This window comes from Prionailurus viverrinus, chromosome B3 (assembly GCF_022837055.1).
Source record: "Prionailurus viverrinus isolate Anna chromosome B3, UM_Priviv_1.0, whole genome shotgun sequence".
NCBI classification, from domain to species: Eukaryota; Metazoa; Chordata; class Mammalia; order Carnivora; family Felidae; genus Prionailurus; species Prionailurus viverrinus.
The window spans coordinates 51531812-51675990 of record NC_062566.1 but is presented as its reverse complement, the minus strand read 5'-3'; the positions used below and the strand labels follow the sequence as shown (position 1 = coordinate 51675990).

Here is a 144179-nt window from a genome sequence, read left to right as displayed (position 1 = left end):
CACCATTAACCTAATTTATATTAAAATCTGCTAAATACAATCTGCTTTCATTAGTTGTTAATTTCGGTTGGCACAGGACACCAAGGAGATGCTTCTCTCTGCTCTCCCTATTTCTCACTCCTGTCTAAACCGAAGATTTCCCCCAAATGTCTTTAAAAACTGGCTGCTTTAAATGTTCTGTGAGCAGATGGATCAGGTTGGCTATGTGGTTGCTCTCAGCTGCGAATGATCAGTCCTCTGAGCCTGAAAAAGGAGGACTTGGCCTCAGGAAGAGAAGTAGCCCTGGACTGCAGTCTCCTTCTGCTGCTTTTCTGTCCAGTCACCTGCATGTCTGTGCCATCCTCCCTCACATTCATGCACAGTGACACCTGGAGCCTAGCCCACTTTCTCATTTAAGAGGATGCAACTCTGCTTCCAGAAGGTACCAGTCAGTGTGGGGTTTTAAACTACATCCCCTCTCAGGCTCATTCAAAGGCTGAGGGCAAATCTCTTTAAAGGGACAACTGCTGGCAAGCAGATGTTTTCCACCAATGAAAGGCACGTGTACAAGATGAGTCTGGAGCATCTTGTAGTGCCAGAAAATAAGGACATGCTTAAAACAAGTAAAACTGTTTAAAAGCCAACATATTGATAGGGGAATCTGAAAGGGGCACAGAGGCCAACTGAAAGAGCTCCCAGTGGCCAAAGCTGAAACAATCTGAATAACAGAATAAAGTGGTATTGAATCATAACCCAAAATATAAAATAAATATCCGTGAACCCATACTTGTTATAAATAAATGATTGACTACATTAACGAACGGTGAGTAAGAGTCAAATCTCTCATGCAGAAAAAGTCCAAGTAATATATGGAGGTACACCATGAGGAGGACAGGGAACATAACCCCACTCCTTAGGTATGGGCCGCACATAGTGACTTCCTTCCAAAGAAGACCGAATGGAAAGGGGGATGTGGAGGGCGAGTACCTTTACAGCAAAGAAACCTGACAAGTACTACCTCAGCCAGGTGATCAATGCCAACATCAACTGTTATAAATCATGTTGATAGTTTGTACCCTTGATATGATGTGATGAAAATGGCACTCTATTTGTGTGGTCTTCCTCCCAAGAACCCATAGCTCCAATATTATCATGAAAGAAGCATCATATAAATCCAAATAGTGGGGCATTCTTCAAAATACCCGATGAGCACTCCTCAAAACTGTCAAGGTCATCAAAAACAGTCTGAGAAACTGCCACAGACAGGAGGAGCCTAAAGAGACATGACAACTAAATGTGATGTGGTGTCCTGGACAGGATCTTGAAACAGAAAAGGGACATTAGGTAAAAACTAAGGACATCTAAATAAATTATGGACCTTAGGGAATAACAATGTGTCAAAATTGATTTATTAATATAACAAATATGTTAACGTAAGCTGTTAATAATAGAGAAACCTGGGTACAGGGATGTATGGAAGTCTCTGTAACCATCTTTTACATTTTTCTGCATAGACAAAACTGTTCTAAAAAATAAAGTCTGTTTTTTAAAACTCATGTGTAATTTTTTTTTCTTTTAAGAAATATTGGACACCAAGGATAATTCACAGTGTAAGGAACAAACAGGCTGGGACTGAGGCGAGATTCCCATGTACAAATCATGTCACCATCTGTGGGGAAATCCCTGCAGATGGGATGAACCAAGGTGTCTCAGGAAGAGGATATATAAGGAATTAGGCAGTCGTTAAGATACAAACATGTCTGTTATCTTCAAATACTTGCTCTGCTTTTAGAGCAACCCCTGAGATCCTGCCCAACCTCACCTTAAGGTGAACTTATAAAATTATCTGAGCCTGGAGGGATCTCAGAGAAATGCCTCGTATTCTAGTGAAATCGGTGATTCTCTCACGAATAGATCAGTACCCCCTGAAAAAGCTTTCAGTGTGCCTAAGGGATCACTATAAAGGAAGTTGTTTATTAATTTAGAAAATTCTTATATATTGATAATGTCTTTTCAAATACTCTGCCTCATCAGCCTGAGCTGATGTATTGCAGATATTTCTTTCTCTCTTTTATCAACTAGAGGTCATCAGGGTTGGCTACCTACGATTCCTTGCTGCTGAGTAATGGAGCAAAGATGATGTTATGTAATATGCTTCCCAAGTCAAGAGTTAACTAGTCATAAAAAACATCCTAATTATGTGCACCCAAAAGAATATGATGTTAATGTTAAATATGGCCATAGGCCAGTCTGGGAGAAAAGCTGAAAATTACATACTTTTTTTTTTTTTAAAGATCGCTTCTTTAACAGAAAGTGGTAATAATAATGTTACACACCTACACAGTCCTTTATGTACAAGAAATCTCAAAGTACTTCACCAATTATTCTTCATATCCACAGGGCTCACATTTCTTGGAAAAGGAAGTCACTAGTGATAAAAAACCTGGTCCCCAATGGTCTGCCTTTTCAAAGCCAAGTTAAATGGAGCAGAGTGGGAGGGGGGAGGAGCTTCACCAGGTCCCCACAGGTTCTTCTGGCCCCAAGGGCACAGCTGCAGCGTCCATCCCTTCTTTATCCCCTTCCCACATGTTTACGCAGCTTGGGGATCAGGGTGAAATAATGAGGGGCCATGGTGAGCAGCAAGGACAGCAGGAAACAAGAACCACTTATAGAAATATCATGGCTTTAAGCAGATTTTAAAAACACATGGAAACTTTTCAAATTTGGAGGCTAAAAAGGAGTGAAAATTGGGTTTGTTGGCAGAGGATCTCTCTGTGAATCCTGGGTCTGTTATTTGCTGTTTGTGTAGCCTTCAGAATGTCTCTGTCTTCTCCTTGTCTCTATTTCTGTCTTTGTGTTTATCTTTTTATCTCCACCTTTTCCAAAATTTCTAATTCCTAATTTCTGCCTCATGCTTATGAGTTAACTGGGGTAGTGCCTGGGGCATGGTGAAGGTTAACAGAATCCTTATCTTGGCAGGGCTTAGATCCAGGCTGGCTGGATTTAAGAGTCCTTGGCTGGGACTTTGGGGGGATATGCAGCCCATTTTGTGAGGAAGAGGGAATTCCCCTGGCTTGTCCCACCCATACTCACATTCCTTAGCCAGGAATCCAGGTTGACAGGACTATTACGCCCTCCTCCTCTTTTTTTTTTTTTTTTTTTAAATGTTTTTATTTATTTTTGAGAGGGACAGAGAGACAGAGTATGAGAGGGGTAGGGGCAGAGAGAGAGGGAGACACAGAATCCGAAGCAGGCTCCAGACGCTGAACTGTCAGCAAAGAGCCTGATGTGGGGCTCGAATTCATGAACCACAAGATCATGACCTGAGCTGAAGTGGGATGCTTAACTGACTGAGCCACCCAGGCACCCCTCCCTCTTCCTCTTGAGTATCTGCCTCTTGACCTTCAACTTCCTTGAACTGTTTTTATTTCCCCCAGTCTCATGACTGTACCTATTACTCCCACCACCATGAGATACTGTGCTCCCCACCACTGCCTACTGGTATTACTCACTCTATAGAAAACTCACCAGAACCAGTGACTCTTGGTTAATCCTCAGAACTCCCACTGTCTGATGGTGCTCTGTGTGTACCTCTGAGGTAGAACAGTGCATGCCGTGCTGTAATTCTTGGCTTCTTTGTTTGCTACCCCACTCTGCTCTTGAGGACTGTATCACCAGGGCTCAACACAGTGCCTGGCACATGTAGCTCTATAAATGTTTGCTGAATTAATCATGATCTGTTTCCCCAGCCTTCTTAATGGAGACAGCCTACCTAACTTTGTGATGATGATAGGATCAGATTTTTTTTTTCTATCTTAGAGACAAATTGGTGGACATGATTATTCTGTCCACAGATATGTCATATGCCTATTACAGTGGGTTTTAAATTTTTTTAACGTTTATTTTTGAGACAGAGAGAGAGACAGAGCATGAACAGGGGAGGGTCAGAGAGAGAGAGGGAGACACAGAATCTGAAACAGGCTCCAGGCTCTGAGCTGTCAGCAAAGAGCCCGACGCGGGGCTCGAACTCACGGACCGCAAGATCATGACCTGAGCTGAAGTCGGACGCTTAACTGACTGAGCCACCCAGGCACCCCTAAAGTGGGTTTTAAAGCAGTCATTGCCAGGAGAGGCTTTATCTGGGAATACCAACAGAAATAGAGCAAGTCAGAGCTGAAAAAAAATGTAGAGATGACTAACGCAATGCCCTCTTTTTACAGATGTGTAAACGAAGTGCAGAGTTTAAATATCATGACGAAGGTCATTAGAGAGCACAGTGGATTTTTGACTCAGAGCTCAGTGCCTTTTCTACTCTTCTCCACCCTGTGATAGAAACAAAGGAGATACACACACACCAAACCCACAGCTGCTGAGTACTCACTGTCAGTACGGTAGGGTGCACAGCTTTTTGAGCACCCAAAAGCCACAGGCCTTACCCTCAAAGGCTTCTCTAACTGGAGAGGCAAGGCATGCACAAATCTAGATAAAGCAGGGCAGCAATCCGAGAGGAGGAACAATGTGTCAGAAGGCCAGGAGTGGTTCAGCCAGGAGTCTGTGAGAGAAAGAGAGAACAAATGGGGACGGTGTTGTAGAGCAGAAAAATAATGGGCCACGCCCTCTGGGGGCATGGAGAAGGCCCTTCCAGGAGAGCAAGTGCAAGACAGTAGTAAGGCAGGAGGGATTGAGGTGATGTATGATTTTAGCCTGTGCTTTTACTCTAAACTGCTTCAGATAGTGCTTGGAAAATGGCTGAGAAGCTAGATATATTGAGAGGTAGAGATGGAGATGGAAATAGGGAGAAAGAGAGACAGACAGACAGAAATAGGGACAAGCATGGGCATTGTTGCAAGATGCACTACCAGGAAGGATTCCCCAAGCGCACAAGACAAAGGAGACTGGAATCATGTGAGTCTCTACTGAGTCATAGGATGTCTTTTTCTGTGGTCATCACACTTGTATTGACAAGAAGATAGTGCGTGATGAGTACACGGCACATAGTCTGTGCAGAGGCTTAAATCTATTTCTTTGCACATGTGACCTCTGCTTCTCTAATGAAAAACATATTTTGGGCTAATCACCATGAATGAACTTGGCTCTCTCTGCCACTTAAATTATCTAGGAAGATCTGAAAAAAGGAGGAACATGTGTCTGGTCTATAGAAGACAGCCTCTCAGTGCCTCCAGCAAAGCCTCTGAGGCAGGTTTGAAGGAGGACGGTGGCATGGCTTCAAATGTAGAATCCAGCTGTAGCGTGTGACATGGTAGAGCAGGTCTTCTCAAACTTCTGTGTACTTTCCAGTCACCTGGAGACCTCATTAAGATGCAGATTCTGATTCAACTGATCTATCGTGAGGCCTGGGATTCTGCATTCAGAACAAACTTCCAGCGGATGATGACACTGGTCTTAAACGAGGTCAGAAAGCATGTCTTCAAAGCCAGTCAGTTAGCTCCCTCTGCTATAGACTACCCTCACCCCTGAGTAACCCCGGGGGGCTTTTAAAAGCCCAGCGTTTCTGTTTTATCTGCTGTGAAGTCATAAAAACATTCAATGATCAAAATATTTGTACCATGCTTTATCCTCCTACTTAATATTTATTCCTGCAAAGATCATAAACGTAAGCAACTGATCAGTTTCTGGCATCTTGTGAATCCTTAGTCAATGCATGGTTGATAAATGCGTGAAAATGACACACAGATGTAAAATGCATACATAATATCCTGTCGGCCTTAAAAATCATTGTGTTATGGATCATGTCATATCATTTATGTAAGTGTTTAATTGTGATAAAAGTGGGTTGTGTCAACTGTACATTTTGATAGAATTAATTCTAGCTTTCTACTCACTTACAGTAAGGAGGGCCCTTCCACATCAAATAGTTTATACTGGTAGGTCGTGGAAAAAATTCAGGTGGCTCATTGAGTTTGTCCTGTTCCTGTCACCTGTAGGTGTTTTCCTTTTGGAGGCGTGAGTCAGTTTTGAAGGACCAAACGAAGCTCACTAACATTAAAAGAGGGACTAAAATTAGCATATTGGAGACTTTTCAGGGACACAACGTGCTGATCTGTGTGTCTCTAAAAGGGCAAACACATCTGTTTCCAAGACAACAAAAGAACATCCACTCTGGTGATGTTGAGATCAGCCTGTCTACAGTGAAGTGCGCATGTGGGTGCTGGGACTCTGTCAGAGACCTGGTTGGGTTCCAAATCTGTTCCATTGCTTGCAGCTTTGGAAATCCAAAGAAGAAGGAAAAAGGAAGCTTGGCTGAATTATGTGCTTCTTTAGCTCCTTATTGGAAACATCTTTAAGAAAACAGTCAAGTTGTGGATAATGACCATCTTCCTTTCTTCTTCTTCCCCTTCACATCTTTTGTGTTATTGCTGTTGTCATTGCTGCAAAACAGTTTCTAACTTAAGGGACCACTCCCCCTTCTCTGAAGCCACCAGAGCAAGCATATGCTGCTGTGTGTAATTCACAAAACATCTAGAAAACAGTGGCATCTTCTAGAGTTTCTCTTTGCCTTACTCACTCCCTGGCCTTCTGTCCCATCGTTTCTTTACATAGACTAACTGACCTGAAGATTGACTCCAAGGTAGTGGCAGAGTGGGTGAGAAATACGTGCCATGAAGTCTCAAGAAGGATGTTGGAGGTTATAATGCCCACTTTGACATGAGAACTGACTGAAAACATTTGGAAATATCTCCATGTGTAAATAAGAAAAAGACACCTCTGAGAAAGGAAACATTAGTAGAATCATTTGGGGGAAAGAGAAAATCGGATGGTAGTTTCAAGATTTGTAGAGTGGAAAGAAGAAAATCAAATTGCTGTAGCTAAGCTAGAAATGTTCTGTGAACGGTATAATTCTGAATCGCAGTTATTTCTCTCGAAGCCCAAAGGGCTGAGGATATACTGATCCATATTCATACTTAGAAACATGCATTCACTTTCTCGGATATGATGACAAAAGCATCCAGGGAGTTCAACTTCAGGATAAGAATGAAAGGAAATGACTGCTTCTGTAAGTATGACTGGATTTACTTATTCACTAGGCAAACGTGTCCCCTTTGGCAAAATCTGTCACTAGCTGAAAATTGTATCACTATCCACCATCTTCTCTGAGAGAAAGCTGTGGTAAACAAATTTCATGGACGAACAGGATTTTCAGAGACTAAAAAAGGTCGGCATTTATGTTTCATCCAGACTGCAGCTGTGACCAAAAATAATCAAGCAGAACCGTGGTTAATTGTGCAACAGCCTACACCCTCCATATTCCACTAAATCCCCAGGTGATATTTTTTTTTTTCTCATCACTGCTGATTCAATGACAGGTACAATTTTAGCTTAGTATAGGTTTCCAAAGATAAGACAAAGCAACATAGTTTGGCTATGAAGTCTAAACATTGTAATTACAATTTTCCTATGAGAGCAATATTTTGCATATAAAGTGTACTTTACAATGTAGTGGGTTTTAACTACCAAGATATACACTTCCTAAGTAGGCCCTATTAAAACAATTTAATAGTACGTCAACATGTACCGATGTGTACATAAAAACAGAATTGTGTGGTTTGTTTTCATGCAGTGATCTAGTTCTGCTGGGGCCTGTCAAGGGCTATTGAAACTCACTTTGAACTAGCAGGATTACCTGATTGTAGTTGTGTTCGTTGAGGATCTTTATTTTTCAGGCTGACAGATGAAATGCCTGATAAGTTATGGAGGATACACTTAAGAGATATTGAGTATTTTTTGCATGTGCAAATGTAATGCAAAAATATTTAATATTCAAATTAAAATGGGCATATTGATGTTCAGGGACAAAACACATGAATAAAATAGAAAGAGGAGAAAATTGAAACCTATTACTTCTTTTTTTTAATTTTAATTTATTTTTGAGAGAGAGAGCAAACAGGAGAGGGGCAAAGAGAGAGGGAGACACAGAATCTGAAGCAGGCTCCAGGCTCTGAGCTGTCAGCATAGACCCCGACGTGGGTCACAAGATCATGACCTGAGCCAAAGTCGGACAGTTAACCGACTGAGCCACCCGGGCGCCCCGCAACACATTAATTCTTAAATCAGCCTGGTCAATTGCAGACACATTTTTAATAGTTAAAATTCTACTGAATGGACGTTTCCTAGATCAGAATTCACACCAAGCACACACAATTGTGGACAAAGGAAATCAGCACTGACAGCCTTCATGGAGGCAAATTATGCAGTGGATCCAAATAGCTTCAATTATTCTCCAGATTGTAAGATGGCCATGGCTTCTTATATAGCACAGCTCAGAAGCAGCAGAACACTCCCTGAAGTGTAACAGAACTACAAAAGTAGATTTAACATTTCATCCCAAAGCAGGGACAGAGGGTTGGTGGCTGAAATATTCCTTTCTGCACATGCACATGTTCATATTCTGGACAATTTTAAGAATATAAAACCTAACAGAAGAGGAATGTAAAACTGTTTGATGATCAAACATATATATTTATATTTGTGTGTGCATATATATATATATTTATACATAAAAAATTTATTTCTGTATAAATATAAATTATGAATTTATAATTACATTTATAAATAATAAATGTATATATATATATGTTTTATGTGCCTTTGGCGATATTGATGATGCAGTATATAGAGAACACATCCATATGGTATTTGAAAGTGAATACATATCTATTTCTGTATGTAAATGTGCCCGTATGCATACAAGCGTGTGTCTCTGTATACTTTCAGTGGGCCTGTTTTTTTTTTAATGTTTATTTATTTTTGAGAGAGAGAGAGCGAGTGAGCAGGGGCAGGGGAGGGACAGAGAGAGACAGACAGACAGACAGGACAGACAGACAGACAGAACTCGGAGCAGACTCCAGGCTTTCTGCTGTCAGCACAGAGCCCAACACGGGGCTTGAACTCACTAACTGTGAGGTCATTACCTAAGCCGAAGTCAGACGCTTAACCGATTGAGCCACCCAGACACCCCAATATATAAATATAAATATATTTATAATATTGAAGTCCTGACCATGAGGAACCCATTTAATAATGTGAATAAGTGGTCATTCCTGTAGCTCTGTGTGGCTGTCTCAATGGCATAAGGAAGAGAAGGGTTATAGAAAAGCTTAGGTATAAAGAATTGGATACAAAGCTTTATGTGTCACTTAAACAGAAGCATTGAGCCAGATAGACAGATGGAGGGACACATCTCAGAGATGGATCTGTGGGGCAAAATGTACTAAAAATAAATGCTTGACACAGATGACACTGAGTCATTCAAAGCTGAACTGCACGAGCCATTGGAACATTATCAGCTGACAGGAGAGCAGAGCAGCTGTCCAACACCAAAGTGGCCTGCACAGGAAGGGGTTTCCCTCGGAGACCTACACAAAAACAGAAAAAAAAAAAAAAAAAAAAAAAAGAGGGCACCAGCCACACGTCATCAAAAGAAAGGGCTACAACTCTTTCTTGTGCTAATGCCCGCAGGACCAACAGATGGCAGTTCACTTTCATAGAAGCCAAATGCCTACAACTTTTCAAAAGTGTTGGTACAAAATAGTTCCTGTAGGCAGTTTCCATAATGAATCAGTGAGGGCTAGTAGTGTGTTCTTACAACTTCTTTCCCCACCAGCCCAGTGTCTTGGCTGAAAAAAATTTACATGAAAAAGTATAGGCTACACTGAAAGGATTTCTTGTGAACATAGCTGTTTACTATCTCCAGGTAATAAAATCGAGGTTGGAAATCCTATTATTGGCCCCTGGTGTTCTTTCTCAACCACCATCACCAACATAGGCATTTACTGAGCACCTGTGATGGCATCAGTAATGTGCTAAGCACTTACAGGCACGGTCACATTTTATTTTCCCAGAAATCTTGCAAAGAAGATTCTAGCACTGAATTAATTGACTTGTGCAAGGTTACATTGCTAGTAAGTGCAGGATTCAGGAGTAGGCCACAGTTTCCTGATTGAAATGGTATTCATTAAAGGTTCGTTATTTTTCAGCTTCATTATTTAGGTTTGCCTTACTCTAGACATCTTGCCCATGAGTGCCATGCTACATGACCTCATCCAACATGTCCATATATCAATCCATAGATGAAGCTATCAGAATCGCCTTGGGAGGGGCTTTGATGCAAAAAGCATGCCCCCCCACCCCAATCCAAGAAATGGCTCTGGCTATATGGGAACTCATAGCTGAGTGATATTTGCTGAATTCAATTCTGGAAATATATTGCCTCACACATAAGAGATGTTCAATATAAAGGTCAATATATATATATATATATATATATATATATATATATGCACATATATATTATTATTACACATACACATATAGCTGACTCCCAACTCAGTAATTAATTGCTGATTTCCCTCTCAATTGATTCAGGTACCATGCATTTACATAGTGGTTTGTACCATAGGAGATCTTCATTTCCAAACTCACATTTATTAACTCCTTTTGTCTTTACAGTATCATTGGAAAATAGCAAGACAGTCATTTTTGTCTTCACTGTACATATTAGGAAAATAAGGAATTAATTAACTCACCAACCCACAAGGCTGGCAACAGACCAACCTGAAGCATAAATTCAGGGTGATATTTCTCTTACTCTGCTACATCTCAAGTCTGCTCAGATCATACTTCCCCCTGGAAGATATGAAAATGACGTTCAGATTTGCTGACATATTATAAGAAGGAACTTTAAGAGTATTTGTAAGTTAATATTAATTGTACTGTGTTTGCATCTGTTCTTTGTTTATTACTTGCTAGTGAATGTGTTTGTAATTGTCCATGTGCTCTTTTCTTGTTTACAATCTTATTAAGAAATTTTAGACAGAGCTTTACGTGAATAACATGAGGAGAGAAAGGTTCATTTTCCTCTTCCTTTACTGTAATCTATGAACCATCAAAAAATTAATAAGCTTCAAGTGATGGGACACAAATACAAACATGAAATAAACAAAGATCCTGTCCTCAAAGAGCTTCTACCAGTGGAAATTATTCTGTCTTATTCCTAATCCACTCATGACTGATCTGATTGAGGCCTTTTAATCAAGGTTAAACTGCCTTTGCATTATGAATCATGACACCTAGGAGTGTCCTAGATTAAGGCAATTACTCAGGATCTTTCCAGGTCTTGCCCCTATTTTCAATGCTAGCTTATCCTTGGTGGATCTACTTCTAGGTCAGACCTCCTGATTCTACTATATGATATTCTAGCCATGTTCTTTACTAGATATGGCACCCTTTCTGATGTTCCTCTTACCAGTTTTCCACTTTCTGCATCCTAAACATTTTCTGATTTACTATTGAAAGTAGCATTTCCAATTGTTTCAGTGTAGGATTTCTTGCCTTGCTATCCAGTCCCAAGGAAACCCACCCCTCCACCCTGTGAAGGGCAAGGGTTTCAGAGTGCTAGTTTACTTCTGTGGGACAGTACGTATTTCATAGAAGACACTCATTAACATTTGTTAAATGAATCAATGACTATAATCCAAGATACGTTACACCACACTCTTTGTGCAACAAAAACAGCTGATCTTCACCCTTCGTACCTCTGGGAAATAAAACTGTGAGATAATGACAGATGAATGAGTAGTGTTCAAACATTAGTTCCTTTTAGATATGGAAAAATCATAACATGTCAGCATGTTACCAATCCATCTGTTTACCAGTATTGTTACTCTGTATGCTCCTCCCTTCCATGATGAACATGTTTTGCCAAGTTTATTACCTAAAGAAGTTATATTTCACATACATTATAGAGTATTATCTAATAAATCTATTTGTATTTTCCCAGTGATGGTCTAATTGATATGGGGAATACAATGAAAATAAACAAAGTAATGTCTTATGTTTAGGCAATTGTAAATGTGGAGATAAAAGACTAAGATTCAAAAAAAATTAGAGAACATATTAGTTAGGAATAAGCTGAATTATGTGTGTGTTAGATGGTGTATTCCAAAAATTCAGAAAAGTGAAATGTTCAAGAAAAGCTTAATGGCAATCAGGAGTTAGGTTGAGTCTAGATTGTTCTCTTGCCCCGTATGCCATGTCTGCATATCAGTTACCAAGACATGGGGATCCTCGCTTTGCAACCTTTTCTATCCATCTCTGCTTCTTTTTCCCGGAGCTACCACCTCAGTTCATAGACTTGAGCTCCTAATGGCACAGTAGGGACTGTGATAAATTGGAAGAATTCCCTGGTGTACGGCCTCACACAGAGGAGTGTTTGAGTTCCGGTTTTGCCAAGAAAGGCGTGAAATTTTCGGAGGCCCAGTTTCCCCTACTTATTACACTGAGTAAAATGTGGAAGCATTTCATAAAAGGCAAAGTTCTGTACATATGTGTAGGGTCATCATTCTTATCCCCGCAAACGGCGCTGTGTATCCTATCTTGTCCTGTCTCTAAACAATACCACGTGCCAACAAGGCAATCATTTTCCTAAAGCATCCTCTCTATTATATGCTTCTTAGTCTGAAGGACTTCATCACTCTACATAGTTAGGCCCCATCCTCACTATTCAGCTTTATCAACCACTGCCATGCCATTTGAACCTTCCTTCAGCACAACCGTAAGACTTACTTCCTTGCGCTTTACGACCACTGCATCTTTCTCCTGCCCGAACACACCTTGGCCAATGAGAAGTCTGTGTTCAGCATTCTTCAGCAAGAATGGCCTGCTTGGGGTGCCTGGGTGGCTCAGTTGATTGAGTATCTGACTCTTGATTTCAGTTCAGGTCCTGGCCCCAGGGTCGTGGGATTGAGCCCCATGTCGGGCTGTGGATTGAATGTGGAGTCTGCTTAAGATTCTTGGGGCGCCTGGGTGGCGCAGTCGGTTAAGCGTCCGACTTCAGCCAGGTCACGATCTCGCGGTCCGGGAGTTCGAGCCCCGCGTCGGGCTCTGGGCTGATGGCTCAGAGCCTGGAGCCTGTTTCCGATTCTGTGTCTCCCTCTCTCTCTGCCCCTCCCCCGTTCATGCTCTGTCTCTCTCTGTCCCAAAAATAAATAAAAACGTTGAAAAAAAAAAATTTAAAAAAAAAAAAGATTCTCTCTCTCTCCCCCACTGACTCTCTCTCTCTCTCTCTCTCTCTCTCTCTCTCTCTCTCAAATAAATAAACAAACAAATAATAAAAGAATGGCCTGCTTAAATATTAGAACACTTCTCTAATTTCCCACATTGGTGGTGATCTCATCCTACTTCTAATATTCATAACCTTATTTTCTGAATCATATATTTTTTTGGCTACACATATATTGCTCTGTCTTCACTGGGAAATTATAACTCCTTGTAGTTCAGTAAGTAATTCTTAAATTTGGGATTCCCCACTCTCTTGAAACAGTGTTTTGCATATAGAAGGTTCACTCAGTACATATTGAGTGAATGAATGGTTCCAAGATATAGAAAGAGGAGAAAGAAAACGAGAAAACAAAATCCATTCTTTTCACAAGATATGCCACCTGGCCTTTGTGTGGTTTTCTGAGTTTGCAGGGTATTAGTACATTAAGGGTTAAGAAGAGTTTTACTAACAAGTGCAGCTGTTTGTGGAGGAGTTCAAGGACATTATAAGATTAGCAGGAATCAGACTTTGAAGTCTGTGCAAGTCTCTGCAATTCCCCAGTCCCCTCCCCAGCCCCCACCTACCTTATCCTCTTCTTTAAAACTCCCAACCCTCTCCACTTTCCAGGGCTAGTACTCAAGATGCAACTATGGAATTATGTAGGTAGATAGTGCTTAGTACTTTTGAGTCATATATACACAGAGGTTCTTGCTGGGCCTTCTTGGATCCACCTCAAATATAGACTGTGCTCCTGTGGCACTCACTATTACCTAAAGTAATGATAATAATAATACTCGAAGACTTCGCATTTAGCTTGTGTCCCATACATCTCAAAAAAAAAAAAAAAGCAAAGGCCAAATAAAGATTCAAGGACTTGCTTTGTGTACGGTTGCCTCATTGGTGTCTCACTTATTTAAGGAATTGATCATTTTGGTCTCTGCTTTCCCTCAGAGTGAGATATACGTCCATAATGCTGTTCCCCATCAGTAAGTACAAGTATTTTTGAGGAGCCCTCAGTCCAACTACGATAAAGCTGGCTTCAAGTCAAATCACCACTCAGTGGCAGCAACCAAAATTATTTAAATAGTGAAACATACAAGAGCTTAGTACTCCTTGTACACAGAGTTTGTGGTGCTGAGCCCTCAGGAACACTGAGAAACCTGCTCTTCAAGCATACTTATTCCTCCCGGTTCTCCTTGGGGAGGAAAGGGTATGGTAAAAATAATTCTGTCTTCTTAGCAGATAAACATACGCATACACCTGGCAAGGTATAATTGAGGGAAGATCAGTTTACAAGGAAAATGCAAGATAATGAGAAATTTTCTTAAATCAAGACTAAATCGCTCTTTACCCAGAAAAACTTCAAATAGAACTGTAACCTGAAGCTATCCGCATGTAAGCATGCTTAATGTGCGATGGAATCTGCACATAAAAAGAAACTTGACTCCGCAGGAAATAATAGAGACTCTTCAAATATAGGATGAAAATACAAATCACAAAAAGCAGGGAAAATTGACTGTTGGTGCTCATTCACTAGAACCCATGCACTCTTCCCAGCCCTGGTGAAAATGCTAACTCCTTCATAGCAAGGCCTGTAGAGAATAGAGCTGATGCCACTAGAGTCTCCTTCGTGTGTTGAATGTCCCTTTGACTGACTTGCTCTTTTCTGTGCAGAACCTGCCTCTGTAAAGCTTTGCCTAAACACTCCAGTAACAAGTATTGTCAGAGCAATATTTACTATCTTGTGATCCAGTGTGATGGTGTTAAAATAATTATTTAATATGGATTACTAATATTTTATATTCCTTGCCCATGCAACAATATTATAAGTTTCTTGGTGGTTTCTTTTATATGTGTGTATATGTATATATGTGTATGTATGCATGTGTGTGTGTGTGTGTGTGTGTGTATATATATGGCACAGTAAACAAACACACAGAAGGCATGCAAGCACATAGAAGAGATGCTCTCCATGAATAAATGAATGAAGAATTAATCAAGGATTAAAGGTCCCTGCCTCATTTATTCTCAGATAAGTGCAATGCGTTATTAATATATTCAATACATATTTAATGAGACTTAACATTTTTCCAGGCACTGTGCTGGCCTCTGGAAATTCGGTGGCAAGCAAGATAGGTATAGTCCTTGCCCTGGGACATTTACAGTGATATGGAATCTTCTCTTCTGTGTTGATGTGGTTGTAAATCTTCTACCAAAGACCCGTGCTTAGGTCTTAATTTAAAATGAGGAAAAAAGAAGGGATGATGATAATCTTTCAATTCCAAATTAGAAGGTTCTTCTTTCAGTTTAATTCAGTGGTGGTAGATTATCATTTACACCACTATTCAGCTAGTTTTGTAATTCTATGATGGATCTTTACTTTTTTTTTCCATACCTTTCAGGGCCCCTCATTGAGGAAAATGGAGTAAACAGGCTCGGATGGTTTCTAAGTCCCCTGCAGTTCAGTGGATTCAACCTGGCTTCACATTCAAATAACCTGGAATGTTTTTAAATACATTATAGATGCCTGGGTCTCACCCACAGAGATTCTGAATAATTGGCCCAGGTTGGGATTTGGGAATTCATATCTCCTTATTTAATATCCCAAGTGATTCTGATGTGAAGCCCAGGTTAAGAACTATAGTCATAATTCCTGCCTTTCCATAATTATATTCTTAAACTCTTCCAAACTGAAAGTCAGGAACTTAAGAGGGAATAATATGTGCATATGTATTGTTGGTGTAAATACCAAGGTACAAGAATCCCAAGAAAATGACATCAATCACTATTTTCTTATTTTTAAGTGAGCATACACCCTGTTTTAAATATTGCAAATATATTCAGGTTTCCTCAAAGAAAATGAGTTAGAAGGTAACATTGTTCATATTTGAAAAACAGTCATGGGAGGAATGAAAGTCTTAGACTTAAACAAAGTGCCACATATTATTAACATGTTCTTGAAGGTTCTTTATTATGAAGCCTCTCTATATCTCAGCTTTCTCATCTGTAAGTTGGGGATACTAAGATTTATCTTTGAGAGTTTTTTTAAATATTAAATGAAAATCCAAATACAAATGATTCTCATTATTCATGGATTCAGTGATTGTGAATTAGCCTACTTGCCAAAATTTATTTGTAACTCCAAAATCCAAAGCTCATGGCACTTTCCTGGCCATTTACGGACGTGCACAAAGTGGTGAAAACTTAGAGTTGCCCGACACACATTCCCAGCTGAAGTTGAACAAAGCTATATTCTGCCTTCTTGTTTCAGCGCTCATACTGTAAACAGTTGTCCCTCCGTGGTCTATTTAGTGGCATGGTTTTGGGTTTCTTTGTTTGGTTGGTTGATTGGTTGGTTGGTTGGTTGGTTTTGCTTTTTATTGGCAATTTCACTGCTTCATATTTGGCTTCCAAGTGTAGTGTTGAAGTGCTGGTCTGATGTTTCTATGTACAAGGTTGTGATGAGTCTTTTGGAAAAAAATGCATGTGTTAGATAAGTTTTACTCAGGCCTGAGGTATAGTCTTGTTGGCCATGAGTTCAGTGTCAATAAATCAGTGAACAATGAACAATATATATTGAATAAGGTGACTTTAGATAAAAACACCCATATGACAAGGCTATATATTTATTAGTTGACATAAATGTTGTGACAGAGGCTCGCAGGAACCTAACCCTGCATTTTCCATAGAGGCAATGTTTCCATCGCCTCTAATTCAGTGGTTGTGGTGACTTTATAGAACACACATACCATGAATAATTAGAATGGGCTGTACAAAGTGTCTAGCATGATGGCCTAGAAGGTAACCCTTGTTATAAAATGTTAGCCTCCATGCCTTTCTTTTTTTAATGTTTATTTATTTATGTTGAAAGAGAGAACTGTCAGGACAGAGCCCCCCACAAGTCTCAGTCTCAGGAACCGCAAGATCATGACCTGAGCCAAAATCAAGGGTCAGACGCTTAACCAACTGAGCCACCCAGGTGCCCTGTCCATGCCCTTTTTAATGTATTCTTAGGATTTTTCATCTTAGAATAATTGTTAATTAAGTCCAGATATCAATGAACATATTGATTCTATTTATAATAAAGCTTGCATTTTTTTTCTTATCTGTAAAGACAGTTCCATGTAAGCTTTTACTGCCCAGAATTGAGCTTTCTAGAATAGCCAGACTTCCAGAAAGCCTTCAAACTCATAAATACCTGGAAAAATGCATGAAACTGTTTAGCAGCAAAGAAGCAGCCCAGCACCAAATGCAGCTGATACCAGTTGCAACATGGATGGGAAGAGCCCCTTGATGAAATACTAAGCCTGCCTTTTGCAAAAAGCTACACAACATGCAAAGGAGATGTATGGTGATCATAATGGTGGCATCAATTAGAAGCAGAAACAGGCATAGAAACTAGTAGACACTCTGATAGTGGAAAATAACAAGTGACAAAAGAGAAAAAAAGAAAATAGCTGCAATGATTAGGGCACAAAGAATGCCCTGTGTAATGCCTATAATCCTAGAGGCTGTCAGACTGCCATGTTGAAAACATGTCATCCAACAAAGAGTTTTCTCTAGGTCACCCATTGTATCGAATGTTAGAGTTACCCTAAATATGCTACTCTGAAGAATAGAATGTGTGCAATCTCTGCAGTGGATCAAGAGTGGGGGAAATTGTAGTCTGATTTGTCGTCCTGTAGTGAAAAGCAAAAGACAGAAGCAAAAATGTTAATACTAACATTAATAGACAAAAATGGGTGAGCACAGACAAACGACAATGACTCAGCTGAATAGTAAACTTTTAAGCTCTAATATCAGAATCAAGAACAGGAAGCTGTTAAATATGTGTAGGTTCTAAGTGCCTTAAAACCATATATGTGACATACCTGGGATTTCTATATAAAGAAGCAGTATTATTCTTCATGCTTTTAAGTTGCTCTTCTGTCTTTAGCAGTTTTAGGGTCTTCTTCAACTTGTTCCTACTCATTGAAGTTTTCCGTAGGTTTTTATAAGTGTTACTGTCGCCATGAATAATATTTTCCCCCCTTTGAACTAGAGGGTGACAAGAGTATAAGGAATGTATTGGTTTTTGCATTTTTTAAATTTTATTAAATTTACTTTAAAATTTAATACAGAAAAAGGAAGAATATATCTTGAAAAAAATGCATATTCTCCTCCTTTGCAAATTTGTACCTCTTTTGATCCAACAAAACTTAAGCTAGACTTGATAAAAACATTTATTCCATGCAATGACAGAAGGAATTCATTTTTTCATTCTGACTTTAATGTAGTGTCTTATTATAAGAATGATGGTGGTAATTGGTTTAAGATATTTTTATGATGATAGTAAAGTATCATTCTTTATCTAATATGTTATTAACTTATTTAAGAAATCAGATATTAGATCTTATCCAAATCTTTCAACATCTCTCAGTGAGTTCATACATTTATTTTATCCTTTGAACAACAGATGTAATTAATCATATTAACAAATGTAATAAGCCATCCTTACTTTCTTGGAGTGGGAGGGTGGGGAACCTACATGACTATAATGTATTATAGTATTTTTCTTAAGTCTTAGATGTCATCAATTATTACAGTAAAGAAACTTTCAACAGGAAAAAGGAACATTACATTACTATGTTAGATTTACATATAGATTATAAGGTACTTTTAAACTTCAAAGACATTAAAATGTAAAAACTATATATAGCTTAGGAATAAAGAAATAAGATAAGCAACTCCTGAACTTAAATTTCAAGAATTTATTTTTTTAGTTTTTTTTAATGTTTTTATTTATTTTTGAGAGGCAGAGAGAGACAGCATGGGTGGGGAAGGGGCAGTGAGAGAGTGAGACACAGAATCTGAAGCAGGCTTCAGGTTCTGAGCTGTCAGCACAGAGCCCGAAGTGGGGCTCAAACTCATGAACCGCGAGATCATGACCTGAGCTGAAGACAGATGCTTAACTGACTGAGCCACCCAGGCACCCTAAGAATTTATTTTTAATTTTAGCAATGACATTCATAAATGACACTGGACAAAGCTATCTTTGTCCAATTTTGGACAATCATTACCCCCCACACTTGTACAGCTTTGATTCATCATCTTCTAGCATTTATTATGATATCTTACATAGTTATAGTTTGTCATGTTAGTCACAGAAGTCTACATACTTTTAGCAATTTGTGTTAGAAGAAAAATTAATTTTATTGGGCATATTCTGTTTAAGAAGGCATAGGGACTATTTTTCAACTTCCCCAGATTTATACACACAACAGTTTAAAATATATAATGGAAGAAAAGATTTTAAATAACAATGAAAAAAAATATTTGGGAATAAGCTGAACAAGAAATCAGCATGATTTTTATAAAGAAAACTATTGAGGAACAAAAAGGGCATACCTTATCCTTGAACAGAAGGTCTCAATATTGTTAAGATGCCAGTTTTCAAATTAATGAATTTGACAGAATCCAAAATAAAATATCAATGAAATATTTTAAATTAGAAAAACAGATACTAAGGTCTTTGTGGAAAAATGAACACATGAGTATACCCAGAAAAGTTCAGAAAAATAAATAATAAGTGAAGTATAACTCAATTGCCTTATAAACATATTTCTACATTAAGCAATTTGGTGTTAGCATATTTTATACAAATAGAACAGTAAGATAGGACAGACAGTCCAGTTCCAAATATATATAGAAAATTTAGTATATAATAAATGTAATGCTAAAATCGATGGAGAAACAGGAATTGCTCAATAAAATGGTATTGGGAAAGTGTCCAGCCATCTGCAAAAGAGTAAAGCTACATCTGTTACCAAATACTAATGGATCCACCAATCAAACGTTAAAAAGAAAATGAAAGTATGAGAAGAATAAGTTGGATTTTAATTTTTGTAATTTTTTAAATGTTTATTTATTTTGAGAAAGAGAGAGAAAAAGAGAGCATGAGCGGTGGAGGAACACAAGAGAGAGAGAATCCCAACAGGCTGTGCAGTCAGTGCAGAGCTTGACACGGGCTCCATCTCATGAACCATGAAATCATGACCTGAGCCAAAATCAAGAGTCAGACACCCAACCAGCTGAGCCACACAGGTGTCCCTGTTTTTTTTGTCTGTTTGTTTTGTTTAAAAATTTGGAGTGCAAAAGGTTTTTGTAAACAAGTGATGGCTTATGAATTTGATTACAGAATTAAGTTTTCGCACATCAAAAACATTTCTGATGTCAAATTTATATTTGTGCCCTATGACAAAAGGATGATTTCCTCTATGTATACAAAGTTCTTGAAATTCAATAAAGGAAAGAGTGAACACCACGATTACATAGGCCACAGAAAAAGAAATACAAATGACTTATAAATATAAGAAAGATGCTTAACTTCACTTACAATTAAAAATACATAAATTAAAAAAAATTTTAACCTAAAAAGTAGAAAAGTTTGATTATACATGTTGGCAGGGGTGGATGGAAACAGATACTGCCATCTTATTTATTTATTTATTGTTGGTCAGGAATGCCCTGTGTCAGACAGTTGTTTATTTTTTTAAATATGAAATTTGTTGTCAGATTGGTTTCCATACAACACCCAGTGCTCATCCCAACAGGTGCCCTCCTCAATACCCATCACCCACCCTTCTCTCCCTCCCACCCCCGATCAATCCTCAGATTGTTCTCAGTTTTCAAGAGTCTTTTATGGTTTGGCTCCCTCCCTGTCTAACTTTTTTTTTCTTTCCCCTCCCCCATGGTATGGAGGTTCCTCAAAAAATTAAAAATAGACCTACCCTATGACCAGCAATAGCACTGCTAGGAATTTACCCAAGGGATACAGGAGTGCTGATGCATAGGGGAACTTGTACCCCAATGTTTATAGCAGCACTCTCAACAATAGCCAAATTATGGAAAGAGCCTAAATGTCCATCAACTGATGAATGGATAAAGAAATTGTGGTTTATATACACAATGGAGTACTACGTGGCAATGAGAAAGAATGAAATATGGCCCTTTGTAGCAACGTGGATGGAACTGGAGAGTGTGATGCTAAGTGAAATAAGTCACACAGAGAAAGACAGATACCATGCGTTTTCACTCTTATGTGGATACTGTCATTTTAATTTGATGTGTTTCTTTAAAGGGTAACTTGATGATATATATTAAAGCTTGAAATGCACATGTTCTGGGACCCAGAATTTGCTTTTGTATGAATTTATGTAGAATATGTAATTATATATATATATACTCAAATATAATAATATTAGTAATAATAGCTATTACTTATTGAACATTCATCTTACACCAAATTAGTCTAAGTGCTTTACATGTAGTATCCATTTATTTAATCCACACAACCACCTATAAGTATGTATCAGTTAGAAGTGCTATTAGCTGCAAGTAGCCAAATACCCACTGAAATGTGGGCTAACCAATTTAGAAATTAATTACACAAGAAGTTTGGAGATAAAGGATCTCAGGTGCAAATCTGTGGTATAGCAGTCTGGGTTCTGGCTGATGCCTGGACAGTTCTCTGGGCCTTCTCACAGTGACAAGATGGCTGCAGAAGCTCTGATCATCATAGTCTTACGGAACATCACATGATAGCATCAGAAGCAAGAAGCAGGCCAATGTCTTCTTGGTCTGTCTCTTTGATGAGGAACATATATCTTTTTAGAAGGCACTTCACTGGACAGGTAATATTAATAGTAGTATTTATCAAGTACTTAATAATTACCAGACACTGCTCTAAGTTCTTTATGTCCATTCACTCATTTAATCTTCACAATATCCTTTACACAGGAGGGCCTTTAGTATCCTGAGGATCAACGTGTTCAAGTAACTTTCCCAAGTTTACACAACTAATGAATGCTGGACCCAGGGTTCTTATTCAAGCAACTGACTTCAGAGTCATACTCTTATCTTTATTTTAATTATATTACATTTTATTTTGTTTTGTTTTGTTTTTTGCGTGGCTTTGGATTTCAATTTCTATTTATTTCTTTTCTGCAATAAAATTAACATAGAGTTATATTAGTTTCTGGTATACAATGTAATGATTCAACAATTCAATACATTACTTGGGGCTCATCACAACAAGTGTACTCTTAATCCTCTTTATCTACTTCATCCAACACTCACGACCCCGCTGGTAACCACCGTTTTTTTTCTCTGTATTTAAGTCTGGGGATGGAGGGGTGTCTCTTTTTGTTTGTTTATTGTTTTTTGTTTTGGTTTTTTGTTTCTTAAATTCCACATATGAGTGGAATTATATGGCATTTGTCTTTTTATGACTGACTTAATTCACTCAGCATTATACCCTTCTAGGTCTATCCATGTTGTTGCAAATGACAAGATCTCATTCTTTTTTATGGCTGGGTAATATTTCAGTGTGTATAGGTGTGTGTGTGTGTGTGTGTGTGTGTGTGTGTGTGTGTGTGTGTGTGTATACCACATCTTCCTTATCTATTTACCTATTGATGTACACTTGGGTTACTTCTGTACTGTGACTATTAGAAATAATGCTATAATAAACATATGGGTGCATATATCTTTTCAGATTAATGTTTTCATTTCCTTTGGGTAAATACCCAATAGTGGAATTAATGGATCATATGATAATTATATTTTTAATTTTTTGAGGTAATTCTATACTGTTTTCCACAGTGGCTGAACCAATTTGCATTTCCAACAGTATACAAGGGTTAGTTTTTCTCTATATCCTTGGCATCACTTGTTATTTCTTGTCTCTTTTATTTTAACTATTCTGACAGGTGTCAGGTGATACCTCATTGTGGTTTTGATTTGAATTTCCCTGATGAATAGTGATGCTGAGCATCTTTTCATGTGTCTGTTGGCCATTGGTATGTCTCCTTTGGAAAAATGTCTTTTCAGGTACTCTGCCCATTTTTAATTGGATTATTTGTGGGGTTTTTGGTGTGGAGTTGTATATGTTCTTTATATACTTTGGATATTAACCCATTATATTAATCCCTTATGTTAATGGATATATCATTTGCAAATATCTTCTCACATTCAGTAGGTTGCCTTGTCATTTTGTTAATGATATCCTTTGCTGTGCAAAAACTTTTTATTCTAGCGTAGTCCAAAGTTTAATTTTGCTTTTGTATCCCTGGCCTGAGGAGACATATTTAGACAAATGTTTCTATCACCAATATTAAAGAAATTATTGCCTATGTTTTCTTCTAGGAGTTTCATGGTTTCAAGTCTCACATGTAGATTTTTAATCCATTTAGAGTTTATTTTAATGCATGATGTAAGAAAGTGGTCCAGTTTTCTCAGCACCATTTGTTGAAGAGAGAGTTTTTTCCTCTATTGAATATTCTTGCCTCCTTTGTCATAGATTAATTGATGATATATACATGGATTTATTTCCAGGCTCTCTATTCTGTTCTATTAATCTATGTGTCTGTTTTTGTGCCAGTACTATACCATGTTGATTGCTACAGCTTTGTAGTATATCTTGAAATCTAGGATTGTGATACCTTCAGCTTTGTTCATCTTTCTCATGATTACCTTGGCTACTTGTGGTCTTTGATGGTTCTATACAAATTTTAGTATTATTTGTTCTAGTTCTGTGAAAAATGTGGCAGGTATTTTCACAGAGATTGAATTAAATCTGTAGATTGCTCCGGGAAGTATGGATATTTTAACACTATTGGTTCTTCCAATCCATGAACATAGAATATTTTTTCCATTTGTGTCGTCTTCAGTTTCTTTCATCAATGTTTGATAGACTTTAAACTGCAAGTCTTTCACCTCCTTGGTTAAACTTATTCTTAGGCATTTTATTGTTTTTGATGAAAATTATTGTTTTCTTCATTTCTCTTTCTGCTTCATTAGTGTGAAGAAATGCAATAGATTTGTGTTTAATTTTGTATCCTGTGACTTTACTCAATTCATTTATCAGTTCTAGTTGTTTTTGGTGGAGTCTTTAGGGTTTTCTATATAATATCGTGTCATCTACAATAGTGAAAGTTTTACTTCTTCATTGCTGATTTGGATGCCTTGTATTTCTTTTTCTTGTCTGATTGTTGTGGCTATGACTTCCAGTACTAGTGGTGAAAGTGGACATCCTTGTCTTATTCCCGATCTTACAGGAAAAGCTCTCAGTTTTTCACCATTGAGTATGATGTTAGCTGTGGGTTTTTCATTTATGGCCTTTATTATGTTAAGGTATCTTCCATTACACCTACTTCACTGAGAGTTTTAATAGGTTTAGAGGGAATATACCCCAACATAATAAACTCCAGTGTTACACTTACAAATAATTAATTATATCACCAGATATTGTGCCTAGGTTTAAACTGATCCCTAACAAAGGGGAATGTAATTGCCAATCTTGCTAAAACAAATTTTTTTTTTTTATCCTCTAGGACTAGGGGAGGGACTCAACTTACCTGAGCATGTTGTGTAGCCACAAAGACGGAGTCAGGATTCTAAAACTTAAAAAAGAAGGAGGAGAAGTACCTGGGTGGCTCAGTCAGTTAAGTGTCAGACTTTGGTTCAGGTCATGATTTCATGGTTCCTGAGCTCGAGCCCCACATCGGGCTCTGCACTGACAGAGCAGAGCTTGCCTGGGATTCTCTCCCTGTCTCTCTTTATCTCTCTCTCTCTCTCTGCCCCTCCCCAACTTGCACTCTTTTTCTCTCTCTCTCTTTATCAAAATAAATAAATAAACAAATAAAAAAGGAAGAAATAGTTGCTGGATAGGCAATCAAAAGTATTTGCCATAGATAAGTACTACTGTTGTCCCCAATTAACAAATAAATAAATGGAGATATAGATTAAATAATTTTGCCTGAGGTCATGCTTCTTGTAAGGGGCATAAAAAACTTCATGAAAAGTTGATATAAACCTGTGGAAATAATCTAAATATGTATTAACAGGAGGCCAAATTAAATAAATTATGGAGATTGACACAATGTGATAATTTGTATTTTTATAAGTATATATAGAGACCTATGGTATGTTCTAAGATTGAAAGATAAGAGTAGAAAGGTAGAGAAAAGCGTATGTCATATGTACGCAAAAATAAGACACATGGAGACACACAGGTGCTTGCACAAATAGGTTCTATTTATCTACTTTTGTATGGATAAACAAGTAACTAATAACAGGAGTTTCTCGAAGGACATGGTCTCAATTACCAGGGTATGGAGAAAACTTACTGTTTGGTGGACAGTTTTTGGTCATATTTAAAAATTTGCCATCTACAGGTATTGCTTTTTCAATTAAAATATGTAGTTTATTGGGGCGCCTGGGTGGCTCAGTCAGTTGAGCGTCCAGCTTCGGTTCAAGGCATGATCTCACGGTTCATGGGTTCGAGCCCTGTGTCGGGCTCTGTGCTGACAGCTTGCTCAGAGCCTGGAGCTTGTTTCTGATTCTGTGTCTCCTTCTCTCTCTGCCCCTGCCCCATTTGTGCTCTGTCTCTCAAAAATAAATAAATGTAAAAATATGTGGTTTATTTAAGAACTAGTTTTGATGTCACAAGTGATATTTTTCTGCATGGTGAATGACTCACAAACTTCCTGAAGATCTTGAAGAGTTGGCTTTTCACTATGTTTCTTTACACTTGTTTGGACAGACAGTTCAGAAGAACCCATGTTTTCATACACAAATTTAAGTCATTTGACAAGCAAGCAGAGTCCGCTGCTTTCATCTGTTAATAAAGTTAGGTTTTGGATAAAGAAACACAGTCACATTTGCCAAATGTCTTTGTAGAGCAAAAGAGAGTCAGTCAGTTTTGAACTCTTAGTCACAGATAGCAGTTCTTTCTCATATTCACTTAATTTTCTTAGGAAGCCAAGTAAAAGAAAAGGAAGTTTTCTTTCTTAATCAGCTTTAGGCACCACCTTTATCATTGCACATTTCTTCAGGGAACATTTACTTGCTGATCCTGTTGCCCACCCCCTCCTCCAGGAATTTCCAGTAGGCACTTCCCTGGGAAACCGTGTCATATGAGATGTATACAAAGATTGAACTTGACTCTGTTTGTTGCCGAGAGTGCCTAATTTAAATGTTGTTTTCTTCCAAACTTATACATCTTTTAATTTCTCCTGTAATAAAAACGAACTAAAACCTGGTGATGATGAAAATATTGATGATGTAATCTCTGCCTGCCAGGCTGAATTAACATTTTAAAAATCCATTTTGGTTTTGACACCTTGGAACTGCCCTGCTAAATCGACAGTCCTTAAGATTTTCTGGGTGAGGGGTGAAGCTATGGAAACTGCATGAAGAGCTGGCTTCTCACATTCTCTCCTGAAGGGAGAAACTCAGGGAGAAAAACAGTATTAGTGAAAAGCTCATTCTAGGAAGTGAACAGAGGAACTGAAGCACTGGCTGTGGGAAAATGGAGACTTTGAAGGTAATAATGTTTGTGCGTCCAAGAAGAATAATGACCAGCTTGTGTCCCGAGAAGGTGATGCTGGAGTCCTTTTATTCAAAGCAAAACCGCGTTGCCTAGTTACAGAGAGATTTTGCTCTAAATGTCAAAAGTGCCAGCAGGAGTAGAATTAGAACCCATGTCCCTAAAATAAAGCAAAAAAAAAAAAAAAAATTAAATGATGCTAATACAGAACTTTGTTATTGAGACACACTTCTTGTCCCAGATCATCAGCCCAGATGTCTTCCACAGATCACTTAGTTAGAAGTGCTCAGTTGCATCTTCATTTCTTTTCTGGGATTCCTAACACCTGCAGAGAATTGACCGGAGGCCCATTCCAAGCCCTAGCAAATGCAAGGTATGTATCCCATGTGCCTCCCCTTGGAAGCACAAATAGAGCTAGTAAGGTTGGATGTTCAAGTTTATCAGTGTGTGTCTGCTGTGTTTGGGAACGTGACAGGTTGCAATGTTTCCAAAGCTGTGCGTCCAGAAGAGAGGCAATGTTGGAGAAGTATGGCCACCATCACCCTGCACGAACACACTCTCTGGCAGAGTCCTGTGTGTGTTTGTGTTGTGTCCTCCCAGTCTTAGTACCATCCCCAAAAGCAGCAGGACAGCAGTGGTAAATCCATTTCTGTGTTTCTGCCACCATCTTTTTTTAAAATTTTTTTTACATTTTATTTATTTTTGAGAGAGAGAGAGAGAGAGAGAGAGAGAGCGCAGAGAGAGAGAGAGAGCGCGCAGAGAGAGGGAGACACAGAATCTGAAGCAGGCTCCAGGCTCCCAGCTGTCAGGACAGAGCCTGATGCAGGGCGCGAACCCACGAACCATGAGATCATGACCTGAGCCGAAGTCAGTTGCTTAACCGACTGAGCCACTCAGGCACCCCCCCCTGCCTGGTGCATCTTCTAATGCACCACTGAAACCTAAAATTAGCCGAGTCTTTATGAAATGACATTCATCTCAGTTTTATCTGCTAATGACAGTGTTGTAAAATCAGGAAGGCCAGAAAATTCTGTTATTAGCTCATCACTCTTTATGCATCCTTTATAGAATTTATCTTCCTCTGTCTCTCTTTGATCCCTAAATATGTCCAAAAACATTTCAGCAATAACTTGCCTCATTAGGCATTCTATATGTATACATATTTACATCATTTCTTAGAGTTAATTTTTTGTAAACTTCTATTTTAAACACAAAATACGTGAACTCAACTCAGTATGTATATTTTGAGTACTGCTGTATACCAACTTTGAGTTGAGTAGAGTACGAAAGACTTTTTTTTTAAGTAGATGGCATTTAACCTAGATTGAGGGGTGTGTTTTAGGAGAGAGGAAAGATCTTAAAGTAAGTAGCTATTGTCCACACACACACACACACACACACACACACACACACACACACATTGACTCATATGGGATGATAAAAGCTATAGATAAGGCAAATCACGTGATTTGAGAATAGCATATAGTTCTGTTAGTATGAAGCAACCTTATGCTACATGTTGGTGGAAAGTAGGCTCAAAAGCTAAGTTGAGACCATACTACGGAAGCCATTGAAAATCAGAGTAAAATAACTCATATTTTAAAGCAATTTTGATGACAAAATGAAACAATACACATAAGGCGTTTAATAGTGTCTGGTATAATGTTGGTGCCCAGTAAACATCAGTTCCTTTAATTTTGCGGGCAATGGGAGCCCTTAAAGATGACGCAGACATTAACAATTTCCAGAAAGAATGCTCCAAAAACATTGCTTACAGTGAAAAAGGCCAGTCATGTATAGCAATGGAAGATTACCTTGTTCCAACCAGAAAGATACTTGAAATCTTTCACTCCTTTTGGCCAGTAAGCTGTTTATTCTGACTCAAGTCAATATCACTAGAACTGAATCATGTTATTTCCTGATCCTGAATTAATCTTGGATTGATCTTTGAGGTAACAGATTCAGATACTTTGTTTTGTTTCCACAGTAGCAATGGAGTTGGGAACTTTGAAAAAAAGACATTTATATCTAAACTGGTGTTAGACCTTCTGGTGTCCAGAAATAAAAACCTGTGAAGCTTAGTGTCATAGGAAGGAAATACTTAGAATACAGTGATGAGAGTTCTTCACTAAAATTCTGGAATTCTAGTCATTTGTCTCTTAACTTCTGGATCTCCTTATATTTTACTGTGTTGGACTTTTTCATCATGACCGAGTAGATATATTTCTTATGAATAAAAAATCCAGAAGTCAGTCTTAGACCAAATCTGAAGACAAGTAACAGCAGATACATTAATAGAGACTCAAAAGAACAGTTTTCAATCCACGGTGTTGTCTCTACTATAGATATTATTTATTTACAGTTATTTCTTCTCAACTAACATATATTTACACCTACATATACACACACATAAAATGGTGACATTTGTTTTACATTTATAAGGTACCACACTTATGCTTTATAACAGGCACAACTACAGATGAATTTGCTCTGATTGGCTTATTTTTGAAGATTCCTCACCTTATAACAACTAAGTTCTGTTTCTAGAATATTTAGTGAGCTCCTACTACATGTGCCAGGCAAAGTCCAGGTAGTAGTGATTCCACTTAAGAAGACTTCTTAACTTAAAAAAAAAACAATAAAGTGATTATGTAGTCAAATTGTCCTGTGATGGGAACTGAAGCATTTATCATGTATTACAGCTATAAAATATTCAAGAATACGCAGCATACAACTGTAGGCACAGGTATAATTTGTACCACATAACAGCCCCACTGCAGTAGGATATGACCCTGGGAGGGATCATTTAGCACCTCTGTGAAGGCACTCCCTTAGAAGGAATGAGATCTCTTCTTTGGTCTTGCTTTCGGCTTCCCTCTTTCTTTGTGCCTACTGCGTACCTGAGCTGCTCTCTTCACTTGAACCCTGCGAATCTGTGGTGGGTAGCCACTTTCTACTATCAACAGTGAACGTCTAATTGGAAGGTTTTCATGCATTCTCTTTGTATTTGTTCAAAAGTCATCTTTAGAGTTGAGTTCTATCAACCAATTCTTTATACTGTTCACAGCATTTGCATTATTTGGAAAGATGAATGCAAATGCTGGGCAGGCTCAATGGATTACCTCAGCAACCGTGGCCTCTATAGAACTCCTCTAATTGCACTTGTCTCCCCAGCTTTAATGGGGGTGTGGAGGAAATAGGGCAGAATTCCCAAGTGTCACCTAGAAGATCCTCTCTCATCTCTCTCTCAAAAGTCCTTTATGGTTCATAATGTAATGCCTTTCTCTGTCAAATATCCCCTCTGGCCATAGCGAATATGTGCTGACTCTGTGGGATTGTTATTTAACTGTTTAATGTAAAACACGATTATGAGTGATTCTTGGTATTCTCAGCCCTGGAATAAGAAGGGAGGCCAAAGGAAAACCATTCTTCAGTCTTCCGTTTGAAGTTACAGGTGATCTCCTCTACCCTTAAGTGTTTTAAGCTATTGCTTTCTGTCTTTCTCGTTCCTTCCTGCTTTTTCTCCCCTTACCTATCTTTATTCACGTTGTTGTCTTTTATTGTCTGCGTGTCCCTTCCAGCCTTTCTCCCATCCTCTAACCCTTTCAGGAAGACAGAACCTCAGGTGGACAAAGAGCAAGATCATGGTTAGAGGGAGGGTGTGGGGAGACTTCGCCTAAGGTAAATACATTTGGGGCCCTTCGAAATAATTGTTTACCCTTAGAGCCTAGCCAAGAAGAACGAGTCAGTGTTAGATCAGTTTTGGCACTCACATCTTTACAGATGAAGAAGCAACCTTAGGGAATTAAGTTTGGCAACACTACAGCCAAGAGTATCCAGAATAAACCCAGAGTTCCTGGGTTCTTCCTATTGTTAGACCATATGTCCCAACTCCTAGTCTGTAAAATGTCGCTGTCCTAAAACTAGCGCTTGCCAATAATACATAGATAGTCCCAGCTGCATGGGAATTTGGATTTCCGAAACATCCATAGTAAAATTTTCAGCCAGTAGTTAGGGAAATGTTGTGTGACGTGTTTTTCTGAACTTACAAAAATGCTTGTTTACAAATTCCTACTCAAATATCCTGCTCTAACGGTGTTTGTGTCTTCACAATGTCATAACAGTGCTCTGCGGGAAAACAAGAAATCGAACTATCTTCCTGCTACAGGAAGTTGGGCCCAGACACGTCTCTATACGTAATGGCAAGGCCAGTGCCCTGAGAAAAATCCCGGTTTTACCCCATTGAGTAATTGTGCTAGGAATTATATTTAGCACCAACCTGGCTGGGGAAAAATTGTGACATTTAAAGATAACCCCATGCTTAATCACCGACTCCTTTATTTTCATTTACGAGAAGAATTGGGGAGGCTACGGCCAAGAGAATGCTTTTAAGCAAGACGACTCCTATGGGATTGTGGCATCTTTGGGAACCAGAACTGTGCAAGACAGAGACAAGGACCATAAGTATATACACTCTTAGTGTGCAGAGTACAGTGCTGAATTTTTCTGCTCTCCTAGAATTATTTTTCTTAGAGTTCTCAAAATACAGATAAATTACTTCCACTCTGACCCACTTAGGAGAATTTCCTGCTCCTTTGGCTCTTGCTCCCAAATCTCTACATTTCGGGAATGTATTCATCACATGAACAGCAAATGAAGCTTCTCAATGTGAATGCGCTTTACATATTTGAAAGAAAAGTGCTTTCTAAACTATTATCATCACGATCATGGCCCTTTCATGGCTTTTACATGGCCCTAAATAAGCTTCCATGTAGGATGTTCAGCTACCCTGAGGCTGCTATGCTGGAAAGAGACCAAGTGACATGGAGAGGCCATTCATAGGCACTCCAATCAACAGTCCTAACTGGGCTCAGCCTTAGAGTCCTCATGGCCTGACCATCCAACATAGGAGTGAGGAAGCTTCTAGACGATCCCGGCACGCAGCTGTCCAAGCCTTTCCAGCTGAAGCACCAAAAATCATGGAGCACAGCCCAGCCATCCCCACCGTGCCCTGTCCAAACTCCTGACCCCCAGAATCTGTGAGCATGATCAAGTGGTCATTTTACACTACTACATTTTGGAGTGGTTTGTTACACAGTCAGAATAACTGGAACAATCACCACCATCATTAATGCACTTGTCATTCTGAAGTTTTGATTTGCCGAAACACTAAATGGCTGTACAAACTCGGAAAGTATTTTAAAAACACTATTGAAGCGCAACATAGCCTAATTCTGTGTGAAGCTATAAGCATTCTCTAGCACATCAGGCCTCACGCTTCATAGAGAGCCACATGAAGATGCCTAATTCCTCAGACTGGGTGGTCCCCAGGAGAGACCAGACAGCTCTAAAAACCGTGACACTGAGGGAGGAGTCCGAGGTCCTGTGGGCCCATTTGGGCAGGCTCCGTGATGAGGAAAGTTTTTCCTTCTCCATTTATTCCTGTATGCTTATTCTGTGTCTCTATACTCACATGTTAAAAGTTTTAATTCTTTGCTTTAAAATCATCTTTTTTAAAAAATTATTTTTAATGTTTCTTTATTTTTGAGAGAGACAGAGACAGAATACGAGTGGGTTAGGGGCAGAGAGAGAGGGAGACACAGAAGCAGAAGCAGGCTCCAGGCTCTGAGCTGTCAGCACAGAGCCCGACACGGGGCTTGAACTCAGGAGCTGTGAGATGACCTGAGCCGTAGTCAGACGCTCAACCGACTGAGGCACTCAGGCGCCCCTAAGGTCATCTTAAAGAAATGCAATTAATTACAACTTCCATGAAATTTGCTTTGAAAAAGTTAATGCCTTGCAAGTGCAATGGTGGAGTATTTCTTTATCTCCAAGATGACTCAGAAGTATCACTGGTACTGAATTCCACTGACTTTATTTCCCCTTTGATGTACCTTGCAGTTTGGAATATACTCTGTTAACACAATAATCTAGAACAAAGCCCAGTATTAATGGCTCTGAAATAACTTGAGTCAGTTTGTTCCGTGCCATACTATAAATGTCTAGTTGATCTAACACTGGAAAGTGTTAATACCAAAATGAAGTCTGACCTATTTCAGTTCTTGGCCAACTAATTTCCACTCCACTGTTTATAACATATATACTATTCCAACCTCTTATGTATAAAGAGCTGGGTAATATAGGGCTCTGTTCTGCTTCTGAGCTGCTTGCTCTGGTTTCATACATCTCAGAAATTACAAAATCAATGAGATTAATGCCATCCTGCCTTCCATCCACCTCTCTCTGCATGCTCCACTTCAAGAAACAAAAAGCTTATTTGAACCTATAGAGTGAGACCCTCTGCAGATTGGGAAGGAACAGTCTCTTCCAAATGCCTCAGTATCACTGTTCTTTGACTTAATGAATAGTTCCTTTTCCTGACCACGACTGGCCTCTCTCTGCTGCTGCTCTCCCCACTTCTCCCGCTTGGAGGAAGGTTCTAACCTTTCCAAGAATGAGTGCTGCTGCTTGCCGTCCCCACCAGGGCTGAGTTTACCCTCCTTGCTATCATAGCTCCTTCTGACTGGGTACCCTCCCATCTTTCAAATTACACTTCAGTTCTCATTGTAAGATGCCTCCTTTTATTCTCCGCCGCCTTGAAAAAAAAAATCTTTTAAATCCAAACTTACAGAAAAGTTGGGAAATCTTATAAGGGACACCTGTACCGATTCACCAGCCACTATCATTTTGCTACTTTTGGCTTTATCCACATCTTCTTTTTTTTAATCCACATATTTCTGTCTCTCTTTTCTCTTGCTGAATAGTTTGGAAGTAAATTGGGCAAGGCCATCAGGCCATTTCATCTGTGACTATTTTGGCATGGAACTCCTCAGAACAAGGGTATTTTTAAAGCTCCACCTTCTGAAGTCCTCCCTAGAACCCACTCCCTCCACACAAATGGAATCTTCAGTCCTTCCTTTCTGCATCCCCCTCTCGTTTTTCACATATATACCTTGATCTTAGCATCCGTAACTAGTCCTTGCATGGAGTTTCATATAAAGCTGTATCTTCTTGATCAGCTGTAAGCTCCTAAGGGCAGGGCTCCTTTTCTGATTTTTCTCTGCATTGTGAGTTCCTGGCCCAGTGCCTGATGTACGGTGCATGTTTGTTAACTGCTACCCAAATGAATGAATGGCTAAATGAGGATCGTCCTCTTTTGGTTTCCCATCCCGGAACTCCAAAGCCCCTCATCCCCTTGGCCACCTGCCATGCCTTCCCTGACAATCCAAAGACTTCCTCTCCCCTTCTCCATGGCTACTATTCAGAACTCTCATCCCTCTCTCACCCCATTCGTATCCCTTTTACTATCAAAAGATGATCCGGCCTATCTGTTCACACATATCTGTCGACTGCTCCATCCCCTTCCTTTCTCCTCCACACCTTTATCTGTCCTTTCCTTCTCAGTTATTTCAGAAAAAGAAACGTCCTTCTTCGTGTACTGAGCAACACTTGCATCTGTGCCTCAACACATCCCAATCTATGTGGTGTAGAACAAACTGCCGTGAAGTCTGACCTGGACTTGAATCCTCACTCTAACATTTTGCAGCCATTACCAGCCTCTCTTCTTCCAGAATATAGGGTTTGTATTGTTATCGTAGGTAATTGTAATTTTATGAGACAACTACCTGGCATATGCTAGCCAGTAAGTTGGCATTGGTCCCCCATGCTTGTATGGTTTTCCAAGCACATTGAATTCTTTCACTCATTCTGCACCTTTGGGCATGTTGCCCTACCTGAGATATCCCTAGCACTCTTCTGGTTGGAGAAATTCCAGCCATGGTTCAAGATCTTGTTCAAATGCCTCACTCACTGTGCAGCATTCCTGGAGTATAACCCCCTCCTCTTAAACACCCAAGAACAAACAAAAGAAATAGCCGATCCCTTCTCTATGCTCCCTTAACCTTCATTACCACTGTTAGAAAATATTCATTATTTTGCATTGTGAACACTTGCCATGTTCGCTACTCTGTGAGCTGTAGTGTCTTCATTTGTTTCATACACACATCTGCTAACCCCACCACCAGGAATGTGGTGCATTTTCTGAGAAAGAGTTACATACAGAGTATGTGGGGGTAAAAAGGGTATAGTTTCCTTGTGTCTGTCCTTGCTTGGTTATTGGCATGACTGACCAAAAAAACCAAGGTGAAGACTCCTGGGGCTAACTCACAGCAAAAGCCAATGAGAAATGGGGAAGCACTGCTTTAATGATGTCTTTCCACCACTGTAGACTCCCTTGAAATGGCGCTAAGTAGATTTTCTGTTTCCACGATGTGCACAAGAAAAATCATCTAAGGGATTAATACAGTTAAAGAATTGAAGTTTGAAGAACAAAAGAAAGTTCCAGTGCCACCCTCCTGTATGTAAACGCACACTTCAACACTTACAAGCCTACTTGCCTTCCTCTTTTCTCACTCATTTTTGAAGGGCTGTACTAAATTCCCAAGTCCACTGACTGTCTTGTGGGTATCAGCTTTAACCTCCTGCTGTGTTAGTTACTAAGCATTAGCCAATCCTATTTTTTTGTAGCGAGAAATTCTACACAGTAGTGTTTTGGAAGGATTTTCGTTTCCATTTAATTACTTTCAATAAGTACATTTTGTAAACCGAGTTTGCATTCTTGAGAAAACAATGGTATTGTCTAGATGATAGCTTTGGATTTAGATTTTATTTTGATAATAGAATATAGAAGAAATATCTTTGTGTTTTTATTCCATTTTCAAAGAAATTGGTGGTGGGTTTTTCCCTTCTAATTTAAACATTTCCCTGCAGTGTTGATAACTCAAAGCAAATCTCATTATACACAGTGCATAAGAACCAGAAAATGATGCTGAATTGAGTTGAAAAATGAAACTGAGTAGTTTAGGCTAGATTGTTGTTCGAAGAAATAGTTGTTCTAAGAATTTGTGAAATACCCACCATTTTCCTTGTCACTATCCTAGGCAATGGAGGGTATACAAGAGAATTTTCAGAAGTGGCTAATGCTCTCCAGGGTATATACAAAATGTGGACACAGGTCAGATTATAAAATAATGCAGTACAATATTTGTTCCTTTGGCAAATGTATAAAAGGTATAGATGAAACCTACAGGAATTGGCATAATGAGAAATACTTGAGGGACAGAAAGAGAAACTTAATCACAAAAGCAGGTGGTAGGGTTTGACTTGGAGGGGGGACTTCAGACAAAAGAAAAGCGATCATGCTTATAGCTTTTTGGGAGCATGAGGAATAAATCAGCCTTGCTGGAGCACTGGGTAATGAAAGGAAATAACATATTTGGGGCCCAGAGATGGAAAGCTTAGGTTGACAAAATAAGGAATCTGGACAGTGGGGATCCAAGTGGTAAGTGAGCAGGAAAAACATGTCTTTTACTACCACGAAGGATAGATTGGAATGGGAGAAATTACAGGCAGGAATAGCAGTTCAGAAGCTATTACAATATTTTAAGTTTGAAAACCTGGTGGTGGTAGCAATAAAATGGAACTGAAGAGATGTGAGAATAGAAGCTTAGAGGCTTGGTAACTGGGTCGATAAAAGAGTAAGTGAGAGAGAAAGATTTTGAGTGGCAGAGAGGAATATGATACCAATGCTTACAGTAAACTAGAAAGTCGCGATGTTCTGCTTCGAGGACAAGCATGTGTGGCTGTTTGTAAGAATAACAACTCCTACTATTTATCGAGCATTTACTGCATATGAGGTAGTCTGCTAATAATAATAGCAAATACTACCTATATGAATTCATAGACCTTTAAAATCCCTATGTGATATTATTGTCACTTATAATTCTTATAATATCCCTGTGTGATACAGTCATCTCTCTTTTACACAGGAAGGGACTGAAGTATAGAAAGGTTAAGTGACTTGCCGGAGGTTACACACAAAACCAGGATTCAAAACCAGGTAGCCTGGCTCCAGAGTTTGAGCTCAACTGCTGTGCTATGCTGCAAAGCATTTTAGAGACTTTCATCACTCCAGGCAGAGTCCAACAATAGTGAGAAATAACTTTCCTGATCATTCCCACTTTACATATTAACGATTGACTCTTGGGGTTCCCCGGTGGCTTAGTAGGCTAAGTAAGCATCCAATTCTTCGTTTCGGCTCAGGTCATGATCTCACTGTTCGGGAGTTCGAGCCCCAAATCTGGCTCTGCGCTGACAGCACAGAGCCTACTTGGGATTCTGTCTCCCTATTTCTCTGCCTCTTCTCTGCTCGCTCAATCTCTCTCTCTCTCTCTCTCTCTCTCTCTCTCTCTCTCTCTTACTCACTCAAAAATAAATAAGCATTTAAAAAAATTGACTCTTAAAAAGTGAAGTATTGTGGGAAATGCCCGCAGCCCTCTGGGCGATAGACCACAAAAGGTATGAAAAAGAAAAGAAAACAAAACCAAAACAAAGTTCAGTGTAGAAGTCAACTATATGCAAACTGGAACCCTGAAAGTAGTGCAAATAGTGAAGAACACAGGGTTAAATCCTGAATTTTAAGAGAAATTTATGCCACTAATATCTTAATTAACTTGAAATCATTATTTTAGTGATGTAATTTATCCTATCACCAAGTTGTATTAAAATGTTTATTGGCAGTCCTGAGCACATGTATTAATGATATCAATAAAAACGTTGGGACTAAGTTTTATTTTCCTAATTGCATCAGCTTCTCTTTCTGGTTAAATAATGATAATTATATAACATCAATATGAAAATTTCACTCAACCTGAATTGCTTCTTTTTATTTTTCCACTCTAGGCAATGTCTTAATAATTATCAGAATAATTCAGTGCAACATAATAAATATGACCTAATAATATTTAATCACATTAATAATGTAAATGGCAAAAATTAAATGACATTCAGAAATGTTCCTACAATTTTAACAAATAGGCTGGGTTATCAGAAAGACAAGGAACTTTCTCAAATTGGATTTTCATTGCAAGCCAGACTCCTTTAGCTTCTGATGCCAGAGGCAGAAAGATCCGTCATCTCCCTGGTTGCTGTCGAAAACACGGGAGGACCACTTCTGTGTGTTTCATCGGGTCCTGAACAACATATGCCCATAGCCTGGCAATCTTCCCTCAGACCCAGAAAATCCCCCAATGGCTAGCTATCCACTTGAGCCACGTCTCTACAATTACTCTTTGCAAAGGGAAAAAAGAACTAAATTATTTTCAAGAGTAAAATCTGTACCCAATCATAAGAAGCCTGAGGCTAAAAATCTGTTGTATACTTTTCTTCCTTCTGAAATAATATTAAGCTCAGGCATATATAATTATACAGGAACCACCAGGCTGTGAAGGATGAGAAAATATAACACAATTATCTCTTCACAAACCTCAACTGAAATCTGACAGAAATCAACACGAGCTGAGAACCCTCCTCCCCTCCCCTTTTCCCTCTCCAACTTAACCCCTGCTTTCAAATGGCTGTCTACCAGAATCCGTGTCTGGGAATGCTGCCTACACGCCTGTCACACAAGGACTGGGCTGGTCCACAAAGCATTTAGTGGGATATGTCACGTTCAATTCAGGGATAAGGTTTGCAGGGAATGCTTGTTGTTCTGATGCGGTGGCAACACTGTAAGCTTCATAATCTGCTGAAAACCAGCCTAGTCTATGGGACAAAGCCAGTTCTGCTCAGGAACTTGCAGTGGGGTAGGAAAAGGAAGGAAGGAGCTGCCATGCGGTGGTGGTTGTGGGGAGGGGCTGTGGATTAGCACCAGGATAACTGGGAGAAGAAAGATAATGAAAAGAAACCAAGGAGTTAATTTCCCAACCAGCCTGATGCCTGCAGGCAGAAATGCCCTTCTGCCTACATAGGAAAACTTGCATACAAGCAGTTTAAAGGTTTCTGTGGGAGAGGTAATGCTATCGTTGGTTCCTTAGGATTTGTCTTAAGGCTTTTCCCCCCAGGAACAGTGCTTCTCAGGCTGGCTTTTCTGTGTCTTGGTACCTCCCCTTTTTATCTCATTGCTTCCCATCTGGTTCTTTGCATCCTGTCCTTCCGGCAGTTTCACCGAAGGCTGTCCCAGGACACTCCCTATAGATCCCCCATATTACTTTGGTGGTCTATGGACCACCCCATTCTGCACAAAACAAGAGCTGGCTCCCAGGACCCATTCGTGGGGAAAGTGCTCCAGGGGCCCATTGGTATGAACCCATAGAAAGTAAAATAGGGAAAATATGCTGTTGATAGCAAAAGCATTTCCAAGTACTTCAAAAATCAGTTTTAGGGTAGTTTTAAGATCTTTGAAGGACCCTTGGGCCTGACTTTTTCTCCTGGTAGAAGGGAGAGCGGCAAAGAAGAGTTGGAAGGAAAGAAGTGGATTATGGAAAGAGCATCCGATCCTTCACCCACCATCACCATTGCCATCGAAGTCACTGGGGCCATGTTAAACCTGTAAATCATCTTGAATAAAGCACAGCTTTGAGAAAGCTTGGTTCAGATTGAAAACCTCATCCATTAACTGTTCTTTGATTAAGAGGATAACTTGAAATTCCCACCTACTGTGTCACTTTTGCCCCCTTCACTGACATTCTGACTGCCTCTTCTTTCTTGTACCCAGTTTGTAGCCATCGTGGTTGGAAGGGTCAGGATTCTGTTTATCACCACTCAGGATCACTTATTAGATTTTGCCCTTTAAACCAAAACACTTAATTACATCTCCAGAAGCAGCGTGGACCAGCCAAAAGCAAGCTTAGAGGCGAGGAATGGCAGCTGGACTTTTGTAGTCTCAGAAGGCATTGTGTACATGAGGATTAAGGTGGAGCTAATTATAGGAGCAAACTATGGAAGCCACACCATTTTGCAGCTGCCCCTTTATTAAGGATTCAGGAGCATCTGCATCCCTTTCCCAGCAGAAGTGGGAATTCCTGTTCCTTGAGGGGTTACTGAATAATTAGCACCTGCCAAATCCTAGATCTCTTGGAAGATCTCCTCCCTCAGTGATCTAAGTGATAACTAATGGTGGGCCCCCACATGAGCAACTAAAGCAGGCTGAGTTACATAATGGCGTATCCGCAATGCAAAACACAGAGCAAGATCAAGGAGTGACCACAGTATCATAATGCCCCGTAACAGTGTTTCTTACATTATTTGCTTCTTGGTCTGATCCACACTATTATTTGTCCTACTTAGCATATACAGTTTTGATCGACTTAATTCTCAAATTTTCTGATTTTTCTCTTAATCCTTGTTATGGGCTGAATTGTGTCCCCTCCAAAAATTCATGTGTTGAAGCCCTAACCCCCCCGCACCTCAGAACGTGACTAATAAAAAGTCATTTGAAGAGGTAACTAAGTTAAAATGAGACCATTAGGGTGTGTCCTACTCCAATCTGACTGGTATCTTAAAATGTGGACACACAGAGAGACACTAGGGGTGTGTGCAGACAGAAGGAAAGGTATGTGAGGATGAGGTGGCAAGGTGGCTATCTGCAAGCCAGGGAGAGAAGCCTCGGAAAACAACAAACATGCTGACGCCTTGATCTTGAACTTTCAGCCTCTAGAACTGTGGGAAAATAAATTTCCATTGTTTAAGTGACTCAGTCTATGGTATTTTGCTAGAGTAGCCTTAGTAAATATACTCCCCTCCCTAAGAGACATTAATATCAGTACTATGTTTTGCTGTATGTAAGAGAAAATCCAAAATAATAACAACTTGTAGACGATGGGCATTTTTCTCATATGGCAATTCTGTGATCATCAGGGCTTAGTCTCCTTCTAGCTTTCTCTTTCACCATTCCTGCACTGGCTTCTGTGGTGCTCCTGGGCTAATTTGGCCATGGGGTCATTTTTAACTTTTCCCTGATCTGCCTTGTACTGGAGGGAAGCTGGCCCCTGCAGCTAGGATTTCCCTGGATCCTAAGATTATTAACCCTAGTTGCATCTAGCCAATGGGAAGTATTGGCCAGAGTTCAGGAGACAAGAGGAAGGATGAAGCTTTTCTGCCTTGGGCTGCTCCTTTGGAGCGGCTGTGCCTCTCTGGGGTTCTAGTTCCAGCAGGATAGGTCCTCAGTGTTACAGTTTGTATTGGGGGACTCTGCCACTCTAGGCTCCAACAACACTGTCTCGTTCCTTTGTCTTCCAACGTGGCACTGGTAGTGGCTACCTACTATTGCTAATTTCTAAATCTTTTCAACATTCTGTTTGGCTTCTCAGCTCTTCCAATACCTATGCAACCAATTCCCTGTTTTTAATTCAATGAGTGTTAAATACAAAGCGTGGCTTTGTTATTCTGGTTAGACCCTGCCAGACGCAACTTCTATCCTCAGTGTCACGTCATTGTCCAAGCTAGATGCTGGCACTCCACCCACCATGTCTAGTTCTGGGACAGAAGAAGGAAACCGAAGAAGAATGAAAAGATCTTACCTCCCGGCTACATCAACTCTTTTAAGCAATGTTTCAGAAAATCACATATAACAATTCTGCCTATACTTCACTGGACAAAAGTTTGTCACGTGACTACTCCTAACAGTGAAAGTAGCTGAGAAATGCAGTGTACTAAGTGGGGTCACTGAAACAACAAATAAATTAGGATTCTGTTACCAAAGAAGATGGGGAAAGTAGATATTAAGTGGCAAATAGCTGTTTCTGCCAACATGTCTTTAAAAAATACTTCCATATCTCCATGATTGACTCCTTTCATATTAAACTTGATGAGGTATGATACCTTTAGAGACAGCTAGTCTAATATTGGCCATCTGAGAAACCAAGGCTAGTTTTCCATACAAGCAAAATGTGGGAAGTTACAATTTGTGAAGCTTCAAGAATTCTGACATGAGTTGTTCCTCTAGTCAAACTCAAATTGCCCCTCACTTTCAATTCTGTGCAACATTTGAGACCAGGGTACTAATAACATTAACCTGTTAATCCCAGATAGTTTAAGAAATAGTATAGAACCAAAAGGAAGCAGTGTGGAATTTAAGAGCCAATGAAATGTAGGAGTACTCTTAGATACATTGCTGTATAGCATAACACCCCAAAACTTAGATCTTAAAACAAATATTCATTATCTAATAGTTCTATGGGTAGTCTGGACTCAAATGAGGAATTCTATTTTGGGGTGTCTCATGGGGTCACAGAATGTGGCTGGGGTTTTTGTCTTTTGATGGTTCTACTGAGCTGAACGTCTAAGAAAATTCACACTTTGGCTAGCAGTAGCTTCTGGTTTGGGGCTGGGAGCTTGGCTGGGGCTGTTGACTATATTGCCTATGTATGGCCTCTCCATGTGGCTTGGGCTTCTCACAACATGGGGGCTAAGTTCTAAGGGAGAGCATCCCAAGAGGCCCAGGCATAAGCTACTGAGGTCCCTCGTGACTTAGTCTTGCTATTTTCTGATGTCGCTTTTGCCACATTGTATTGGTTAAGAAGATTCAAGGGGAAAGGAATTAACCTCCCTATCTTAATGGAAGAGTAGCCAAAAATCACACTACATATGGGAAAGGGAAATAATGTTACAACTATCTTTAGAAAATGCCATTTGTCATAGTTACTAAGAACCAGGGAATTGGAGTCCATTCCTGTGTGACCTTGGTTTAGATGCCTTCTCTCTCTGAGACCCAGAATCTTCAATTCTTAAATGAGCTAATTGAACAAGATGCTTTTTACAGTTCATTCCTACTAAAAATATTCAGCGTTTTGTTCATTATGAACAACGACATCTGTATCTATCTAGCTATAGGTCCTGAAAACCAAGAAATCATATAAAAGGAAAAGTTTAAATTGCCAGCAATTCTCATGATGTAGCTTTTAGACAGAGAATGTAAGAAATTAGATGATTAAAGACTTTTCACAAAAGCACACCATGTTTGAAAGCTGTAGAACAGCAAAGAAGCATTATAATTCCACTAAATTAAAAGCCTCAATAGAAAAAGGGAGTGTGAAAACGGGGAGTATCCTTTCTCAACGAGAGCCACCCTGTGAACATTAATTTTCTCCTGCAAATCTCAAAGTATTTGACACATTCACTAGCCTAAGGTTTTACTATTTTCTTTTTATTGAAGAGACACCACTGGCACAGGAACATAATTTTATCATAGAAAATTAGAGCTGAAGGGGACCTCAAGGTCATCTTATCCAATGCAATGATACAGGGCAGAAGAGTACAAATTATATACACCCACTGAGATTGCAATCTAAGAGATTAAATGATTTCCCAGCATCAAACAATAAGTCAGTGGCTGAGCTGTGGCAAAAAGGTAAAGCAACTTTCCAGCCACAGACTAACAGAGTCCCTTTCTTAGCTCCCAACAGTCAAAAATGCTTTAGGATTGTCTACTATTTTCATATCCATTCTTCTTCCTTCCTTCATTCCTCCCTTCCTTCCTTCTTCTCATCCTTCTTGTCTTTCTTACACCTTTCTTCTGGGCATGTTATATATCAGAAAGTGCTATCTAAATTATTTCTTCGGATGTTTACATCAATCCTGTGATATCCCTAACTGCTACTGCCCCATTCCCATAACTGAGGGAAAAGGAGCCCTTGTAAATTAAGAGACTTGTCAAAGAAGACCTAGCTGGTAAGTAGCAAAGTGTTGCTGTTGGACTGGTGCAGTGCTGATTCTCATTCTAGCACACTTTCTCTGTCCTTTAGTCACAACTATAGTTACAATGGCTGTTTATTGAGTCTTTTCTATGTGGTTTGATCTGTATTAGACTTACTTTTAATATCTTATTTAATCCTCACAATAATATTATTGTGGGATAGTTGCTATTATTAGGCCCATTTACATATGAGTAAACTGAGGCAGTGAAATTCAGGTCCCAAGGTCATGAGACTACTGAGTATTAGAAACAGGAATAAAGGATGTGATGTCTATTACCAGATTTCAACTATTCGTAAGGTAGATTCTAAAATCCTAGTGAACTCTGCTCATCTGAGAAGGTGAATCTGTACTTGTACTTCTAGACTCTTGAAAAATAAGAATTTGATATTAAAAGTTGGTCCAATGTAATACACTGTGTATATATGCACACAGAATTAACTTCTGTTTGCTGCTGCAAATGTAAGTGCTTTGCCTGCCTTTTGCTATAGATATGTTTTTTAATATAAATTCAATTTTTGTGAAGTGTAAAACATTGAATTCAAAATCAGAAGACCCTAGGCTCTACCACATAGAGCTGTGTGACTCTGAGGGAGTTCATGGCCCTCCTCCGACAAGTGGACAGTCGTCTTATACATAAAATAAAGAGATAGGTTAAGTAGTCAGGAAGATGATTCTGAGATTCAGAATCATCCATATATTCTGGCTGAGAAAGACAGAGAATACTTTGGCCTTAGTTCTGGCATTCTTCCAAATGAGTCTCTCACATTTTCATGGAGAAAACAAGAAAGATCCTGTTTTCCCAGGAGCTCTGCTGTGGCTCTTCAGCCACCTTCCATCTCTTCTGATGCACACCCTTGCCAGAGAGGCAACACTGCATCATTCTCTTCTGAGAAGAGAATGCAGCTTCCCTATTTTCTCTTCAAATGGTTCACTGGGCACATTTTTTTTTATTGTGAAAGTTAAAATCAATTTCTCCATGACAAATTTTGTAAATACTGAGACACCTGAAGGAAAAATAATTATAATAATCACTAATAGGGGCGGCTGGGTGGCTCAGTCAGTTAAGCATCCAACTTCCACTCAGGTCATGATCTGTGGTTCATAGGTTCAAGCCCTGGAACTTGCTTCAGATTCTGTCTCCCTCTCTCTCTGCCTTTCCCCCACTCAAGCTCTGACTCTGTCTCTCTGTCTCTCTGTCTCTCTCAAAGATAAATAAATATTAAAATAATGATAATAGGGTCACCTGGGTGGCTCAGTTGGCTGAGCATCCAACTTTGTCTCAGGTCATGATCTCGTGGTTTGTGAGTTAGCGTCCTGCATTGGGCTCTGTGCTCACAGCTCAGAGCCTACCGCCTACTTTAGATTCTGTGTCTCCTTCTCTCTGCCTTTCCCCTGCTCTCTCTCTGTCTCTCTCTCTCCCAAAACTAAAGATAATTTTTAATAAATAAAAATAAAATATAATAATATCTATAATATCTATAACATTCTATATATGTTAAATCATTTCCCCACTGCTTGGCTCATTTGGTCTTCATGCCAATCCTGGTTTTTATAGACAAGCAAACTGGGGATCCAGAAGGGTTAATTTCATGTGGTTTTCTAGATTGTTTCATGTCTCCAAGCTATTAAATGGCAGAATTGGTCCTTAAAACATCACTGAATCCAGTTAAGTCCATGCCAAGGATCAAAGGTCTAAAAATCACCAGATAATCCTCATCATGGAATTGCCCCCACTAACCTGCATAAGACCCTAAAGATGAAGTACCAGAGTGTAAGCCCCTTCTATGTTGTCCAGGTAAGATTATAGAGACTATCTTCCTCTCTCCATGACAAGACTGCAAACTTTTGCCTCTGTTGCCCTTTTCATCACCTGCCCATGGTAGCAACTAGCCTATGTTCAGAATCTTCATATTATTCTTCATATTATGTCTTATGATTCAGAAGTTATCCCTGAAATGTATCCCCATATCCCAAAACCTGTTCTCCTAAGTGTATCTCATATCCTTCAACTGAATTGACCCTTCTTACCCACTAGAGTTCTTATATTTGGTTGTCACATCATTTATGAATTCTGCTCTGAACCAAAGAACATGATAGAAACCTAATCAATAATTCATTTTTATATGAAATTGTGAGTACTAATTGGTTAATACATCTCCCCTTCCAGATAACATGCATGCATTGAAAGCCCTTCTGTCCTTACCCTTAAAACAATGAGGCCAGTCATATAAATGTAGCTATTTGGGCACATCAAAAAGTCAGATATTTATTGGCAAGGTTTCACCTTCTCAGTAACTCAATGTAGACAGTTACTAGATGGTATAGTAGAAAGAGAAGATATAGGCAAACCATACATCTGATAAATGGTTAATATCTAAATATGTAAGGAACTCCTATGACCCAATAGCAAAACACACACACACACACACACACACACACACACACACACACACACACAAATAACCTGATTTAAAAATGGACAAAGACCTTGAATAGACATTTCTCCAAAGAAGACATACAGATGGCAAACTGATATATGAAAACATCGTCAACATCACTAATTATCAGGAAAATGCAAATCAAAATCACAATTACATATTACTTCACATCTGTCAGGATGACCATTATTTAAAAAAGACACAAAATAACAAGTGTTGCCGAGGATGTGGAGAAACTGGAACCCTGTCCACTGTTGGTAGGAATGTCAAATGGTGGATATCTATGGAAAACAGTATGGAAGTTCCTGAAAAAATTAGAAATAGAATAATCATATGATCCAGCAATCCCTCTTCTGGGTATTTATCCAGAAGAACTGACATCAGTTTCTCAGAGAGGTATTTGCATTCCCACACAAATTATTGCAGCATTATTCATAATAGCCAGGAGGTGAAAACAACCTAAATCCCATTGACAGATGAATCAGAAAAGATAATGTGGTATATACATATAATGGAATATTAATCTGCCTTAAAAAGGAAGGAAAATCTGACACAGGCTTCAATATGATAAACCTTGAGGACATTAAGCTCAAGGAAACAAGCCAGTCACAGAAGGTCAAAGAATGCATTGTTCAACTTATATGAAGTATCTAAAGCAACCAAACTCATAGAAACAAAGTAGAATAGTGGTTGTCAGGGGTTGGTGGGAGAGGGAAATGGGTAGTTGCTGATCAATGGGTACAGAGTTTCAGTCATGCAAGATGAAAGGGTTCTAAAGACCTGCTATACAACATTGTGCTTAACAGTACTAAAAGATTTTTCATGAGAGTAGATCTCATGTTATGTGTTATTTATCACAGTAAAAAAAGAAAAAAAAATGAAGGGGTGGATGAGTGAATGCCTACTTCAGACCAATCTGTGTCACTCATTCACTGTATATTGGACATGATATTTAACCTCCCCAATCCTTAGATAGTAACATCTTCTATACAGTATTGATGTAAGGTTACAATGAAATGATTATTAATTGAAAAGCATTATGAAATGAAAGGTGAGTTTATTATTGCTATCATAAACTGCGTAAGTATTTCTTCACCTAGAGGAGAGATCATCATGGGGATTTAGTTGATGTTGACAAAATTTCCCAAGTGTGATCAGTGAAAAAAATATTTATCATAAAAATTACTCTCTAAGAAAAAGCTTTTAGATCTAATGGCCTAGTTGTTTAAGATAATATTCAATTTTTATAGAAGTCAAGTTTCAGCTCCGTAACATTAATCTTACTAAGTGTGACTGAGTAAGGTGTGATTTAGGAAATATACATAAACTCCTAAAGAGTAGAGTTAGCTGTTAGGTTTCTTCTCAACTAGTTAATATTTCAGCATACAAAGGTGTCATAGTCTGACCCAATCCGTGCCACTTTTGTATCAGTTGTGTCTGCAATACACATGTCATTCTAAATCATATCTTCAAATCACAAACCAAAATATGTCAAGAATTGATGACTTCAGTGACATTCTTTGGTCCCCCATTTCCAGGGTTTGGTTTACTTGCTCTCCTCACTCTAAATACCAAGTCTGGGATGGTTCTTTACCAGAATGGCTTAACCATATCATTCTGTACAAGTAAAAGACCCATTAAACTATCTCAAGCCAATCTATATTGTACTCTAAGAATAACACAACTCTGCCAAATAATAATATCCTAGTTCAGCTGAAAATTAAATCATTTTTTGATCTGAGTCATTTGGCCTGAGCAGTACATAAAACTCTTCTCACAAATGTCCACTGAGAGAAATGAAGATAGAAACCGGGACACCACACAAAAACCATTTGAGGGAAGGGGGCCTATTTCCCCAGCAAAAGAACATGCTCACCACTAATGCTGAGCATATAAATGCTGTTGATTGATTTCCTAAACAGAGTGAATTCACTCGTGTTTAATTCCCGTGGCTGCATCAAAACTCCGAACAGCAGACCATGAAGAGAAATGATTAGTCTGTGTGCGTATTTTTATGTCAAGATCTCCACCTAAAAGCAGTGATGTCCACGTTCTGAAAATAGAAAAGCTAGTAGTTTATGAAAATCTCAAAATCCTTAAATTTGTGTTGTACTATAAACTTTGAAAACTGGAAAGCATAGTACTTTTTGTGTTAACTACCTCCTGCTTATCTGAATGTGACATAAGTTTTAGTTTATCTTAGGCTGCATTATTTTCAGAAAAAAAAAACATCTTTGAACATTTTATTGGGTTTGTACTGATATTTGCCCCGTTTTTAATCAGCAGAAGTCACATATATGAGCACACTCAAAATAATTACTTAAGTATTACTACTGTTAGAATTACTTTTCCTACGTATTAGTGTGGTTGTACTAAAACATGAATGATTCATTCGTCTCTGGGAGTCCAGTCATTAAAGGCCATGACTGAATGAAATATTGACTACACAAAGAAAATTAATTGTGTCTTCATTCAGTTCAGTTCTGGTAATGTGTAACTAATGTTAACATTTTTTAGCAACATGCACTGAGCAACACTCCTAAAGTTTAATACCCAGTGATCGCAAAATCCAAGAGGACTGAAGATAGATGACAAAAGAGGCAGGATTCTTTAAAGGAATGGATATGTTTTGTGTTGATTGACATGGAGTCATCTTCAGAAAAGCAGGCTCATGGTCTTCACCCCTCAGCAGTTTTAGCCAAAAGAAAAGTATTAGAGGCTTCATTCCCCTCTCCCTAAAAGATGTTGATGCTTTCCAAAGCTCATATCAAATATTGCCTGCACCAAATGGGTGGTCATGCTTACATTATATTCATGTGGGCTGTGCAGTTTTAAGACACATTCCCCAGGCTAGTAATAAAAAAAATCAACAATAACAACTACTGGCATTTACTGAGTGTCGACTATATGTTGGGTAGTACCTTAAAAATTATGGATGTGTGTGCGTGTGTGTGTGTGTAATCATTTTTTTCTTTTTTAACTTTACTTATTTATTTTGAGAGAGAGAGGGGGGAGAGAGAGAGAAGGAGAGAGAGAGAGAGAGAGAGAGCATAAATAGGGGAAGGTCAGAGGAAGAGGGGGAGAGAGAGAATCCCAAGCAGACTCTGCACTGTCAGCATGGAACCTGACACGAGGCTTGGACTCACAAACCGTGAGATCATGACCCAAGCTGAAATCAAGAGTTGGTTGCCTATATGACTGAGCCACCCAGGTAGCCCCATTTTTTTTCTTTTTAAAGCAAGTTGACATAGGGAGTATACCCATTTTACAGCTAGTATTAAAGCACAGAGACATGACACAGAACATAAGCTCCATGAACACAGGAGCAGTTGACTGTTTAGTACACTGCTTTGTTGCCCAGAGTCTGTAATAATGCCTGGCACATACCATGGTCTCCATAATTATTTGTTGAATATACGAATGAATGTAGCTCATCAGTGATTACTATGCCAGCAATTATGCAATAATAATTGGAAGTTAAATATTTAACAAATTATAAGACCTTTTAATATGAGAATTCCATTTTTTTTAAAAATTGGAAGATTTATTACAACTATAACCAGTTTTAGTTATTCAATCTAATCATTATGGTAGGGAAAGAAAGTTATTCCATCCCCTCATTTATTCATTCATTCATTCACTTACAGATCAACTTTTAAAATATTTATTAGTTGGATTCTATATGCCAGGCTCAATGCCAAATATGAGAGGCATGAGGAAACTTATTTTTAAAAAGCTATCAATAAACAAAGTGAAATAATTAGTGTGTCACAAAAAAAGGAAGAGGAGGAAGGAAGGGTGGACTAAAATTCAAGATTAAATAATATGTTGAAAATCTCACACTTTATTCCAGTCTTTCTTAAATGTTTTTACAGAAGAATTTCTAACATAGATGAGAACAAACCTGTCTTCCAAGAGGTCTGGTTGAATATCATGAGGGTCCTTTTTAAGCATTAACTATCTTTGGAGAGTCATGTTTTATCATAAAATTCATGAAAATTTTTTCCAATACCATCCAATAAGTTTTTGCACAATCCCTAGAAAAGAGCCTGAGGCAAATGCTTTCATGCTAACACTTCATTGGTTAGTGAAATTCCAGGGAGGCAGGTGGAAAGGAGAGAAAGGATGAGGCAGAGAAGGCGAAAGAGCGAACATGGAGGGACATCACCAAGTTAGCCTTCACTTGTATCAGTAATTGTGTGGTCTGGCCAGAAGTGTTTTTTTTTTTTTTAATTTTTTTTTTCAACGTTTATTTATTTTTGGGACAGAGAGAGACAGAGCATGAACGTGGGAGGGGCAGAGAGAGAGGGAGACACAGAATCGGAAACAGGCTCTAGGCTCTGAGCCACCAGCCCAGAGCCTGACGCGGGGCTCGAACTCACGGACCGCGAGATCGTGACCTGGCTGAAGTCAGACGCTTAACCGACTGCGCCACCCAGGCGCCCCTGGCTAGAAGTGTTTTTAAAGGCCATATGGGGACAGTCCATTGGAGGGGGTGGAGGAAGGAAGGAATGGGAGGAATTTATCTGCTGATTCCCTACCATATTTATTAAAATTTGACCCACATGGAGTTAACCCCCCTAATGCTGAATTAGACCACACAGCCCTTTCAATAAGCCATGGAGCAAGTCACATCTCCCATAAGGGAGGTAGTGCTTTGTCTGAGTCCAGAAGTGGTGGGAAGATCTTGAGACCCCTAGCAGGAATCTCAAACCAAAATAGCTCTGGGAAAACATGTGACCAAGGATCCTAGAGACAGGTGACGCCCAGAGGATCTGGGGCTGACCACATGAACAGTGTAGTAAAACCCATGAGTAAAACTGACCCCAGGAAGATGTGCCACATTCTTGGTTTCGCTTTGTACCTCCTTGAGACTTCACTCAACACCTCCAGGAGAACTTGTAATGGGGGGAAAATTCAGCCTAACTAAAAGAAGCATAACTGAGAAATGGGCCAGGGGAAGAGTGTATGATTACTGACATAAAGTCCACTGGAGAGGCTCTTGGGTAGTTCAGTTGATTAAGCGTCTGGCTCTTGATTTCAGCTCAGTTCATGATCCCGTGATTCGTGGGTTGGAGCCCCATGTTGGGCTCCATGCTGACAGCATGGAGCCTGCTTGGGATTCTTTCTCTCTCTCCCTCTCTGCCCCTCCCCCACTTGTGTTTTCTCTTTCTCTCTCTCAAAAATAAACAAATATACATTTAAAAAATAAAGCCCACTGGAGAGCAAGTGGGTCTGGATTTGCAAAGAGGAATAAAAATGAAAATATTGGATATTATTTATTTATTTAAATAAAAATGTGGATATTCAATCTCAGCCACTATCTGGATGGAAGAAGAGGGTGATACATTCCTCAACATGGCAAAATATATATCAAATCATTCATAAGCTACCTTGTTCCCAGGAGAATAAGTCATATTCTAAAATCATTTGCAATGATTCACAAGTAAAATTAAAAGTAAATCATAAACCAGGGTAAAACGAAAAATCTTTCAGCATTTAGATATTTTAGAAGGGTCATTTAACAAAGTTCCAACCTTCTGAAATTTTCTTAAAGTGCATCAATGAAAGTTTCATCCCTAGACATGAAGAGTTAGGCATCTAACCATAGTTAGACCAAATGCACTGTGTAGAGGACATGATATGGTTCAGTGGTGCAGGGTTCTGCAAGAAAAGCTACCTCAAAGAGGATTGGCTGGGAATTAGCCAAGTAAAGCAGAGCTATAGAGTGTTCCAGAAGGGAACAGTATGTGGCTTGGCTTATTCAAAGAATTGAAAAATATAGCAAAAGCCAGATCATGAAAGTCCTCTTAAGTCATGTTAAGTGACTAGATTTTATTAGAAAAGAAGGGGAATCCATTGAACAGCTTTAAGCAGGAAAGCAACATGATCACATATGAATCTTTGAAGTATCGACCTGGAATCATGTGGAAAATAGGCGTGTGTAGGGGATATCCAGGCAAGACAGCCTAATAGCCAGTAACAGGAAGAATGGAGACAAGTCAGAAGAGATATATGATGTTGAAGCAACTAGATGTGCTGAATTATTGGATATGAGGCGTAAGGGGAATGTTTTTGGCTTAAGAATCTGCTTATATGATTGTGCCATTCTGTGAAATGAAATTATTGGGGAACTGTAGTTTAGGGAGAGAAAATAATGACTCAAACTTGAGTCCTATGGAATTTGACATTCCTGTGGGTTATATAAGCACAGATGACAAAGGTACAATTGGACATAAGAATTTGGAACTCAAGAATGAGATCTAAGCTCACTGAATGTGGTACATGTTTGATAGTCAACATATATGTTATAAGGAAAGCCATGGGAGTAAATGAGGCCAGAAAATTAGCGATAGAATATATAGGGAGTACATTTTTAATATATACCACATTCAAAGAGTCAACAATGTGATATGGCTTTACAAAAAGGTAAAGTAATGATAGCATACATTAATATCGTATTTGGCACTAAAGTAAGATAATGGAGAGTCCTGTTCTCCTTGGAGCATCATATTCCCTGTTGGGCACTGTACTAGAGGCAGATTCAGAATTGAAGGTCTAGGTAATGAAGTGACTGAAAACCAAGATGAAAACTGAGAATTACTGAAGTGAGCACGCGTGCTCAGTCTAAATAAAAGATGATTCCTCTTCAAATATTAAAAAGGCAATTGCATAGGAGCTGTATTAAAATTATTATGTATTCATTTATTTCACAATTATTTATTAAAGGCATGGAAGTAGTACATTCCTTGTTACAGAAGGTATGTAAGCACAGTCAGGTGAAGACCTAGTAAGGATCTTGTGGAGACAATGACAAGCTCAGATGAATGGGTGGGTTAATACGACTTTAATGTACTTTCGAACATGGCATTCTACGATTCACACTGGAGATGAGAGAGGGGCTTACATGAAGCAGCAAAATTTTAGTGAACAACCTGGAAGAAGACTTGTTTTCTAGTTTTGAGTCAACCATTTAATAATGCAACCTGGCAACCTCACCAGACTGTGCTTCAGTTTCCTCAGTGAAAGATGAGGAGGGGCGCCTGGGTGGCTCAGTCGGTTGAGTGTCGGACTCCTGGTTTCTGCTCAGGTGATGATCTCAAGGTTTTGTGAGTTTGAACCCCATATTGGGTTCTCTGCTGGTAGTGCCGAGCCTGCTTTGGATTCTCTCTCTTTCCCTCTCTCTCACTGGCCCTCCTCTGCTTGCACTGTCTCTGTCTCTCTCAAAATAAATACATAAACTTAAAAAATAAAAAAAAGATGAGGAATTCAAAGTGTTTGCTAAAGTCTTTAAAATCTGTGAAGAGCCATACTCTTTAGCTAATACTCCTGACTAGACTGTCTACCCACATGTAACCAATACATTTCAATAATGCAGATGTATCACATACATGGTTCAGTTGGATGAAAGAACTTAAAGAAAAAAAAACACTTCTGGGGAGGCAAAGGAAATGAGGCTTGGCTCATTGTGCAAGTTGGCAAAAACAGTGTAAACCAATTCTGAGTCATAGATAAGCCATTTGAATCATGACAAGTTTAATGGATTTACTATTGCTCAAAGACCCACCCAGGAAAAGGAGGATGGGGAGGCAGTGGCAGATATTAGCTTAGACTTTACACAGCAAAATGTATCAGTGATATCTATTCACACTCACCATACTCAACAATTATACTTATATTCAGATGCTTTTAAATTTATGCTTCTGATTTTAGTCACTCCTTTGAATTTCATTTTCATACGGATAGTTGGAACATCTCTAGGTGCTGATGACCTGTTTAAAAAAGGATGAAGTTATAAAAGTTGCTATGGGAAGGCAGTGTCAGCGTGTAACTGAATTCCGTGGTACAAGTTGGTTTGGTTCCTTCATGAACGAGTGCATATAAAATCCTACCAGTCAGATGGCAGCTTCCAGAGAATTTTGTTCATGCTTAGCCAATTGGTTATATCTTGGAAGGAGGGATCCTGACTTCTAGTTCAATGAGGTGATAGGAAAAAAAAAATAGAAAATAAGCAGACCCTGGTTTGCTTTCTGTATTATCTTGCCCAATAGGGAACAAAAGCAATCCCTTCCACTGAACAATGAGGAAAATTAAGAAGGGCTTCTCTTCCCTTCAGAGCTTTCATAAAGAGCCCCTGTCAACCTAAAAGTTCTAGCAGAGGGAGTGATTTGGCCTTTAACAAGCCTAATTTTCTCTGGCCACTACCTGCAGCTGCATTTCCTTATTTGGGAAATGAGCTGGACTATATGTTTTACAGCAAGGTCCCAACTGCCTTCATGCACCTTCTCCTTAACTTGCCTCTCCTCAAATCATCAGTTTCCACAATAGTCTGATGAAATGAGCTTGCTGGGGTCCACAGCTTTTCTGTATGCATGAATTCACTCATCATCATCTCTTTCCTATTCACAGCTCTGCATGGGGTTCCAGGGCCTCAGGAGATTTGCTATGGGGAGGAGAAAGCAAGGATTTAGAGCGAAGTATTTCCCTGAAACATACTGCCTGGGAAGCCTGGTTCTGCTGTTACAAAGCTCTTTCATGGCCATACGCCTCCTTTCCTCTATTAAGTGGAGTGTTACTGTCATATAGATAGAGGCACCAGCTCCCTCCATCAATTACACCCAGTGCCGCCCATCTGTAGGCATGGCATTGTGTCCATTGTGAAGCTATAGGCCAGCTACAGTAGGAAGCAACTTGCATCTACTGCAAAGCACAGAGGCTTCAAAACTTAAGTGCTTTGAGAAGTCATTGTTCCCATAGTGGCTTATCGTGAACCTTTCTTGGTATGTTTCAGGAGTGGTATGTATGGTAAAGATAGGGAAGGGGTAGCACTTGAATTAGTCTATCATGATAGATGGAGAAAAGAGGAACCACCAATCTTAAGAGATATAGTTGTTACATTGACAGTCAGTGTCCATTTCTTGATTTTAGACTTTATCCACATTCTCCACAAGGAATTCCTCACTTTCCCAAGAATGGGGGGGTGGGGGGGGCAGAATCAAAGACTATCTGTTTTCATTCATATGTGCAGAGATATACTGTTGACTCCACAGGTTTTTTTCTGGATTCCTCCTCTAGGAGACACAATAATAACAAAGCATTGCACCTTCAGAATCCACTAAGCAACCTTTGGCACTACCCAGTGGTTCCCAGTGGCAATAGAGAACCCAACTTCTAAGAAAACAGTGTCCTAAACTCCCTTTGGTAGGTTGTGTTTTAGTTTACTTTTTTGAAATTGGAACATCTTTATTATTTTTTGAGAAACTAGGCTGTTTCTTTAGCACTTCATTTTGCCATCATTTTAAACTTAAAGTTATAAAAGTATAAGGTAGCAACTCAATTGTCCATCCATAGATTAATAGATGAAGAAGATTCTCGCATAGACACAATAGAGTATTATCAAGAGATAAAAATGAAATCTTGCCATTTGTAACGACATGGATGGATCTAGAGGGTATAATGCTAGAGGGTATAAGTGAAAAAGGTCAGTCAGAGAAAGACAAATACGTGATTTCACTCATACGTGCAATTTAAGAAACACAACAGATGAACTAACAAAAGGGGAGAAAAATAAAGACAAACAAACCAGACTCCTAAATACAAAGAACGAAGTGGTGTTGCCAGAGGAGAAATTGGGGAGAAGGGAAATGGGTGAAATGATAAAGGAGACTAAGAGTACACTTAACTTGATGAGCCCTGAGAAGTGTATGGAATTGTTGAATCATATTGTACACCTGAAACTAATATAACACTGTGTTAATTATACTTCAATAAACAAAAGTTACAATAGGGGCGCCTGGGTGGCTCAGTTGGTTAAGCGTCCGACTTCAGCTCAGGTCACAATCTCACGGTCCGTGAGTTTGAGCCCCGCGTCAGGTTCTGGCCTGATGGCTCAGAGCCTGGAGCCTGCTTCTGATTCTGTGTCTCCCTCTCTCTCTGCCCCTGCCCCATTCGTGCTCTGTCTCTCTCTGTCTCAAAAATAAATAAAACGTTAAAAAAAATTTTTATAAAAAAAATAAAAAAGTTACAATATACACACAGTTCTATCATACCTTCCACCTAACTTTCCCCTCACCATCACTACCACAGAACAATAATCCCAACCAGGAAAATGACAGGGATACAATAGCGTTAACTAATCTGTAGACTTTATTTGAATTTCGGTGATCATTCCAGTAACATCCTCCTTCTGATTCAGGAGTCAACCCAGAATCCACTCTGCATTTAATTGTCATGTCTCCTTGGTCTCCCCTAGTCTGGGACTGTTCCTCAGTATCATATGAAGCATTTGATGAGTTCTGGCTAGTCATTTGTTAGGAATATGACTCGGTTTGGAGTTGTCTAGGTTGACTCATGATTAAAATGAGGTTATGCATTTTTCCAAAAATACCAAAGAAGTAATATTAAGCCCATCTCAGAGAATCACATCAGAAGGTACTTGATGTCAGTATATCTTATTACTAATGACGTTAATTTTTATTACTTGCTTGAAGTGGTGACTCCCAGGTTTCTCTATTGTAAAAGTTACTATTTTTCCCTTTGAAACTATTACTTTAAAAGCTAGAGTTGCAGGGGCACCCGGGTGGCTCAGTCGGTTAAGCATCCAACTTTGGCTCAGGTCATGATCTCACGGCTTGTGGGTTCAAGCCCTGTGTCGGGCTCTCTGCTGACAGCTCAGAACCTGGAGCCTGCTTCCAATTCTGTGTCTCCCTCTCTCTCTGCCCCTCCCCTGTTCATGCTCTGCCTCTCTCTGTCTCAGAAATAAATATACATTAAAAAAAATTAAAACCAGAAAAACAAAAAGAAAACTTCACTCAAGAGGTGATATTTATAATGCAACCCAAAAGGTGGCAAGGGTTGCTTTGTCCAAAGAGCCAAAAGAAAAGCATTTCTAGGAGAAGTAACAACAAAGGCAAAGACTGTTAAGATGGGAAGGAGCTTATGATGTTTGAGAAAATGAGAGATGGCCAGAATGCCTGGACACAGTGAAGAGAAGAGTTTAAGAGCTACCTGTACTTAATAGCCAAAACTCTTCAGAAAGTGTATTCACATGTTTGGGTTTTGTGGGGGTTTTTTTGTTTGTTGGTTGGTTGGTTTTCCCCTCTTAGTTACTGACCATCTAGCATTCTGCTCAGATATGGGCATTTTTCTAAGTCATTGGTGGTATTAGAAATGTATTTCTTCCCCTACCCCAGCCATTACCTTAATTGTGCTCATTGTTGAGAGTGTTCTTTATTCCACAAGGCTTTTTTTCCTCCACTGTGAACATATCAGAATATTGAAGGTGCACCCACTTACCATCTTTGCTTTCCCACATCTTCCATGCCAATTACTGTTTTGCCGCCCTGGTAATGATCTTGCTAAGGTCCACTTGCTGATTACACAATTTTCTCTGCTTAAAAAAAATCCCTAAGCATGCTGCAGACTTAGCATCCCTTCAGCACAGAGAGTTAAGCTGTGAAAACAAGGTTGTCTAGCACCTTAAATATTGTCACGTTACATTAAAAACACATTATACCCGATTCTCCAGTGCTCAGAATAAAGCAGAGTCATGTAAACCTGTCAGGAAATTCTTGGCTGGCTGAACTGGAAAGAGTGTTCAAGTTTTCTTGGGATTGGTTGTAGATATGACCCATGGTGTCAGCTTGGTGGGCCATCTATTGCATACCAATGAGCGTCTATTTTCTAGTTGTTTAGCAATGACCCTGAGACCTCCTTCTGGTATCTCAATGCTCTGCTTCAAAAGCATAGCATGAAGTTTGGAATCTGCAATTACAAGCTGAGAAGAAAATATTTACAAAAGATTGATTTTCTTTTTTTTTTTTCATGTTTATATTTATTTTTTGGGAGAGAGAGAGAGAAAGAGAGAGAGAGCATGAGCAAAGGAGGGGCAGAAAGAGAGGGAGATACAGAATCTGAAGCAGGCTCCAGGCTCTGAGCTGTCAGCACAGAGCCTGACATGGGGCTCAAACTCGAACTCATGAACCAGGAGATCATGATGAGCCAAAGTTGGGCGCTTAACCAACTGAGCCAATCCAGGCACCCTAAGATTGATTTTCTACAATTATAGAGGGCTTTGGTTTAAATGGGAAATCTGCAAAAAGGATCAGAGAGTATTCCTCTCCCACCCCCAGATACTTGGAATTTTAGAAACAACAGTATTAGAGTTAGAGACTGAATTGCACTTCCCCCAAAATTCATGTGTTGAAGTCCTGACTCCCACTACCTCACAATGTAACCCATATGGACATAGGATCTTTGCTGGGCTAATCAAATTAAAATTAGGTCATTAGGGTGAGTCCTAATCCAGTTGGACTGGCATCCTTATAAAAATTTGGACATGTGCACAGAGGGAAAACAATTTGAATAGACACAGGGAAAAGACCACCACCTACAAGGCAAGAAGAGAGACATAGAATAGAACCTTCCCTCACAACCCTCAGAAGGAACTAACCCTGCAGACACCTTGACTTTGGATTTCTGGTCTGCAGAACTGTGGAACAATAAATTACCATTATATAAGCCACCCAGTCTGTGGCACTTTGTACAGCAGCCCAGGCAAACTCAGGCAACTGTTTATTGCCTGAGATGGAAGAAAAAACCACATGGCTAAATCATTGAAAGTGAGAGCGGTCTTCTATTTCAATACATTCCCTCCCCCACTATCACACCAACTCTGTTCCTCTCAGGGAGGGATTCTAAGCCCGGCCTCACGTTATTGGAACTACTTCGAGAATTTTGAAACAAAACAAAACAAAACAAAACAATGCCTGGGCTCCCCAGATCAATCAAATGAGAATTTGGGGGAACAGAGACTAGGGCTTGGTATTTTTTTAAAAACTAACCCCAAGTGATTCTAGGTTTGGAAACCTTGCATTAGTTTAGTTCATTGCTCCTCAAAGTGTGGCCCCAGACCAGTTGCATCAGAGTCATGTGGAAAATTATGGAAAATGCAGATTCTCAGGCCCCACAGCACACCCACTGAATCAGAAACTCTTGGGGTTCAAGGATCAGTGTTTCAACAATCTCTCCAGATGATGCTGGTGCATGCTCACATTTGAAAAACACTGATCTAGTACATCGATGGTTCACATGTTGGGAGCTCATGAGAATCTGAAAAGTTGTGGATGCTTTCCACACACACGCAAAAATGTACATATGCCCCAAATTTTGTATTAAATATCAGAGAGTTTGCAGTATACCTGCCATATATATGGATATCATAGGGCCAAAAGATCCCAGTTTAAGAACTTGAGACCCCTCCTCTCCACCTCCCACCCACCAAACTATAAATTTAGAAGAGAGCATTTTGCCCTTCTTGATTGCAAAATCAGCACCCTTCCCAGGACAAGGTTTCTTCTGTCCTGCCACATGCCCCCTCCAGCTGAGTTGGGGGCTGCTTGGGAGAAACCTAAGCCTCCTGCTTGTGGCCATCAATCTCCATGGCCTGTGTCTGAGCCGTGCATTCACTCACCTGATACAAATGGCAATATTTTTCCTAGGCTCACATGAATACAAACAACCCAGCTGTGAAAAGATCAACGCATGTGTCTGTTGTAGCCAGTCAACTGCAAGTTATTTTTTGCAGCAGGGCACAGGAAGAATACAGCAGCTTTTCTTAAATCAGAATCATTTTTACATGAACGTGACGAAGATGAAAAGTCATGGCAGAGAAGGTTGGTAATTAAAATACCTCTGTGTCCAATTAGAGCGCATGTTACAATGATTGAGATAGTAGTGATGTATGGCGGTAGCAGGGAGAGGATCCAGAGCCCCAAACATGATAGGCTTGAGCAAGACATTGCCTTAGGCAAAAATTAAGGTAATATTGATGGAGGTTATTTATTCATTGAACGGTAACATTGTGCCTGACATATGCCCCTAGGGCTTAAAACCTAAGTTACACAGACAAGCAGATTGTCTAGTCACTAGGTGGTCAATGCTTGTTGGGTGGGCACACTGAATGAAATGCCTCATTTGTTTCCAAATGTAAATCAAACTTCTGTGGACCCAAACTGATTTGTAATACCAATGCCAAATCTAAATTCCATTTTTTCGAGTGAAGAAAAGAAGAAAAAGGTAGTGTGTTTCTGTTCTTGTTTGCCTGTAAGAATCTTGGTAGCATAGTCCTGTAAATTCTGTTCCCTTCAATGAGGCTGTATTTCAGGCCCTAATAGGTTACGGGGATAGATAATGTAGGGACAAAGTTAGGGTATATTCATTCCCCTACAAGGTACCAAGAATGGTCTCTGCTAAAATCAGCTGAAAGAGATTTGCTAATTTGAATTATGGAAGCCCTGATAACTTCTCATTAGGAAAGAGAGGTGTTGTGTGTACATGTGCGCGCGCACACACACACACACACACACACACACACATTTATAGGTTTCGTTAAATGAAGATGTTGGTTTTTATCATCATCTGATGACTTCCCTTCAACTGTCAAGTTTTCCAAATGAAATCTAAACATAAGTTTTATTATTTTTCTAACAAAATATAAAATGTATTTTAATCCCCAAAGCTAGTAGAGTAAAGGAAGGAAAAATGAAGAGTCATATGACTAAAGGTCCATATTGCTGTAGGATTTGACTCGTTGGATGTGACAGCAAGTTGATTCATATTGGCTTGTGTATATTCTGGAGCATGTAACGAGTTATTGATCTATGATAAACTAAGCTGACATTTTTGTAACCAGTAAGCGATCAGTATATCCAGTAAGTATGGGTTTCAGTAATGCATTGATGCAATCAGGTCCTTGGTAGTCTTAGTACACATTTGAAAACATTTGTTGCCAGAAAAAAACACATACATATTTATAAATGTGCATGTATATCTCTACTGTTTAATTCTCACCTCTACCCACTAGGAAATATATTTTACCTCACCATAAGAGAAGTCTTCTCTTCATTCACCTCTGGTGTGCTTCCATGATGTGAGTTGATGATGCATTAAGAGGGTGAGCTGAACTCCACTTTGTCCAGGTTTTTATTAGAGACCTACAAACTTATTTTCAACCCAAAGTCTCTTTAGATGACTCAGCCTTCAATTTACCAGGTCACATTACAAATTTACAACATCCGAGTGTTGGTCGGATGTTCTGCATTCTCCATCCTTCCCCAGAGCTGCAAGTTGTGTAACACTGAAATCTGAAAGTCTCCCGAGGAACAAGGTCTCTTGCTAAGTTCAAAGGGGAAGAGAGACTTCCAGGGGTTTCTATCAGCCTGAACAAAGTATTTTAGACATTGCGTTCAGGATTACGACTCTTAGCAGCTATTTTTAGAAGCAGGGGTGAGAGGGGGAAGCAAGAGGGGTTCTCTGTGGTGAGAAGATTTGGCAAAAGCTTCTAGTGACTTCTTTTGCTGCCAAAGGTGAAGAGAAAGGGTGGAGGCAGTAGAAAGGATCTGACATATGTTCTGTGGCTTCTTGGAGGCCAAGTACTGTGAAAGGCGCTTCAGCAACAACCCTGCTGTGTGGGAATTAATATTCCCATTTTGCACATAAGAAGCTGAGACTCTAAGAGTTCAGTTACTTTCTCTAGTCACACAGGTAGTGATAGACCTGGCATTTGAACCACTGTTTGCCCATTTCATAGATATACCTACATTACTGGTGATAAAAATGTTTACCTCATAGATTTAGTATACAGATTAATATTTGTAAAGTATCTAATTAAGTTCTTGACACAGTAGGGGCTCAATACATAGAAACTCCTATTACCCTTATTATCATTGTAATCATCATCGTGTAAGTCCCACCCAGGCCCCATTACTATGTGATGGTGTGCTCGTCACTTCCTAAGCATCCAATCAACTGCTGTGAAATTATCAAATTATCAAACAGAGAAAAGCATGTCTTTATTGTTCCTCTCACTCTCACACCAGGCCTGGGTTTTAAAGAATGTACCAGGATGTGTCAGCTGCACCCCCCCCACACACACACACATACACCTTGTCCAGGAAAGGCAAGAGCAATGCATATCTGTGAACTTGCTAGAAACAAGGGAACAGGGTGTGGGGTTGTGAATCTCTCCTCACTGCCAGAGCAGAGAAGCAGAGGAAGGCATGTCTGCTCACAGCATAGTCTGATCTGCATTCTGAGGATTAGCAGTCATCCTACTCTCCTGAAAAGAGCCAGTCCTACCTCACTTCTGTCTCTGAACTCCCCTAAAAACCTCTCAGGATAACCAGTGTGCCCACAATGATCATTTGTGGCCATCTTGTCCTCCTGCCTCTTCTCTCCCACTAGCAAATGTTATGGCAGTTATTTTCCTAATTTATTATTGACTGAGAGGCATTGGATTCCAAAGTTGATTCTATTTTTACTTCTAACTTTGAATTATTTTCAAATAATACTCCAATAAACTACATGTGTTATGGTTCAGACTCCAAAACCCCTTTAGTTCATTGCTTTTCAACTGTCCATTAGTCTCTTTCCAAATCTCTCTTCCTATAGTTAGAAACTCTGCTGATCGGACATTAATCCTAATTAATCCAATTCTATGTCTGTTGCTATTTAAACCTTCCTCATTTTTCTACCTGAACCTACCTAGTCCTTCTGTTATATAAGCCCTCTAGCATCCTGAATATACATCCTTATCGTCTTATTTCTGACACATCTCTTTTCGGGGGCAGTGACATTTGGTAGAAAATGCTATGATTGAGTGTCAAGAGACTTGGGTTCCATTTCAACATGATGCTTACCTAACTCACTAAGACCAAAGGATCACTAACTTCCCTGAGCCACAGTTTTCCCACCAGTAAAATAGAAGACTTGACCATAGATCATCTTTAGAATCTGTTCAATTTTGAGTTTATTCTATCAGAAATCCCTTGATCTTTAACATATGCTTGTAGGAACTATGCATACTTTTTTTATTTGCCCTCGAAATAGATATTTCCCATTATTAAAATATGGGTTTGGTGAGATCCCTCTGGGATTACATATATTTTGCATAATCCATGAAATTTAATATTTGAACAGGGCTCATGGCGAAGTGGAGGATTGGTCAATAAACATTTAAATGCAAGCTATTTTAGATGTTCTGCCTCTATCTTTATGTAACCAATGTAAGAGATGAGAAAATGAGAAAAAGAGGGCTGGTGTAAGCTGAGATATTATTGAACAAACCAAATGATCAAACTCTCCAATGGCAAGAACAAGATTTTATAAATGCTTTTTACTTCTGTGGCAAAACCTCTAGCAATAAAAATAAAACTCTCTTAAGACTTCCTCAGGATATGGCTACTAAAATCTTCCTACCAAGGAAAACTTCTCAAGAGGGAAATGAAAAATTTTTGATGTAGATGGGACCTAAAAATGTGAATCCACTAAACGAGAAACATTTATAAAATAGATTATTCCCTACCTGTCTGGAAATCACCTGTTCCTTTTTTCCCTTCCTCCATTTTTCCTCCAGTGTAGCTGACTCACATATATGAAATGGACATACGTGGTACATAGGTATCTAGTGCATGTTGTACCCATGGCAGGCATAACTAATCAATCAGAGTTCTTCCCCACCCGTCCTCTGGAGGCCACAGCATCTTCCTTCGTCAGCACAGCATCCCATGCAGTCACTATCTAGCAGAGTTGGCACAATATACTACACTTGCTTGCCTCCTATGAGCCAGACACTAACTAGGTCCCTAATGGTATGGTCTTCCAGGCTCTGTTTTCGCCTACCCACTGCCAAAGTAGTAGCTATAATATTCTCCACTGTATGATAATCTTAACATCTAAAATGGCTGTGAGAGCAAGAGCAGGCAAAAGGGAAGTGACTATGATTATAAAAGAGGGAGAACATGAAAAGAGAGTAATACTTAAATTGCTTTTTTATCCTAATTATCTATATAATTTTTTGAACATCTACTCCGTGCCCAGCCCCATGAAGATGTGAAGGGTAAGCCTATGCCAGCTTTCAAAGACCTTTATTTCACTTTCCTTTTATTCAACACTGTGCATTTAGCACCTGTGTTTCATCTCTGAAACTAACCTCCATATAATCATAGGATTTAAGTAAAATAACATAAGACCTAATATTTATTGCAAGCCTACTGTGTGCTGAGCATTATGCTAAGTGCTTTGCCAATGCTATCTCACTTGGGTGTTTAACAGCCCTATGAGGATTGATATTATTCCTATCTTACACATGAGGAAATTAAAATGTATTAAATTAAAGTGACTTTTCCAACAGCTATTAAGGAATGGATTTGGGATACAAACCTGGTTTTATTTGTCTCTATGCAGTGCTCTTTCCACTACACCAAATTACCTCTAAAAAATACCTTAGACATTTGGCACTCTTTTTATTAACAGATCAACAAACTGAATCTTGGAAACATAAGCTACCAGCAACAGAGAATAGTGGCTGCCCCTCCAAGTCATGCCTAAACAAGCAGCCTAAATTACCTTCTTGCATTTAGTATCAATTTGGTAGGAAAAGAAGGAAAATATTTGGCGGGAGAAAAGAAAACAGAGGAAAAGCAAGAAAACCCAATTCAAGATATTTTTGCTTTCCAATCACCTTCTTGTAGGAGAATGTTTGTCAGTGGTTCCAAAAATGATTATTTTTAAAAAAATTTTTTAATGTTTATTTATTTTTGAGAGAGAGAGCGTGAGAGGAGGAGGAGCAGAGAGAGAGGGAGACACAGAATCTGAAGCAGGCTCAGGCTCTGAGCTGTCAGCACAGTGCCGGACACAGGGCTCAAACCCATGAACCCTGTCATGAGATCATGACCTGAGCCAAAGTCAGACGCTCAACTGACTGAGCCACCCAGGCGTCCCCAGAAATGATTATGATACAATTTGTGTGTGTGTTTAAAAAAAAGGATATATGGAAAGGTTTTGAATACATCCTATGAATTTATTATTAATAAAAGCATTATTTCAAATTTCCATGTACAACTTCTTCAAAAAAGACAGTCTATTTAAACATTTCTCCAAAAGAATTTCTAAAGTCCAAAGCAGATGTACATATTGTTAGTCAAGTGTTTAATGTTTGCTCAAGCTAACCCATTAGCTTTAGCTAACTGTAGTTTATGGCATGGTGGAATTGTATTTTTATAAGCTTTATAGGCTATACATTCATTTCGTAGTTCTTTGGGACCTTTTGTATAATCAATAAAAATATTTTCACATTTTTTGTATAGGACATGAAATATAATTTTCTTTTTTAAAGCAAATGTAAAGGGGCACATTTGCATATTTGAATTTTTGACATTGGCTAAAGCTGTTATTTATGTCATAATATCAATTACATGACACATTTTGATCAGCTCTGTGAACTTTTACACATACCACTGTTCCTATGGAAAAAGAGAACAGAATCCATAATGAAGCAGCTCACTTTGTGACCATTTCTAGAAACTTCATGTGGGGGAAAATGAAGCCTGTGAAAGATGGCTTCTACTCTTTGAACTTACATTTTTGAAAGGGAAAGTAGGGAATTAACACAATTACCCAGATAATTCTGGGAGGAAAAAAACTCTACTGAAATATCCAAATCTATAATGGAGACAGAAATAACATTTGGGTTCAATACTAACAAATGCACCAATTTTCTCTCTCTTTTTTGTAGAGGAAAGAAGATGGGGTTGGTTTATGTGCGTATATGCATCATATGTGGCAATATATTGAAAGTTTTACAAAGTTTGACTTTGTCAAAAACAATTAAGTTTTTTCTACTAATAAAATTAATTCCCTCTCCATAAAAAGAAAAAAAATTCTGATAATACGTGGACATGTGTATAAGAAAAAAAATTACCTGTCTTAAAACCATAGGGATTTTTAATACTTTTATTTACACACACACACACACATACACACTCCTCATTTTGGTTTTGCTTTTAAAATATGAAAGCAGGGGCGCCTGGGTGGCGCAGTTGGTTAAGCGTCCGACTTCAGCCAGGTCACGATCTCGCGGTCTGTGGGTTCGAGCCCCGCGTTGGGCTCTGGGCTGATGGCTCAGAGCCTGGAGCCTGTTTCCGATTCTGTGTCTCCCTCTCTCTCTGCCCCTCCCCCGTTCATGCTCTGTCTCTCTCTGTCCCAAAAATAAATTTAAAAAAACGTTGAAAAAAAAAATTTTAAATATGAAAGCATATGAAATAAACTGTTCTCTAGTCTATCTCTTCATATGCAGTGGATATATTTCTATACACAAAATATTAATATGCCCCATCAGTTTCAATAGCTATCTAGCATTCCACTGACCGAATACACCATAATTTCAATATTTCCCCTAATGGTAAATATTAAGGTTATTTGAAATGTATTGCCTTTATAAATAGTCATAAGTATGTAAGTGGCCTAATTCTTTTTTTAAAAGTTAATTCATGGAGATGGACCTTCTGGGTGAAAGAAAAGTACATCTTATGTTCAGACACATGGTGCCATTGCTCCCACCTATAAATACAAGATAGTGTACGTCCCCATACTTCCTCAACGTTGGGTTTTACCCATCTTTCTAATTAATGATAAACTTATTGAATAGAAATGATAACTCATTGTTTTAATTTGCATTTTGATTACTTTTTGAAGCCATTATCTTTTCAGAGGTCAGTTGGTTGAAATTATCTGCTCAATATCATTTGTCCATGTTATTATTGACATTTTTGCATTTTTTTTTCTCTTTGAAGTGCACTTAAGATGTTAAGAATAATATTTTTACGTGCATAATAATGAACTTGGACTCGTACCTCCACCATATAAAATTAACTCAAAATAGATAATAGATCTATATGTAAAAGCTAAAACTGTTATACTCTTAGAAGACATAGGAGTAAAGCTTCATGACCTTGGATTAGGCAATGGTTTCTTAGATATGACACCAAATGCACAAACAACAAAATACGAAATAGATAAATTAGGCTTCATCAAAATGTTTAACTTTTGTGCTTCAAGGGACACAATCAAGAAAGTGAAAAGACAACCCATGGAATGAGAGAAGACATTTGCAGATCATATATCTGGTGAGGGACTTTGCCTATAATATACAAAGACTTCTTATGATTCATTAGTAAGAAGACAATCCAGTTTTTAAATGGGTGAAGTATTTAAATAGACATTCTCCAAAATATATATAAATGGACAATGAGCTCATGGAAAAATGTTCAACACCATTAGTTATTAGAAAAATGCAAAACAATACCACAGTCAGATGTTACTTTACACACACTAAGATGGCTGTAATCAAAAGGACAGACAGTAATAAGTGTTGATGAGGATATAAAGAAATTAGGACCCTAATACACTGCTAGTAGTAATATAAAATCATTCAGCCAATATATAAAACAGTTTGGTAGTCCTTCAATAAATTGAAGACAGGTTTATCATAGCCAGTCCACTCCTAGGTATATGCCCAAAAGAAAGGAAAACATATATCCATGCAAAATCTTGTATATAAATTTCCGGATCAGTATTATTTATAAGGGCCCAGAAGAAAAACAATCCAAATGTCCAACTGATGAGTGATAAACAAATGTGGTATATCCATACAAAACAATATTGTTCAGCCCTAAAAAGAATAAAATATCAATGCATGATACAACATGGATGAATCTTGAAAGCTTTATCTAAGTGAAAGGAGCCGGACACAAAAGGCCACATATTATATGATTCCACATGTATGAAATGTCCAGAATAGGGAAATCTATAGAGACAAAAAGTAGATTAGTGGTCCGGCAAAGGAAGGGATGAGGAGTGACTGCTGACGGGTACAGGGTTTCTTTTGGGGATGATGAGAATATGCTGGAATTAGATTGTGGTGATAGATGCACAGCTCTGTCAATATATTAAAAGCCAGGGTAGCTCAGTCAGTTAAGCGTCCTGCTCTGGATTTCAGCTCAGATCATGATCTCATGGTTTGTGGGTTCCAGCCCTGCATCGGGCTGTGCACTGACAGCATGGAGCCTGCTTGGATTCTCTCTCTCTCCCTCTCTGCCCCTCCCTGCTTGTGCATGGGTGCTCACTCTCTTTCTCTCTCAAAATAGGTAAATAAACATTTTTTTAAAATATACTCTAAAACTTATCATTGAATTGTATGCTGTAAAAGAGTGAATTTTTACTATGTGAATTATGTTAGTACAGCAGTTATTTAGAAAAGAATATTAATCCTTTTGTTCTTATATTGCAAAGAGTTTCTAGTTGGTGTTTTAAGTTTTAGTGTGTTTTTTACTGTATATAAATTTTCATGTTTTATAGGAAAAATATCAATCTTTTACTCTATGATTTTTGGCTTTTTGTCATATTTATAAACTCTCTACCTTAGGTTTGTGGAAATAATCACTGACACTTTTTTATAATCTCTTTTTAAAATTTAGATATTTGATCCATTAGAAATGTATTTGTCGGGGTGCCTGGGTGGCTCAGTCGGTTAAGCATCCGACTTCGGCTCAGGTCATGATCTCGCGGTTCATGAGTTCGAGCCCCGCGTCGGGCTCTGTGCTGACAGCTCAGAGCCTGGAGCCTGTTTCAGATTCTGTGTCTCCCTCTCTCTCTCTGACCCTCCCCCGTTCATGCTCTGTCTCTCTCTGTCTCAAAAATAAATAAACGTTAAAAAAAATTAAAAAAAAAAAAAAGAAATGTATTTGTCAGCAGACAATGAAGTATGAAATAGGATTCCAGCTTTTTTTTTCCCCCACAACAGATAGCCAGTTGTTTCTGCATGTTTATTTAATAATTGATCCTTTCCCTGTTGCTTGAAATGCTACCATATTTATATTTTAATTTGCATATTAATGAATTTAATTTTATAGAAAAGTTCATGTCTATCCCTATACCCTACTCTGTTCTGTTAACTTGGGTGCTGCTTCCTGAATCACCATGGCATTGTTTTAGTTGTCGTAACTCTACCACCCATGTTAGTGCTCGATTAGGAAAGAGTTACCATCTTTGTCTACAACCACCTAGATTAGTCACACATTACAATTCTAAATGGGTTTTAAAGCGGTATTCAATTCCCCCACAAAATAAAGAATTGGGAATCTAATTACAGGTATACTGTATTTCAGGTTTGATTTAGAGATCATAGATACATTTATTGAGATTTACCATGTAAGAATAAAATCTGGTACCTCATTTACTCATCTTTTATGTTCCTCTGAAGAGCATTATTGTTTTCTTAATATACAACCAGCGCATTTCTTTCCAAGTTTATCCTCAGGTAATCCATGTTTCATTTGTCTTTGTGAATGTGATATTTTCCCATTATATGTTGCAACATTTGTGTGGTATTTGGTATATAGGAAGACTAGTGATTTTTGTATTATTTTATAAATTACTAACCTTATAAGCTCTCTTACTCTTTCTGAAAATTTTACAATGTTTGCCTCCTTCTTTCTGGTATTTATGACTGTATTTTACTTTCTTGACTTACTGCTTTGGCTAGCACATTCAAAATTATGGTATTTTGAGTATAAAATAACTTGATAGCTAATATCCATGGTTTTTTATTGTTAAGAGGAATTCTCATATTTTACCACTAGGAACTTGTTGGATTTTGATATGAGTGGCTTACATTTTGATCATGTTGAAGAATTATCCTATTCTCGTTTTTTTTTTTTTTCCAGAGCTGTAGTTAAAGTGTATTTAAAGTTTTTAAAAGATGCACTCTAGTAGTAGAAATGCATTCACTTTTCGGGCAATAATCTCTGTGTTGTTATTTAAACTCTCCATTCGATAAATATGTATTTAGCCAGAGACTGTTCTAAGTGCTAGAGGCACAAATATGGCTTTCTAGCACTCACTTCTGAAAGCAGCTACTTTTACCCTTTTTATTACTCTGAAAAAAACTTATGGGACACAGTGTAACAGTGGATCACTAAAGTAATAATACTGAATGAGAGAGAAGAGAAGGACTTTACATGGACAGATCATAATGGTGAAGGAAGGGAAGAGTTTGTGACACATCTGGCTTTACAAAGCATCTCAAGTGATTATTATATGGCCACCAGGTCAGCCCTTGAACTTTGGTAATATCTAACCTTAATATAAAGTTTTACAGTTTTAATCTATGAAACCTACATAATGTTTTCACATGTTGATTACTTCAGTCCTAACAATAACCTCATGTTAAATATTTCAACACTACAGAAGAGGAAACTAGAACTTGGAATTGTTAGGATACCAAAGCTAAGCAAAATCCCAAACCTGTGCACTCACCCTCATAAAACAAGTAAATAATGAAATATATGACTTATTTTCATAATGTTTGACAGAGGGTTCTAGAATTCATTCTTCCCTGCTTTTTTAACCCAAAAGCTCACCATTTCCCACTTCAACCAGAGAATCACCTGCTAATCACATGAGGCCATCCCAACCAGTGCTTTCCTCAATCCCTCTGATTTGCAGGAGTACCTAAGACCAGCCCTCTGTGAAAGCCCTGTGTTCTTGTCCCACATTGATTTGTGCCAATAAGAGGCAAAGAAGGGTCCAGATGACTCGAATTGGGTCCAAATTCCAGGCTGCAGTATGAAAAATGTTGGCTTTTCAACAAGCCCTCAACACTAAGGCCATTTCCAGGGAGTCACAAACCTTTTCTGGTAGCCATACTCCTGTGCCTCAAACCAAGAACAAGTTACTTCTCCAGAGCGAGGACTGACTCAGTCCCAGGGTCCTTTTCCTAATCTACTTCATTTGCACAGTACACATAGGACACTGTTTGAGCAACAGGGTGTTGTATTTTTCTACTTCTCTGCAACTTAAGGAATATCAGGGGAAGGAAAGTGGAGAGGGGGCTCAGGAGGCCAGATCAGCAGTTCAGTCTCTGCTGAAAACTGCTCCAGATCTCACTGCTCAAGTGGAATCTTGACAGCTCCTTGGCATGTTAAATATTCATCAAAAGCCAAACACTACTTTTTCAACATTTGACTGAGTAATACAAGTGTACATTTGTCCCATCTCTACTCTCAGGTCGCTCAGATATACCTAGAGATAAATTAAGGTCCTAATGAAGTCAGCTTAAAAGATGAGGAAAGAATCCTTTGTAGTTTATGCCTGCCTCTCATTTCCTCTTAATTTAACCATAAACTAAACGGATTCATAAAATGTTTATAGAGGGTAATAAAGTGGTGTTTTTTAATACAAAGGTTGCTTATGTAATTAAACATACATTCTGTGACATTCCGTGCAATTTGAAATGGGTTGCACAAAATTATATCTGTCTTATTTCTCCTTCCATTAATGGCAAATAATAAAACAAAAAGGGGAAAAACGTAAGTTCCTGCCAAGGTAAGCACCTACAGTTCAGAGACTGAGCCTGCAGATGTTGCTAAAGACTTTATCTTTCTCTTGGAAATGTGCCATTAATTTTAATTAGATTTCTCATTTGCCTTCCTTTTCTTTCATTTTGTCGCTCTGCTTTTTTTCTGCTCCCACCTCCTTTTTCCCTCCTGTCTCTCTCCCTTAAGCGTTGGGGGAGAACACTCTATGTTTTTAACCTACATAACATAAATGAAGAAACTTACCTGATGCCGTAACTGTTACATTATAAATTGTCTTGAAAGAAGTTACTCTGAAGCTCTCACTCTACCTTTCAATACTATCATGATGTTCATGGCCCCACACTCACTTTTCACACACTTTCTTTTTCAAAACAACTAGAAAAACTAATCTTGAAGATTTTAAGGTCATATTGTATTATTTCCAATTTTTTCGTAAAGAGAAATTGGCTGTGATCTAATCTTTACTGTTTTAGCATTTTATCATCTGGCTGTCAAGATGTGATTTCTTGCTCTGAAATGATCCACTCTCTATTATATTTCACATTAACATTTAAAATCAAGTAAAATGGCAATATTCACATTGTTCAGAATAATTGAGAGAAGAAACCATTGAACTGTTATTTCTCTGAGTTCATTTAGACTTCAGTAGCAAATATTGATAATCAGACCCTAAGGATACCTAATTTTACTTGGAGTTATCATGGCTTAAATCCATTAATTTTTGGACATTTTTCTCATCTACACCACATTAAGAAACATCAGGGTTTCCCTAGAATTCTAAAAGAATGATTTTGAATAGTTTCACAAAAAAAAAAAGTTTTAAAAGTATACATCAGCATTTTTCTAGAACAGTGGCAGGTGGAAAAGATATCACTGAACAGTTGGCCCAAAAGGTATTAGATAAAATATGATGAATTGCCAGGTCTACTTTTCCTGTTTGTGTCACGTGGGTGAGAAATGGGAATAACTCTGTAATTCTCCAGTGTGTATTTTCCATATTGTAAGAAACAGTCCATGGGAAAGATTAAAGTTTCTTGCCTGAGCATCTCTGACCATGTGAGACTTAGGAGGGCATAAAGGCTAATATAGCATAAATTTCCTTTTACTTTATTCTATGTATTTTGCTCATTTAGGTTTTGCTGTTTCTCTGGAAAAGAGGAAGTTTCCCCCGTCCACGAACTATAATTCTAAGAATAATTTCCGATTTGCTGTTGCCCCTCAGGGATACCATGCCAGCATTTTAAGCTCTACTTCTCCAAAGCCAAACTCAATTATCCTCTCCGTAAACCTGCTCCGCTACCTGTGTCTCCATCTCTGACAATAACTCAACTTTTGTTAAATGTGGCCAGACCCAGAAAACTTAGAAAAATCTCTCACATCCCACACCGATAGTCAAATATCAGCTCATTCTGCTGTGTCTCTGGCATCTACTGATTCCAGCACCACCGAAGTCATCTTCTGTCCTGACTCCTGTTCTAGCATCATTACTCTGAAATCTCCTGCTTCTCCAAGCTCTTCCACCCCTTGGCTTGAGCACTGTCTCTCAAAAGTGCAGCCTGGGTTATGATCATTTTTTCTTCAAAAATCTATGACTTGTAAACACCCAAAGAAAGGCCTTCAAATCCCAGCAAGTACCAATTCAGAAAGTCCATGCTATGATCCTATCTTGTCCTTCCAGCCACATCTCTGACTACTTGTCTCCAGAAATGTCAATCGTGCCCACCTCCACCATGCCCTCCCACCCTCTCCTGCCTCTGCTCTCCCCTTGGCCCACAATAACTTGGTTATAGTTCTCTGCCTTTGACACTTGTCTTTCAGTGTGCTTGGCTCAGCTCATATGACCCCACATCATGAAGTCTTTTACAACCCAAGCTGTTACTTATTCCCCCTTTTTCTGTTCATTCAGAACACTTTCTTTCTACCTCTGGATTTGGCATTGGCAACATTCTGCTATGTATGATGTTAGTTGGCTTCGTGCATCTGTCTCTCCAGTTAGGTTGAATGCTCTCTCCATTCTATCCATCAGATGTTTCCAGGATTCCTATCCCAGCTGCTGTTCTATACACTAATGATACAAAGACCTAGTCCTGTGTCTCAAGAAGCTAAGTCTAGTAAGTGATAAAACATGTTAAGGGTGTCTGGGTGACTCAGTTGGTGAAGTGTCTGATTCTTGATTTTGGCTCAGGTCATTAGCTCATGGTTCATGAGTTCAAGCCCCACGTCCAACTCTGCACTGACCATGCAGAGCCTGATTGGGATTCTCTCTCCTGTTCCTCAGTCCCTCCCTCTCTCTCTCTCAAAATAAATAAACTTAAGAAAAACATGTCAATAACTCAATATGAGAAGCATGATAAGGAATTCCAAAGAGAGGAGAATAGAGAGATAGGTTGATAAGCACCCAGACTTAGATTCAGAAGACTCCAGTTCAAGGGCCGGCTCTGTTATGTAACTAAGTCATGATGGGCAATTCTTTTACTTTCAGTTTTCTCATTTGCAAAATTAGAGTTTCTACCACCTACTATTGCATGGGAATCAAAATAAAATTAAATAATGGGTTTCCATTTATTCTACCAGGTCCACCCTGTGTCCTTTTTCTCTCCTCTGTGCCTCTAGAAATTGACCTCTAAGCAAGGGTCTCCTCCACACTGCCTCTATGTCTCTAGGTTCTGCTAATCGCTCCCTCCTCTGGCTCCCTAGGCCCTAGGGGTAGTCAGGCCCCTGGGTACCTCTCCTTGTGGTTTCCCTGCACTCTACCCTACCCACACCTTTACAAATAATCCCTTTATTAAAGGCTCCTCAAATTACAGGAGTCAAATGTGCCATCTGTTCCCTGCCAGGGCTCTGACTGATAAAGCTGCTTTTCAAACTCTAAGTTGCTGTCTAAATGCAAGGTATATCTCATTTATCTCTGCACAGTGCTTTACACAAAGCAGATTGCTGCTATTAATAACAAATGGTAAAATGAACATATGTAAAGATGAATGAGTGAATGATCCTGCCCTCTTCCACATTACATTCTTATCTGGAAGATCTCTTCTTGTACCCTTGATTGGATTTTGTAATGCCCTGCTTTGATTTAGATGGTTCTCTGTTCCTTTGGAACTCACTGTCTCTTAGTGGAAACATTTCTACAGGTAGTCTCTCTCAGCTCTTATATGTTTCCAGTGGTTTAACTTGAAAGGATTAACTTTGTTTGAAATTTCCAGGAAATACACTCCCTTTATAGGCTGTACACTTACCTGATATCAAAATGGATTACTAATTTGTTCTTTTTTTTTTTTTTTTTTTTTGGTTATCAACATCAAAGGTGATAAATCAGAAGCAAGCAAACTGATTGTTCCTTATTACCTGGGAACCAAGAGCATATTTAAGGGAATCCATAGCCTGGGGTAGTTTTTTTCAAAAGCACAATAAATAAACATGGGGCAAACGATCACCTCCACTACTCCTTTCCTAGGCAAAAGCCTAGCCAGTGAATAGGCAATCGGGTAGCTTCGCCAAATGATCTAAAAGAGGTAAATCACAGAATTCAGTATTCTCTTTTTTGAGGAGCTGAAATCATGAGTGATTAGACTTTAATATTAATTTATTCCCAGCAACCATCCTTGTCTTCTGAATCCTTACATATCTCAATAAAATAAGAGATAAACATTTTCCTGTTATTTTAAATATAAGGTTAATGACTTAAAAATGAGGAACTGACCATAGAAAGTATCTTTAGAAAACATACTTTTGAGTAAACATATTTAATAGTATGCTTTGGTACTGAGTAGGTGTTATTTATTAGCCAGTAATTGCATAACTAGAATTCTTAATTAAAATTTGTGATGAGAAATAAATCTGTTTATTCTGTAATTATGACCCAGAAATTCAGAACACATTGGGGTAGTTTATGAGCACAGTTCCAAAGATTTTAATATAGCAAAAGAACTCACTAACACTTTAAACAAGAATTCTTAGAATTCAAACACAGTGTGTGTGTGTGTGTGTGTGTGTGTGTGTGTGTGTGTATCCAGATGCAATAAGCTTTAAAAGCCAACCACTGACTACAACTGTAACATGGAAAGATTCTATTTAATGGGTGTGTGATACTGTTAAAAGCCTCTAAACAGTCCTTCTGGACCTCTTCTGGGTTTTACAGAAAGGCTTCAAGCCAGTTTCTTCTCTTAGCTTTGTAATTGAAATACAAGTTAAGATAGTGGCAAACTCTGAGGCTCCTTTTTAAAGGTTCCTAAGAATAAGATTGAAGTGATTTTTTTTTTTCAGCACACATCAAACTTTTAGAGGACAGCCGTTGAGGAGCTCATCCTTGGCTACATGAAAGTAAATTGGATAATGTTTACATATAACTTGGTTGCTAGGACCATCCCAGTAAGAAAAGTCTGTTGTAAAATTGATGATCCTTAACTGTTTTTACTTGCTGACTGTCAGCTGATGATGGGTTCTGGTTTCGAAGGCCAGAGAGATCTGGGGAGACCACTTTGTGGAACCAACAAAAGGTTAGACAAACAGCAGGTTTCTTCTGAGCATTCTCCTAAGACATAAATGAAACCCCAGTAGCTGGGGCTGGTGGAGAGAGCATTACCTCCTGTCACCTCGTTTGTGTCACTGCTGACTCAGTGACACGGTATCCCAGACCCTGATTTGAACACTTGCTGGCCAAATGTATCTCCCCCTGTGCTGCTATGTCTTGCCACCTCATCACAGTTTAGTAAGGCATTTGGGATTTTAGACAGCTTCTATAATTACAGCAGAATGCTAACAGTGTTTGCTATTGATTTTTATTCCAAATGTCAACTTTTCCTGTGCTCCATACACATATTACCCTTCACTCCCTTGCACATTACCAGTGTCATTTTTTAAATCTCTCATAGAGTCAATATTAATCAAATGTCCATAATGGAAAACATCCTGAGAAGGCAAAAGGAAAGGAAAAAAGGTATCCTTGCGTGCCTTGTTTGGAAGGATGGAAATTACCCAGAATCCTATTCTTTTTTTTTTTTTTTTTTTTAGGCCAACAGGTGGCACTGGTGATTTCTAGCAATGAATTGGCCCTATAGCTCTAATGTATGGAAGTTCTCGAATGTAGTAGCATTTAGAGGTTAGGATTTTTTTTTTTTTTGGCAAAAGGTGCCATCATATGGCCCTAACCTTTAATTGAAACACTTGTAGCCTACCCAGTGTTTTTTTTTTTCATGTTTATTCATTTATTTTGAGAGAGAGAGAAAGAGAGCAAGTGCAAGCTGGAGGGGCAGAGAGAGAGAGAGGGAAAGAGAGAATCCCAAGCAGGCTCCAAACTGTCAGCACCTAGCTGGATGTGGGGCTCGAACTTATGAACTGTGAGATCATGACTTGAGTGAGCTAAGATCAAGAGTTAAGCACTTAACTGACTGAGCAACCCAGGTGCCCCCCTCAGTGGAGTTTATTTTAATATAACTTTGCATGCTGTTAAATAGGGTTTTTTTTTATTATTTATAAGCGATCCAGAGGAGTTATGTGGGCAATAGAATGCATACAATGTAAAGAAGTTTAAAGTATGCTATAAACCCTGTTGCACAGTTCCTGAGGCTAGTTTGTATGTGACAAACGACAACTATCAAAGAACTGGAAACTGAAGCACACATTTTTAACTTAGCACTGAGAGTGTAGTTGTAGGTTTTAAATATTTGTATTTCCTGTCTTATCCAAGACACATTGCTTTGCAAACCTGTTCTCTTTTCATTTTTTTATAGCATGGTGTCCTAGAAAGCAAATTAGACTTGAGAGCCAAGCAGACCTACCGTAGATTCTAGACTCCATCATCTATGAGGTTGCACACCCTGACAAGATGGTTAGCTCAAACAAGCCTGGGTTTCTTCATCCCTAAATGATGTCTATCTCCAAGAGATGTGGCAAAAATTAAGTGATAGTATTGTAGCTAGTCAGTATCTAGGATGTAATATGTACCCAGTTAGCTTCTTTTCCCTTTGTTGATTTGAATTTTAACACTGGCTGAGGCAAAAAAAAAAAAAAAAAAAAACATAAGAAGAAGAAGGAGAGGGGGACGGGGAGGAGAAGGAGATGATTAGGCACGGAGGTCTATTGTTAAAAAATAAATTAAAAAGTATATATTTAAAAAAACATTAAATGTTCTAATTCTCTACCACTTTGCATTATTTGTATTACCTTTCATTTTTGTGAAGAGGTTCTAGCATTTAATAGATATGATTTAGCCTCAATTCCTCAAGGTCAGGGGCTTGGTTACTGTAAATTTGTGGAGAGAAGGCTCTGAGGAATTTACACAGAGCCTCAGCTTCCGTCTCTCTGCAGGCATCACCTAGCATCCCGGCATCTAAGTGCGCTTTCCCAAAGTATATATAAGTACAATTAAGCAACTCGTACTGAGTTATCACACTTTTGTTTGACCCTGCCTCTAAAAAGTTTATTTGCTTCTGCTTTTTCAAAAGATCTTTGATAAAATGGTGATAATACTCCTGATCGCTTGCCTATTAAAAAAAGAAAACACTAGTATTATTAGGAACATCTAAACTGCTCATCTTTCTGATGAGAAAAAAAGACCAATTTTTTTTTACATTTATTTATTTTTGAAAGACAGAGTGAGACAGAGTGTGAGTGGAGGAGGGGCAGAGAGAGAAGGAGACACTGAATCTGAAGCAGGCTCCAGGCTCTGAGCAAGCATTCAGCACAGAGCCTGATGTGGGGCTCGAACCCACGAACCATGAGATCATGACCTCAATTGAAGTTGGATGCTTACCGACTGAGCCATCCAGAGACCCCAAAGACTGATTCTTTTTATTTGACTTGATCACTCAGTGTCCTTCCACATAGTGGCACTTGTGGGGTCATCAGCCAAATTAAAGAAGTAACTGATTTATTATTTCCATAAATGCACGGTGCATTCCTTTTACTCTGAGTATACAGCAAAAACTGCTCATGCTAAGGAATAGTAATCAAAATGACTAAAAAGGCACATTTTTATCATCCAAACATAAGCATAGCTGTGGTGGTATCTTATCAGAGTACATAATAATAGAAATGAATTATGTCAGTAAAATCTTGAGGTTTAAGATTTACCATGATAAATATTTTTCATTAAAGTGAAATATCTTGGCAGAGTCACTTTCATATGCAGACTGTTGACACAAGGAGGCCAGCTGTGCCCATGCAGATGCCGAGATTTGGGTCTATATTATTAATGATTTATCATGTCATGGAGAGCTTAGATTAGTTTTGAAAGCAATCCCTTGCCACAAAAGCACTTTCTATAACGTGCAAATGCAAGGAATACTATATGTGCATTCCAAACTAAAGTAATCATAGAAGCTATAGCTACCTTTGAAATGTCAATACCTCTCTTTTTATTCTGGAACATGAAATTCTAGATCATAAACTGTATTACTCATTAAAATTTATACAAAAATGTTATTGCATATCAACTGGATAGTGAGCAGTGTGTGTATCTGAATTAACACATCTATAGACATAGATGATGGAAGGAAGGAGATAGAATGGAACAAAAAGGTATTGCAAACCTATTGTATACCATGTGTTTTTGCCCTAAATCTCACATTTAATGTGAGGTTGGATTAAGTTTCCCAATCCATTCTGCAGGATTCCAAGATTGCACTGCCTTCAGGGCATGTGTAATAACATTGGCTAATATTTATTCAGTGCTTGCTGTGTTCCAGGTAAGATGCTAAACACTTTACATGCATTATCACATTCAGTCTTCATAAGACCCATCTGAAATATTGTTATCACCCCTGGTTCACAGATAAGAAGACAGAAGCAGAGTGCAGTGAAATAAATTATCCCAAGAGAGAAGGAGCCTGGACTTGAATCCAGGTTGTCTGATGTTTTAAAGCCTTCACTATTAACTATTGCTGTTAACGGTGACCTCACCATTTACCACTATTACAACTAAGCAAGAAGTAGGATTCTGATCCTACTTAGTTACTACCTGTGTGGCCTTAGGCAAGTCACTTGAAGTGTGTAAGCCTCAATTTCTTCTTCTATAAAATGAAGATAATAATACTATTCACCTCACAGAATTGTTGTGAGTTAATACTTGTAAAATGCTAAGAACAGACTTTGGCACATGTTAAGCACTGATGCTTTGTACAGTGATATTTAATGAGTTGTACTCTTTGATAATTGATATACTTTCATTGACTATTACACACAGAGTCTCTATAATTTTCAGATAGCTTTTATTCTGAAAACTAGATTGGAAATGAAACACAGAAATTAAATTCTCGGGGTGCTTAGGTGGCTCAGTTGGTTAAGCGTCCGACTCTTGACTTCGGCTTAGGTCATGATCTCATGGTTCATGAGCTGAAGCCCCCAATGGGGCTCCGAGCTGACAGTATGGAGCCTACTAAGGATTCTCTCTCTCTCGCTCTCCCTCTGCCGCTCCCCTGTTCGCTCTCTCTCTTTCTCTCTCTCTCTCTGTCTCAAAATAAATACACTTCAAAAAATGTTTAAGAAATTAAATTCTGAAGTTTACTCCTAAAGAAAACCAACAAACAAAAGATTATGAATTAAGTTACTACTTATCACTGATGGGAGATGTATGCGTATAACAATAAAGCATAGTTGCTAACCTATATTGCTAACATAATTGCTAATCTATAGCACTAGTCCTTTAAGTATTCTTTCTGGGTGTGGAAAGAGCCAGATATCTTCTTTTCTTTCTTTCTTTCTTTCTTTCTTTCTTTCTTTCTTTCTTTCTTTCTCTCTCTCTCTCCCTCCCTCCTTCCCTCCCTCCCTCCTTCCTTCCTTCCTTCCTTCCTTCCTTCCTTCCTTCCTTTCCTTATTCCCTCATTATTCACTCATTAAACCAACATCCTTACAAGGGTACTGTGCTTGCCCTGGGGATACAGGTGAGTAAGTCCTTACTCTGGAGGAGCACACAGTCTAGAAATGACTATACCCTTTGGTTTAGCACACAAAAGAGTGTGAGAAGGTTGTAGGTTCCATCATCTGATCCGTTTCACAAGTATTTAGGGTGCCCACTAAATGCCAGGCACTGTGCTAGGCACTGGGGCTGTTCAGGTAAAAAGACAAGATTCCTGCATTTAAGAAGCAGCCAGTAGGGAAGACATCCTGAACAAATATTTTCCTTACAATTTGGCAAATTACATAAATGAACTTGCTGGGACAGCACAGAAAAGAGTTGCTGAAACCCATCCCGGGGCTGGTAGAATGAAGGAAATTTTGATACTTAAACAAAATTTTTGGTAAAAGTCAAGTAAAACAGAAATTAAAGTACCTGAAATGATGGGGAAAGAGCACCCCCAGAAAGCAGAGATACCACAGGTGAAGACATGGTGACCTGAAACAACATGACACAGTGGGGGACTGCAAGGGGCCACACAATGCTAAAGCCTAAAGCACAAAGTGGGACAGCATGCGGGGCTAGAGAAGTAAAGGGGCCACAAGGTTAAAAGTGTACAAAAGCAATGGAAAGGACCAAATGCCAACAAACTACATAGAGTGAGCACTTTCCTTAGATTTCTTTCCACTAAAAGCCAAATTAAAAGAGTGTCATTTTCCTGGCCGTCAAGATTCCAGGAACCAAGGAAATGATGAATCCTTAAGAATAATGTTTGGATCCTGACCGAAAGATAAAGGGTACTAATCTTCCGATGTCAGCGGATTGTCCACTTCCCTGCTTCTCTCCCCCAGTGAACCAAACATCGAGATTGGCTCAGAGGTCTAGACTGATAGCCAGACTGGGAACGTGTCTAATCCTTGGCTCCAAATGACCTATTAGCACACAGCCTTCTGCAACCTAAAAGTTTTGTTTTGGTTTTTTTTTTTTTTTTTATTCCTGGCTTTAAGAACTTAGTCCAGGGTAAATTGCACTCTCAGGGAGTGGTGCTCCCCTAAAGTTGGCCATCGTGGAATTTCTGCAAAGAATTCAGGCATCTAAAGAATTGAACTTTTTTTTTTTCTTTGCTACCATGGCAGACACAGAACAACTCCTAAGGGTTCTGCCTCCAGGTGGGTGGCAGTTTGACTCTCATCAAGCCCCTGGTCACCCCCTAGCATCTTCATTCAGTGCACAGAGCCCTCTGCCTGCAGCGGGGGGGCTTCCTTTCTTGATGGAGAAAATACGAAATGACTGGATGCCAGTAAAACAGGCGCAGCTTTCTGGGTCAGAAGTTGGCTGGGGAAGGGCCCTGACTGCCAAGTAACTTGCAATGATGTCAGAGCCGAGCACAACCAGAAAACACCAGCCAGCCAGCCAACAAAAGCCTTAAGAACAACAGAAAAATCACAGAGCTGCCTTGCCAAAGCTGTTCTTTCCGCCCCCTACCCCTTTCTTCGAATAGGAAGAACAGCAGGAAGAGAGTTTATATTTTAAAAGACTCTCCCTCCTCCTCCCTCCTTCTTCCTTTTGGTAACAAAGTGTTAACTAGTGAGGAAACAGTGCTCAGGATGAGTCCCCCAGCAGTTCCTTGGGGTGTCTTTTTTGAGTTCCTTTTCAAGGCTGTCAGTGGAAGTTTCGGAAACAACTCAGAACAAGGGTACTTTTTCTAAATGTGAGCATGTAACTTTGTGCAGGGGAGAAAGCAGGAACCATTGAAGAGAGGAAAATCCTTTCTCTTGCCCCCTTCACTCTTTGACAGTAACTAACCATACTCAAATGAAAAGGAAAAGTTTGGTGGAAAAGCTCTTCTTTCTTTTTCTTTAAATAGGGGTATCTTGGTTCATTCCAGCCATTTAGAGCCCTCAGTGATTCATAACTCAACTGGAAATTAATAAAACACAGCCCCCGTTCTTGGAAATGAAGTTTGGATTAAAATCTTCTTGTTTTGGAATATATGGCCTTTTTTTTTCATTTGTGACAGTCAATTTTAAATGATGTCACTTCAAGGACATTTTCATTTCTCCCACAACATATTACACGAAACACTTGCCTGTAAAACCGGCTCATTAGCCTGCAAAATTATACTGTACTGAATGGCTTTCATTCAAAGTAGAAATGGGATTTTTAGTAGGCAATTTCTGTATTTTATAAAGATAAAGCAATGTTTGATTGCTTCTTCCCAGCTGTTTTGCTTAGTGGTTATAAAGAGAAATTGGAGGGGGTTGGGGGGGGGGCGAGAAAGGTAATATGGGGGCGGGGTGTGTAAGGGTGTGTTTAAAAAATAAATCTTAGATTAGGAAACCGAGGCAGAACTTCACAGAACAACTGGGCCTGCTGCTCCTCGAGGCTGCAAGGATTTGTCCTCTGGATTGTCTGGAGGAAAGCGCTGAAAAAAAGTGAGGGAAGGAGAAAAAGAGGGAAAGAGGGAGGGACGCGACAGGGCTGCTTGTCAGGCGGCGGCAGCCACGGCGAGCTGGATGACTGAGGCTCCGGGAGTTGCTGAAGGAGCAGCCCTTCAGAGGCGGGGAGAGGGAGGGTGCGCGGCAGAGCGCCGGGGAGGAGGGACGCGGAGGCCACCGCGGGGTCAGCGGGGCCGCGGCGCCGGGCTGGGGGGCTCCAGGCGGCGCTGGCCGCGGCGCTCGGGCGAGGGTGAGCGCGCCGGGCCGCCCGCGCCTCCTGCCGTCCGAGCCCGGGGGTGGGCCCCGCGCCGCGAGCCGCCTAGTGCGGGGAGGGAACCAGCTCCAGCTCGCCTGATGGATTGACTTGGAGATGGATCGAATTACACCATTTGCCTTGCCTCGATTTGTTTTGCTCCCGCTCCGTCCCGCTGCTGCTGCTGCTGCTGTCGCTGCTGCAAGGACTGGTGGTGGCGAGTTGCAGGATCATATCGAGGAAGCCAAGACCCAAAGAGAGAGAGGGATATATATTTTTTCTTTTATTTTCTTTTTTCCCTGCGCGTGACAAGCTGCTTTTTTTCCTCTTTTTTTCTTTTTTCCTTTTTTTTTTTAATTGTTACCAGCCGACCCCCCATGAGGTAAGACCATCTTGTAATCTGCTAATGCTCTGGGCTCCTGGTGGGGATCGGACCCAGATCCTCAGAGCCCGAATCGCAGCCCGTGTGTGTGTGTGTGTGTGTGTGTGTGTGTGTGTGTGCGCGCGCGCGCGCGTGTGTTGTCACTGGAGAGTTGATTTCTATTGCCAGCAGCTCTGTCCGCCTGCGGACGCGCAGCGGGCTGGAGAGGTTTGGCGGACCCGTCAAAACTGGCAATGGGGGAGACCTAGGGGGAGGGGCACGTGGACTTGGAGACCCCCCTCCACTGTGCACCCCCCACCCGGGAACAAAAAAAGGGCGGAAGGAGGGGGGCAAGTAAAAGTTTCTTGCCAGGCAGCGCCGGCTCGGCGCTCCCCCGCACGCTATCAGTGGGAACCCGGGCTGCTCGGGTGCTCGGGCACGGCGTCTCCAGCCGGGGCGGGAGCCGCGCCGAGGCCGAAGAGCCGGCTGCGGACTCGGCCGCCCCCTTCCGCCCGCCGGCCCCGAAGCCGACGCCGGGACCATCGGGGTCGCGCAGCGCCCGCAAGGCTAGGAGGGGACCCGCAAGCATTCGCCTGCGCCCGTAGAGGGGGCGCAGCGCTGGCACCGAGACCCTAGCGGCTCACCGCGGAAGCCCGCTACCTGTCAGTGCGCCCCGGGCTCGGACGGCCCCCGGCAGCGCCTGGGGGCGGGGGCGGGGGCTCGGGTCCTCGGCCCCTCCATCCCCCCCAGCCCCCCGGGCTGCAGTCCGGAGGGCAGCCACTTCCCACCCGCCCTCTCCCCCTGCTGGCCGAGCGCGCCGCGGGCGGGCGCTGGGGCTAGGAGCTGCCCACAGCCCACCCCCCACCGCCCACCCGGCGCCCCGGTTTCTTCTGCCGGCCACTCTCCCCCGCAACTTTCCGTGCTTTGTTCTACGGCTGGAAATGATTTACGGAAGTGTCTTGGATAGGGTCTCCGCCAGGCGGCAAAAGCCCAGCGCTGAGATGTGTGACGTTCTCATCTACCCATCAATTATGGATGGAAACAAATAAGGAAGAGTCAATTTTGCATGAGCCCCTTCTCCGGCAGCGAGAGGCGTCCTGCAGCCGGGAGGGAGCCGCCGCTCGCGTCGGCAGGGGGATGGTGAGGAGGAAGGTAGGGAAACTTTTATTTCCCGTCTTGACAGCGATGATGTTTGTTCCTAGTCTGCAGAAACTGATACAGCAGCCGCCTTGGGTAATTTCGAAGGGCTTAAAGCTTGCTCTGTCGTGTGTAAGTGTTGGATTGAAATAAAAGGTCATAAAAGACTTGATGTGGATGAGAACTGGGTTTTAAGAATTTCTTCTACTAAATCGACTCTCAGGACCACCTCTGTCAGGTGATTGTTTAAATACCGAACTTGTAAAGAGCTGAATGTCATGGAACTAGAGGAAAATGAAGTAGCAGTATTAATTAAGGCATTAAAGGAGCTGAGGGTAGTACTCTGTTTCTGAGGTGACCAGTCAGCAACCCCAGTTGCCCTCACCAGTCTCAGGCGGGTGACTTTCACAGAAGGGACAGTAGATTGTTATTATAGATATATAGACTTTGTAAACAGTAATTGGACCTCATGCCCACCAGTATGGACGGCTGCTTTCTCTTTAAAATAACGGTAGTGTTTCCAGTTACTTGGGAAAAGAAAGGTCTGGGGTAATTTTCCTAAGAACTTCTGGGTACTAAGAATCTTAAGTCTGCAGTAAAAAAGTCTAGGTGCTTTTTTAAGGACTGTCCTTCCCTCTGCTTGTCCTTTGGAGTAGTAAAGTGGATTATTGTGTTTATTTCAAGGCTAAAGTCCTAGGGAAAGGTTTAACACTTCTTTTCTAAACTGTTTTCGTCTCTGTTCCTCGGAATAGGAGAAATACTTGTTTGGAGAAATTTTTCCAGGTTTCTTCCTTATAGAACTGAGAAAAACCTCAGACAGTTCAAGGTGAGGATTCCACTGTCCTTTTGGTAGTTTAAACAATAGGTTTTGATGCTGGTCTGTTCAAGTTGTTAAAAAATCCTATTGCTCTCTTAGGTGTCTAACTCGGGAAATTAAGTTGTATGTAGTTCTGTTGAACATAGTGAGTGACAGGCATATTCTGTCAGGCTGACAAATATTACACAAACATTTACCCGGCTTAGATAAATAGAAGTTGCCAAGTAAACTCTGAGATTTGGCCCCAGATTATCATGCATTTAAAACATCTTAAGGTAAATAAACTATTTACCTTAAGCCATAGCTGGGTTTTGTTTTTTATAGTTAGTGTCTGTGCTTTGATTTAGGTCCCTGGCTTGTGCTGTCAGAAAGACAGTTAAGTAAATAACCCTAGGATCTCCAAAATGTGTTGTTTAGCAAACCATTTTCTTCCATTAGCACGTTTAGTTAGATTAACAGCCAGTTACTGTTTCTTACTGGATTCTGCAGAATATTGCTACCGGTCATCGCTTCTACCAGAGATGCTACATAGATTACCTTTTTTGAGGAACATTTCTGTGATGCAGGACAGTATGCCAGGAATATTGTGACTTCTCCATCACCAAACATCTGGTTAACTCCAGTTTGATTTCGATTTGTGGGCATTCTGCCCTCTTCCTTTTTTTTGCTTTCTGTCTTCTCTCTTTCTTTCATTTTTTTTTCTTTGTTTTTGTTTGTTTTTTGGGTTTTTTGGTGGGTTTTTTTGGTGCCCACTAATAGCACCATCCGGTCATGTCTCCCCTGGTTTGATGGATTTGAAAGATGCCTGTGATGTAAACCTATTAGTCCTTAGAGTGAGGGCAACTTAGAAATCCGGTGGACTTCAGTTCACTGGCCGCTTGCAGCGCAGGAAGGATCTGTCCAGTAACTGTGCTCTGGGTAACTGGGCCCCTGCATCCTTGTGTGGTGGTTTCTAGTGCTTGAAAGGCACACAGGCAAGTAAGCAGGAACCAGAGCTTTGGTTCACAAAGATGCCCATCATTGTTAAGGACTTCTTGAAACTGGAGAAGTTCTTCACTTCTTGCTGCTCCATCATAATGAACGCTGGTAATTAGCTTAGTCATTGTTCTTGCATGTGAGTTTCACTAAGATACAAAGAGTGAAAAATGCATCTGAAATGGGGTCATTTTTTACCCTTCTGATGCATTTTACACAGACTTAGGAGCCTGGCTGAGTGCCTAACCATTATTGGTGTCACCGTAGGAGGTGAACTCCCTCCCTCGCATATTGCAGGATAAAATATTACCTTTTATTTCAATTAATAGACTTTAAGGCTGCATATTCTAGGTTCATTTCTAGAGGAAGCAAGAGGTACTCGGGGTATGCCAGCCAGTCGGTGTTTATTGAGTACCTGTCATTTGCAAGGAGCTGTGCTAGCCAATGTTTCAACACCAGGTGAGGCAGACATGTTTCTGTATGTTCAACTTAAGTAAGAATGCAAAGAAATAGAGAATGGCAAAATGGATCCCTTGGCAAGAAATGTAAATATGCATCATTTTTTGAACCATGTTGTTTAATCCTAAAGATTCACACTAAGAATTCAACATCCTATTAGTGTAGTTCACGAGTTGAAACTGTCATTAGAGCAGGAGAACTCATGTGAATGGAGACTGAGCATTGAAATCTACCAAAGCCAGTGTCTTAGGTTGCTGCTTATTTCATGAACGGCTGCCTACTTCTCGTTCGGGGGGAAAAAGTGCTCTTTAATTTGTTCCCATGACACATAGAGAGAATAAAATTCATAGGACTGTGTTAAGCATATCAGAACCCTCTTCAGTTGAGGTGGCTGTTCTTGGGCGGACTTTTTTGTCCTCAGACCTGACAACAGCTAATACGTGCAGCTGATACAAGTGGGGCCGCTTCTACTTCCCCTCGTCCAACAGGAAAACTAGGAAATGTCCTTGCTTTGAAAAGCGACCATTTATGTAACCAAGGGTGATCAAATCAGTGGTCCACATAGATACCACATGAGGTGGACTTATTTCTCAAACTTTTCGTTTCTATTAAGCTTTTGTTAGCTCACCCAGATTAGCATTTTAACAACCCTGAAGTGAACTTCTGCCATTCTCTCTACTTGGACACAGTGTGTAGATCATCCATCATCCTGTCCTTGGCTACAACAGGCTGCTGGCTCCATCACCATTTGGAGCTACACAGAATCCATCCGACTGTGAACAGCACAGCTGGCTACAGCAATTTTTTCTTCCACACCACTGGCAGCATTGTCTGGCTGTGGTAACTAAAGTTAACACCCAGAACGGGAAGTTTCCATTGTTTGGCAACCTGTGCTGGGCCCCTCGTCCAGTTCTGGGCACACACCTGCAGTAAGACTCTGCTGACTTGCAATGGTGCGCTCCACGTGAGCAAGGACGTGCCACAGCCTGGTACAGCCCAAAGCAAAGCCTCTTTGGGCTCGATACAATTACAACACCAGAATTACAGAATTAGAAGGCTTTCAGACACCATTCTTCATTCACCATCAGAATGGAGTCTTTTGGAAAAAGGGAAGAACAGAATGAAAGTAGCCTTTGGCCCGTGACTCCAAATGACAGAACACAGAAAAGGACTTTGTCAAAGTTCTTTGGAGAACTGAACATGTCATTGCTTCCTCCCTTTTCCCAAAGAGCATGTGATGTAACTAAATCTGGGGCCCATGTCTAATAGAACCCAGTGCTTTCTATCACCTTTTTTTTTTTTTTTGGCTTTCTTCTTTTTTTCTAAGAAGATAACCTGTTACAGCAGTAATTGTTTGATAAAACAAGAGTGACATGAGGTGGATACGTTTGTTAAGTTATGTTGCAAAACTTTAAAAACCAACTTTTATAATTGGAAGTACTGCTTTTAGAGTTTGATGTGAGAGGGGGAGACTGCCTGGTATTTTGGTCAGGATAGTCTTCTCGCTTCTCTCCCTGATATTTGCTACTGAAATCAGCCACAGATCAGCTGGGATGATATGACGGTGATGAAGGTGATAGAGAAAGGGGAAGGGGGAAAACAGCAACAACCATAATACCTACCACTTACTGTTACTGTTAGTCTTGATCTTAATTACATCATGTAACCTTCAATCAACTGCACTATGTGGGCTCTGTTATTATTATCACTGCTTTATCTAAAAAGAAAACTCAGGGACCTGAGAAGTCAGGTCATTTTCCTGAGGCTGTACAGCAGGGAGGTAGGAGGTAGAGTCGGGATATGAACTTAGGTCTGCCTCACATGTCAGCCCACACCCTTTAGTCACGACACTGAATTGTTTCTGGGAACACGGACCACGCTACTATTTTGTGACTCCCTGATATTTCTGACTTTTGTTTTCAACAAAAGAGTCCTACTTTGAGGGAGAATTTTACACTGAATGAAATTATATGTACAGTGTGGCTATCCTCTTAAATTTTAACCTTGCTCTAAACTAAATCATATTGTTGCACTCTTCTTTCACTTTTATTCCTGGTGGCCAAATAATTATGACACTCTCCTTTTCAAGTGTCCTAGAACAGCATCTTCTTCTCCCGCCATTTTTCTCCATGGTAGGCTTTCCTGTCCAAGATTACAGTGGCATAGGACAAATGGCAATATTCATCACTCTCCACCAAAAAAGTGAGTCTGCATCAGGGTGCAATTGACATTCATTTCCCTGATCTTGGCAGGTGAAGATCCATTATGTATCCCTGTCCCATTTCCCAGGAGTATTTATGGGCCCCATCAGCAAAGACAGTGAGAGGTGCAGCTGTTCACGCATTAGTGGCACCAGGATGGAAAGTGTATTATTGAAGCTTGACTATGTGTTATATTGTAATACGTATTTTTCTTACTTATGGCTGCAGGAGAGTCCTTTTACCTATACGAGTAATCAGACACATTGTTGAGAAATTGTCACTGGTGCCTCAGCATTTCTCTGGTTGCCCTTTTTTTGTTTTTTTTTTTTTCTTATTCAGGATTCCTATGGGAGGGAGAACAACAAATACACATTACCACTACACAGAATGCTGAAATTTAAGGTGTTCAACATATATTTACGGGAAAGAAATACGGGTTTTAAGAAGTTCAGTATGTTGGTACATGTATAATAAGGCCTCGGAAAGATCTGCAATTACTTAGCCTATTACTGGAGTCTGTATTTAAAAATAAAGTCAGGAATTTCTACTCAGACGAAGAACTGGCACATATGAACCAGAGCAGATGAAGCTCTTTGAGAAAATAACACTTCCATTCCCAGGAGCCGGCTGTCAGCAGACCAGAGACTGACTCCCCCCTGCGTCTGCGTTGGCCTAGGCACCACTTGTCATTATAGGGGTCTCTGGAAGCTTTTTTGGTCTGCAGAGTTGTCTACACCTATCAGTAAGTCCCCAAACCTCCTCCCCTGGGTAATTGGTAGATCAAGTAAATAGATGTTTAAAAGCTACAGAAGGAGGAGAGGGAGGAGGGGAAGGAGGGGCAGAAGAAGGAATAAAGAATGTTGCAGTTGTTTCTGTTTTTGTCATTGCTGGGGTAACCATTTGTTCATTCAGTCATCTTTTACCAAGTGTCTGCTCTGACAAAGTAGGTGCCAGGGTGGGGAAATGGTTCAAAGAGGAACTGACACAGAGTTCCAGAGCTCAAGGGTCTTATCGAGTGGTATAGAAAAGACGAGGTGAACACATAGCCAAAATAAAATGGCGAGCATTGTAAGTGCCAGAAAACATGCACACAGACCTATGGAAATTGAGAGGAGTGAGAAGTTATTTCTGGCTAGGGTAGTCAGGGAAAGCTTTATGGAGCCACTGATATTTGAGCTGGTCCTTGAACTAGGTGGGATTTGGACAGGTGGACTGTGAGGGGCAGTGGGGGAGGTGGTGAGAGGGAGGGCATTCCAAGCATAGAGAACAGCTTAGGCAAAGGCCCTGGGGTGAGGGTGGGGGCAGGGATCTAGATCAGTTGTCCACATTTGAGTTATAACCTAGCACAGACTTGTCTTTCAGGTGTGAAGAGGCAGTTTGCCAGGCAATCCACAAATATTTATTGAGTATCTCTGGTCTACTCCTCTTAGCCATTCAGCAGATGGCCCCGCGGCTTAAGCCATCAGAATGAATGGGATCAATCTTGTGGCGATTCAGTAGACTGCTCTGTGATCAGTGCTAAAAACTCCATATCAACTGCCAACTGGTTCAGTGTTGCACGAGAACATTGCAAGGGAAAATACGATTTTTGCCTCAAGATGGTTCCCCCCACGGGGTTGTGTAGCAGAGCCAAACTAGAAGGCTCCTGCCTCATTGATTTCATCTTTTTTAACCTGAAATAACTCTAGACATAGACTCTATGAGGAATAGATTGCATACATCTATGAGGAGGATTGGAGATGGGAAAGGGGGATATGGAGAGAGGAAGCTGAAGAGAGTAGAAATAGCATGAGCTGGACTCTAGGTGCTCAGTCCACCCTGCAGGTCCCATGAGGCTGGATTGCCTGTTCATCCCTGAAAGGTAGCACAGCGAGTGATGTGCAACAAATATCTTAGTAAATGTGTCTATCGAGTTTAACATTTTATTACACTGCAGATGTAGCCTATCATGCCTGCAAAAAATGAGGTTGGAGCTGACAGTTTTTTCCCAATAAAATGAAAACGTAGCAGTGAACAACTTGGAAAGTTACTAATGCTTCCTTTTGGAAAATCTCGTCCTCCAGAGACCCTGGGGTTTCAGCTCCACTTTCTGGGTCTGAGCTTTCAAGATAAACTCAGCCCCATCAGTGGCTGCCCACATCCCCACCTTTCCAGCTCCCTCCCCACCTCCCTTCTCCTATGCCCAGCCCTACTCCAAGATAGGCTGTTGGGTATGAGGGTTTCCAAGCCATCGTTAACCCCTCAAGTTAACATAAATTGTAATCAAACCACTTAACCACAGTTAAGTTTAATGGTGGAGGTGCTAAGCTTCATGGAAAGAAAGACGGGTCATTCAGTATAGTATAAGCATGCTTATTAGAACGCATAATAAAGGAAAAATAAAATGAAAACAATTACATTAGGGAATGATTAAGCCAATTACTTTGCCAAGAATTGTTCCAGCGGTTCAGTTTTCCTTGGTATATTTAAGTCTTTTACAAGCTAATAGTTACGTGACAGACAGTCTGAGAGAAGACTTAGGTCTAAAGAATCACTGCCAATGAAAGATCAATCAGAAATTATAAAATAGGTCAATGGGGAAAACAGATTAAGCATATACAAGTTCAATATCGGGAACTTTTCAGGAATATTCCAGTGACATAAAGCAAAGAACCTGTTCAGTCAAATAATTAGTCTGGCTCCCACCCAGTTATTTTTTGAAGCCAAGGACACGCTGCCTCCCCCTGCATAAAAAGCACAGTTGCCTTCCAGACAGGACCTAAAATAAACTGGCCTGGCTCAACTGCGCTAATAATAGGAGCTAGCGCTTACTGTGTGCCATGGCGCTGTGCCCAGCACTCTAAATATGTTATCTAATTTAATCCTCAGGCTACCCCTGAGAGTATAGGACTGATAGGTAACCTCGAGCTAGCATCTACTGAGTGCTTACTGTGTGTCTGATACAGTTTTAAGTGCATATACTAAATGATTTGATCAGCGTTCGTTGAGGGAGGTATGATTATTAATAATATCCTAGTTTTATACAGGAAACTGAAGGAAACTGAAGTCGGGGAGGTTAAGTAATTTTCCTAGGGTCAAACCCCAGGGGACTTAGATCCATGAGAAAGAGCATAGCAGGGTGTTTAACACCTTGAACTCTGGAGCCAGCCTGTCGGGTGTGAGTCCTGGCTGTGAGTTCTGGCTGTGTGACTGATCAGCTGTGATCTTGAGCAATTTATTTGACCTCTCTGAGCCTCAGTGTCACCACATAAAAGGTGGCTGATGTTGGTAGTCCCCACCTGGAAGGGTTGTTGTGAGACCTAAATGAATTAATAGTTGAACAGCAGTTAGAACAGCGCTTGGCAGGTAGTGAGTGCTATATAGACGTCAGTGTCTGTTAAACAAAAGTAAATGCAGTCTGGCTCCAGAGCCCATGCTTTTAGCCCTTATCCTGTGCTGTCTCTTCACAGGTGACTTTATCATATCTCTTAACTGATATAGAGACCTTGAGGCCAGTTTCACAACCAGCTACCCTCTACCCTCGGTGCACCGTACTTGCTACAAATTCAGCCAGACTGGAAAGGAGTTTGGCTGGGGAGGTCCAGCAGCCTGGAGATTTAACCCAGACCTTGATGCCTGGTTGCATATCCCTGACCCTGATGTCAATCATTTCAGATTCATGATGGCAGAAATCTGGCTTCTACTGTTGATTGTTTTGAAGGCCGATACAGATGATTGGTATGTGTTCTGTGCTGGTTGCCCCCTGGGCTGATGAAAAGCTGAATAGCACCCCGAAAATCTAGGCACAGTCCCAGACTATTCCTGTCATTACCCACATCTTCGATCTCTACCAGTAGTCCTCTCATCAGAATCTCACATGGTTAAAATGCAGATTCCCAGGGCCCCAGCACTAGGAGCTCTGTTCTGCTGGGTCTGGAGTCTGTGTTTGCAACCAACATCTCAGGTGACTCGCACCCTGCAGGCCCTTCACCGTGCTTTGGGAAATGATGCTGTGGTGTGGCCAGAGCACGGATCCCCACCCCGACAAAGTGCTAGACTTCAAGTCTAGTGTTGGCAGGCCACTAGGTAGCAGATCTGAAACCTCTCCCCTACAGCACGGGAAGAATGGTGATGAGCCAGAGGCATCCCAGCTAGCTCATGAAAGAGTGAAGAAAGTTATAAAATCTGCTCAAAGCTAAAGAGGCTTTTTTCCCCCTAGTTGGCAAAAAAAAAAAAAAAAAAAAAAAAAAAAACAACTTCACAGTGAGCAGAAATTAAGAAAGAAAAAGGGCACTCACTTATTTCTGCTGACTGGCCTATATCATTTCATAAATGGAGTCCTAGGCCAGTATTCATAGCAACAGTTTTTGATTTAATGATAAACTGAGATAAGGGTAATCAAACTTCATGCTTCAGGGCATAAGGTGATTGCCTGCTGCGGTCAGGATGGAATTTTTTCCCCTGTGCTTTGCACAATTGACTAGATGCATTAGAGAGACTACTCAGGCTGCACTGGAGAGCTGGGGCTGGAGGCCCTAGTGAAAACTGCGCTGGGCGAGATCATATGGGAAATGGGCTGGTATGTGATGAATAACCCCACCATCCTTTGGCTTCATCATTTTTGTTTCATGTGAGGATTCTGCATACCATGACTGTGTATTTCTGTAAACCACATGATGAGATTGGGAGTGTACTATGTTTGGAATCAGATGACCTGTGGCCAACAGAGTGCTCTCTGAGTGACTGAAGAAAGCACTGTCCCCTCGGACCCTCAGTCCCCTCCTCTGTGGACTCACAATTATAATAAGCATCACATAAGACATCAGAGGTGAATGTGCTCCATAAAAGCCAGCTAATTGCTGCTCCTATGTAAGGTATTATTATGATAAAATGAATTACATTTTGTGGAATCACCATTTATTATAATCAGCAATATGTAAATCCCTAATCTACATGATGATATCAAATGCATAATCACAGTGTACATTCTTTGAGTTTTTAATCTGCCAAGCACTGAAGTGTTTTATTTATATTCTCTTAATGTAATCATCACATCAGCCCTTTGGGGCACATTATTTTTTATTCCCATTTTATAGATCAGGACACAGATGCTCGAGGAGCATCAGTTAGACTCCTATTGCTGTTATAACAAATGATCACAAATTTAGATGCTTGCAACAACACAACTGTATTACCTCACAGTTCTGGAGGTGAGAAGGCCCAGATGGGTTTCACTGGGCTAAAGCAGGACTGTGTTTCTTCAGCAGGCTCTAGGGGAGAAGCCATTTCCTTGTCTTTTCCACCTTCTAGAGGCTGCCTTCATTTCTTCACTTGTGGTCCCTTCCTCCAGCTTCAAAGCCAGCCATCCCTGACTCCGACTTCTCCTTCTATGGTCACATCTCTTTCTTGGATGTATGCCTCCCCCTTCCATCTTTTAAGGACCCTTCTGATTACATTGGGCCTGCCCAGATAATCCAGGAAAATCTCCCTCTTTTAAGATCCTTTGCTTAATCACATATACAAAATCCCTCTTGCCGGGTAAAGCAGCCTCTTCACAGGTTCCAGGGATCAGGGTGTGGACGTCTTTGGGGAGAGGTTGGGACAATATTCTGTCTGCCACAGTTCAGTACCTCACTAGGAGATGGCAGAGGCAGTCAGAATTCATGCCCAAGCCTGTCTGACTTCAAAGCCCACCATCTCAGCCACTCACTATGAAACCTTCTTGAGTCAATCAATGGAAGAAACATAAAGTCATAGAACATAAGTGCTCAGGAGGGCCCTGTTACTTTTAGAATAATCAATTGGGGGCTTTTAAAAATAATCATTATAGTAGTAACAAAACAAAAGTTAACCATACTGATCTTCATGTCCTACTTTGTACTAAGCATACTATACATAGTCTTTCATTCATTTTGTGTGAGTTTCAGTATTATTTACCCGATTAACTGCATTTACAGAGTCCCTGAATCAAGGTGTCTTCCATGGGATGATTGAATAAAGAAGAAGAATTCAGGGGACTAGAGGACAATTTTGGAGGATTGTAAGGAAGGTGTTTTAATGGGTTTACCAGACATCTATGGGCAAGGCACTGGCCTTGCTGCCCTTAGTTCTCTCATTAGAACAAAGTGAAGTAGAAATGGGCAGCACAGAGTCTAGAGAATCTCCAAGATTCTTTCTAGTAGCAGGACTCCTTAATGCTATATTAACTTTCATATTTTAATTACCTTGGTAGTAGGATAAAATCTATTGGTGATTTTTAAAAATTTGAATTCACTTCGTAAAGAGACACATTCTAAAAATGTGTCCGCAAAAAGAGACAGACACACAGATAGTCCAACTTTCAAATTTATTATCGCCATTTATATTTTACGACACTTTGCTCTTTTCTTTTGGGATCACTTAAACTTCATCGCCGCTAATATAGTTTTTAGACTCAATTTTCAGGAATACATAGATAGTATTTTCAGTTAGCAGTAATTTCACTCATTCAGCTCTCAGGGGTTGATAAACTACCATTGCACAATTTCCCTGTAATTTCAGTTACATCCCTGAAGAGCCATCCCCCATTGAACATGTAGGACAGATAGGGCAAATGAGTTTCAAAGTAGAGAGCCAAACCTGACGAGTTAGTAGTGGCTGTTGCAGCTTGCGTTGTAGAAATTTGTGAGACTGCATCCAAGGTCAGAGAGAAAAGGAAAGCCTTGACTGATTAGTAAAATCTTCTGTGAAAAGGGTATGGTGAATGGCAGCCCCTTTAGAGCAAATTTGCCGTCTTTGATTCAGTATTTTCTTTAGGGACACATATCTCCCTTGCAACACTCATGGTCACTAATGGTATCCATATAGGTTGATAAGTATTTAGTGCAGATGTCATCTGGTGTGATGTTGATGTCTCAGCTAGCCCCGAGAACAGAGCTTGAATTATCTGACCCATGAGAAGGAAAATAAGTAACTCCCAATGGGAAAGAAAACCTGGTAATGATTACTTTTCCCAGTTCTTGCCATTTGCTTTCTTTTGTTGCATATTCCCTCAGTAATGCCTGTGTGTAATGTTTTATGTGAAACATGTTTATGTTCAACGTTTTAACATTTCAGACTCCAAAACGTGATAAATGATTGTGCCGCTACAGATAACACCCTCACCATAGGTATATAAACATGGATGTGTATAAAAATGGAACATCACCACACATGTACACAAACACATACAGAGATTTTAAATGATAACTTTCAAAGTCACACAGACTAGGGTTGGAATCCTGCCCTATCTGCTAACTAGATGTGAGTAATTGGGTATATCATTAGTTTCTCTAATTCCTAGTTTCCTTTTGTGTTAAGTGGAGAAAATATCACTTAGCTTAGAGATGTGAAATCAATTAGAGATATTGCATGGAAATTGGCCAGAAGAGTCCTTAGAACATAATAGGTGTTAGTCATGTTGGGTTTGGCAACCAGTAACAGAAAATCCAACTCAGAGTTGCCTCAACAATGAGGACATGTGTATATTAAGTTGCATTATAAGAAGTCATGAGACGGAGTGGCTCCAGGACTGGTAACTTCTTTGGTTCAATAATGTCATCAAAGACTCAGGTGCTTTCTGTGTTCTCTGCCATTCTCAGCCTGTCATCTTGTCCTTGGTGAGCTCTTTTCATATTCCCAATAAAACTGGCACATTCTATGTGAGTATCCAACAGATCAAGAGACCAAGTCTAACTAAGAAACCTTTCCTAGTAACACATTTCTCCTTGGTCTCTGTGGATAGAATCATTGACACCTTTTCATGGCTGTAGTCCTAGGCAGGGGGATGGGTCCACTGCAATGGACTTAGATGGGGAAGACTTTCTTATCTACAGACACGTGAACAGAATCAGCATGTTGTTACAAACTGTGTTTGTATGTATACATTGTTATATATGCATAATGTGTACACACAGGGTCTATTACATAAACATATTCATGAGTGTGCTCAATCTATAAAACTTTGGTGTTTTGCCAAAAAATATTTTTCTGCCATTATTTGAAAATTTTGCATATCTAAAGCAGATTTTTTTATTTAACCAGTCTGGCAATTAAAAATTATAAAAGATATGACACCAGAGGACAATGCTACAAAATGTGGACAGAACATATATACAATGAATTTAAGGGGCATCTGAGTGGTTTAGTCAGTTTAGTGTCTGCCTTCAGCTCAATTCATGATCTCATGGCTCTTGAGCTCAAGCCCATGTCAGGTTTTGTGCTGACAGCTCAGAGCCTGGAGCCTGTTGTGTCTCCCTCTCTCTCTGCCCCATTCATAGTTAACACCCTCTGTCTGTCTGTCTGTCTGTCTCTCTCTCAAAAATAAACATTAAACATTTTTAATAAAAAAAATGAATTTGCTTTTGCTATGCTTCCACATTTTTCCTTTATTTTCCCCCGTAGGTTGTTTTAAATAAGAAGTAAGATACCCTTGCCACTTTGAAATGTCATAATAAATACAAGCCATAATTATGAAGGCACCCTTATCACTTGAGAGGTAGATACAGAAACACTAACTATATTTTCTTCAATTCTGAGACATTTCATGATTTTAAACTCACATTTTCTTATGGTTCCTACTTCGAAAAACCATTAGCCCCTAAATCTCTGTAAAGTTTCACGTGTTTCTGTTACACATTGTAAATCTGTATCTACTGAGGAAAGTTACCCACTTTTTTTTTTTTTAATCTTTCTTGTTCCTTAATGAAACAAATATACTACAAACCACCTGAGTGGAAATCGTAGCTTGGCTCTGAGCCTCCTTTCACTCTGTACTGTTAACCTCTTTCCCGGTATAGTAATGCAATAAATCAGTCCTAAGGCCCCATAAAATGTGGGCAAGGAGGCTCCTCCTTTACCTGCCTTTGTACAACTGATCTGCCTTTGTAGTGAGCTGAAAATTAACCGCCTAGATTTTCATTTCTGTTCACCAAAGTGAAACTTCACTCAGGCCTTATCAAATAAAAGTCTCATTCTTTCAAGTCAAGCAATAGCTCCTGTTCTGCTCTTCTCGGTATATCCAACCTGCACTATTTTCCTTTCAAAGAATAGTGAGTCTCCAGGAATCCAAATAGTCTAAAGTCAAATTCTGATTCCACCACTCAGCCTCTCAGAGCCTTGTTTTCCTCACTGGAAGATCAGGGTAATATATCTACCTCATAGAGATGTTATAGGGTCTTCTTCAGGAGGAAATATATTCAAAGCACTTGACATGATATCTGACATAATAAAAACTCAATATACTGTAGTAGTTTTATTGTTATTACTATTGTTTTTAAATCAAAGATGCCTGGCAATGTATGAAATATTCATATCTGAAGGGCTTGCAGATTTTGCACATGGGTAGGTTCCATAAAATATATCTGGACGGCTACTTCTAAAAGCAGAAAGAGAAAAAAAGCCAAAACCATCCTGGTAGGAAGTTGGCGTTTGTCGAGCACATAATAGCACGGTAATGCCACCACCTGGGTGCATTGCCATTCACGTCCTGGACATAGATCTGGCAAGTTATCTGTATTGGGACTGGGAAGGTTTATTATGCTATGCGGTATTTTCAGATTATGAATTGTGACACTTAAATAATGGACCAAGCACTCGCAGTGACTTGCTGTATTAACTCAGCCTGACGCTGAGTCTTAGCCGTAGTCTCCAAGATGCATTCCTTCCCTCATTTCCTTATTCACTCATTCACTTCCCCACATGACAGATAATTTTGGAGCGTTTTCAGCATTCAAAGAGCCTTTCTTCCCTTTTGCCTTCCATGAGTCCAAGTCCAGTAAACAATTAAGTAACTGTACCCAGGGTCAATTTCCTGGGTGTGTTACCTGTGCAGTGACACTTGGCCCCATGCCAAGAACACTCTGCTGTAGCCATCTTAAAATTCATAAAAAAATAAATTTTTTAATAAGGACCTCCATGTTTTCATTTTGCACCGGACTGGCCCCTGCAGATCATGTAGCCTGTCCTGATGGCTGCTTTTCAACAATGGCATTTGTTTTGTATTGATCTGAGTAGACGGACATGAATTGTAAAGAGTCCTGGGCTCTGGCTCTGAGTTCCCGCTGCATCATCTACTCAGACAAACCATGTAATTTCCCTGGGCCTTGGTCCTTTCAGTTGTAAACTAAGGCAGAATAGACATGGCCTCCAGGGTCACTGCTGGCAATCCTCACACTTCAGTAGACTAAAATACTAGTATAAAATTATGTCAGGCCTGCATTTGGATTGTAATTGTGATGATTACACTCTCAAGACTTCATATTAAGACATGGGGATTATGGAAGCAAAAGAAACACAAAGTGGAAATCACAACTCCTTTTGAGAATTTGAGCTCTATAGCTGAAACCTTTGACCTCTAGACTAGGCCTACAAGCTTTTGGGTGGTTTTACAACATAAAATCAAATTCATTGAGATGGGCATTATTCTCATTTCATTTGGATCTGTCCTTTCCTCTCTCTAGATTTTTATGCTGATATCCCAGAGGAGACTTAACTAACTCCAGTACTTTGGCTGCACTTAAAAAGAAATCTATATCTAAGGCCTTAAAATTCTAATGTATAAATGCCGGCATCCTTGAGAATTTTCTAATTTACTATCCAAGAAGTTTGGTATATTGCAGGGTGATAGCCAAAATATTTAGCCAGCCCTCTGGCATGGGTACTGACCAATTAAAACAGACTCCACAACATGATACCAAGTGAATACCAGCTCAGGGTATATGTAGTCTGACACTCAGTGTTAACTGTTAGAAAGGTACCACCATACTCAGGGTGGCCTGGATGTCTGCACAGACTCGGTCTCCCCAAGGTGTAAAAAATAAGGTACCGCTATGGAATCTACATTTCCTTAGTGTGAGAACCAAGATATCTTCTGGTTCAGTCATCCTGACATCTCTGAGAGCACAGTTACAAATCCTGTATTAAAACTTACAGCTATTTGGGGCACCTGGGTGGCTCAGTTGGTTGAGCGTCCAACTTCGGCTCAGGTCATGATCTCGTGGTCCGTGAGTTCAAGCCCCGCGTCGGGCTCTGTGCTGACAGCTCAGAGCCTGGAGCCTGTTTCGGATTCTGTGTCTCCCTCTCTTTCTGACCCTCCCCCGTTCATGCTCTGTCTCTCTCTGTCTCAAAAATAAATAAACATTAAAAAAATTTTTTTAAAAAGCTTACAGCTATTTAATGGCAAGCACAGACTTAAGATGCACTCCTGTTTGTGTGTTTATTTTTCATCAAGTTGAGGTCACCAGGAAATTGCAGTGAGTAAAGACATTTCAGAGAAAAACAGCCTCTAAATTAACTGAGATTCAGCGTCCTTGTTTTGAGATACACCTTCAGTTCTACCGGAAGCCACCTTCTACTTTAGTAAATTTTAAATCACAAGACAAGTTGATGCTCCAAGTGTGTCTAATCACCCACCTAACCGTTTGCATCATCAAGTGGGCTTCTCCACTTCATAGGCACGCTGTTGGCCTGTTTGAGCGAAGAGATGGGGTCCGTCTGCAGGGTTAAAAGCCTGCAAACAACTCTGGTGTAAGACTAGCAGGAGCCAATTAAGATCAAAGCCACGATGCTTAGTGCTATGGATTTCATCACTTAAATTTTAAGGAGTTTTTCCTTTGGCCTTGATCAAGAAGTGTTAATGTAGATTCTTTTAAACAACTGAAATAGCTTAGGGCGTTTGTGTGTGTATGTGAAAGAGAGAGAGAGAGAGAGAGAGAGGTAATTTTTCTGCGTTCAAGAGCTACAACTATCATGTCTTTAGGCCTCCTAAAATGTATCCAGTTTAGGGGGTTGTGTATTTATTTACTTACTCTAATTTAACTTAACCTTATTTAATTTTATTTTCTCCTGATGGAAAACATCTTGACTTCTGCCTATTTTACTGTGTGCAATAGAGTGCTTCACTTAGAAGCCTTGGAACCAAATGGGAGCTCACATTTTAGCTCCCAAGAGATTTCTTCAGTCCTAATGGTTGGTGGAATGATGTGTTTACATTTGCATTAGCATTGAGTGGGCTGATTTGAAAAGGGCTGTAGAGAGAGCTGAAGTCTGCCTTCTTGTTGCTCTAACAGCTAGTGACAGAGGTACAGAATTATCCTTATCTGCTGTGGTATTTATTTTATGACTAAGAAAAATGGCTCAGTGTGACGAAATTCTGAAATAGATTCAGTGTTCCAGCAGCCACTTATCTCTAAGGTAAAATATATAAACAGTTCTGCTTGGAAATTAGTTTATAAAAACATGTACTTAATGTTTTGCTACACATTCAACTGAAAGTTAATCTAACGCTTAGATTGTCACTTGGTTGGATCACGGTGAAGGAAGGTGATGACTACACAGTGAGCAAGAAAGCTGGCAGAGAAAGTGTCCTTACTTCCTGCCACTCCACTCACAGGGCTTTAAGTGGAAATTTGGGATTTGAATGAGCCAGGTCTTCCTTCTCCACTTCCCTGTGCATGATTTTAGAGTCGAGAAAGGAGACCGTAATGCCAGTGTTTGAACCATTGGGGTAAAAATGGTTTGGGCTTTAAATATCCAAGTACTCGATAGCAATCAGTTTTCCACTTGCTTTTGCTGGTGTACATTTGACCACTAAGAAGTCGAAGCCAAGTTTTCTTTCTCCTGTGTGACTGTAATTCTTAATTTTTAATGCAAAAGACAATCACTGTATTACTAGCACCAAGAGAAGAGCAGTGATTTTGAATTGGCATGGATCTTTGTGAAAATTGGATTAAAGTTCACTCTAAAAATAGAAACTGTTGGTGCTGGTTTTATTTTGGCAGTTTATATTTTGAAAGTCTAGGAAGGGAAAAGTAGAAGGTTGGGAGGGGAGAGGAACAAAGCCAAAATTATAATGTGCTAATTTAACTTCAATTTCTGAATTACCTCCATTTTCTCTGACTGAACACCCAGAGTATAAATATGATACAAAATGATAGAGGACTTATTCTCTAGGAAGTCACTGCCTAAAATAAGCTGTTTTTCATGGGATCCAAGTATCAGTTCTTGGTTTTATTCAACAGAAGGGCAATAACTAACCATCTTGACCACAATGGTCAATTAACTGCTTAATTGAGTTGGAGGGTAATTTTAATTTGTTTAATGGCTCGTCTCTCCATCCCACCTTCTTTAAATATTAAAAAAATACAAAGTTTTGTTTTTAAAAGGCAAAAATACTGATACCAGCTATTATATAAACTACCTTCTTTATCTTTTCCATTTTAATATTTGCTTTATATGTATCTGTGTCTTTATAAAGTTGTAGCCAGTAGATTTACAGTTTTATATTCTGATTCTTTCCCCACTTAGTATTATTACATCATAAGCCAAGGATTGCTGGTCTTCCTTACTGTCATCTTAATGGTTGCATAATATTCCACAAGGCTGATGTAATATACTTTTGATATAATTTCTTCTCCATGTTTAGAAATTTAACCTGCTTCCAGTTTTTTCACCATGATGAATAAGACTACAGTGAGCATCTTCCTCGATTAAGTTTCTTTATTTTTCCTTCTTTAGATTATTTACTTAGGATAAATCATTAGAGGTAAAATTACTGAGTCAAAGGTTAGTTTTTTCTAAATAGTTGTACTAAGTTACCCTGCTATGTGCAATATATTGATTGAGATATATTGCAATCCCAGCTTCACTAGCATTAAATAGTATCCTTTTTTAAAAAAAAAAAAAAAGCTAATTTAAGATAGTACCTCATTGATATAATTTGCTTTTCTATGATTAATAACAAGAAGACATTATCTTAAGAGACTGGGACAAAACATCTTAGGGACAAGTTTTGTACTGCTTGACACATAGAAAAACAATCTGAAAATCGCCGCTGAGGAATTGTCATGGCATCTGCATTCTGACCAAAGGCTCCCTCTGTTTCTGCAATACCACCAGCAGTATCTTCTGCAATATATCTGACAGCTAGCTAATTTGAGTCTTTTGCTGGTCTAAGAGGAGAAAGCAAAGAAAGCAAATTTCAAGATAGAATACCTAGAAAAGATCCAGGAAGGGATTCTCACCTAAACATGGAGTCTACAAATTATCTAGCTGCATTAGAAACCGTCTCAAAACCAGGTGTTTAAAACAAAAACAATCAAGGAGCACCTGGCTGGCTCAGTCGGTGGAGCATTCTCCTCTTGATCTCGGGGTCGTGAGTCCCAGCCCCACGTCGGGCACAGCATTGACTAAAAAAAAATCATTTATTTGACTCATGGATCTGCTTTTTGGAAGACGCTACTCTGCTCCACGTAGGATCGTCTGGGATGGCTCAACCAGGGGCTGTAGGATCCAGTTCTGAGACAGCCCATTCACATGGGGCCCAGTGGTGTTGCTCTTCAGCAGAGAGTTCAGCAAGGACTGGCCTGAGTTCCTCATTATAAGGGCCTTCTCCACGAGCAGCTTGAGCCTCCTCATACAATGGTGACTGGTCAACATCAAGTATCTGAAGAAATCGGAAGTGGAAGGTGCCCATTTATTATGTCCTGGGCCCAGAAACTGGCACCTCACTTCCAGCATATTCCATTATTCAAGTAGTCATATGCCAGATTCAAGGGGAGGATATATATATATATATATATATATATATATATATATATATATATCTCCACTTCTAAATGGGAACAGTGTAAAAATATTTGGTTGCCATGTTTTTAAACTGCTATACAGAATTTCTAACCCTTTGAGAGGTTGAAAATCTAGATACTTGGAACATCGCGGCCTGGGATGTATTGTAGCAGTAATTCCCACTCCCTACTTTTCAGAATTCCTCAGGAGTGAGATCTCCATTGACCCCATTTACCTTTCCCACAAGGAATTCAGCCCAGCATCTCTTGGACTAACATTTCTGCTACTGGGAATCTAGCAGTATTCCTTCTATTACACAGCCTTCTTCAGGAAGCCAGGTCTCAGTGCTATTAATCATCGGTTGTCAGGGCTCTTTTCTATTAAGATAGATATTAGAGATGGGCTTGAGTGTGTGATGTGTCTCCAGAAGAATAATGACATTAAATATATTTGGTGCATTTATACTGGCAAAATGCTTAACTTCTAATGTGCCGACAGCCATCTTTATGAGGATCTTGCCTGATTGCTGAGTGGTTGACTTAGGTGTTTCCATTACTAGTACCACGAAAAGGGAAATTATTTGAAGTCAGTTTCTTTGTCCAATCTTCCAAAGAATATTACAAGGGAGAATTTGGAACTGAAATCTCTAGAGTTTATATGCAGAAAAGATTAGATTATCACAGGGCAGGGAACAGAGCAGAGAGAAAACAGAGTGATGCTAATAATAATACCAACAGCAATAACCATGCTAATAGCTAGTACTCACTGTGCTTATTCACCAGGCAGTTCTAAAGGTTTGCTGTATATTAAGCCTACAACCCTCAGAACAATCCTTTAGGATAAGTGGAATCATTTTCTATTTTTCAGAGATGCAAGGTTAAGTAATTTTTCCAAGGTCACACATCTAGTGGGTGGTGGAGCCAGAATATTTTTCAAATGTGTTTCCTCGTTGGATTGTATAAGAGGATTTCTTCTCAGGAGTGGTGAAAAGATGGACCATCATCCCGTTGCTCTTTCCTTGGGTTCCGTGCAGTGACAGCGCATTTCCAGCCATTTTACCGGGCTGAAGTGGGAGGTGGGTGAGAACTTCCCCTTTGATGTCCTCTTATTGGTCCTTGAAGACAGAAACTTGAAAAGCGGACAAGCTCTCTAGAGGCAGAGACTACCTTGCCGCGTGCCTCCCCCTCACATCTGCTCTGCCTGGCCTGCCAGACATTTAAAAGAAACAGGTTCCCAAGCGAGGCTTTCTTGAGCTTTGAAGGACCCGGGAGCAAAGAGGCTTTCCACCTTCCATCAGGCCTTCCACCCTAGTCTATGCGTACACAAGAGGACCCGAACAGGGAGATTCCCTGGCCCCGGAGGCGGGTCCCTGCTGCATCCCTGCTGTGGCATCCTTGGAAACAACTGAAAGACTGCTGATTATGTCAAGGATGGTAGGGAAGTGGCCTCTCACTGCTTCAACGGTGAAGACAGGGGGAAGAGGTGGAAGCCAGCTCCCAAGACTTAGGGAGGCAAGATCTTGGCTCTCGTCCTGCATGAAAGTCCTCTTACTATTTTATGTTTTTCACAGAACCTTTATTTGCTACCATTACCTGCTATGTCATCAGGCTGAAAGAAGGGATGCAAGGGAAATAATGGAGTCCATATCTTAAAACAACAATGATAAAATCAAGCTAAAGATAGGTATTTTTCTTTTCTTAGCAAATTACAAATGCCTCTTCTCTCCTCTCCTGTCCATTTCTTCTGCCGTACCTTTTCCTGGTGTAGTGATTAAGACCACAGACATTGGAGTCAAACTGACTTAAGCCCCGCTATTTAGTTTTGGGACTGAAGGCCGACTGCCTCTTTATTTCCTCATCTGCAAATTTGGAGAAATAGCACCAGCATCCTAGTGGGCGCTGAGCACAATGTCTCTTGCCTCCTTCGCATTCATCCATGGCTTGTCATGATCATTACGGCCTCCACTTCTCCAGCCTCCAGCTTGTGCAGATTACACAGGACCCCAGGCGCGTCGCCTGTAAACCGAAGGAGTATGTTATCGATGGCCACCTTTGCTCTCTTAGTGGAGCGGGCGTGGGGAATATCTCATGTACTGGCATACGAGCTTATTTCCACTAAGAAGTCCTGCATCCTGCTTCCAGGAACTCACAGTCTAATCAGAAAGGGAGCAAGAAGGTGGCCAGTGCTACCCACCATGGCAAATCCATAGTTGAAATGGATGGGGTGTTGTGAAAGGAGACTAGAGAGAGATGGAAAGCGGCCCGAACCGGTGATGGGCCCTAAGGGATGATTAGGAACTTGCCAGTCAGAGCATCCTCACTCGGAAGGCATTCTAGGTCCAGAGAACAGCAGGAGCAAAGGGCAGGAGGCCCCGAAGGCCGGCCACTCGAGGAGCAGCTGCATGTGTGGAATGAGGAATGTTCATATTGATTTGAGCCAAAGCGTAAGCGATGTCAGTATACCATGCTGATGCAGACTGCAACTAAATAAAGCACCGATAATAATACTATTTCTTCACACTTGTATAGCACCTTTACAGTCTACAAAGTATTTTTACTTCCATTTTCTCACTTGTCCCTTTAAAAAACTGTGGCGAGGCACTCAGCAGCAATGCTCCCTAATCTCATCTCAGAAGAGGTGACAGAGCTGGCCTGGGAGCGTGGGAGGGCACGGAAGCCCACGCTGCTGGGGCCCCTGCTGTCCAGCCCTCAGGTGCTCCACAGCACCCTTGTTTCCTCCCCCGCCTTGGAAGGTTGGGGGCTCAGAAAGACACAGGAAGCAGAGAAGGTGGTACAGGCTCTTTTGAGATACAGCTTAGGGCCTGTGAACCTTTGATCAGAATGCCTCTGAAAAGTGGTCTCCCCACCCACATTGGGGTGAGGATTGTGCCTGTGTTAATGGCCTCCTCTTCTTGGGTCCCCACTACCCTGAAGGCTCTCTGGGACCTTCAGCATGTGCAACAGGAAAGAGGCAGCATTCCCTCTCTCCCCAGCTTGGAAGAGACACAACTTGGGAAGAAACCTACAGGTCCCTCCTGTTTGCTTTCCCTCAGTCCTGGTAGAGTTCTTTGCCTATGCTTTTTATAACCCCTCTTTGTCCCTGTATCCTTTAGATAAAAGACCCCCAAACCTTCCACCTTCCTGGTTTTATAATTATTTTTACCAAGGAGCTGCAAGTCTGTAATAAGGGTAAGTGGTGAAAAGGAAAGTCAGCCACACTTTTCTCTCCAAAAGTAATTAGACTAATTTCCGTCAATCTTTTCTTCTGTAATGTTCAGCCTGTTTGCATGTGGTAAGCAACACTGTGTGTGTGTGTGTGTGTGTGTGTGTGTGTGTACCTTCCCAGGGTGCTTCCACTTCCTATATGGCTGGGATGGAATTTGGAGCCCCAGGTCCAAGGCTCAGGTCATTGTAGAAAATGGGCCAGATAATATTACTGGAGCGTTGTAACTCCTGTGTATTTATCTCCACAATTGCAGCAATCACAACATCAGCAGGAGCCCATGTCTTACTGTGGTCACATTCAGCAGCTATGAGCACGAGTGCCTTCCACACACACAGCCGCATAATTTCATGCCGGTGTGTGTTCATTACTGGTGCATATGGGTGACCATTGCTACCAGCTCATCATTAGTGGGAAAAGTGCTCTTTGGAGATTTTTAAACTTTTTTTTTTTTTTGATAAGGTACAGGGTTGCACACAACAATTCATTCAACAAACAACTATTAAAAACCTGTATCCCAACCACTTTTTAGGAATTTATTTATGGGTATAAGAGACAGTCCCTGAACTCAAGATGCTTACAGTGTGGGGCTGGGGAAAAGAAAGGAAGCTGAGAAAATGAGGAAGCCTAACATTGTGTGGTATGTGTTCTAACAAAGGCGAGCTCAGATTTTGGTGCCAGAAGGCAGGAAAGGGAAAATCTTGGTGGAAAGTGACTTCTGATTAGGAGTTGGTGAGGAAAAGATAAGAAAGACATTCCAAGTGGCAGGCACAGCACATGCAAAGGCAGCGAGGCAGGGGAAGCAGGCTCATTTTGGAATTGGGTGACTCCATACACCCAGAATGTGAATGGCTAAGAGAGCCATCATCCAAATGCTGCCCACTGCTCCCTCTTAGGCCTCGAATTTGTAAGGTCACTGCTGAATGTCGCTGTGGAACCTAGTTTTTGTGTTTGTCTATGCAATTCCATTTTGAGCCTCTCTGAGATTAGCCACTGAGGTGATAGAAAGAGCAACAGACCCGGAGACAGATGATCCAGAAGCCTCTTTTTAACAGCCTAACCTCAAGCAGTTCTTTAACTTCTCATCTGTGTGGTGGAAATTCATGCACTGACTCGGTAAACATTCTGTGAGTAGGTATCTGGTACCAGATACCATGGTGGTTATAAAGATAAAAGCCAAGAACAGAACAGACGTAACTTGTGTCCTCATGAAGCTGACATGAAATTCAGTGGAGGTAATCATTTCTGTCCTAAGCCTTTAAGGACCAAAATAGACAAGGCATTTTTGTTTTAAAAGCATAAAACACAATAAAAGTGAAAGCTTCATTGGCCCAGTCCCTGGAGTAGGATGAATATCCCTGAGACCTGGGGGCTGTTCTCACACACAGAAGTTAATGAAATACCTTTGTCAGCTATGAAGTACATGTGGGGACAGAGAGAGTTGAAGAGACCTAGGGCTTCTGGGTGTATGTGAGCTAAGCTTCCCACAAGTATATCATGAAATTTAAAGACATTGGAAGTGATCTGTTGACCTGTGGGAGGGCTTGCACCACCTGATCCCCGGATCCAAAGAAGCTAGAGACAGCACTTAAAGCTAGTATTTCTCAAAGCCACGTGACAGTGAGGGAAAAAATTTACCCTCTGCCGTTGCATCTGGTACACCATCACAATGCCCCATCCCCATTCATACATGCCAGTGGAGACTCATTCCATGTTCAGCCCATCAGTTTGTACTGCGAGGCCTGTCTGTGGTTTGGCGTTACACGTGAGAGGCAGTGATCACAGCGCTCCCCAGTCCCCAGGATTCAGAGGGAGTACTTGCACTTTGTATCCTAGGCAACATCACTGCTATAGGAAAAATTCAGAAGTGTGAATTGGGGGAATCATTTTGCTTTTGGTAAAGAGCCTTTCTCAAACCAGGCACATAAGATCAGAATCATAAAACCTAATGACTTGGAGGAGTCCTTAGAGACTTTGGACATTCTAGCCCAACCCTCTCATCATCATATAGGTGAGGAAACTGAAGCTAGAGAAGGTACGTTAGCTTTCTTGTGGCCTCTCAGCTAGCTCCAGCTGAATCAAAGGTAGAATCCAGGGATGCCTGGGTGGCTCAATCAGTTAAGCATCCGACTTCAGCTCAGGTCATGACCTCCCAGTGAGTTTGAGCCCCGTGTTGAGCTCTGTGCTAACAGCTCAGAGCCCGGAGTCTGCTTCCGATTCTGTGTCTCCCTCTCACTCTGCCCCTCCCCTGCTCATGCTCTGTCTCTCTCTGTGTCTCAATAATAAACATTAAAAAAAAATTTTAAAGGTAGAATCCAGATTTCCTAACTCCCTATTATCTCCAGGTGTATTTGATGTCTGGGGTAAGATTAGTACCCACCCCCCCAACGCCCCCCCCCCCCCGCCACCGAGGTGATTCATAAGGTGAGGCCAGAATAGATGTAGATAGGGGTAATATAACGTTTGAAGCATAATTATCTCCAGCACTAGCACTGGAAGCACACAACCCTTTCTCAAGGCTGCGCCTTCAGCCTTGCGCCATCTTCCTGGTACTCACCCAATCACATAACATGTGCTGGGAATTCTGTATGCTGCTTTAATAACTCATTCCATCCTCAGACCAACTCTGTGAGAAAGCTGCTAGCATTATTCCTGGTTTACAGGGAAGTGAGGTACAGAGTAGTTAACCACTTGCTCAAGAGCAGACAGCTAATTAAGTGGCAAAGCTGGGACTCCTACCTAGACATTGTGGCTCCAGAGTCCATGTTCCCAACCCCCATACTTTAGTCAGGCCCCACCCTTCATAGAAGGAAGGGCCCAGCTTTTCTCATACCCTCTGGGTGCTGAGTTGAGTTAGTTAAAAATCAGGAATCAGCATCAATTTACCTAAACTCCCATTTTGTCTCTGTGGCCCCGGATGTTTCAAAAATTCACAGGTAAACTAACCCAGGCCTAGGCTGGGCCCTCACAGATGTTGTGCCGCTCATAAAATACACTTGGGCCATTATTCTCACTCTTGATTACAACCTCTCTTTCAGTCTAGGACTTTTGGGCTAACATAAGTCACCAGGGATCTCGTTTCTATCAGTAGGGACAAAACGCTTTTTTAGCAAATGTTTATTTTTGAGAGAGAAAGAGAGAGGGAGTGGGGGTGACGGGCAGAGAGAAGGGGACAGAGGATCAGAAGCAGGCTCTGTGTTGACAGCAGAGAGCCCGATGTGGGGCTCGAACCCATCAACTGCAAGATCGTGACCTGAGCCGAAGTTAGACGCTCAACCAGCTGAGCCACCCAGGCTCCCTGGGACAAAATAGTTTTCTTTTAAAAAATTATTTTGAGGGGCAACAGGGTTGGTCAGTCGGTTAAGCATCTGATTTTGGCTCAGGTCATGATCTCACAGTTTGTGAGTTTGAGCCCCGCGTCGGGCTCTGTGCTGACAGCTCAGAGCCTGGAGCCTGCTTCAGGTTCTGTGTCTCCCTCTCTCTCTGCCCCTCCCCTGCTCATACTTACTCTCTCTCTCTCTCTCTCTCTCTCTCTAAAAAATAAATAAACAGTTAAAAAAATCTTTAAAAAATTATTTTGAGGGGCACCTGGATGACTCAGTCCATTTAGCATCCAGCTTCAGCTGAGGTCATGATCTTGCGGTTTGTGAGTTTGAGAGCACTGTGTCAGGTTCTGTGTTGACAGCTCAGAGCCTGAAGTCTGCTTTGGATTCTGTGTCTTCCTCTCTGCCCCTCCCCTGCTTGTGCTCTCTCTCCTCTCTCTCTCTTTCTCAAAAATAAACATTTAAAAAATTTTAATAAATAAATAAATAATTATTTCAAAATAATTATGACCTCACGGGGAGTTGCAACAATAGTACAAACGCCACGTACTCTTGACGCAGGAAGGCCATTTTTAAAAACAAAGTGGAACTGAATTTTCTAATGGAATGTGGATAACAGTAATGCTTTAGGTCCTTTGAAACCATTAATAATCGTTCTCCACATTTGCCACGGACAAGCAACCATTACTGTTGGCTTACTCAAATGCAGAAGGCAGATAAAAGCCATGTTTTTGGCAGCTGAAAATCACAGGATTTGAACCAGGAATTTTTGACTTTTAAAATTTTAAGAAAGGCTGCTTCTCTTACTCTGGATTGTTAGAATTTAACCCTTCTCTAAACCCTCGGACACTGTTTTAAATCATGACATCATCTGAAAATCTCTGGTGAGGTGGTTTGCAGAATATAAAACGTGAAGACACAAGCTCTTTAATGCAGAACAATTGCTATTGTTGTTGGCAGTGGCTGTAAGCATAGATCACTGGACTCTTGTGAGATCTAGGTTCTGCACTGGCTTCACCACTCTTGGAGTAGAAGTTCCTTCATTTATCTGCTTCTTCTCTCCCAGGAATGGTAGCAGCAGCTCATCCTTAGTCTTTCCTTGCCTCAGTGTTGTTCATGTTCTTTGAAAAGCTGAAAAAGACACCATGGAGGATATTGAAAGCGGCATCGGAAAGTCAGTAGTGGTGGCGGCATCCGAAAGTCAGTAGAATCAGAACAAACGTGCTCTACTTCTGTCATCCTAGCCCAGAGGGCAGAAGCAGGCATGGACCCAGGCCCTTTTATCCTGAACAGAATGTCACGCGCAGGCCATATGGCAGCCCCAGCAGGTCATCTGGTAGAATAAGCCAATGTTCCAAAGACAGGCTGAGTCCTTTGGCATCTCAGTCATCCCTGGGAACCCTGAGCTCTTCCTTTGTCTAGAATGGTTCCTCTCCTGGAGGCCCTGGGGAAGCAGCCGGGATTGGCCAGAGCTCCCTGTGTGGAGGAGATAACAAAAGAAAAGGCTTTTAACTTCTCTTGTCACCAAGTTAGCCTCGAAAGCCCCGCAGTCCTCCCTGAAAAGAGAGCAGCACACTATTGTGTGAGTATCTGCCACAGCAACCTTCTGCTATCTAATTTGGTTTTCTTTGTCAATCATAGAAGGTTCCTATGTTTTGTATTTTCACAAAGCTAGTCCTCATCTTGATCTCTTAAGAAGCTGATGTGTTTGTCATCTGCCTGGATGGCGGGTTCTCTCTGCTTAGATGTGGGGCTCGTCCTCTCATTAGTTTCTTGTGTTACTTTCTCATTAAATGAAGATCGTTTCTAGGACAATTTTGCTTTCAAATGTTACCCAATCTGAGTTAGGGCCGACCGGCAGAACTTCTAGACAAGTTGTCACTAGAATTACATTCCCCGGAGCCATGGCTCTAATCAGAGGTCCAATTCTGAGATCCCTGTTTCTGATTTGCTCAGAATTTGGCAAAGACAGGTTAGATCCTGTTTTATGTACCTTCCTGCTCAGTTCCTTTTAAGTTCAATTCCTTTTTGAATTATTAATATTTGACCAGAAGCATTACTGATGGAGATATTGGTATGCTTTGCTTAAAAAAAAAAATTCAGACTTAAACTGAAAACCTTACATAAAAAGCTGCTTTAATTTTCAGAAAACTTTTTAAAATAGCCAGTTTTCCTCATGCATGTAAAATGAAATTAAAATAAACAAAATTGACCCAACTTTGGGGAAAGCATCAATTATAAGAGCAAGGCATTAACAAAGAACACAACAGGCTTCCACACCCTACAGCATGCCCCTGCCTCCCTTCCATGGCATCTATTCCCACCTTTCCTTTTTCTCCTATTAGAATCTAGCCCAAAGGAAAGATCTTAGGAAGGTATTCGTCCTGATTTCTGGCTTATGCAGTGTGCTTTAGCGCTACTTACTTTATAACTGGACAAAAGGCCATCTGCCAAAGAAAAGAATTTCCCATTGCAGGATCTCAGACATCAGCCAGCCATTAGGCAGGCTAACTTTTATTTTATTTTTGTTTGTTGGGTAGTGGGGAGCCAAGCAGGCTTCTTTCTCTGCCAGTCCCATATACCCTGTTCTTTCATCTCAGGAGCAGCTCTGCTTTCCTTTTCTTTGTTCTGGGGAAGCTTCAAAATGAACAGGAATTCCAGTGGAGGGGCGAGGTGTGTGTGGCAGAAATTGCTTAACTCCTTTGGCCCTTGTTACCCATGGCTCCTGGATCAAAGAGCAATTTGTTAATGATGGCTAAGTGTGAAAAGAGGCATCTGTTGCCGTTTGTAAAGAATCTGTTGGTTTTGCAGCACCTGGAAACTCATGGATTGGAGGCTGATGAGGATTGTGTGCTAGAAGAGCAATTGTAGGCTCAAGACTCTAAGTGTTTGAGGCAACGGTAGAGAAATGTTCATGTGGCACCTGTGCCATAGCAGAGTCCTGTCACATGTACAACCTCTTTTGTATATTTACCTCTTCCTGTATTCATTAAATACTGACTGAAGACCTCCTAGATGCCATTTCCTGTCCTGATGCTGGGATAGAGGATGAATAAGATCTTCTCTCTCCCAGGAGCATCCCAGCAGAGAAACTGTGAAAACAGGTAATTACTATGAAATGATAAGATCTGTAATACAAGTATTTACGTGGTACTACAGTATGATTAGCCATCATTAGGAGAGCAGTGTGGCCAGAGAAGAGGGATTAGGGGTTGGGGGGAAGAATGGCCAGAAGTAAAGACCAGGGACAGTTTGTGGTGATAAGTAGACAATTTCCAAGATGGGCATTTGAGGGACAGAAGCTGGCAAGAATCAGATTGTGAAGAACCTTGTAAATCTTGGAAATGAACTTGGATTTTATCATAGAGGACTTTAGAAACCATTAAACTATTTTTAGAAAAGAAAGTAACATGATACTATTTGTGCTTTGGAAAGATCGTTCTAGTGGCTTTTTGGAGAATGAACTTAAGTCTAGGAGAGCAAAAACCGGTTAAGAGTGCATTCTAGAACAAGGAAGAGAAAAATCAATAGGGTGTGCTAACAGATTGGAGAGGATGAAAGGGAGAAATCTAGGATGACTCTCAAATTTAAGGCTTAAGTGATGGAGTAGGATATTTAAAATATCAATAAGAACAATACTAGTAGTTGTAATTATTGAATCCTTATCATGTACAAAAGGCTTAGTTATATGTGTTGCATAGATTATTTCATTGAGGCACTGTAATGATGTAAGTGCTACAATTATCCTCATTTTTGGTGAGAAAACTTGGGACTTTAAGAGATGAAATAATATATCCAAGGTCACATATTTGGAAGTTATAGTACATGAATTTGAACCCTGGCACTTTGAGCTGAGACCATGTGCTCTATAAGGTATTTAGCAGGAGGACAAGTCAGGGCAACATATATGAAGTTCAGGCTTGTCCCTTCTGAATTTAAATTGCTTATATCTTACTGAGGTCAAAATATCTGGCAAAGAATTGAACAGCTGGCTCTATAACTGAGGAATGTGGTTTGTGCTGGACATGTGGATTTGGGATTCATCAGTTAATTGGTGGTAGTGAAAAAGGTGGGTGTAAGGTGAGTGAATCTCCAAAGAGCCTAGTGGAACCGTGAAGAATCCCATCTAAGAGTGAGTGTGTTGGGGAAGTTTGCTGAATAGGAGTAGCTAGATAGATAAGGAAAAAACTATGAAGGCCAGAGGTAGACATTCAAGAACTGAGGAGAGGTCAACATGATTAAATACCTTGCGGAGATGAAAGAAGGTTTAGAATAAGGGTTGAGTTGGGTTTGCCAATTAGGTGGTTGATGGGCAAGGGCTGAAGTTAAACTGAAGTGGGTTAAAAATTTAATAAAAAGTGGAGACAAATGGGCTCAGACATCTCTTCAAAGAAACTTGGTGGAGGAGGTGAAAGACAGGGAGGTAACAGAAACTGCCTCAGGATCGGGGAAAATTCTGTTTGTCTGTGATGGGAGTCACTTGGGATGCTCACACATTGAGGAGAAAGAACCTGTGGGGCAGTGGGGATTACCCCAGGACATTTATCTGAGTAGGCAGGGGAAGCAATAATCTCTCCTCCAGCCTTCAGGAGATCATGACTCTTAAGAGAAAGAAGTGTTCCTACATTTCCAACCCCCCACTCCCTTCCTTTTTATTATATGAAGAAACCTAAGCCAGAGATGTGAAATGACTTGGCGATCACGCAGCAAGTCTGCGATCCCAAATCTCCTGGTTCCCGGTGCTTTCCCTCTCCTTCCAGTGTCAGTGGGAGAAGAATTCCCGACAGGTTCTTTGTTCCAAGTCCCCAGTTCCCCATGGGGACTCTTCCCTGCTCCTTGAAGATGCATGTCCTTCCAGATTCTAATCTGTCAGCAGGAACTCAGCTGTGTGGAGGGTGAGTCAGAGAGCTGATTTGTCATTTCCTCAACATGCCATGGGACAGTGTTTTAAATGGTTGATTATAAAGTGACATTAACATCACAGCTCTCGAAGCCTTTTCCTCTCACCTGGGCACCCAAGTTCCCAGAAGACAGAAAGATCTCAGACTCAAGGGCCTTTCAGCCACCTCTTCCTGGCCCAGAGTAAGAGAGGGTGTATTTGTTCATATATGGCACCCGGTCCCCAAGCTTGTGTGTAAGAGAGGATTGGGTGGAGGTCAGTGGGGTAGCAGTAGAGATTCCTTAAACAAGAGACTCCAAGAGACTCCATCAGTCCAGCGTCACTTGGTGAGCCTGGATTCAGGCAGCTCCTTAGAAGGTCCCAGAATACCTACCTCAACTCTGCTTAAGCGTCTTCTGGACTAATAGTGGTTCATCATCTCTTCCTCTCACTTTCTTATATTTAACAGGCTATGCTGTCAGCCTGGTTGTCATATAATTCTGACTAAACATTTACTAAAACCTACAGCCCTAACCAGAACATACTGCATAGAATCCAGGCAAGTGAATGCTGTATAAACATAAGCCTTTTGTAATTGACCTTCAGTTACAACCCTGTCTTGATTGGCTCCAAAGAATGGCAACTAATTTGCTTCTCTTTGCTCTTTTTCAGTCAACCGAAACCCATTTCTACCTTTCCATTCCGTCCTGGGGGTGGGGGGCTGTTAGGCAGTAGACCTATAACTCCTGTAACTTCAGGAGCTGGCTATCATTCTCAGTGTGAACAGTGCCCCCTGGAATTTCATGTGCTATAGAATGAATGCTGTCCCTGGTGCTGCAGCTCAGGTTCTACCCCCATTCTTTCATTTAGCTCACAGAATATTCAACTAAAAGAAATAGTGCTATTTGGGAGTCGAACCTAGGGTTCCCTGGGTCTGCTGCTCTTTGTTATACCTGTTTGTTTTTTTTAACAGTATTAAATACATTTAGATTAGATGGGAGCCCAAAATTCTGATCTTGCCCTGAGAGATTCAGCAGGGCTCGTGGTGATTCAGGACACCTGATTAGTTATTTTGTTTCTTCCTTCATTCACCTTTCATTCACAATTGTCTCGAGTATAGACAACTGTGACACATGCTTATCCCCTGACACTGAGAAGAATACCCTCTAGACTCTAAAAACTTAGTAAGACTTAACTAAGCCAAAGATGAGAGACAAGAAGGGCCATCCAGAGTGAAAGTAGGAACAAAGTACTTGATGGAAGTAGGTGGAATGATACATTGCAGGGCCAGACACAGGGCCAGAGTGGTAGAACACAAGTAAAGAAGGATATAGGCTCAAATTAGACTAGAGAAGGAGACAGGACTCAGAACACGGAAAGTCTTACAGCCCCATTACACAGATCAGGGCCTTCTAAGAGTAAGAGAAAGTTACTGGAGGACTGTGAAATAATAGTATGAGATTTATATTCTGAAAGATAATGCTTGTTTCATCTAGAAATACATGAGAGACAAACGAAGGTCAGACCGAATAGGCAAGAGGTCAGAAGAATGTGATATAAAGGAAGTTGGTGTTTTAAAAAGCTGTGAACAGTCAACTGTGTCTAAAGCTACTGAGCAATCCTAGGAGACAGGACTGGAAGCATCCATTGCATTTAGCTACCTGGAGGTCATCCTGTCTTTACTGAAAGGTGTTATTGAGAGAGGAGCTAGAACAGAGGAAGTAGAAGAATGAGTGGGAGGTGAGGAAATGACAACAGTGAGAATACAAAACTTTTTTAAGTGCCCGTGAATGGAAAGAAAAAGGAAGGTGGGGGCTAGAGAAGAATCTGGGGTCACAGGAGCTTTTTTACCATTTTTTTGAGATGAGAGAAGCTTAGACAGATTAAGTGCTGACGGATAGTATTTAATCAATGAAAAGTTAGAGAATATACCAGAGAGAGGAAAATATAATCCATGTTTTTGTCATTTTTTTTTCTATTCCAGGAAAGACAGAAAAGGTTGGGTTTAAAGCACATGGAGAGGACTTGGGAAGTGAAAGTCTCTCTTAAAACAGGACGGGAGGAAGAAACACTAGATAAGGATGCAGACAGTGAATCTGTTTGGTAATGGAAAGGGGACAGGAGAGGTAAAGAAGTTCCTATCCCATGGCTTTTACTTTCTGAGTGAGGTAGCTGTGGGGCATCTAGAAAGAGTGTAGTAAAGTGAGAAGGAATAGATGAGGGTTTTTAAGACAGTAGGAAAAGCTTAAACGTATTCATTTGGGGAGCAGGCATATCTCATAGGGAAATATAGCATCCCCACAGATGATCGTGCTAGATGTGGTGGGGGGCCAAGAATTCTGTGGTGTTACTACCAAATTGTCCCGGTGTGTGGTTGTCTTGACTGGTTCTCAGCTATTCTGGGGCAAGTGCAGAAGGTGAATGATTGACTCCATCCAAGGAAAGAACTTTTCAACAAAGTCTGACAAGGATACAAAGGATGAAGGAGTCTAGAATATAAGCTAAAGTATTATTGAAATGATTGACTATTGCCTGTTACATCTAAGAAGGATAAGGTGATATGTCCAGATTGCAAAAGGCTAGTGAATTAGAAGAAATTAGATCGGTTGGTAGACTGATGACCCTGATGAGAAGGAGGAGCAGTCACAGTGAAAATGGTCAGACAAGCAAGCGTTAAGGACAAGAGATTGACAGCAGAGCATGCAGTGCTTGACTTAATGAGTTTTGGGGTGAAGAAGCTAAAGCTTTTGACACATGCCAAAGTGGAAGCATAGACTGAAGCTACTAAAATCTTTGAAAAGTCTGTTAGAGAAAGTGACTAGGAAGTTACCAGTTAAAAAGGAGGAGGAGAGGTAGAACCTCAAATAGAAAGTTGTTTGTTTTTGTTTTTGTTTTTGTTTTTGTTTGTTTGGTTTTTTTTTTTGTTTGCAAGAGCATGAAGGTCCAAGATCTGGAGAAGTAATTGGGAAAGTGGGAGGAACCAACTCCACTTTCGGATCCTGAGGTATATGCAGCATGATAGTCTGAACACCTCTTCAAGAAGTGGCATCTCCAGAAGATAGCTAGGGTAGAGCTTTAAAATCAGCATGTCTCTGGTGTGTCCCTGGGGTCTTTGGGCTGGGGATAAAGTATGGCTACTTCATTCCTGAATTCTCACTTCCTTTGCACAAATATAAGTTTCAAAGAGACAAGAACTCTAAACCAATTTATTTATCTGGGATTCATGAATTTCAAATTTGGCCACTATGCTATAATCATAAAAAGAACTTGTGTTAACCAACCCTATATGTTATCCTGCTTAAAGAACTCCCTTTCAGTATTCCTTTTAGTTTGGATCTGCTAACAACAAATCTCTTGACTTTTATGTGTCTAAGATGTCTTGATTTTGCCTTCATTTTTGAGGAATATTTTCACTGGTAATATAACTCTAGCCCCCAAATTTATTTTCTTTCAGCACTTTAAAAATGTCATTCTATGGCCTATTGGATTGTATCATTTCTATTGATAAGTCAGCTGTCAGTACTATTCTTGCTTCTTCGAAGGTAAAATGTCTTTCAGCTTCTAACATTGTTTTGGTCTTTGTTTTCAGCATCTTGACTATGATGTGTTTAACTGTGTTTTTCTTTGTATTTAGAAATTCTAGTTTCTTGAATGTGAGACTTACATGGTTTTTTTTTTTTTGTCAGTTTTGAAAAAGAATGCGGCCATTATCTGTCAAATATTGCTTTTGTCCACTTCTCTCTCTCTTTTCACTCTCAGGCACTCTAATGTTAGATGTTTTCATAAGATTCTATGTGTGTCTTACTCCCTAATCTGTATTTCCCAACCTTTTTGCTCTCCATGTTTCTATCTGATATTTTCTATTAACCCATCTTCTAGTTCACTAATCTTTTCTTCAGCTACAAGAAATGTGTTGCTAAAGACATCTATTAAGATGCTTGATGACTGTGCTTTTGTGTTGTAGAATTTCAATTTAGTTCTTTTTTAATAAAGTCCAGTTCTCTGGTGAAATTCTCTATCTTGTCATCTTTTTTATTGAACAAAATAAACAATTATTTTTTTTTAATTTATGTTTAATAACTATAATATCTGGGTACCTATGAGCCTATTTCTGTTGTTTTCTCTCTTAGTCTTAGTTATTGGAATGTTTAGTAATTGCTGTTAAGCATTTTGTATAAAAAAATGTACACTCCAGATAACATTATTTTCCTCTAGAGAGGACTCACCTCATCTTTTATGCAAGGAGCTAGAGTGGTGGGAGATTTTATTATTTTATTGGACCCCAAGTTGGAGTTTTTGTAGTTTGGTCTACCTCATGTTTGCTTCCTCTTCTTAGGAAGGATCTTCCTAAGATGTAGATCTTCGGAGATCCAAAAGAGAGCCTGTTGGTATTTATGGGGGCTCCTTCTTGGTCCTCAACTTGATACTGCCCAAAATCTGGCTTTTCTGGATAGCTACACTCTCCTTTTTAGATAGCTTAAGAATAAACAAATTCCATAATATAAAATCAAGTGCCAAGTGTGGATCCAATTTCCTGCCATCCTTCCTTCTCTCAAGGATTCTGCCACTCAAGCCATTGCTATCTTGACAGCTCTGAACTGCTTTTAAGAGCTTCTCTCATTACATTTAGGCTTTAACCTCAGAAATATGTGGGAGATGCCTATATATAATACCAAAAATGTACTTACTCAGTTTCCCCTGTTCTCTGGCTAAAGGGAAAAATCTCTTATCAGCATGTTCTTTACTGTAACCTTATGCATGAGGAAGGTGGCTTGCTCCTCCTCCTTGGAAGCATCTATGTCCATGAAGCAGTACCTTAATCCTCTAGGAGCACCCCTACCATTGTTACAATGGTATACATAAATGGTTTGTGAACAGTTGTACAAGATAAAAGAGAAAGCATTTCTTTCCCCTTCTAGGGCCATTTTTGCCCAATAATATATAACAATAATAGTCATAATGATACCTGTGAAAATCTACTAGAGGTTTACTATGGGCCAGGTTCTATGTTAGGTGTTTTATATAGATTGTCTAATTTCATCCTCAGAAGAGCCTATGAGGTAGTAATGGCAATTTTCCTAATTTGCACTTAAGGAAACTGAGGCTTAAAGAGGTGAAGTCAACCTAAACAAGGTCCCAGAGCCAGGAAGTAAATGGCACAAGCAAGTGTGAACTCAGACTTTTCAAACCCCAAGGTCTATATTCTTTTCCAGCATTTTGCCCTGCCTCTTAACTTGTCCTCCTTCAGCAAAACTAGTCTCATGATTTTCCTGGGCCATGCAATTCTGAGATACTTCCTTAAATAAGGTAAAAGCCAGATATTCTGAGGGGTTTGCATGCAAGAAGTTCTCTTTGGTTCATTTCTCTCAGGTATTTGGTTATTTCTAGATCCGTGCCTCCCCCATTTAGTCTTACTTTGATGTATATTTTACATTAAATACTTCCATTTATAATTTCTATGGCAAATCTGAAAGTATTTTTTTTTTAAATAAAGCTTTATGCAGGGACAGGAAGCAATTAGTGGTGGGGCTTTATTTTTAGAGGATGAGATGGGTGGGGGTGGGGTATGGGGAGAAATTGCTTTCTGCAGTGTCAGATGAATGAGTTATAGGAAATGATAGCTCAGCCGGCAACTTAGTGCTTGCCAGTGAGTCAGCAGTGATTTCATCCTCAGCCTCAATGCCGGAATCACAGATGTGAGAGACACCCTTCCTGGTGAGGGCCCCTCCCTGTCCTGAGGTCTGGGACATCAAGGCTCTGCCCACATGATGTGAACTTACCTGTCATGGTGGAAAAAGATTCACAGAACTATCTGCCTCTTGTTTTCACACAAATATTTCTAAGTGTCCTTAGAATGGATGGGTGTTCCTGATCTTTACCCCTGTTACCCGGCAGAAACACCAGTGACCTTCCATCCAGAGGATGAAGTTTGGGATGGGTATCATAGCAGAATTTTCTTCTTATGGCGACATTTCATATTTTTTACTACTTCAGCTTTCCAGGGCCTGTATAAATGGCAAAACATGGAAGCATGGTGGAAAAGTGAGACAGGAAGACGCTGCTTCAGAAAAACTGGTACATTAAAAGAGGTCACCTTGTCATGATTGGAAATATGTGCATGTGGCAAGAAGGTAGAACCAAATCATTCCGTTTGTTGCATTAGGATGGTAGGATTGACAGTGATTGTTTTTTACCTTCTTTTCTAGGTTCGATAAATAGGCTCAAGTTGTACAAAATTATTCTAAACATAATATTTTTGTATTTTAAAGAAATCCTTTAAGAAAAAAATGGCCAAATAGCTTTAATATTTTAGTACATCTTTTTCCCAGACTCTGCCCGGATTCTTAAGGTCAAGGTCATGTGATGATGTCCCCTAGGCAATGGGTGAGGAGGACTGACTGTGCTCAGAATTTGAATGAGGGAGACAGTTAGTTCCTTTTCACCAAGTGGATGAGGTGGTATTATCCACACATTGCAAATAAAGACATGAATGCTCAAAGAGACTGAAGAAGCTTCACCCGGTCAAACAGCTCATAATGGTGGATGTCCATCCAAGCCCAAGTCCGAGTTTGCCAACGTTCACACTCTTTCGCCTTGAGTACAAAACGATACTGCCACAGATCCCACTCCACCATGCTTTTTGCAGGGCATTTTCAGTGTGTTGACTTACTGCTGGATTCATCCTCCATTAGGAGAAAATGCATTGCAATATTGTTCTCTCTTTTTGCAAAACTAGAATTCTAAAACTCACATATTACTTGCCTTCTACTTTAGTTAAAAAGACCAACACTGAGAGTATTGCATAGCTTCCATGCCTGTACATCTGTGTGTTTGACATTCAGATGATAGAAGAGGCATAGTAAGTACCCAGCTGAGTAGTTGGACTCACCCACAATTTGAAGTGATCTCCTAAAGTTAGGAAATGAGGGAAATGAGACTGTGACAAAGCTAAATGTTATACCATTCAGTACAGTAGCTGTGACAAGTATGGCTAAGGAAGGGGTAGTATTGTTGTAGAATAGAGCATTTATGGTCTCAAAAAAAAAAAAAAAATCCCATTGCCCCAACAGAGCTCTAATTTACTTTTTAAATAAATTAGTACCAGCTAAAGATTTTTTTAATTTTTGACAGTTAATATTATACAGTTAATGCTATGAACTTTGTTGAGATACTGACATACAATATACTGCACATATGTAAATGTGCAGTTAAAATGTAACATATGCAGGGCACATGGGTGGCTCAGTTGGTTAAGCGTCAGACTAGCTCAGGTCATGATCTTGCGGTTCGTGGGTTTGAGCCCTGCGTCAGACTCTGTGCTAACAGCTCAGAGCCTGGAGCCTGCTTCAGATTCTGTGTCTCCCTCTCTTTCTGTCCCTCCCCCACTCACACCCTGTCTCTCTCTCTCTCTCTCTCTCTGTCTCTCTCTCTCTCAAAAATAAATAAACATTAAAAAAATTAATAAAATAAAATGTAACTTATGCATACACCTGTGAAACATCACTCTAACAAAGATAATGAATGTATTCATTACCCCAAAATATTTTTTGTAATGCTGTTTTTTGAAGAGAAAAAAAAAGTTAATTTCATCATGTAATTTGATGAAAAGAGCCCGGATGGGGACACAGGTGATGTGAGTCTATACCCCGATCATGTTCTAAATAGCTCCCTGAAATTCAGCGAGTCCCTTAATTTTTCCAGCCCTTGGTTTTCTCATCTGAAAAATGAGGGGGTTGGACTAGATGGTCCCTAAGGCCCCCTACAGTTCTAAAGTTCAGTAAAGCTAAGAGGATAGGCATACTTAGGGTATTGGTTTGTGTCCAAATGGTTTTATGTAAAGAGGTAGACATCCCCAGTGGTCTGGTGTCAGCTGTGACTCCTCAGTGCTGTCCTGCTTAATTGATAGATCGTGAAATCATTTCATTTCTTTTAATTCTCTTTCACCCAGATTCAATGTCATTCATGTCATTGCCTCCATATTGGTCTTAGTAAGCTAAGGGAACTGTTCAACTTTAGGATTTAGGACGAAGGCTTGAGTAATGCTGGGAATCTGGCAATGCCTTTAGCAAAGGTCTGATGAGAGGCGACAGGACCGTCAGCTCCCTGGAAATTTGTGAGGCAGCTTGGGCATTTTATGGTGGGGGGTGGGGTGGGGGTCAGAGACAAGCTGTACTGGTTGTATTTCAGGCTGGGGGAAGGGAAGCAGATTGGAGTTTAATTAAAATTCTAATCCCAACTTAGCCCATCTTCTTGCCAAGTCAGCAGCCAGCGTTTCTGTTTGTGGTTCTGGTGATCTTGCTGCGATGACATACGTAGTTACCTCAAAAAACTCTTGCAAATGTGCCTAAACCTTCAATATGCTCACCAGATGCTTTAATCAGACCTGGCATGGTGCCATCTTTTGCCTGTATTTTCAGAGATACCTCACCCAGCCCTGCCAGGATTCCTGGCTGGAGGAGGGCCCTGGAGAGAGCTGGTGGCGCAAATGGAGCTGATTACAAATGAGAAAGTTTCATTACACCATAGAGATCTTTCCAAATTGTTTCTGGTTTCCAGGTAGCTAAGTGGGATTTCTGAGGAGGGGCTGCTCTGACTTCACCTTGGCCCACCATGAGGTGCTTCTTGCTCTGTGCCTACATGCTGCTCCTGATGATTTCCCAGCTGAGGGCAGTCAGCTTTCCCGAAGATGATGAACCCCTTAATACAGTCGACTATCACTGTAAGTAACCTTAAGAACATTCCCCTTTTCTGAGAAGAGAGCTTTTTTGGTTTTGATTTTCTAGGTGTATTTGTTTTTAGAAAGAGAGGTTTTTTTGTTTGTTTGTTTGTTTTTTATGTCTAATCAATGTTTTGCATATTAATTTATCCATAATCATTTCTTAGTGTTTAGAGAAAGTGGGACAGCTTTGTTGGCTGCTTTTCTAAAGCAACCCATGTATAGGTTATATATTTCCAGTTAAAAGAAAAAGACCATTTGCTCACACTCCCTGTCTTTTATTCATTTATATTCAAGACCTTAAGAGAGGAATTTAGTTAAAACCCTTCTACAACTAGTATATACAGCTAATCAATGCTGTATATTGATTCTTCAGCTCCATAATCCTGACTGATGGTTTAGCCCATTTTTACTTGCAGATTCAAGGCAATATCCGGTTTTTAGAGGACGCCCTTCGGGCAATGAATCCCAGCACAGGCTGGACTTTCAGCTGATGTTGAAAATTCGAGACACACTTTATATTGCTGGCAGGTAATTTTCCTCTGGTTGGTTTATTAGATTAAAATTCTTTTCTCTTGTGGTGCTTGCATTAATGTGTCTAGTTCATGAAAAACTAATATGTGATTGTGATCAAAAATTGCAAGTAGCCAAAAATATTCACTGAGAAGAGGCAGTGTTGTGTACCAGGAACAAAATACAGAGCTAAAGCCTTCAGCGGTGCTATTTTATTACTGCCATCAAGAAATCATACACCATTCTTTATTCCTAAAGCAGCAGGAAAAAAAATCTTTCTTTATTCTTTTTTAACTTGGAATTATTCAAGCAAATATTAGAAGTATGTCTATGCTAATACCAAGTAGCAGCTTGACCCATGCCTGAAGAGAAGAGCGTTCTTTGCTCTCTAACCACAGCAATATATAAAAGCATCTCACTAATGAAAAAATACTCTTTGTTGACTTTGTGGGAGACATAGAAAATCCAAATGATCTCCAAAATACAATAAAGGCAGATCTGTAAAAATAAAATAAGAAGAAGCAGCTTAACATTTTTATGCATTCACATGATTTGACGTACTGCCTTGTTTCCAACAGGGATCAAGTTTATACGGTAAACTTAAATGAAATCCCCAAAACAGAAGTCATACCAAACAAGGTGAGTGAGTGAAATTTATTTGCATTCCCTCAGAACTTGAATAATGTCCAATATTTTTCTGTTAAAATATTGAACTTTGGTTTTGCTTGATTACTACAGAAACTGACATGGCGGTCAAGACAACAGGACCGAGAAAACTGTGCCATGAAAGGCAAACATAAAGTAAGTAATACAGACTAGTGTCTGCCAGAGTTAGTCTTTATGTGGGCCTCATCCCACGGTGTCTGCCTATGGAATGTCTAATATTAATTGAATTATTACTTTCTTTAGGATGAATGCCACAACTTTATTAAGGTATTTGTCCCAAGAAACGACGAGATGGTTTTTGTATGTGGTACCAATGCATTCAATCCCATGTGTAGATACTATAGGGTAAGTATATTTCATACGGTGTGCTTTTTGTACCAACTTTTTTTTCCCCTCACTGCCATGCTGTTAGAGTTGAATCCTTTCTGCTATAACCCATTTATCTCTAATGCTATGGAATAATAAAGACAAAATTCTTCAAATAGAATTTCAGTACAAATAAAGGAGCATTGCCTACAAACAGGTACATTGAACAGATGTGACACTGGCTATTTATTTTTCTTTTATAGTTGAATACCTTAGAGTATGACGGGGAGGAAATTAGTGGCCTGGCAAGATGCCCATTTGATGCCAGACAAACCAATGTTGCCCTTTTTGCTGGTAAGATCCTTTAGTGTAATGAATATAAATGATTAATGACATTGAAGGTAAAAAGGAATTTAAAGGAAGAAAAAAAGCTCATAACTGGGGTAGCTACCTTGATATAGGTGTTTCGAAGTCTAGGAGCTATGAAAAAAAATTTCCCAAAAACAGGGATTAAAAGTGAACATATAAGGCACCCAGGGGCGCCTAGATGGCTCAGTCAGTTAAGCGTTCAACTTAAGCTCAGGTCATGATCTCACGTTTCCTGGGTTCGAGCCCTCATCAGACTCTAAGCTGATAGCACAGAGCCTGCTTGGGTTTCTCTCCCCCTGTCTCTCTGCTGCTCCCCACTTGTGCTGTCTCTGTCTCTCTCAAAATAAGTAAAAAACTTTAAAAAATTATTTTAAAAAGTGAACATATTATAAATAGTCTCACACATGGCTCTGTTGTTAACTAGGTCAGTGACCCTGAATAAGTTGCTTAACTTATTGATACTTAGATCCCTCATCTGTAAGATTAGGTAATACCATGGGCCGACTTGTCGCAGGTTGATTATGAGCATCAGATCTAGGTTTATTTGTATACATAGGGATAACAGGTGAAAGCACTCTGAAGGAAAGCACTACATAGGATAACACACTACAGGATTATTATGGTCATCTTACCCAAATTATAACTCTGGTTTCAGATGGGAAGCTATATTCTGCCACGGTGGCTGACTTCTTGGCCAGTGATGCTGTTATTTATCGAAGCATGGGGGATGGATCTGCCCTTCGCACAATAAAATATGATTCCAAATGGATAAAAGGTACCTTTGGAAAGCAGGGTGTGTGAATGCCAAGGGTGGTGGGATGGCCAAGTGGGAACAGGAGCCGTGGCATCAGGAGGTTCAGTGCATGACTTTATATTGTTTACAGAGGGCAAGTCCAAGTTGCTTCAGTTGTGAACAGGAGCATTGACAAGGAAAGAGGAGACTAGTAGCCATGTTGGGAAAGTAGATTCATCTACGATTTTATCCTAGTGATTTCAAAAAAGAGAGATCTCATTTCTGTGTGCCAAAGTGCCTACCTCTAAGTGCACATATGCTCCCAGTCCACGCCCACCTACCTATCCTGCAGAGTTAGTAGTGAGAATCAATTAGTTCATATCTGCAGAGCTGTCTTATTCTTTGGAGTCCAGATATCAGGATTTTTTTATTCTCAGTGTAAGGAGTTTTCTTCCCCAGTTAAATAGGTTAATGAATAAATCTGTTAAAACAAAGACCTTTGCTGTAGTTCAGTTCCTGTAGGCTTTTTACAGTCCATTAGCTGACATTAAAGACTCTGGGTTCCTTGAAGCTTCCACACCCCCATACTGGCACTCCTGGAGCTCACTGGTGTATTGAAATTCACATTGGCTTGTATGTAGCCATGCAGTATCTGTCAGTCATGCCTAGCAGTTGGGGTCTTATGCGAATTGGAGTATCCTTTAGAAACCAGTTTGTTTTCAATTTTTCTTTCAGAGCCACATTTTCTTCATGCCATAGAATATGGAAACTATGTGTATTTTTTCTTTCGAGAAATTGCTGTGGAACATAATAATTTAGGCAAGGCAAGTATATGCACTTGACTCATCTTATGGTCTTGTCCTGCGTGGAATCGAGCCCGCTTCAGTAGAGTTATGCACTCTGTGTATTTTCCAGCACTCAGTGCATTTAGGGTCAAGTGCAAAGAAGTGAGTTGCTTATCATGAGAATAATTGCTGGAAAACACCTGAACAACGACCAGAGTGAGAACAGCAGCCTTGGGCCTTGAGAAGGTTTCATTTTTTCTGTCACTACAGAGAGTGTTCTTCAGGCACCCTTGAGCTATGGATGCTTCTTTAACACTTTAGAAATCTGTTGGTAGTTTATTCTTTGTCAGAGTCAAAAGACAGAATGGAAAGTAGAGGCCACTTTTCAATTTTGAGTGCTTCAGCAGAAGCCCACGTAATTTGAAAGTATCACAACGTCGTTATGCCAAGTTTAAGGATGGCACATTTCATTAACAATACAAGAAACAGGGTGGGAGGCAGAGTGTGGGAATGGTTTGCATTCACTCAGGCATTTCCAGAGCTCGCTTCTTGGGGAGCTTGTTTGGCAGAACAGGGAAATGGCCTTTTTTTTCCTTACAGGTAAAACTAGTTTTACATTCTAACTGTACAAATCCCTAGAGAGAAGATTGCTAGATTCTTTGCAGCCAGACATATCTTTAGCATTTTTGTGTCCCTCCCTTAAATTGCAGCTTTTTGTTTCCATTCCCCCTCCAAGCTCATAACCCTGTTGCTTTGCTTTTGTCCCTTGGGCAGGCTGTCTATTCCCGTGTGGCCCGCATATGTAAAAATGATATGGGTGGCTCCCAGCGGGTCCTGGAGAAACACTGGACTTCATTTCTGAAGGCTCGGCTTAACTGTTCTGTCCCCGGAGATTCATTTTTCTACTTTGATGTCCTGCAGTCTATCACAGACATAATTCAAATCAATGGCATCCCCACTGTGGTCGGGGTGTTTACCACACAGCTCAACAGGTGAGGACAGATCCCTGGCACTTCAAAAACTGCTCTGTGCTTGCCTAAGGGACCCAAGAGTGGGCCTACGATTGCCTGATGGTTTTCCTGATGGTTTCCCCCTTTTCAGCATTCCTGGTTCTGCAGTGTGTGCATTTAGCATGGATGACATTGAAAAAGTATTCAAAGGACGGTTTAAAGAACAGAAAACCCCAGATTCTGTTTGGACAGCAGTCCCTGAAGACAAAGTACCAAAGCCAAGGTAAAGAAAAAAGACAGAAAGTGTTTTTGTGTTTAACAAAACCCTCTGGTCACTGGAAGCAGCCATCCTCAGAGAGCAGAGGGGGCCAACCTCCCAGGCCAGGATGGGGTCCCTGGGCAGCATTGCAGACAAAGTCAGTAAACATAGCCCTGCAGGGGTGAATGCAGAGAACCCACTGAGTGCAGGGAGATAGCGATGCTCCTTGGTTTCGCTCATTCTCCTTTCTTCCTTGGCCTCTTCTTTCAGAATGGACACTTATTCCTTAGATAGTTTGTGAGGGGAGAAAACACACTGTTTTCCTTTCAGGCCTGGCTGTTGTGCAAAGCATGGCCTTGCTGAAGCCTATAAAACCTCCATCGATTTCCCTGATGAAACCCTGTCGTTCATCAAATCCCACCCGCTAATGGACTCTGCCGTCCCACCCATCGCCGATGAGCCCTGGTTCACAAAAACTCGGATCAGGTAAGACTGCAGGAAACAGCAGCCCACCACCCTCAAAGGCCCTCTCTTCCTGTCGGCCTCCCCTCTGACTTGGCATACCTCCTCTGGCAGGTACAGACTGACGGCCATCGCTGTTGACCATTCTGCTGGGCCCCACCGGAACTATACAGTCATCTTTGTTGGCTCTGAAGCTGGCGTGGTGCTTAAAGTTTTGGCAAAGACCAGTCCTTTCTCTTTGAATGACAGCGTATTACTGGAAGAGATTGAAGCGTACAACCACGCAAAGTAGGTGTATTTTACGAGAATGCTTTTCAGCACTGCTCAAAGCTTTCCGGTGTGTGTTTCATCCAGCAATTTCCTTTTAGTCCTTGAAATTAGCAGTGGTTTGGCATATTAAGTGTTTTGGGGTTTTTTTCCCCCTCCCTGAAATAAATCCTGAGTTTGTTGTGCTTCCTGAGTCCACTGGGGCTAAAATGGTGGACAGTTGACGAGTTTAAAATAACTCACCCCATGTTGTTCACCTGTGGGCAATGAGAACATGTTAGCACCACCCCCGACACCTTCAGGTATGTTTCAGGATGTCACCTGCTGCAGACAGTAGGTAGTAAGTATACACACACGCAATGCCACTCTTCCAACCCCTGATAAAAAAAAATAATTGGCCACTAAAACAAAGAAGAAATAGGTGATGGAAATGGAGCAAAGGAGACTAAAGAGAGACCCAGAAACATCTAGTGCAGCGAAATTTAAGTGTACTGAAACACTGTCCTTTTTCTTCCCTGTAGTCCAATGTGGTCTTCACAAACAGTTCCCTTCGGTCACCAGAATAGGAAAGCGATCTTAAAAAAACTCTTTGTCCAACCTGAAATTGAACCAACCATGCAGAGCATCAGAAGTTGAACCACAGATTTATTACTTCCCAAACTCTGTACCTATCTGGTTTGCTACCGGGAATATTCCTTAAAATACCTCAGCTCTTAGTAATTGCACAACCAAACCCCACTTGTCTTGTACATTTCATGTAGCTTTTGATTTACTAAACATATGGCTTCAAAATGCATCCCAAAATATAGGTGTAATGCTGAGAATGAGGAGGACAGAAAGGTCATCTCATTACAGTTGGATAAAGATCATCACGCTGTGTATGTGGCATTCTCTAGCTGCGTTATTCGCCTCCCCCTCAGTCGCTGTGAACGTTACGGATCCTGTAAAAAGTAAGCTGAGGGTTCTTTATTTACCATGAGTCTTGCAGCATCTTGGCCTTCAATGATGAGAAAATCCAAGTTATGTTCTGTTTGTTTTTATGTAGGTCTTGTATTGCATCTCGGGACCCATACTGTGGCTGGTTAAGCCAGGGGGCTTGTGGCAGAGTGACCCCAGGGATGCTGTAAGTATGTTTTGTTACATTAGCTGAGAGCTTCTGAGAGCTGCCTCTGTCTTCTCTAGGGTCTCTAAAGCTAGAAATGTTAGAAAAATTCCAATAATACTGCTTTTGGTTTTTTTCTTCCTTTCTTTTCTTCACTTTTCTTTCTTTCTCTTTCTTTCTTTCTTTCTTTCTTTCTTTCTTTCTTTACTTCTTTCTTTCTTTCTTTTTTATGGGAGAAATAAACAAGAAAATCGGGAGTTGTAAGAAGGAAGGGAGATTGTAGACAGTAGCCTAAGGGAAATGGATGGAGAGAAAAAACAATTCTCTCCCCTGTCTTAAACATTTTAGTGGCCAGATGTTGAACAGGAATCCTCGTTTTAGCAAGCTATGTTGAAATGTCCATTTTTTCTTACTAATCAGTCTGTGTTCTTGATTCTGCTCTGGTTGTCACTTGTGTCCCTATGAAGGCTGTTAACCGAAGACTTCTTTGCTTTCCATAACCACAGTGCTGGAGGATATGAACAAGACACAGAATATGGCAACACGGCCCACCTAGGGGACTGCCACGGTAAGACCGGATCTTCCTTTCCCTCCTGGCAATTCTTTTTAACCACACTTGCACGTGAACATTATTTTACAATCAGCCTTTTAATGACTCAGGACACATAACCACATAGCATTTAACTTAAACTTCGCAAAAGCTGAGCTGTTTGGTCATGGGGATACATTAGAGAAGAGTCTTACCTTTTATTTTTTTTCCTTCACCATTTACAATTTTGTAGAAAATCTAGAGAAAGGTAGTCTAACCAGTAGGTTAATCTTTTTATTTATAGTCTTTTCTTTTGACTTTTTTAGTTAATTGGAATTCATAAATTTTTGCTTTCTTTTGGTTACTTTTTACTGATTACTTGTTCCTTTAATTCTTTTAGAAATTTTGCCTACTTCAACTACACCAGATTACAAAATATTTGGCGGTCCAACATCTGGTTAGTTTTTTTTAATTTTTTTGAATTAACAACCTTTTCTTTCCTTCAGTTCAGCATTTTCAGCCCCTTCTCCCCTCCTTTTGCGCAGTTTGGCAGCCCTTCATGTTTCTGCTTTGACTCATAATCCCACTGATGGTACTGAAAGACTTTTTCTTACTCAGCACTCCACCTCTGTGTAGCATGTTAACAGTTCATCATTGACCAAGGCACATCCCCTACGAAAAATCAAATGGATTCACATAGACTGCATTCCAGCTGCACGCCTGCCCACCCGAGCTTCCTTCTCTCTCACCCTTGTGCATTGTGGATGTTCCCTCTGGCCATCTATATCCAATGGATGGCAGAATTTCATTATTTTCCCCTTCTTTCCTTACCTTTCCTACGACCTAGTAAACAAATACACATTTCCCCAAAATGTGTATTTATACATTTTAGACATCTTTTTTGAATGGTTTGTGGGGATCCCGGGAATCTTTGAATGTTGTGGTCTCAGTGTTGTGAAAAAGGCTTCTGTTGAAGGAAGCCGGTATCTGATGTATTAAGGTGTTCAACGACCCGCTGTCTGTATCTGTTCTGGAGCCTTCGTCTGTGACCATCGTGCCACTCTGAACGGGGGTCTCCAGAGTTTTAATCTAAAACTGTATGCTTACATTCTGAGAGCAAAGCTACTTTGTGGAAATCAGTAACACACATGCTAAGAGGTTAAGTTCCTTCTGGTCCTATTGCTGCTTCCAAAACTCACAGCAGTTTCATTCTTCAGAAGGGAGAAAAGGATGGCAGGTCTTATGTATCAGAACATCCTTATCTGGCTTATAAATGCCATTTCTTTTGCATGAGTTGCTGCTAATTCTTTGGAATAAATTCCCCGAGCATTTTGAAGGCTACAGGCAAGGTTCATCCGTGCTTCGGTGCTTTACCATGGATGGTGTGAGGCCTCAGTGCACAGATGGATGGGGAGTCCATGGTAAAGCAGAGCAACCTGCTTTATCAGGTCAAAACCCAAGTGTTGACACGGACATAACCAGGTGTTTCCTGATGAAGTTACGCTGTAGGTTCCCCAGTGAAGGATACATCTCTAACAGTCCATGGAAATGCTTTTAAACATATACACAAAAAGAAAGGAAATGATGCTGTCTCACAAAATGATGAGAAAAAAAGCAATTAATCTCTGGGATTTGTGTTACCCATTCCATGAGGATCATTAATCACCTGAGGGGCTTCGGTAGGAGTGTTTTGAATGTCTTTAATTTTGAAATCTGCTTAATATGTCTTTTTTGTTCATTTTTAGTTTTTCCTTTTCCCTTGCAAGAAAGCAATTTGGTGTAGTCTCTTTGGATGTGTTTTTATGAAATCATAGAATAGGATTTCTCATAAAATTGACTTAAACTTTACTTAAAAATGCAACAGACCAGTCAGAAAAAAAATCTACCCACGTTAATAAAAATCTGTTTGCCACCACAGACATGGAGGTATCTTCATCATCTGTTACCACAATGGCAAGTATCCCAGAAATTACACCTAAAGTGATTGATACCTGGAGACCTAAACTGACGAGCTCCCGGAAATTTGTAGTTCAAGATGACCCAAACACTTCTGATTTTACTGATCCTTTATCAGGTATCCCAAAGGGTAAGGCCTCACCAGGGAACTCATCTCTTGCTGAGTGGAAACCTGATTCCTAATATCTCTGAGGAGCTAGTGGACTTAGGGTTTCCCAGAGGTGAACCAAAACAGACCCCTGCTGTTGTTCACGCCACCTCCGCTGGCTGCCTCACTCTGCTTTCTGTGCTTATATCGGAGTGCATTCCTTCACAGATGAAAGAGGTGGGAAGCTGTGAAAGAAAGAGGTGATGACGTAGCCACTCAGACAATTTCATCTGTGTTGGTTTCTGCCCGAAGACACTGAGAGTCTGCTCAGTGGCAGAGAATTTCCAGGGCCACCCCAACAACATCAAAACACAAAACTCATTAATTGCAAATATCCTGATATCAGATGTTTTGTCTAAAAGCCTTTCCCAGCCTTCTGTTTAACTTCAATTCCGAATGCAATATGAAAAGGATATATGAGGTGCTAGTAAGTTGCTTGAATGTCACAAGCAATAAAACATAACAGAGCACTTGTCCCTAACTATCATTTTCTGCCCTTAATAGAAGCAGTTATACAACAGTTGCCTGGATGAGGTAGCTTATTAGACATCTTACTCCGGGGGAAAAAAATCTATTCTTTGGTGCTTAGTAAACTATGGTATCAGGTTTCCAATCAGTTTTTATGCCAGTGCATTGTCATTTATGATTTACATCTGTTGATTTGGGTTTTATATGTTTTCATTGTAAGCAATTTTATAATCATTCTTTCTGTTTTGTTTTCCTTAGTAATATCATTTCTTTCTACTTTTCTTTCTTTGTCTTTTCCAATGACACTGAATGCCATAATCCCGAACAGTGATTAAAAACAACTAATGACCAAAGGCCTTAGTACTAACCTAAAACAACAGAATCTTCAGAATTCCTCTGACTTACCTTATACTGGGATAACTGTGCTTATAGCATGTAACAGACTTGGATACCTCTTAAACTAACATTTCTTTGATTGACTGTTAGATGTCTGTGGTTGCATTGAAAATCCCAATAATTATAAACTAATTCACTCTTCGTCTGGTCTAACTTAAATATTTCTTAAATAGCTCAAGACAATTGGATAATATTACTTAACTGATACATATTAAACTTCTTTAGACTGTCTGGATTTCTTTCATAGCAGGCAATTCAAGAGTACTTCACCTGAAGGTGGAATGAAAAAAATTAGCAAAGTAAACATGAAAGTCCGTATTTGTAGCTAACAGTGACCAAGCAGGTGCTTTTAGTTTGTGAACCAATTGTGTGCTTTATTCTAGTTAAGATAGCATAAGTTTATTTGCTTAATTATTTTAGCATAATGGACATTCATGCCAATCCATACGTTTTCCTAATTCCAGCAGTTGCCCTTTAATCCTGATTTATGAATTAGGAGAAAATCATGAGACAAAACATTTCTTGAATTTAAAGTTGGCCATTTAGAAAATACCTACTTTCTAACTCTTAATTTTTAGGCAAAAAAACAAAAACAAAAACAAAAAACCTTGGAGTTTTGGATGTTAGATAACAACTACTTACAAGAGATTTTGGGGGGAAAGACAGGCACGTAGGAATCGGTGGGAGATCAGAGTTATCCTGGCATTTGCAGCAATCCTATATGTCTCTGGGGATCTGATCGCGATTAAAGAAAAATGTATAGGTGGACTTTTAGAGTCTCCCTGACCCTCCAAGCTAAGCATATGGACCATGTGAAGGTAGTGCTGGCTCACAGGAAGCCATTTGCTGGCTGATATTGTCTGAAAGAAGCACCTCACTCAGACTCTTTTCCTGTGTATCTGTTGCAGGTGTACGATGGGAAGTCCAGTCTGGAGAGTCCAACCAGATGGTCCACATGAATGTCCTCATCACCTGTGTCTTTGCCGCTTTTGTTTTGGGTGCGTTCATTGCAGGGGTGGCAGTGTACTGCTATCGCGACATGTTCGTTCGGAAAAACAGAAAGATTCATAAAGATGCAGAATCTGCCCAGTCGTGCACAGACTCCAGTGGAAGCTTTGCCAAGCTGAATGGTCTCTTTGACAGCCCAGTCAAGGAATATCAACAGAATATTGATTCTCCCAAATTGTATAGTAACCTGTTGACCAGTCGGAAAGAGCTGCCACCCAGTGGAGATACCAAATCCATGGTAATGGACCATCGGGGCCAACCTCCCGAACTGGCTGCTCTCCCCACACCTGAGTCTACACCTGTGCTTCACCAGAAGACCCTGCAGGCCATGAAGAGCCACTCAGACAAGGCCCACGGCCATGGGGCTTCAAGGAAAGAAACCCCCCAGTTTTTTCCTTCTAGTCCACCACCCCATTCCCCATTAAGTCATGGGCATATCCCCAGTGCCATTGTTCTTCCTAATGCCACTCATGACTACAACACGTCTTTCTCAAACTCCAATGCACACAAAGCTGAAAAGAAGCTTCAGAACATTGACCACCCGCTTACAAAGTCATCCAGCAAAAGAGATCACCGGCGTTCTGTGGATTCCAGAAATACCCTCAATGATCTCCTGAAGCATCTAAATGACCCAAATAGCAACCCCAAAGCCATCATGGGAGACATCCAGATGGCCCACCAGACCCTAATGCTGGATCCTGTGGGACCTATGTCTGAGGTCCCACCCAAGGTCCCTAACCGGGAAGCATCGCTGTACTCTCCTCCTTCAACTCTCCCCAGAAACAGCCCAACCAAGCGAGTGGACGTCCCCACCACTCCTGGAGTCCCAATGACTTCTCTGGAAAGACAAAGGGGTTATCACAAAAATTCCTCCCAGAGGCACTCTATATCTGCTATGCCTAAAAACTTAAACTCACCAAATGGTGTTTTGTTATCTAGACAGCCGAGTATGAACCGTGGAGGGTACCTGCCCACCTCCACAGGGGCAAAGGTGGACTATATTCAGGGAACACCAGTGAGTGTTCATCTGCAGCCTTCCCTCTCCAGACAGAGCAGCTATACCAGTAATGGCACCCTTCCTAGGACGGGACTAAAGAGGACACCGTCCTTAAAACCTGATGTGCCACCAAAGCCTTCCTTTGTTCCTCAAACCACGTCTGTCAGACCACTGAACAAATACACTTACTAGGCCTCAAGTGTGTGCTATTCTCCGTGTGGCTTTATCCTGTCCATGTTGTTGAGAGGATGATGTTGTAAGGGTACCTTAAGACAAGAGACTCCCTTGTATTTTAAGAGAACCAAGTGGCCAAAGAAACTCTTTCTAACTTTGGCAACATCAGAACTTGCCACATGTAGCTACTACAGCAAAGCTTCTGTGTACTTGCCTGAAAACAAAGGAAGGTGCTGGTCATTCCATTTCTTTTGTTTGAAGCTAAAGAGATGTGTAGCACCCAGGGGGCTACCTTACCAGTATAGAGAGCTGATACAGTACTCAGAAGAGTCTGTGAGCAAATACTTGAAAATGGGTTCAACTTAGACTACCATGATGTGTGGTCTTCCCATTAAATGTGAACATTTTAATTGTATGCATTCACCTTGCCTCTTGCACAAATGTCAAAAAACAATGGTAATGTCTCAAAGAAATGAACTTGTAGATTACCAAACAATTTGCTAAAACTCCAGTCTTTGACCCAAACTGTAGCATTTTTTTCAAAGGGTGGCATTTTTTTCATGCCACCAATGGACTGTGTTGCCTGTGTGCGTGTGTGTGCGTGTGTGTGTGTGCGTGCGTGCACATGTGTGTGCGTGCGTGTGTGTGTTCTGTACCCATGAGGATTTGTTCTGGTGCCCATTGCATCTTTTTGTGCTATGGACTTGTTTACATTGCGCATGACTGAACAAGAGACAATAACTTCTTCCCACAGCAGTCCATTGGGTTCAGCTTTGAGAAAGAAATAAAATCAAGGCTGATCTGACCATCAAAATGATTAACTTGACTTACATGGTCCCCAATGCCAGAATGTAAGAGTTCTAAGTAATTTTGTGCTGCTATTCATTAAAACTTCTATTACAGTCTTGCCAGCTTAAGGAGATAGAGATGTTAAGAGGGATCCTTGATTTATCCACCAGTATTCAGTAGTAAAATTTACCTGTCCACTGTGAATCCAAGCCTGACTCACTGTATTTAACCTTGGACACACTAATAAGGTTTTATTTTGATGTTGTTTGGTTTCTCCCATGTAGTACAATTTCTCTTCCTTTAACTCCTCCTACCCCCAAGATAAATGAACAAAACAGAAGACAGAGGAAGGAAGTATGAAAGCGATTATAATTGGCCTAACAGAGAGAGTCTATGAAAACCGAACAGTGGTGCAATCATGTTGTCTATGTTGTGTTAATATGAGAGTTTTCTTTGAAGTCATGCAGGTAATGACAATATACTGTAAATATTACATGTGAGTTTACCTGAATCTGTGCATTTTGTGCCTTATTCATGAGAATGATAGAAGTACTAAAATATGTCAAGTGTTTTCAGTAGAGCACATCATTTGCCGAGTGCCAGTTGTAAATGTTTTTCAACCAGCACCTGAAAAGACTTTTAAAAAATCGTTAAAACAACCTAGAACAATTAATTGTGAAACAATCCACTCAAATAGCAGCATTACATCCTTTGCCATGATAAACATTCCACTCCTGCTTTCCTAAGGATGAAACAGTGATAATGTGAAGTCAAATGAGGTTTCTCGGGTAATGTGACACCTGTGGAAACCATAGAGTCATTTATTGGTAGTTTTGCAGAAGCCACTTACAGCTGATGATGTGTAACCCTGATGCAGTTAATATGCTGCACACCACACCATGGTTTATTGAACCTAATCTAGAAAGTATCCAGGCAGAGGAATGCTCCTGACTTAAGTCAGACAAATAAGTTCAACCGATTTCTTGGGATAACACTGATGATACATATGACTTGGGGGAGGATGGGTTGCAGAAGACCAGAGCATTTTTATACAGATTGTAGAATACTGATAGAGTTATTCTTTTCCTTTGAGAATATTGCTTTCTAAAGAATGTGATTCCCTGAGATCTGTGGAAGCTCAAAATCTAGAACTTCTGTTCTCGAAACACTTCAGCTTTGCAACTAAAATGTTACAGATTAATCGTAAATTAAACCAACCAACGGTAAACACTACTCAGTCCACCGCCAACAAATGCGTTTGAGTTCACCTTACCGATATTAATCCCGGCGTGCAGAAAACGGAACAGTAACTCTATGTGAACCCAGATAACATTTTGTAACATTGTGCTGCCTTGTAGTTTGTAATGTGAGTTCGATCAGTATTTATGTTGAAATTTCTAACATAAAATCTAGTCTCTATCCTGTTAATTTAATTTTTAAATGCTTTATCCATTTGTGCAAAGGTAAACACAGATTGTATCTTTTTTAATGGTACGGCATAAAAAGTAACCCTAAAGTGAAGTGGCTCTATACTGTTTTATAGAGTACTTTAACATGTATAGATATCTTGTAAACTTGTATTGTGGATGTGTAAATAATATGTACTTTGGGTTTTTAACACCGCATGTAAAGTCAAAATAAAATATACAAATCATTACACCCTGCCTCTTGGTATTGAAGAGGTTTATGACTTAACCATGTTTTAAAAATATTTTATAGTCCATCAGCACCAGTGAGAGTTTCTTTTAAAATGTACCAGAATATTCTTATTTGCAATGTTTGCTATTTGGTCATGGTTATACCACCATTCTCTTTGTGGAAAGCTGATACTGAAAAACTGAGACACGAGTCAGAAAACCAGATGAATTATGCTGATCAGCAGTCAAATGCGTGAGGCAGGCGTACCAGTGACTCACCTTGTCCGCGTATCTAGTTCAGCAGACATTTTTAAAATCCGTGATTTGTATTCCCCCGTGAAAATTTTAATGTCATTTTAGTCCAGAATCATAGCTGACAAACCAGGTTCCTGTGAACATTTCTTGCTGTTTGGTATCTGGAATTTCTCAATTCCATTGTTTTCATTGAATAGAACATATTAAGAGGTACATTCCCCCCATACTGAAATGGAAGATAAAATTACGATTCCATTTGCTCCTTTGCTTGGCATGGAATGAGTTGGCAGCCGCTGTCATGGCCTCTTGTGAGTCTTGAATGTGTCGCAAAATTTCTGGGAGAGACGATGAGCGTGTTTGTAGCAGCCTCTGTGCTCTGGCTTCCAGCTGCTGCTCCTGACCAAAGCCCATGTCTACCTCCTCCCAGGCCAGGTTTTCTCCAAGAGCCCCAGCAGTATTTCTACACATTCCTGCTGGGACTTGCTCTCTTTCATGAAATCCTCTAATTTGGGGGCTGTATTTCAATATTAGTTCAGTGTATCAGGGGTCCTTTTTCACTCCCATCATGGCACACTGTCATCTAAAGATGTGAGGAAAGGTATGCAAGGATCCTATCATGAGAGGTAAAGTACGTGGGATGGCGATTTGCCCCTTTTTACAGCTGGTAGGCAGCAAGGCAGTGCCACCGGTCATGGAGCCCGACTTGGCACCCTGAACCCTGCCCTACCGTTGCAGGCAGTCTGGGTCAACCTGGACCCTCAGGGTGTGGTGCTGGAGAAGAAGGTGGAAGGTGTTTTCCTATCCCACTTACTTGCAGCAGTGGATTTGTAGCTCAGCTCTTGGACAAATGAAGGAAGGTAGAGACAAGGGAACTGTATCTTCAACCTTGTTTCTTCCTTGGATTCTTAAGAATTGGACTCCCTTTTCATTCACATTGCCTGTTTCTATTAAATTGATGTGTATTAGACCTTTTGGTCATCATGCTGTTTTCCTGGGTTCAGTGATTTTTTTTTTCCTTCTAGAAAGTGCATCTTTCTCCTTTTCTCCTCTCACTTTATAGCAGATCTTTTTGGACCTTTTGCAGTCATGGATATCTTTGATAATTTAATGAATACTATAGACTGGGAGCTGAATTTCACTTGCCTTTTTGGGGGATTTACGGGCCCCTAAAACCACATCTATGAAACCTCAAGGTAAATGCTTAGATGCCATTTTAGAGAAGTGGGATTAGAGAACTTGGAGCTTTTCATAAGTAAGACATAGTAAAGGCACGCTCAAAAATTTAACTAACCAGGACAGACCACCTGTACTCTGGTTCCAGAAATCCCATTGATTGGCATTTAGGTTACTCTGGGAAATGGCGGTTTTGAAGGCAAGTGGCGTACTTGAGAATGCCTGTATGGGCTAAGAAGAAAGAGTGTCTCCCAGCCACGTGTCTCCCATAGTGGGCCTTGTGTGGCCTAGGTGCTGGCCAGGTGCCAGGAGGACTCGCCTTCCTGCCATCTGAGAGTGGCCATCTTTCTGCGTTTCCCTCCCAGCTCATCTTCTTCATCCCCTTGGTCAGAGCAGGGCGACAAAGGAGGTGCCCAAAATAACCCTGGCTCCACATGTGGGAGCTGGGTTCTAATCCTGTCTCCGTCACTCAGCAAGTAACTGTGGCACTGCACTGCTCTCGATTTCAGTTTTCTCATTTTTGAAAGGAGATGGCTCAGAATCCATTTTGTTGACAGTTCCGTGATATCTGTCAACGCTACAATTCCATTACGTACTTTATGAATGCCATGCTTAAATATTACTCTTTCAATAGCTTGGTTTGTAGGCTTTTTATGGGTGTGTGAGGCCTGTTCCCTGTTAGATGTGAGATATATGTGAGATTAGCAATAAAATAAGGGATGATAAACAATGCACTTTAAGCCATTTAGCTCCGGTCTATATTTGATGTTTACCCTTTTTGCATATATAACATGCAAAACACTTAAATCTCTGCCAGTGTTGCATTCTTTATCAAATAGATGTGATACCATAAACAAGAAGGAAATGGGCCTATAATAAAATCAATCTTTAATTCACAGAGGAATGGGGGGAGGTGAGAGGATGGGGTGGGGGGGCAGTCAAATCCTGGATATTCAGACCATGAATCAATTGGGATTCACACATAAAAGAAAATAGAATATTTCTAGTCCCTGGCCTGTGATATAATTCTTTTTTAAAATTAAATATTGATTAATGGTTGATAAATCTCTTTGTAACATGCCCTTTGGTTTATCTTACCCTGAAGATAAGGGTAAGGAAATGAATGAAGGAAATTATGAAAACATGGCATTCGTTGCCTATGCACTGTTGCTTAGGAGTTTTCTTCATTTGTATGAGATGGAATCACATGATGCTACTGTAAATATGGACTTGAGGCTAGTTAGCATAATGGTGAGAGGAAAGATTTGTCAGTGTCAAGAAGCACTGTCCAGTGGAACCTTCTGTACCAGTAGAGATGTTCTGTATATGTGCTGTCCACTATTGTAGCCACTGGCATGCAATGTATGGCTTCTGAGCATGTGGAATATAGCCAGTGCCATTGAGATGCTATATTGGACAGCACTGGTCCAGAAAGCCACTGCTTCTGCTGCCACAACTGTCAGAGGTCAGACTGCTGCTCTGAATACAGCAATTCCAAGGGGTATTGGACTCTGATTAAAAGGTAAGATACACCTTGTGCCTTTTGTATATTGACCCTTGTCCTTCCCAGTGATCTTGGCTCACAATTAATCACCCAATCACAGATCTAGTTTGAGGATGTGGTGTTTGTTTTTCTTTTTTCTTATTTAGAAACCGCAGCGAGCCCATCCATTGATACCTGTGAGAGTCAGCAGGTTGGGAGGACAGACTTCTCTTGGTTTTTCTGAGTGCTCTTGAGCCCTATGCAGTTGAAACAGGACAAGATTTGTCATTCCCATTTTCAAGGCATAGAAGTTGAGGTCAACGGGGCTGACAACTATGGAAACATAGATGACAGTCGATTCACAAATCAGGGCTAATTCACATGTTCTCACACTCATGCCCTGTGCATAAACCAAAAACACCCTTCATGAAAGAGCTGACAGGGAATATTAGTGTTCAATCAGGAAGGATGGCCTCTCTCCAACACTTCATGCATAGTGAGGCGAAACAAAAAAGGTAGGATAATTACAGTATCCAGGAGTACGTGCCAAGCATCCAGTGAAAAATGAAACATTCAGTGAATCAGTCACATGCTGGGCCATCTTAATGAACACGCCAAGTCAATTATTTGGAAAAAAATCCATGGATTGAGTTGACACAGTGTAGGCTGAAAGCAACCAAAGAGGATGAGTGCAGAGCTGTTGAAAGAAACCAACCTGATGTGTCCAAGTTGTACCCATCTAAGTCTCTGGGCATCCTGCCAGATCGACATCTGTGCACTGTCGGTGTCTCAGGGGAGCATTCATTTTATTTCTTATTTTGGAATTTCTTCATATTGAGCTGGGGTTACATGTTGGGAGTTAAATATGGTTGTAATTTTTTGACTGCTTCTTCTAGTTGGGGAGCTAGAGCAGTGAGACTTTATCTTCAAGGAGAAGGTTTCCTGATGACCTGAGCTGCCTGGCCTCCATGAGGCACAGAGTAAGCACACAGAAAATGTCTGTAGAAGGACCAAATTTAATGATGACTCTAGAGTTTTATCCTGTCAGGTAGCATAGCCTTGCCGGACATTTGCAACTGTTAATGCTAATAAGCACAGTAGAAGCATATACCCCCCCCCTCCTTAGAATTTGTAAAATCAGGTTCCCAAATAAAAGGATTATAGAATCCTTTAAACCTTCTGGGAAAGGAGCATTCCATGGGTTTGGGGAAGTGGAACCCACAGAGTACTTTCGCAGATGTGAAAGCCTCCAGTGCTAGTGAACATTTGGAATTTCAGTCAGGCTCCAAAGCTCAATAACATCTCAGGGTGAAAAATAGGACCATTTGCTGACCCAGGCAATTGGATGTTTGTTGGTCTTTATGTACCTGCAGCAACTCATAAAATTGAAGTCAAAACTTTAGATTCAACATGACTTGATGATGGTCTCTTCAGTTAAGGCTGCCCCTTCATTAACTCCATCTGATTGCCAGGATTCACTCAGAGATTATTTCCAATTACCTTTGCAACCCACCTCCAGAGAGGTATAAACAGTTGAACTCTTGATATTTGCTTAATTTACATAAATATTTATTAGAAATCTATTCAATGAAAATAGCAAAATGCCAAACTGAAGAATGCAATAGCATTCAAATCATTTTACATATAGAAAGGAGTCTAGAAAGAAACATACATGGGGCACCTATATGGCTGGTGGCTCACATGTGGCTCAGTCGGTTAAGCATCCGACTTAGGTTCAAGGTCATGATCTTGCATTTCATGGGTTCAAGCCCCGTGTCAAGCTCTGTGCTGACAGCTGGGAGCCTGGAGCCTGTTTCTAATTCTGTGTCTCCCTTTCTCTCTACCCCTGCCCCACTCACGTGTTCTCTCTCTCTCTCTCTCTAAACTAAATAAACATTTAAAAAAGAAAGAAAAGAAAAAGAAAAAGAAACAGAGGTGCCTGGGTGGCTCAGTCGGTTAAACATCCGATTTCAGCTCAGGTCATGATATCACAGTTCATGAGTTTGAGCCTGTCATCCAGCTCTGTCCTGGTGGCTCGGAGAATGGAGCCCATTTAGAGCCAATTCTGTGTCTCCCTCTCTCTCTGCCCCTGCCCTCTCGCTCATGTTCTCTCTCTCTCTCAAAAATAAACATTTAAATAAATAAACAAATAAGAAACATACAAAAATATTGAAAACTGGTTATAATCAGTAAAATTGACATATCTTTTTTTGAAATGTAGCTTCACTCAAACATATATTTTGCAAAAGTTTCTTTAAGTTTGATTCTAAGCAAGAAAAAACCTTGGAAACAGACTCTGACTTTGCTTGTTTATCTGGTCTCAAGAAAGGATGAAGTCTATTGGTGGCCAAAACCAAACTCCTAGAAGGTATAATTTAGCTACAAGGGAGAGGTCTGTGATCTCCTTTGGTTTCTAAAGTGTCTACACAGTATTTCTTTTTTAGTTGGAGATGCTAAAACTGAACTGATGAAATATGGAAACTTTGAAAATACTGAAAGGCGGAAGGAAAAGAGGCTTCCAAGGGACAGAACCATGACTGCGACAGATTAGCTGGGGCAGCAGTGGCTGAGCAGGCTGAGAGGAGCCCAGAGTGGAGAAGCTGAGTCAGCTTCAAAGAGCAAGGACACAAAACCCTGTAAAGCCCCATTTTCTCCTTTGTCTTCTTGTCCCTGCCCTCCAGGATAACAAAAACAAGGAAGCTGATGAATGGAGAGCAGGTAGCTCTGAGGACAATGAGACTGTTATAATACTGATAACTTGTGAAAATACAAAATAATTAGTAGAGAAAAATCCTCTCCTCTGTGGCTATCAGGAAAGCCACACCCCCTTCCAAAAGTCCCTGAGTTTCCTCCCCTCCACCTACTTCTTAAAAAATGAATTTTAGGGGCGCCTGGGTGTCTCAGTCAGTGAAGCACTCGACTTCAGCTCAGGTCATCTCACGGCTCTTCGGTTCCAGCCCTGAGTCAGGCTCTGTGCTCACAGCCCAGAACCTGGATCCCGCCTGGATTCTGTGTCTCCCTCTCTCTCTGCCCCTCCCCCACTTACACCCTGTCTCTCTCTCTCAAAAATAAATAAACATTTAAAAATAAATAAATTTTAGAGCACCTGACCGGCTCTGTTGGAGGAGTGTGAAACTCGTGACCTCAGGTGTCATGGGTTAAAGTCCCACATTGGGTGTAGAGATTCCTTAAATAAAACTTTGAAAAAGGACTCAATTTTCTCAATTTAACAGGCTCTCCCTTTGAAGAAGGGACTTTGCTTTTCCTATCTATTGAAGCAGTGGACCACAGAGATTAAAGGTGTTTGGATCATCTTAACCAGGATAGCCAGCCAAAGTGGAATTCAGGAGCCTAGCTGTATATAGTCATATTTTCTTCTTTTTTTTTCATTGAAGAATAATTAACATACAGTGTTACATTAGTTTCAAGCATATTATATAACGATTCAATAATTTTATAGGTTACTCAGTGCTCCTCATGATAAATGTACACAATCCACTTCACCTATTTCACCCATCCCCCCATTTACCTTCCCTTTGGAGGCCACTAGTTTATTCTCTGTATTCAAGAGTCTGGTTTGTTTGTCTCTTTTATCATTCGTTTATTTGTGTGTTTTTTTTCTTAAATTCCACATATGAGTGAAATCATATGGTATTTGTCTTTTTCTGACTTATTTCACTTAGCATAATACTCTCTAGCCCCATCCATATTGCCCCAAATGGCAAGATTTCATTCTTTTTGATGGCTGAGCAATATTCCACTATATATATATATATATATATATATATATGCCACTATTTCTTTATCCATTCATCTATCCATAGACACTTTGGTTGCTTCCATATCTTGGCTATTGTAAATAATGCTACAATAAACATAAGGGTGAATATGTCTTTTCAAAGTAGTGTTTTCAATTTTTTCTTTTTTTTTTTGGTGGGGGTAAATACCTAGCAGTTGAATTACTGAATCATATAATAATTCTATT

The 144179-nt window shown here is 40.4% G+C and overlaps 1 protein-coding gene across 6 annotated transcripts; it reads left to right on the top strand.

Annotated features, from left to right (window-relative positions):
* Positions 1-82257: 82257 nt before the first annotated feature.
* SEMA6D (semaphorin 6D) lies at positions 82258-137303 on the top strand. Of its 6 annotated transcripts, none has more exons than XM_047863890.1 (20): positions 82258-82499; positions 83446-83630; positions 122610-122772; positions 123189-123300; positions 123861-123921; positions 124021-124083; positions 124192-124293; positions 124518-124608; positions 125279-125398; positions 126092-126180; positions 126916-127133; positions 127243-127374; positions 127681-127836; positions 127927-128100; positions 128889-129029; positions 129125-129202; positions 129688-129749; positions 130111-130167; positions 131629-131796; positions 133587-137303. In XM_047863890.1, exons 3-20 carry the CDS (start codon positions 122664-122666, stop codon positions 134873-134875), a joined length of 3222 nt encoding a protein of 1073 aa, XP_047719846.1. In that variant the 5' UTR covers positions 82258-82499; positions 83446-83630; positions 122610-122663; the 3' UTR covers positions 134876-137303. The 6 variants fall into 6 exon arrangements, with proteins under 6 accessions (XP_047719846.1, XP_047719845.1, XP_047719843.1 ...); XM_047863889.1 differs by having other exon boundaries at positions 129649-129749; positions 131629-131784; XM_047863887.1 differs by having other exon boundaries at positions 129649-129749.
* The last annotated feature ends 6876 nt before the right edge of the window (positions 137304-144179 follow it).

Coding starts and splice junctions, on each gene's coding strand:
- SEMA6D (XM_047863888.1), top strand. CDS start 122,664: ATGAGGTGCTTCTTGCTCTGTGCCTACATGCTGCTCCTGATGATTTCC. Junction 124,609..125,278: donor CAATGTTGCCCTTTTTGCTG/GTAAGATCCTTT, acceptor CTCTGGTTTCAG/ATGGGAAGCTATATTCTGCC. Junction 127,837..127,926: donor TTCACAAAAACTCGGATCAG/GTAAGACTGCAG, acceptor CTCCTCTGGCAG/GTACAGACTGACGGCCATCG.